General features: G+C 46.4%; 4 protein-coding genes across 4 annotated transcripts in view; 1 reads left to right on the top strand and 3 right to left on the bottom strand.

Moving 5' to 3' along the window:
- Window positions 1-2290: 2290 nt before the first annotated feature.
- Window positions 2291-22561, bottom strand: LOC106576382 (glycogen synthase kinase-3 beta). The gene is made up of 10 exons (XM_014153519.2): window positions 22167-22561; window positions 17631-17818; window positions 14522-14605; window positions 14284-14394; window positions 10571-10701; window positions 10065-10269; window positions 7426-7521; window positions 7097-7283; window positions 5139-5216; window positions 2291-4895 (listed from the first exon to the last, which is right to left on the bottom strand). Exons 1-10 carry the CDS (start codon window positions 22339-22341, stop codon window positions 4831-4833), a joined length of 1320 nt encoding a protein of 439 aa, XP_014008994.1. The 5' UTR covers window positions 22342-22561; the 3' UTR covers window positions 2291-4830.
- A 1186-nt stretch (window positions 22562-23747) lies between these two features.
- Window positions 23748-32228, top strand: znf526 (zinc finger protein 526). The gene is made up of 8 exons (XM_014153513.2): window positions 23748-23981; window positions 26289-26882; window positions 27055-27221; window positions 27368-27463; window positions 27557-28335; window positions 28505-28628; window positions 28804-30348; window positions 30478-32228. The coding sequence occupies exons 2-8, from the start codon at window positions 26582-26584 to the stop codon at window positions 30649-30651; spliced, it is 3186 nt and encodes a 1061-aa protein (XP_014008988.2). The 5' UTR covers window positions 23748-23981; window positions 26289-26581; the 3' UTR covers window positions 30652-32228.
- Window positions 32229-34141: 1913 nt separating this feature from the next.
- Window positions 34142-98621, bottom strand: LOC106576258 (protein capicua homolog). Its single transcript, XM_045700547.1, is given in 22 exon segments — window positions 34142-36170; window positions 37708-37884; window positions 39479-39613; window positions 39802-39953; window positions 43345-43502; window positions 43689-44026; window positions 44125-44631; window positions 47076-47266; window positions 47726-47886; window positions 48142-48281; window positions 48390-49341; window positions 49490-49587; window positions 49913-50051; window positions 50217-50395; window positions 50590-50728; window positions 50871-51053; window positions 51216-51324; window positions 59342-59507; window positions 59665-59814; window positions 84284-85306; window positions 85309-88334; window positions 98341-98621. Coding segments are annotated over 21 exon segments (8184 nt in total). The 5' UTR covers window positions 88127-88334; window positions 98341-98621; the 3' UTR covers window positions 34142-35901.
- A 12423-nt stretch (window positions 98622-111044) lies between these two features.
- Window positions 111045-113637, bottom strand: part of erfl3 (Ets2 repressor factor like 3) — a 92536-nt gene continuing 89943 nt past the window's right edge. Inside the window, exons 3-6 of the mRNA XM_045700549.1 lie at window positions 113569-113637; window positions 113194-113424; window positions 112065-112996; window positions 111045-111953 (exon numbers count right to left, since the gene is read on the bottom strand). The exon at window positions 113569-113637 is cut by the window's right edge and continues 47 nt beyond it. Of these exons, the coding sequence (XP_045556505.1) occupies window positions 111348-111953; window positions 112065-112996; window positions 113194-113424; window positions 113569-113637 (1838 nt within the window). The 3' untranslated portion in view covers window positions 111045-111347. The remainder of the gene's footprint in view (window positions 111954-112064; window positions 112997-113193; window positions 113425-113568) is intronic.

The raw sequence follows: 113637 nt of genomic DNA, 5'->3' as shown, positions 1-113637 counted from the left end.
CAACATGATCATGAGGCAGCGTATGGCTTTGTGCTATTCATTCATAAAACCTCTGAAAGTCTTGAGCAAGGGCACATCAACATATTTTTCGAACCAATGACTTTTCGGTTACTGGGCCAGTGCACTAACCGATAGGCTACCTGCCACTCTACCTTTTATTTTTTTCATGTACATTTCAACATGATCATGATGCAGCTCATGGCTTTGTGCTATTCGTGTATAAAACCTCTGAAAGTCTAGAACTAAGACCTCAGTCATTCACATTTTCATCTTAAAGCCCACAGTAACTGAATGCATATCTATTCCTAAACATGCTGCTGAAGCACCATGATTCTGCCCCATCAAGCATTGTATCCAGTAGTTGGTAGAAAGTATGGACTGTCCCACAGCATTTCTTCTCTCCCCCGGGCTGTTCGGGAGGACGACCAGTTCCTTCAGAGTGTTTAACCCGACACCAAATTGTTAAAGAGGCGTCCGGGCACACAGCCAGGGGAGGGCCAGCTAGGGGCCACTCAATCTCCACGGAAACTGTGCAAGCTGCTTGACGTGCCGCAGAATAAAATTATTCAACCTTGACGCATTGTATGACGAGTGGAAACATCCCAGACATGTTCTGCATTGAGGGATGTGGTTCATATACTGGAGAGCCCCTGCTTACTGCTGCACTCCATCTGTCCTCCTCATTCTCTCTCTCTCCTGTTTCTAGAGACACTTCCTGTCTCACTGAGCTACTGCTGTGGAGCTGATGGAGCTAAGCGGGTCAGACAAGGCCTCTTCCTGTTAATTCAGTAGTGCTACCACCTGGACCTGAGAGGCAGATTTAAACTACAATGTTCACTAGATTTCTCTAAAGCACCGGGAGGCAAAGGTTCTGTAGGATCCCATCAATATTTCCTGTTGAATATAGAAAAAACAGATGCAGCCAAAAGGTTCAGGAACACCTGGCGACAAAATTCAACCCTGCCCTCCTTGGCAGTCGAGGTTGAATCATGTTGGATGGAAAAGTTAGAACTAAGAACCCCTCTGAGACCGGTCCACAGGAAAGACAGGTTTGAAGTGTGTACTGATCTACACGCTCTAGAATAGTTATGGAATAGTTCAAGGGTATTATATCTGTGACATATCAAGTGACTCACCAGATATCAACTGGGCTCTTAAAAGCAGAAACAGTAAGGGGGATATATCATATGACAACACCATCAAATGTGCAGATTAAACTATTAAGAATATTATGATCTGCCTGCCTATTAATCTGCCTATGATGCTCACCTATTCATGAGCCAATGACACCTGGCCACCACCCTCCCTTCTGCTCTCCCATCTGTAATTTCATTAACTAAAGAGGCATAACATTTCATCAAGCAAGGTATCATTTCACTGACATTTGTGTGGTTCCAATAACTTTTAATTTCATCCTTCCAAGCCATTTGTGTGTTCAGCCACCTGGCTCATGTATACACTGGAGTGGCCTTTCATTAGAGATTTTCCTCCATGATCCTAGCTGTGCCAACGTTCATGATAAACTACGGTCTCTCATGCAATATTGCTTTGATAGGAGTAGTAAATGTCAGATACTACTACAGTTCAAATTGTGGTCAATGAGGTTTAACACCACATGACATTTGTTGAAGCAGAAGTGACTATTTGTTTCCATTTGATTAAAATTCTCTTTCTAGTGGACTTATTTGACACTATTGCTTTACTCAGTTGTATCCTTTCAGATTAGTGGGCATAAAGGAAAGGTGACGAGGAAAGGAAGCTACTCACATTGGTCAGCCCTCCATGGTGACGGTCTCAAGCTCAGAACCATAAAGCATGGTGTCATGAGTTGACAGGCAGATTGCATCTTGAGTTGCCAGTGGGGAGAGAAAAGGAGCGTGAAAGATGAATCAGTCAGCTCCACCCCTCCTCCTGATGGATGGCTCATTGGCCTTCTCACAGATGAATCAGCTGTGGAAACACTATAAAAACCTAAGTGCCTTATGGCATTCTGGCCCCTGCTCTGCCGTCAGCTGCCTTATTACTACCATTCAGACTTCATTTGGATAAAACAAATGCCATAACTACTTATTGGTGTGTCCTTTAATCGAAGGCCTGTGTAGTGTAAGCACACCCAAGTTTTAATGTTCCTCATTAAGTTAATCATAAATGAGATGTCTGTCTGCAACTAGCAGCCAAAACAGTTAAGTACGCTGGTCAATAAATGCAGATTGTTTTGGTGCCATTCCCACATGACACTACATAAATTGGTGTGCATGCACACTTCCATTCTTTATAACATGAGACCAGGGCAGTTTCATCACTTTATTCATGAGTTGAATTATTTATATCAACAAACAAAAGTGTCTCCCAGTCCGTCCCTCTTTCAGTCCCCCCCTCTCTCGCTCTCCCGCATCCACTTCAAAACCGTTCCATTCCCACCAGTGATGTGGTATGACCCTTGTGCAGGGCCATAAAGATCAGGATCACAACAAATTAAAACCAACTCGTGCCAGGAAAATAAAACACAAAAATAACACATTTAGTTAGCTCTTCATTTTAGGAAAACATAAGATTTCAAAAAAATGTATCCATGCTCTCCCAACTCACACTTTTGTAAGATTTGTCAGTTCGTTCATCCATTCATTAAATTCAATCACTCATTCATATAAATCACAGACAGAAGTAACAGGTTAAACCCATTACGCAAAACACTTGTGGGACACGGGAGAAGGGACACATCACACCCTCCCCACCCATCCCCTCATTCAAACACACCCAGATACAGCAATATCACCAATAACCCTACATAGGATCAGCCATTTATACTGTTGGGACATCAGCTAGACTACCATAGACGCAGAGTCGTGTGAGAATCCCTTCACATCAAAGAAAATGTATGTAGTTCCACCTACTGGCTAGGATGTGTAGTTGCAAATACAGGACTTTATTGGAAAACACTCCCAAGTTTGGATCAAAGTACAGTATCTTGGAAGTTGGAATATTTTGCATGACACGGGGCATTGATGACTTCTTTCAAAATAAACCCTACAGCTGACGAAAACACCCCCCCCCCCCAGAGAAACAAAATAAACCCCCGAAAATACAATAAATAAAGTGATCATAATATTTATGTGGGAAAGGCAACGAGAGAGAAATGGAGGGAGAGAATAAAAACGAGAGAAACATTTTGTTCTGTTTTTCCCCCCCGAGCCAGGGACTGAAATGAAGTTGTATTTACAGACAGACTGAGGAGTAGGAGCCTGGTCACTGCTACACCAGCTCCCCTCTGCTAGAGAAAATAAAATGAAATTACAAGAACAATATAATAACAAAAAAAACGAAATAAAAAAAGGTACTTGATATTTACAGTGAGAGAAAGAGAGGGAAGGAGAGAGTGGGAGAGGAAGGAGGAGAGGAACAGAAGGCTCCAGAAGTGGTTGGGGCATTTACATTTCTTGGGTGCAGGTATTTTTGATCAAACCATCATTGTAGTGCGGTGATGAGTGGGGAGGGAGAACAGGTGTGGTTGCTCTAACGCATGGTGAACATGCAAGTCTGTGTTGGTGGGCCAGATGAAAACAAGGTTTTACTGATGATAAATCACTGTGATGCTGTTAGAATCTAGACTTACAAAAACATGAGTGCTAGATTGGGTTGATTTGGAGATGGAAGATGGCCAGGGAAAGTTAAACACACAAAAAAACTCATTCTCACACACAATCACTTACACTTAAAACCTCCCCTACATGCAGTGTAATTGTGCATCTAGACTGAATTGAGGAAAAATGAGAGAGAGGGAGGAGTGAAAGTGCCAAGTACTTTCAAAGCTGATGTGACAGAGCTTTGGTTCAAGTACGCTATATGGCCATTGGTGTACAGGTGTGACTGGAGGAGCCCTACCCCTCCCTACACACAGGTTGCATATCTACACTGCACAAGAGATGCAGCGGGCCCCTACGGCTCCGCTCTATCCCCTTTGGAGAGGTGCAAAGCTTACTTCTCACCTACACATGTCTCCAGCTAAACTGACTGGGACAAGAGCTTATAGAAACTGAATATGTACATTCCATTCTTTTAAAAAAGGTACCTCTTATTCAAATAAAAGACATTAAGACTTTCACCTCAATGTTTCTTCTCAGAAACAGTTTAATAAAACAGCTTGCGGTTCCCGCCTTTGGATTTTTGAATCACCTGTGTGATAAAAGCTTCTAAAAATCACATCCAATTTAAAATGCCAGTTCAATTTGCTGCTGTTTGGTATCCAATTTAATAAAACAAAATAACACAGTTCAATTTTCAGAACTAATTAACACTTTGGACTTGGTTAGGGAGTAATGTCTTGGTAGATGAACACCTACATTCCCCAGAGTTTTCCCATTGGCTGCAGGGACTGATCTGTCCTCTGACCACATGACCGTTTGGTTTTTAACCTCTACAAAGGAAGATTGTCCTAAACTGTCTGAACTGAAACAGGCCTCAGTTTCGACGCATCCCATTCACTGGCATACATCACTAAAACAAAATGCACTTTCAAATAAATAAAACAGTTTTTTATAAAGGGATAAAATTTGATTAGCAGAGATTATAATACAGAATAGCGTTAGTTAGAGTCACCCATCTTCTACAACCCAACAGTCACTGGACTACTGCCACCAACAGATATTTTTTTACACCTATAATGGGAATATTCAAGGGATAATCAATGATTTTTAAGTATTTTTGTTTGTATGTGTGCGTGTATAGTTGTTTTTTTGAAGTTTGGAGCCAAAAGAGGGTGGAAGAGTAGGAAGAGAGGGATGGGGTTGAGAGGAAAAGGGGAAAGACGGGGTGAATGGGGGATGGGGGGGTTCAGGTGCTGTTGATGGATCCAGGTACTGAGCTGGGCTGGGCGGTACTGTCCGACACACTGCCATCTGGTGGAGACAGAGACAGGATATCAGATACACGCCACACTAAACACATCAGTTCACCATCAGGTCATTGTTTTTAGTATGTTGGGTTTAACATCCAAACACAGCAATATTCATTTAAAAAAGGTTGTTAAATGTTGATTTGATGCTATATCCCCTATCCTAGTCCTGTAAATATGTAGTCATCTAATAAGCATGTATTGAACATGTAATAAGCATGTGTCGGGTAGGCTGTGCTGTACATACCGTGTGAGGCAGGTGATGTCTGTGTGCGAGCGTGAGGAGGAATGAGTGTGGAGTTCAACTGGGGCTGGATAGACAGCTCTGAGAGAGAGAGAGATGAGGTTCATACTACACACACAGGATACTCAACATACACGCTTCAGACTTACTCTGGAAAACTGAGGGGATTACAGAAGCTTGGGGCCAAACAGAGGAGGGCATGGCTACTGACTGAGGCAGGGCCAAACAGAGGAGGGCATGGCTACTGACTGAGGGAGGGCCAAACAGAGGAGGGCATGGCTACTGACTGAGGGAGGGCCAAACAGAGGAGGGCATGGCTACTGACTGAGGGAGGGCCAAACAGAGGAGGGCATGGCTACTGACTGAGGGAGGGCCAAACAGAGGAGGGCATGGCTACTGACTGAGGGAGGGCCAAACAGAGGAGGGCATGGCTACTGACTGAGGGAGGGCCAAACAGAGGAGGGCATGGCTACTGACTGAGGGAGGGCCAAACAGAGGAGGGCATGGCTACTGTCTGAGGGAGGGCCAAACAGAGGAGGGCATGGCTACTGACTGAGGGAGGGCCAAACAGAGGAGGGCATGGCTACTGTCTGAGGGAGGGCCAAACAGAGGAGGGCATGGCTACTGTCTGAGGGAGGGCCAAACAGAGGAGGGCATGGCTACTGACTGAGGCAGGGCCAAACAGAGGAGGGCATGGCTACTGACTGAGGGAGGGCCAAACAGAGGAGGGCATGGCTACTGACTGAGGCAGGGCCAAACAGAGGAGGGCATGGCTACTGACTGAGGGAGGGCCAAACAGAGGAGGGCATGGCTACTGACTGAGGGAGGGCCAAACAGAGGAGGGCATGGCTACTGACTGAGGGAGGGCCAAACAGAGGAGGGCATGGCTACTGACTGAGGGAGGGCCAAACAGAGGAGGGCATGGCTACTGACTGAGGGAGGGCCAAACAGAGGAGGGCATGGCTACTGTCTGAGGGAGGGCCAAACAGAGGAGGGCATGGCTACTGTCTGAGGGAGGGCCAAACAGAGGAGGGCATGGCTACTGACTGAGGGAGGGCCAAACAGAGGAGGGCATGGCTACTGTCTGAGGGAGGGCCAAACAGAGGAGGGCATGGCTACTGACTGAGGGAGGGCCAAACAGAGGAGGGCATGGCTACTGACTGAGGCAGGGCCAAACAGAGGAGGGCATGGCTACTGACTGAGGGAGGGCCAAACAGAGAGGGCATGGCTACTGACTGAGGCAGGGCCAAACAGAGGAGGGCATGGCTACTGACTGAGGGAGGGCCAAACAGAGGAGGGCATGGCTACTGACTGAGGGAGGGCCAAACAGAGGAGGGCATGGCTACTGACTGAGGCAGGGCCAAACAGAGGAGGGCATGGCTACTGACTGAGGCAGGGCCAAACAGAGGAGGGCATGGCTACTGACTGAGGGAGGGCCAAACAGAGGAGGGCATGGCTACTGACTGAGGGAGGGCCAAACAGAGGAGGGCATGGCTACTGACTGAGGGAGGGCCAAACAGAGAGGGCATGGCTACTGACTGAGGCAGGGCCAAACAGAGGAGGGCATGGCTACTGACTGAGGGAGGGCCAAACAGAGGAGGGCATGGCTACTGACTGAGGGAGGGCCAAACAGAGGAGGGCATGGCTACTGACTGAGGCAGGGCCAAACAGAGGAGGGCATGGCTACTGACTGAGGGAGGGCCAAACAGAGGAGGGCATGGCTACTGACTGAGGGAGGGCCAAACAGAGGAGGGCATGGCTACTGACTGAGGCAGGGCCAAACAGAGGAGGGCATGGCTACTGACTGAGGGAGGGCCAAACAGAGGAGGGCATGGCTACTGACTGAGGGAGGGCCAAACAGAGGAGGGCATGGCTACTGACTGAGGCAGGGCCAAACAGAGGAGGGCATGGCTACTGACTGAGGCAGGGCCAAACAGAGTGGGGGAGGGCAGTGGACTCACCGACGGGGCTGAAGTTGAAGAGGAGGGGCAGTTCTCGTCCGCTGGGCAGATGGGCAGTGGGCTGGCGCAGCTCTTCGAAGAAGGCGTGGGCGCAGGCCTCCAGGGGGGACAGCCTGGTGACAGGGGTGTACTCTAACAGACGGGAACACAGGGAGATGGCCTCTGGGGGGGTACGCGGCTTAAACACCTGACAGGGAGAAAAAGCATCTTGTTTGACTCATTTAGGCTGTCGTATCTGTTCCACTTCAAAATGTTCTCTCTCTAATATGGATCCCAATGGAAGACAATGGTGTTAAGGCTATTTAAATAGAACTGAGGGCAGAGAGTACCTTTGTCCAGGGGTGTGCTTTGATCTGGGGGAATTTGAACTCTGTGTAGTTGGGGTTCATCTCTCGGATCTGCTCTCTCGTTGGAGTCCCCAAAACCTGGAAGAGTGAAAGATGCATGAAGTTTCTCCAAGAATGATCACCCCTGCCGCCACCGCCAACATAGACCTACGCTCCCGCCGCCAACATAGACCTACGCTCCTGCCGCCGCCGCCAACATAGACCTACGCTCCCGCCGCCAACATAGACCTACGCTCCTGCCGCCGCCGCCAACATAGACCTACGCTCCCGCCGCCAACATAGACCTACGCTCCGCCGCCGCCGCCGCCGCCAACATAGACCTACGCTCCTGCCGCCGCCGCCAACATAGACCTACGCTCCCGCCGCCGCCGCCAACATAGACCTACGCTCCCGCCGCCGCCGCCAACATAGACCTACGCTCCCGCCGCCGCCGCCAACATAGACCTACGCTCCCGCCGCCGCCGCCAACATAGACCTACGCTCCTGCCGCCGCCGCCAACATAGACCTACGCTCCTGCCGCCGCCGCCAACATAGACCTACGCTCCTGCCGCCGCCGCCAACATAGACCTACGCTCCTGCCGCCGCCGCCAACATAGACCTACGCTCCTGCCGCCGCCGCCAACATAGACCCTACGCTCCTGCCGCCGCCGCCAACATAGACCTACGCTCCCGCCGCCGCCAACATAGACCTACGCTCCTCCGCCGCCGCCAACATAGACCTACGCTCCTGCCGCCGCCGCCAGCAGACCTACGCTCCTGCCGCCGCCGCCAACGTAGACCTACGCTCCTGCCGCCGCCAACGTAGACCTACGCTCCTGCCGCCGCCGCCAACGTAGACCTACGCTCCTGCCGCCGCCGCCGCCAACGTAGACCTACGCTCCTGCCGCCGCCACCGCCGCCAACGTAGACCTACTCTCCTGCCGCCGCCAACATAGACCTACGCTCCTGCCGCCGCCAACAAATTTCTTTTTAACAAACTATAGTTTTGGCAAGTCTGTTAGGACATCTAATTTGTGCATGACACAAGTCATTTTTCCAACAATTGTTTACAGACAGATTATTTCACTTATAATTCACTGTATCACAATTCCAGTGGGTCAGAAGTTTACATACACTAAGTTGACTGTGCCTTTAAACAGCTTGGAAAATTCCAGAAAATGATGTCATGGCTTTAGAAGCTTCTGATAGGCTAATTGACATAATGTGAGTCAATTGGAGGTGTACCTGTGGATGTATTTCAAGGCCTACCTTCAAACTCAGTGCCTCTCTGCTTGACATCATGGGAAAATCAAAAGAAATCAGCAAAGACATCAGAAAAAAAATTGTAGACCTCCACAAGTCTGGTTCATCCTTGGGAGCAATTTCCAAACGCCTGAAGGTACCACGTTCATCTGTACAAACAATAGTACTCAACACCATGGGACCACGCAGCCGTTATACCGCTCAGGAAGGAGACGCGTTCTGTCTCCTAGAGATGAACGTACTTTGGTGTGAAAAGTGCAAATCAATCCCAGAACAGCAGCAAAGGACCTTGTGAAGATGCTGGAGGAAACAGGTACAAATGTATCTATTACCACAGTAAAACGAGTCCTATAATCGACGTAAGCTGAAAGGCCGCTCAGCAAGGAAGAAGCCACTGCTCCAAAACCGCCATAAAAAAGCCAGACTACGGTTTGCAACTGCACATGGGGACAAAGATAGTACTTTTTGGTGAAATGTCCTCTGGTCTGATGAAACAAAAATAGAACGGTTTGGCCATAATGTCCATCATCATGTTTGGAGGAAAAAGGGGGAGGCTTGCAAGCCGAAGAACACCATCCCAATTGTGAAGCATGGGGGTGGCAGCATCATGTTGTGGGGGTTCTTTGCTGCAGGAGGAACTGGTGCACTTCACAAAATAGATGGCATCATGAGGTAGGAAAATTATATGGATATATTGAAGCAACATCTCAAGACATCAGTCAGGAAGTTAAAGCTTGGTCGGAAATGGGTCTTCCAAATGGACAATGACCCCAAGCATACTTCCATGTTGTGGCAAAATGGCTTAAGGACAACACAATCAAGGTATTGGAGTGGCCATCACAAAGCCCTGACCTCAATCCTATAGAAAATTTGCAGGCAGAACTGAAAAAGCATGTGCAAGCAAGGAGGCCTACAAACCTGACTCAGTTACACCAGCTCTGTCAGGAGGAATGGGCCAAAATTCTCCAAACTTATTGTGGGAAGCTTGTGGAAGGCTACCCAAAATGTTTGACCCAAGTTAAACAATTTAAAGGCAATGCTACCAAATGCTAATTGAGTGTATGTAAACTTCTGACCCACTGGGAATGTGATGAAGGAAATAAAAGCTGAAATAAATCACTCTACACTATGATTCTGACATTTCACATTCTTAAAATAAAGTGGTGATCCTAACTGACCTATGACAGGGATTTTTTACTAGGACTAAATGTCAGGAATTGTGAAAAGCGGAGTTTAAATGTATTTGGCTAAGGTGTATGTAAACTTCCGACTTCAACTGTACGCTCCTACCGTCGCCACCAACATAGACCTACACTCCCTCTTCTTTCCATCTCCCACCCCTACAGTTTGGTGTCCTCTCAGCTCCCCTCTTCTCTACCTTGATGATCTCTACCAGTTGGTCCACTCCGCTGTCCCCGGGGAAGATGGGCTGTCCCAGCAGCAGTTCGGCCAGCACGCAGCCCGCTGACCAGATGTCTATGTTGGACGTGTAGTCCGTGGCGCCAAAGATGAGCTCGGGGGCGCGGTAGTACCGCGAGCAGATATAGGACACGTTGGGCTCCCCGCGAACAAGCTGCTTAGCACTGGAGACAAGAGGGGGAGAGAGGTGGTCAGTCAGAGAAAAAGATATCGAGACAGACAGAGTAAGACAGAGATCGATTTAGACAGACTGAACAGTAAGGCGGCATTTACACAGGCAGCCCAATACTGATTTCTTTTTTTTTCACCAATCAGATCAGCGCTGAAAAATATCTCTAATGACCAATTAGTGGAAAAAAGATCAGAAGAATTGCGCTGCGTTTACACAGGCAGCCTAAGAAACACAGACAGTCAGAGACATCCAGAGATGGCCAGAGGTGCTCACTGACAGACAGGCAGACTAACCTGCCGAAGTCACAGAGTTTGAGGATGGCCGTCTCGGGGTCCACCAGCAGGTTCTGGGGTTTGATGTCTCTGTGACACACACCCTGGGAATGGATATAGGCCAGACTGCGGAACAGCTGGTACATGTACACCTGCAGGGAGAACACAAGACACATGTTAAGACACACACACACAGTTAGCAGCCAGTAACAGCAGCACTGATCATCATAATCCCCTCCATTAGTAATACAGTCATGCCAAGTGTCCAGACAGCTACTGTTGGTCACCAACTTCACTGCACTCAGAACAGTCAAACATTCTGGATGTATGCAACTTACTCAAACACATTGCAACAACTTGTGGGTTCTCTGCTCTAGACTATGCCAGTAAAATGTTCCCATCGCAAAGCTTAGAGCTAGCATGGCAGAAGATGTGACTGTGTATGTGTGTAAGGGTTTCTGGCTGTCTGAGTGTGCGTGTGTTGGGGTCTCTCTATTGGGTCGTTAGCTGTGTTATTGGGCACACAGGGTGCAAGGGGTAGACAGACGGGTGTTGAGAGGGGGACGCGGTTGCCCAGCTGTGGCAGGGGGGAAGATTTAGAGGGCAAAGAGTTTAATTGCACACCACAGAGAGGGGGGGAGGGGGTGCAGAGGAGTGAGCGATCAAAAAATGTAAAGGTTTTTCTGCATGCAATACTGTTCAATTCTAACAGTTTGTTGAGTCTTCTCACTTCTGTTTGCCAAAGCAAGTTAAATAAACAGTAATGTAAACATGTTTCCCATGCTAATAAAGCCCCTTTGAATTGAATTGGAGAGAAAGGGGCTGAAGAGTAGTGAGGGAAGAAGGGAACAAGGAGAGGAAGGAAGGGAAGGAAGAGATGCAGATAAAGAGAGAGTAGCGAGGGATGAGAAGAGCACAGGGAGAGGTGGAGAGGAGAGTGTAGAGATGCTGAGTGAGGGCAGTGTGTGTGTGTATGATCAGTATGCATCTCCACACCACAGGAGAGAGCAGCAGGGTGGGCTGAGGCAAATGGGCCATATGAGACAGACAGTCCTCTCTGCTGCCACGGGGCATAGCACACACGCAGCTAACAGACAACATAAGTGCCCTTTTAAACAGACTTTCTCTCTAATTTTTCCAATTCTAAAACACTTTAGTAGGCCTTGTCCCCAAAAAATCTGATGTAGGAAAAGAAGAGAATGGAGGAGTTGGAAAAGAGGTGACAGACAGAAAGACTACCGGAGGTCAGTGAAGAGTCAGAGCAGAAAGAGAACATACAATTGAAGTCGGAAGTTTACATACAGCTTAGCCAAATACATTTAAACTCAGCTTCACAATTCCTGATATTTAATCCTAGTAAAAATTCCCCGTCTTAGGTCAGTTAGGATCACCACTTTATTTTAAGAATGTGAAATGTCAGAATAATAGTAGAGAGAATAATTTATTTCAGCTTTTATTTCTGTCATCACACTCCCAGTAGGTCAGAAGTTTACCGTAAATTCCGGACTATAAGCCGCAACTTTTTTCCCAGGCTTTGAACCTCGCGGCTTAAACAATGACGCTGCTGATATATGGATTTTTTCCCGCTTTCAATTCCCCCCCCGTCTCCTTCCTGAGTGGTATGACGGCTGCGTGGTCCCATGGTGTTTATACTTGCGTACTATTGTTTGTACAGATGAACATGGTACCTTCAGGCATTTGGAAATTGCTCCCAAGGATGAACCTGACTTGTGGAGGTCTACAATGTATGATTGGCTGATTTCTTTTGATTTTCCCATGATGTCAAGCAAAGAGGCAATGAGTTTGAAGGTAGGCCTTGAAATACATCCACAGGTACACCTCCGATTGACTCAAATGATGTCAATTAGCCCATCAGAACCTTCTAAAGCGATGACATCATTTTCTGGAATTTTCCAAGCTGTTTAAAGGCACAGTCAACTTAGTGTATGTAAACTTCTGACCCACTGGAATTGTGATACAGTGAATTAAAAGTGAAATAATCTGTCTGTAAACAATTGTTGGAAAAAATAACTTGTGTTATGCACAAAGTAGATGTCCTAACCGACTTGCCAAAACTATAGTTTGTTAACAAGAAATTTGTGGAGTGGTTGAAAAACAAGTTTTAATGACTCCAACCTAAGTGTATGTAAACTTCCGACTTCAACATCAATGTGTTTTCTTCTCATCAGATCCTTGGGGGAAAGAGTCCTCTAGTCAAATACAGTACCATTTAGGGTACCCAGACTTTTACATTGTCATACCGTCCTTCTCTCATGACGGGATTTACAGTATTACCGGATTAGTACACAAGGGGGAGCCACAAAACGCAAAAAAAGCCTGTTGGGCGTCCATTACCAGAAGGCTGACAAAATTAATACAAGTAATGGCAAATTTCCACGGAGGCTGCTACCTAAATGTGCTAACGAGCACAAATGAAAATAAAGTAATTGCAAAGACAGGCAATCCAGCTCATAAAGTTATACATACGTAGGAGCTACCGAATATAATTTTTGGTGAATTTGGACATTTACAAGCGAATGTGAACGAAATACATTGTACAAACAAAGTTGACACATGTTTGTCTGAAGGAAGAACAGTACTGGCTCTGGAGCAGTATGTGAACACATTGTGTCTGTGTGCAGTCGCTAGGGCACCGGGCCTGTCTTCTCTGCTCGGAGAAGATGATAGCAAGTTAAACTTTGGTGTCGCTTTCATGAAAAATGAAGAATTCTGCATTCAGGAAAAAAAGTTATATCTTGCTGCGTTTTGTAAACTCAGATCTAAAATAATTATTTATGTAATTTCTGCTCGGCATCAGACAAATGTTGTGCTTCAGTTGCACTTGTCCACTGGGATGAGAATTCACTAAGGGCATTCTATCAGCAGACAGCACTGATGTGTAGCTACTTTTCCTCAGTGTAACCAGCCTACTTCTCTCTGGTAAAATGCAAGATTAACTTCAAGCAAAACATTAGAAACAATGTAGCTGGCTACATTTCCTATGATAAACAGAAATATGATGGCCATGCATTTTTTGTTTGCAAAAAAATAACTTGCATTTTCATTGTAAGCTCATTTACAAATGGTAGCCAAATAGCTTTGCACTTCTGTTGTCATCTAATGAAAATGAAGCAAATTTCTGCTGAATGTGTTGAACCAATGTATTTTCTGGGCAGGAAAACTATAGTTGCATGTCCCTGATCCCCCTATTGAGGCAAAACAATAAACACTTGACTATGAATATACAGCTGGACCCACTTGCTCCTGCTTTCTCCCGTTGTGCTATTTACAAACAAACACGGGACTGGCTTCCTGGGGAACTACGGTAAGCTTCATAACGTAAATAATGTGACAGGTGAAATGAAGAACGCGATCTGCTTCATCTCCTAATGTATCGCACAAGTTGACTGCAGGTATTTACTTACAAAGTAGCTACAAATATGAACCATTATAGAAAAACTTACATTTCCAAATACCCCGGTATACCGCCCAAGCCTAGTACCATTTCATTTAAATAGAGAACTCTGCCTCTAGCAGCATGGAGCTTAAAGAGGAACGATGGAGGGGTGATCGGGCAAGTGAGAGATGAGAAGAAGACGGACACAGACTGAGTGAGAAAGAGGGAGAGCAAGATGAACGAGAGAACGAAAGAAAACAATGACAGAGAACGAGGATAAAAGGGAGGGAAAGTAAAAAGAGAAACAGGGGAAGAGAAGAAGCAGTGAGTGCATTACCTTGACGTATATAATGGGGATGGTGGTCTTGGCCTTGTTGAAGTGCCGGGCCACCCTGTACACCGTCTCTGGGACAAAGTCCAGCACTAGGTTCAGATACACCTCGTCTTTCTGTAAGGGGAGAATCCATTTTGTAATGTAATACATTTTTTCACAAGTCTGGATTTTTCTTTTTGCTGCATAAACGTGAAAATGTCAAATGTTGTTCCCAATACCTGGTAGTCAGACTTGTACATACCTTCTCCCCACTGGAGTAGAAAAAGTAACGTAGCCTGACAATGTTGCAGTGGTCCAATTTCCTCATGATCTGTAGTTCTCGGTTCTGGAGTATAGAAATAGCAAGGGGGTGTAATTTAGGTCTCAAGATTTCATCAGTTGAGCAATAGTAACATTGAGGTATGGGGAGAGAACATACAGAAATACACCTGATAGTGTGTGAGTGATGAGGGGCAATGGTGTGTTTCTGTAGACTGCCAGTGGGAGTGAGTTGCACTGTGTGTGTGTGTGTGTGTGTGTGTGTGTGTGTGTGTGTGTGTGTGCGCGCACGCGCATGTATAGACCAGTGTTTCAGTTGAGTCACTAAACCGAGTCGTGTGCTTGAGTCCGAGTCAAGTCACAAGTTTGAGGCTAAGTTGAGTTTGAGTCTGAGTCACCAATGGTGAAGTCCGTGATCGAGTCCTGATCCAAGTGCTCAAGTCTGAGACACTGGGTTGGAGTTTAACAAAAAAAAGAACACATTAATAATATCGGTTTATGTTCACATAATAAAAAACATTTGAAAGCAAAGGAATGAGTCGGGGGTTCTTTAGACATATTTGGTATTTTGGTTACAAATGTTTTTTGCTCGCTTGTATTGGCGGCTTACTAGCTCGATGCTTGTATGTCGCGCCTCTTGATTTGGCTCGGATTTGGGAGACCAAATCTGCCCAGCAACAACTAGTGGTGGTCTGGTGGGAAGATTTTCATGTGAGCATTGAAGTAACGCAAAGATTTTCCTCCAGTTGCACAAAAGTCACTACTGCCTACAATATGCAATAGCCCACAAAACAAATAAGTCCTTCATACACAGGCTCACACAGTTTATTTTAATAGAATGTTCAATGATGTTTTGAAGGGATGAATGGTCTCTGGACGGAATTGGATATCGCTCCTGTAAAATTATTATTTCCAATAATTGTAACAGGCTCTCGGCTTTTTGTAAATCGCCCACTGATATGTCGTTTTTTTTATTCCAGAGTGAAATCCAGAGGAAGACTAGGGAAAGTGGGAGGGTAGAGCGAGATGACAAATTCAAAGACAGCCTACTTTTTAATACTCAAGGGGAGAGAGAGACAATAGCTAGACTTGTTTTCCTTTTAAACTCAATACTATTGTTTTCAATTTCATAAAGCAGTTTGTGTTTCTTAACCAGGCAAAGCTAAATAGTAGGCTGGTGACTGGTGGTTACAGGGAAGTGAGTCGCTAACGCGATGTGCAGCCTACATACCCATTGATTTATTGTTGTGTTACAACCTGAATTCAAAATGGATTAACTATTTTTTTCCCTCACCCTTCTACACACAATACCCTATACTGACAAAATGAAAACAAGTATAAAAATATTTTGGCACATGTATTGACAATGAAATACAGAAATATCTCATTTATATAAGTACTCACACCCCTGAGTCAATACTCTGTAGAAGCACCTTTGGCAGCAATTACAGCTGTGAGTCTTTCTGGGTAAGTCACTAAGAGCTTTCCACACCTGGATTGTGCAAGATTTGGCCCTTATTCTTAACAATAAAATACAAAAATATTCCAAGCTCTGTCAAATTGGTTGTTGATTATTGCTAGACAGCAATTTTCAAGTCTTGCCATAGATTTTCAAGTAGATTTAAGTCAAAACTGTAACTCGGTCGCTCAGGAACATTCACTGTCTTCTTGGTACGCAAACTCCAGTGTAAATTTGGCCTTGTTTTAGGTTACTGTCCTGCCAAAAGGTGAATTTATCTCCCAGTGTCTGGTGGAAAGCAGACTGAACCAAGTTTCTGTAGGGTTTTTCCCGGTGCTTAACTCCATTCAGTCTCTTTTTTATCCTGAAAAACTCCCCCGGCCTTAACAATTGCAAGCATACACATAACATGATGCAGCCACCACTATGCTTGAAAATATGGAGTGGTACTCAGTAATGTGTTGTAGTACTGCATTCAAGACAAAAAGTAATTGCTTTGTCACATATTCTGCAGTATTACTTTAGTGCCTTGTTGCAAACAGGATGCATGTTTTGCAATATTTGTCAATTAGGTTAATATTGTGGAGTAACTACAATGTTGTTGATCCATCCTCAGTTTTCTCCTACCACAACTGGTGGTAGGAGAAACTGTTTTAAAGTCACCATTGGCCTCATGGTGAAATCCCTGAGCGGTTTCCTTCCTCTACGGCAACTGAGTCAGGAAGGACGCCTGTATATTTGTAGTGACCAGGTTTTAGTATTAGTTTATTAATTCGACCATAAAAAAAAAAAACATACATAAAACAGTGTATTGATACACCATCCAAAGTGTAAGTAATAACTTCACAATGCTCAAAGGGATATTCAATGTCCACTTTATATTTTACACATTTACCTATAGGTGCCCTTCTTTCCGAGGCATTGGAAAACCTCCCTGGTCTTTGTGGTTGAATCTGTGTTTGAAATTCACTGCTCGACTGAGGGACCTTACAGATTATTGTAAGTGTGGGGTACAAAGACGAGGTAGTCATTCAAAAATCATGTTAAACACTTATTGCACACAGATTGAGTCCATGCAACCTGTGTGACTTGTTAAGCACATTTTTACTTCTGAACTTTAGGCTTGTCATTACAAAGGGGTTGAATATTTATTGACTCAAGACATTTCAGCTTAACATTTTTAATTAATTTGTAAAAATTGTGAAAAACATAATTCCACTTTGACATTACGGGGTATTGTGTGTAGGCTTGTGACAAAAACATCAATTTAATTTTCGATTCAGGCTGTAACAACAAAATGTGGAAAAAGTCAAGCGGTGTGAATACTTTCTGAAGGCACTATGATCGGAGGCAGTACGTGAGCGGAGCCTGCCTTCCTGTCTGCCCACACTCAGCGCTTGCCGACGTAGGCCGGCTGGTGTGCCAGTGTGGCACGTCCTTCCCACCGCTAACTAGAGAACAGAACCCTCACTTCTCTGTGCACCCAGTGCTGCTAATGTTCTGCTTATCATAGTAGCCTATCCAGTCCAAATACACGGGAAGGTGAGTCCCAGTCGTTAATGGTCGAGTACTACAACACTGGCGTAGAGTCCCAGTGGAAGTGGGTTGTGCTGTGTGTCTGTAGACTCTGTACCTTAAACCTCTTGTCCTGCAGAACCTTCTTGATGGCCACCATCTCCTGGCTGTCAATGAGGCGGGCCTGGTACACCACGCCGAAGGAACCATTCCCGATCACCTTGATGTCTGTGTAGGACACCTCCTGTGGGCGGTCTGGACCCTGGCCTGGTGTGGCCACCACAGTCGTCACCTTGCCACTGTCTCCTGAGGGAGAGGTACAGAGGTCAAACACATTATAGTACATGACCATTTGGGAGGGGGGCTAAAGGACCGCAAGTATTTTAGATGTTATCCAGATGCAGGGACACACACCCCAAACACACAGAGGGCCATGACTCTGGTTTAGAGGCAAGAAACGTAGTGACGATCACCTCATCCTTTCTCCAATCCCCTGAGGGGAAACGCTAAACAACCTATGTTCATCACTCCCCCTCTCTCTCTCTCTCTAAATGTCCATAACCTCAGAAGCCTCTCCCCACAGACACAATACTAGCTGGTAATGAGCTGTAGTAGCTAGAGTGAACCACCTCCACCCTGCCTCACCTTCCCCGGCTCCCCAGGGGGAGGCTGCACGCCTGGCTGCACGCCTGGCTGTCACAGCTCTGAACCCCTTCACTACACTGGCTGGTACGGTTTAAATACGAGGAACCTGACAATACTGAGAAATGCATCCTTGCTTTCCTCTGTTTCTTGAGGTAAAGGGCGATTTAACACGGTGGATTGGGTGAAAGTGAGGGCTCTCCAACATAGCTTTGACAGAATGTCATACCTATAATTACTGTCTTCAAGGAAGGGAGGGTGCGTTTTTAAAGTGTTTGAATGGAGCCGGGACGATACCAGTATTGCGAGACACAAAATATCACAACACTGGTATCATCACAGCCCTACTGTCTGTCTGATGTGCGACCTTGTGGAAAGGAAGATTCTCTGAGCTCATACAGTGAGTGACAGTTCTACTTCGGGTCAGACGTGCAGCTCAGGGTGAACTGACTGACACAGCAGCACCAGAGAAGCACAGATTGGGAAGGGAGGAGGAACATTACAGTAGAGGTAGGGCCTGGAGCCAACCAGCTTGTCAGAGCCTGTGATAACATTGAATGGACAGTACAGTAGCACGCCCAGTGAGTGTGTGCACCGGTTCCTCCATTCACCCGCCATTCGCCTGCCTCAACATGACCATGCTTTCTCTAATAACTCTGTATGTCCCAGTTCTACTCTAAAGTCTGACAAGGCCTCTAGAACAAAGCTGTGTAAGTGGATGACTAGCTTAAGATTTTGTTGAGAAGACAAATTTGGATCTTCCTCTGCTGAAGACAGAGGATCCAAATGAAATCCAGGAATCAGACTGGAAGGGAGGGTGAACGGCGGGAGGTTTTGTTCAGCACTGCTGAAAGCATTAGGTGGGCGCCGTTGATTGATGGATTTAAAGTCAACTCCTATGATGTAGACTAGACACCTCTGGATGCCTCTGGACGGCATGTTGTAATAAACACACTGGAGACGCCACACATAGCTTTTCACATACTAGTATATGAAGGGTCATCATAGCTAGTGGTAGATTTCACTGGGTAGGCATTAGATTCATTGATTAATCCAAACCAGATCCTTGCATGACTCACTAAACTATTCTTCCTTCTGACGTCTCATACGACCAGAGAACGTCATCTGATCTGTAATCATGTGGCTCACAGCGTTTGCGTCTGTGTCGTCCTCTTCTTAAGAAGTGGAGTCAGAGGGGAGTGTTAAATATGAAACAGCAGTGGCATGATAGTCACTTTAATGATGAATGCAAAGATGAGCAGTCAGACAGTTCAGCTGTCAGAGAAGTGCTTTGGTTCCTAAAGAGGAAGTTAACACACAGGTCTGATGAGTAGGATTGAATGAAAGAGTAAGAGGGAGAGAAGTGATTTCCAGAACGCTCAGACTTTAGTCTCAAGTAACTCATCACTTATTTCTAAATATAAAGCGAGTGAACACATTACTCACAAAAAGGATTAGCGATTACACAGCCATGCATTACAACCAAACATGTATTTATGCCAGAGCTGCAGTATCCTTTTGAGAGAGAGGTAGCTAGTTGGCTAGTATTGCTATGCAGTGGCTGGTCTGGCACTAGAGAATATTAACCAGATTAGTGGCACTGCCACTTACTCTCTAAAACAGTGTTCCTCAACTCCAGCCCACAACTGCAGTTTTGTTCCAGACCTGGGCCAGTTTCCCAAAAGCATTTTAAGGCTAAGTTAATCTTAGAAGCATAGGATCCTACGGTCCTAACAATGAACTTAGCCTTAAGATGCTTTTGGGAAACCGGGCCCAGTACTAATATAGACACAACTAATTCACTGACCATCAAGCCCTTTATTAGTTGAATCAGGTGTAGGTGTGTTAGTGCTGGAACAAATATGTGCAGTCATGTGGGTCCCCAGGATAGGAGCTGAGAACAATACAGCAGTAGAAAGTTGAGAAACGTCAGTAACGCTAAGTGCAGCCCCAGAATACTAGGATAATCCTGGTGGCAATTATTGCCTATGACTTGTTTTGTCTGACACCTTTTTGTCAGACATTTACAACCCTTGATCTTGGCTTTGCACTTCACTTAGACAAGTCCGTGTTACTTCCAGAAACAATAACAGTAGCGCAGCACCTTTGTTAGGGTTTCTGGTAGGTCCAGACACCTCCAGACCAGGAACAATGCTTATCAGTGGGCACACCCTTCTAGGAATGCAGTACTGTGGTCAGGAGAGACCAAATCAGACCCCATTCGAAACCGAGGATTACTGTTAGAACGCCTGAACAGAGACTGGGCCACTGATGACCTGCTGATTAGGCTCTAGGCTAGGTGTTCATGTATACCCTGCTGGACTGAGAAGACATTTGACCAGCACCGTCTATGTGCTCGTCATTTATCTGACGCTCACCTATTTCCAGTCTTCATCTCCCACCTCTAGCTTATCTTTCCAATGATTCACTCACCCTCCCTGCCTTCTTTCCCTGCCTCCCTCAATCTCTCCAGTCAAATCCCTTCACACTGAAGCTTCAACATCAGCCCATAGGGTTCCATTGGTGAGCTGAGCACATTCACAGTGCAGTCTGAAGTGCCATGGTTGACCCAGGCCGGGTCTTCCACATGGCAGGGCTATCAGAATAGCAGTCAGTGATCAGAATGGAAATTGGTATGCAACGTTTATGGTTTTCAACTGAAGAAATGTCAGCGGCAAACACATCTGACTTGATAAAAGTGTTCGGTTTAATAAGGACCCACTAAAGTCTTACCAAAATATGGGTACACTTTCAACCACCTCCTGACACATGGCAGAGTAGACTAGCTACTGTCTGTTTCACATGGACAATGTGGTGCAATGTTCCAGATTTGGTTATCCCTAAGTCTGACCATGTCAACACCTCCCTCCCTACAGGTATTCTGCCAGCACCGCATATCCAAACTACCATTGGGCATACAATCAATTTCTGTCATTGCACTGGCTGTAAAAATTGGTGAGAATGAGACCCTGTGGAAGAATCCTCAATGTGCAGAAATCTCAATGGAAAGCAATAGGACTTGCCTAATTATGAAGATCATTTGATCTATCAATATATGGACATGTGTCAAATTATGCAAATATGAGGAAAATCAATCATAGATCTTGAACAATAACGAGATGAGAGCAACATATTGCATTTGGAAATACGTGGTTATGATAGTATTATTCCAATAACAAGATAGATACGTAAAGGTTCCTTACCACCCACATTTTTGCTCAATCTAAAACGGTTGACCAAAGAACTGCAAAACAGAACTGGACTTGTAACGTTATAAAAATGACATTGACAGACCTTTGACACAGCGCACTCCAGCAATCTGGCTGGCTAATTCTATTCCTGCCTTGGACAAGCTAACCAAACGGGCAAACTAGCACGTAAATTGTTATTGAACAAGTTAGCTAGATTTAAAGCTAATTGTTCGGGGTCACATTAAGCCATGTTGTATAAGCACCCAATATATGACGTTATGTGAACTGAATTAACGATAACCTCGTCTCCTCTAAATAGCATATATAGCTGTTAGCTAGCTAACGTTAGACATGTAACCTAGCTAACTAAGCAACCAGCTACATAACTTCCAATGCTAATAGCTAAGATTACAGGCTAACTAGCTAAATGAGGACGACGGTCAACCTCATTTGATTTCACCTAGGTAGGTAACGTTACCGCTGATGCCCGTTTTTTCCAATCTGGCTTCCAACGACAAATATCACCGACATCTGGTTCCATTCTATTTTCATCCATTTCTAACATCGTATAGACGTTTCACTTCAAATGATATTCTAGTTAACGTTAGCCAGATCTGTCACAATCAAAGCCCGGCTTGATCCCACTGTCCCTTTTACAAAAACATACATAGCCTAGCCAGCTAGCTACCTACCTAGGTTAGTTTTGCGAAATGATAACATCGACAGTTTAATCAATTTGTTTAGTTAGATACTTAATTTAAATTAGCAGTACACACATATATCCCGATCCCTTCGTGTTGTGTTCAATTAGCTATACTCACGGGCTAGTTTCAAATTTCCGAAGCCAGACGAGCTGCTCCCTGTGGCCTGTGAAGCCCCAGATTTTCCTGCAGAACTTCCTCCGGTAACAGACGATCCGGCGGCGGCTGAAGCGGCTCCGGGAGCCCCTGGAGGCTCAGCAAACGAGCTGGTCCTGGGCCGCCCGCTGCCGCTCATATCTATGTGCGCTAAAGCCGGGGCAGGGGAAAAGGTTGTTACGATTTAGAGCCAAGCAGGCACAGAGTTGACCTATCTTTTCTAATGTAGTCGTTACAAATGTAACTGCATTGGTAGCATATCGTTTTAGCTAGCTTGTACGTCTCCCCCTTTCTTCTTCGCTTGGCACAGTGGTTGGACTTGACGCACAGCAACGCACTGGCTGATAGCATTGCTTCATGGGTAACGAAGTTTTGAGGGTAGATCCAACTGCGGCGTATTCATTACGCCAATTCTGTTGCAAAACGTTTCTTTAACAGAAACAAACGGAACGACACAGGGCGGGACCTACCTACATTTGGCCAATAGAAACTCTCGCTTTCGTTGCAAAATGCAACAGTTTGCAACTGTTTGGACTAATAATTACACCCCAGAAAGTGCACTTGTGGAGCATAGTGGTTACAAACGGTTAAAGTAAACAAATAACGATCATATATTTCAACTTATAATAGAAAATGCACACCAAAGACAGCGTTTCATAGTGTTCTTATTGTGCTTGTCTTGACAATTGTAATGCTCCCCAATGAATGGCGAGTGAAGAAATTATGACTGGTCTAAAATGTAATTTGCATTTAAATATATATTTATTTATTTAACCTTTATTTAACTAGGCATTAAGGAGTTGAAAATGTAGAGCAGAGCTTCCTAACCTTTTTCGGTTACTGTACCATCAACTGAATAGTACCCCTGGCTGGGAACCACTGATGTAGAGAAACCCAGGGGCTCAACAACAGCATAAATACATCTCAAGCAACAGTTTGGAAAAGTCAGCAATGCAGTTTGAAGATCTGACCCCTCAAACATACACACACACAAAGGTAGAGAAAAGAGCAGACCAAGTTGATCATCTTGGCATGAAAATAGATTTGAAAATCAAAAAATATAGCAGGTCCACATGATGTTATCACCAGAAGAAATGAGAGTGGATTCTTCTCACTGCCTGGTGGACAAGCACCTTTAGCCACTCGTCTTCATTCAGACAGCTAAGGAGTTGGAGTAGAGGTGTGTTAGCTTGTGGCAATTCAACAACAAGTTATAGAAGTCATTTTATTGTTGTTTCAGATTGCAGGGTTAGCAAACACTGTACATATTATCATTATTGTGATATTAATATAGCATAACAATGATCCATTATTCAAAGTTTCCATTATTTTAAGTTTAAACAAATAGGATCAGATGAGTGCGGTTTAAAAAAAAGTAAAACAGGTCTAAAGTAGATACAAAAACAAATTGCAAACCACACCGACATGGTGACAGTAAACTTCCACTACCGCAAATATACAGTACGTTTTGTGAAAATGCCCTGTCAACCATGCAAAGACCGCTTGATGACTGACAGGGAATGTATCCAATCACTGCCTTCCAAAGTCACAAGGCCATAGCGAAAGGCAGCAGAGCGTGCCGACAACAGGAGAACGATCCGCGAACAAACGATATTTTTTGTGCACCGAAATGTTTCTCTGCCAGAAGGTTAACGATTTTAAAGCGTACCGTTCAATCAGTGCATTATTCACTTAAAGACGGAACGGAGAGTGCATTGTTGCTTCTGCGGAGCTTTGTGACTACCTCACGAGGGATTGTCCAACGACAGTAGATGAGAGGTAAGATTCTTTGAACGGGAGGGGAAGGAAGGGCCTGTCGTGTCTACCGGAGACCTGCGGGGAAAAGTGGATAGCGCCGCCTGACGACCGCCTTGAGCCGGGGAGCCACAGTCAGGAGACAGCGGTGCCTCCGAAGAGGTCTCGGATATCCGAGAGAGCGCCGCCAACAGCTCGCCACATGAATGATAACACACAAGAAGCAATGTCGCAAGCTATCATGCTACACATGATCAGTTATGCAGCACTGTGGCTTGTATAAACTAAATGTCATGAATTATATGCCATATGTGAGTAGAAAAAATGCATGTAATAATGCACATCCCGTCACCAGCGTTTGGCGCCTACATGCAGTTAGTTTCTGCTGCTGGTGGCAGCTTCTGATTAGCGTGTAGCTATCAGCTCTATTTTCTAAGACGATTTTATGCAATAGCCATGCAATAGCTACAGGGAAATTCCATGGTAACGGAATTATGCTGAGACTCAGATTTTTCACTTTAAAATGTATGCTAAACAAAAAAACATTTACTCGAACAATAGTGTAGGTGCGAAGTTTGTTAACAGAATTACGGTAAATCTCTTTTGGTTACTGAACTACAGTAAATGAAGTAACAGAATTACTGTAATGGAATTACATCATGGGTCCCTGATCTGTACTACACAGAAGTGCATAATTTATGGTTATGAATGTCATTTTCTTTATTGTGATTTATCCCGAATAGGTACACAAAGGTAGAAATATGCAATATCATCCTTCGCATATATGAGTATCATTCTACACACTGGCTATTATTTGAATGAGCTCCGCCCCCAAACAAGACCAAATTCGATTGTCTATGTTTCACAAGTTTGGACATTACAGTAGAACACAATAGAGTACAGTACATTACTGTACTCTAGTGTGCGCTACTGAACTCTACTGTACTATACTCTACTTTTCTCCACTGTACTGTGCTGTCCAAACTTGTGAAACATAGACATCTATGATTGGTTGAAATTTGGTCCGGTCACCAATCGTGGTCAAATCAAGTCCTTCCCCAAAAATTACGTCTGTGGACGTTGATATTTCAACTATTTTTCAACGTCTGTGGATGTGCGGTGGGTGCGGATGCTGGTTACAGTAACAGTAAATGTAAAGAGAGGGGGCTCATGGGTAGGTGTCAGTAAGAGTCGGGAGAGGTGATAGAGCGAGCGAGAGGTTGTCAACACTCTCGCTTTGACCACCAGACAACAGAAAGAGACAGAAAACAGTTATGAGCTGAACATAACAGCATGCCAGTGGAAGGGAGCACATTATGCTTTGATTTCCCATTGTCGTCAATTCAATTGCTGTAATTTTTTATTTTACCTTTATTTAACTAGGCAAGTCAGTTAAGAACAAATTCTTATTTTCAATGACGGCCTAGGAACAGTGGGTTAACTGCCTTGTTCAGGGACAGAACGACAGATTTTGACCTTGTCAGCTCAGGGATTCGATCTTGCAACCTTTCGGTTACTAGTCCAATGCTCTAACCCCTAGGCTACCTGCCGCCCCAATTAATTCCGGTACTTTTTTTTCTGTAATTATGTTACCGATTTGGTAAGAGAATTACAAGTTATAATCACTAAATAATTCATAAACCGTTCAAAACACAAACTAATTGGTAGGTCTACCTTCTAGTTCTGTGAACTTTCAGTATCCTCTTGAAGATCTTAAAGATATGTGGTTTTTGGTAACGGAATTACAAGGCAGTGTTTAAGAAGGCAAATCATTTCTCCAAAACTAAATATAGGCTAAGTGTTGATAATAGTTTACCTAAATATTACTTCAACATTATTGTGTTTGGATGTATTTCTATCCCTTTTTTAAGGCTTATCTGGTAGATGTTTTCTAAGACCCCCCAGAAATCCAAGCAATTACTAGAAACATTTATCTATGACTTCATTTCCCCAAAATATAGACTCTTAGCTTTCATTTGACACCCATTTTGATATATATTTTTTGTTATTCATTTTAATTGTATTTATTTAGCCCTTAGTTGACAAAGAACACATTCTCATTTACAGCAACGACCTGGGGAATAGTTACAGGGGAGAAGAGGGGCGATGAGTGAGCCAATTGGAAGCTGGGGATGATTAGGTGGCCATGATTGTGTGAGGGCCACATTGAGATATGCTCCTATCAACATCGCATGTTGGTGTTCATGGCTCCTTTTACATGGAAATGACCTACATCATTGTAAACTAAAATAATGTCTATGGGCCAGTTGGGGTTTGGGAGAGGTGATACCAAGTAGCTGACTGAGACTACTGTATTTTGCTTTTTTGCAGGCTCCCTCGCCGTTGTCCTGACATCACAGAACATCATAGTGAGAGATATGAGGAAAGAGGCTAGCTACTTTACAAATCATTGTTACTGGTTCAAGCCCTAAACTCAAAACACACCGTTTGCTCACTAACAGACTTTAAAGTCTTCAATTCAACCATCGAGGCACACTTGTATCAGGATCGTAACACAGAGCTATAACTCAGACCAGGACAGGAGCCTTTTTATCATTCATTGAATTGTGCTGACTAACACGCACGCACACACACGGCCCTACAAAAACCGCCTTGCAGTAGTCATGGATGACCAGCAGGAGGACCCAGAGGGCATGTACGACGTGCAGCACCAGTACATGTGCAGCGAGTGCCACCAGCTCTTCAACACCCTAGAAGAAGTGCTGATGCACCAGCAGATCCACACAGGGCAGGAGGGAGAAGAGGGGGAGGCTGGGGAGGCCATGGCCATCCAGGGCATCTCAGAGTACGGGGACAGCCAGTACCAGTGCCTGGAGTGTGGTGCCCTCCTCAGGAACCCAGATGAACTGCTACTGCACCAGGAGCTGCACATGAGAGAGGCAGGGTTGGAGACAGAGGACCATGGTGAGAGGGGGAGGATGGAGGGGATGGTGGAGGACAGGAAAGGGTGGATATGTGTCTTTAAGAGGAGGGGGGGTGAAAGGTGGTGGTTTGTTTCAAGGATGAAAGGCAGAGGTTGTTTGAATGTAGAGGGGCTAGATAGTGAGACTCACCTGCTGAACGTTGTGTTCCCCAGAACTGTGTGAGGTGTTGGAGACGGACGAGGCAGGGACAGAGGGCCAGGTGTCGGGGCCTGTCCAGTACCAGTGTCTAGACTGCCTGGCCCTGTTTGACTCTCCAGAGGTGTGGCTGGCCCACAGACAGACCCACAGCAAGAGCAGCACACACAGTGCCACAGAGACTGTGAGTATTAAATACCAACACATTTCATCAGCAAACCCTTTATCAAAGGGCTCACAGGCTGTTGTTCTTTAGCGCAAAAGCAGACAGGCAGAATCAGGGGTTTCCTTTCTTGGCTTAAACTTCCTCCCCCCTCCTCTCTCTCCCAGGAGTATGTGCTGCAGCCCGATGGTACTGTGACACCCTTGGTCGGTGTTCAGAACTTTGTCTTGAGTGAACAACAAGCTGGGGAGATCTTAGCACAGGTATTGTACACACTTCATGTCAAAAAGCTTTTTATAACCAGTAACCAGTTATTCTCACTCAAACATGATCATGTCTGTGCCCCCCCCCCTTAGGTCCTGGCCCAACAACAACATCAGTCTGCCCCCCAGCCCTCGACCCCCTCCCGGGCCACCTTCCTACCCCCCGTCTCCCCCCTTCCCGGCTCGGCCACAATGCGTCTCCAGATCTGCAGTGCCCAGGCCCTGGCCGATGGCTCCAGTACCCCCGGCCTACGGCGCGCCAAGCTGCTGCCCCCTCTGCTCACTCCTCTAGGGGTGGGCTCGGTAGGAAAGCTGGGGGTCCCGGAGAACGGCCTCCAGAGACTGGAGGTGGCGCTGTCTGCTGTCCGGGAGGAGCAGCAGGGGGAGGTGGTGATCTTCCACCCCTATGAGTGCTCCGAGTGTGCGCTCCTCTTCCAGACCCCAGAGGACTTCCTGCAACACCAGGGGGAGCACTTCCTGGCCCAGGAGAAGGAGAGCGGCGAGGACGGGGTGATGATGGGATACGAGGAGGACGGAGGGAGGGAGGAGGAGAGAGGGGAGGGGAATGGGGGGAGGGTGGCAGAGGATAGGGGGAAGGGAACGGGGAGACGCGCCTTGGCTAAAAGATCTAGAAACACACCCCTATGCCTGCACTGCAGCCAATGCCAGCGTACCTTCACGTCAGCCAATCGGCTGGCGGCACACAGGCGCGTGCACGAGCATGGCACATACGAGTGCCGGGAGTGTGACAAGGTGTTTAAGAAGGCGATGTCACTGCAGACACACATGCGCTCTCACTCCGGGGAGGCTCGGTATCTGTGTGTGGACTGTGGTCACGGCTTCAACACAGAGATGACCCTCATCATACACAGGTAGGTGCCTGACCAGACATCATGTTCTCATCATGAACCATCACAATCCCCAATGTTTTTCTGCCTATTGCTTTTTCAATGCTATTGTATTGAAGGCTCTGAGACATATCTTCTCTTTTCATATCCGCCCCTCCCTACCTCTCTCTTCATCCCTCGCTCCGTCCTGTAGGAAGTCTCACACAGCAGAGCCGCTCCACAGGTGTGAGCACTGTGCCAAGACCTTCACCAATATGACCAAGTTCCTGTACCACCGTAGAACACACACCACCAAAGCAGCTACCCCTGTCGTCCTGGTAACCACGTTTTCTTTTTAAAAATGGTAATATTGTTCTTATAGTTCCAAGTTCTAACTTGACAAATGTTTTGTGCACATCATCAATGACAAATGTGTGCAAATGTTTTGTTTCTCTAGTTAAATTCAGTCCCATATTGGTCACTTAGCATTTGTTTTGACGATGTCCTGTGCAGGTCCCAGCGGTCCCCAGGAGGATGTCCCTGTCAGCCCTGTCCATCCTTCAGAGAGCCCGGGCCCTGAGGGATGGGGGTGAGGGCAGCCCCATGGAGACGGAGGGGGACGAGGAGAACCTGATGGCCCCCCTTACCGAGGCAGAGATGGAGATAGGCGAGTCGGGGGAGGACACTGCCTCCAGCTCCCTGAGCAGGGCAGAGGGAGGAAAGGAGAACGGGGTGGATGTGGAGGGGACACCAGGGGGCAGTGGAGAGTCCCAACCGGGAGAACAGACTGCTGATCCTGGTTCCTCTACTGACCCTAACCTCGCTGGTCCCCGGGGCGCGTTCCCCTGCCCCTCCTGCCCTCAGGCTTTCCCCTCCCTGCTCCACCTGGTCAAACGCCGCCATACGGCCCACGTATCCGAGCGACACTTCAAGTGCTCCGTGTGCACCAAGACCTTCAAGAAGCAGATGCACCTACGCAACCACCTGCGTACGCACACCGGCGAGCGGCCCTTCCAGTGCTCAGACTGCGGAAAGACCTTCTCGTCCCTGGCCAACCTGTCTCGCCACAACCTCACCCACTCTGGCGTGCGCCCCTACCGCTGCGACATCTGCCACCGGACATTCACCCAGTCATCCAACCTCCGGCAGCACCGCCTACTCCATGCCAACCTCCCTCCCTGGCCCTGCCCGGACTGCCCCGCCACCTTCGTACGGCCGGCCAAGCTAGCCGCCCACCGCTACACTGTTCACCCGGGGGCCCTGGCCCCGTTCTCCTGCCCCCACTGCCAGGCTGGCTTCCTGCACAGGAGGAAGAGAGACCGCCACTGTCAGGAGGTCCACCCCACTGAGGCCCAGGCAGACAGAGAGGGAGGGTTAGAGAGCCAGCCCCAAGTGTGCCCTGACGGGGAGCCCCTCTCAGAGCCCTCCACCTCAGAAGACACAGGGACCACCAGCATTATGAGAGGGGGCCTGGACTGCACTGTGTGTGGGAAGAAGCTCAACTCTGCAGCCAACTGGCGTCTGCATCAGCTGAGCCACGGCCTGGTTCCTGGTCGGACCTGTGGTGGTGCAGTGGCCAGGGGTAAATCCCACCAGTGTCTAACCTGCGGTAAGCTGTTTGTCTCCTCCTCAGGCGTGACCTTGCATCAGCGCATCCACACAGGAGAGCGCCCCTTCCCCTGCAACCTGTGTGGCAAGCGCTTCCGGCAGAACACGCACCTGCGAGAGCACTTGCGCACGCACACAGGGGAGCGGCCATTCCGCTGCGAAATATGTGACAAGGGCTTTGTCCAGAGCATGCACCTGGCGGAGCACCGGCGTACGCACACGGGGGAGCGCCCCCACGCCTGTCTGGTGTGTGGCAAGGCCTTCAAGTCCTTCTCCAACCTGCGGAACCACAGGAAGACCCACGCACGCCAGCAGAGGCAGGAGGAGGCGGCCGCAGCACAGGTTGCCATGGAGACCAGTGCCGCCGTGGCGCTAGTGGAGGCATCCCAGGTGGAACTGGCCAATGGGCAGCCTCAGCTGATCCACATACAGACGTCGGCCCTACAGCAGGTGAGGGGGAGGGGCTGGCGGGGTCTGTGTGCGGCCTCTGAGGGTGTGTGAGTCTGTAAAATTGAGAAAATATGTTGTTCAAATGTTTTTCTCTCACATCCTCGATACAATGCTTCCTTTCCTATCCAGACCCAGGGTACTCCCACCATCATGTGTAATGAGTTCGGAGAGACCATCGCCATCATAGAGACCAGTGAGGGAGGAACCCTACCCCTGGCTGAGGCTATAGAGATCTACCACACAGCCCTGGAGAACAGTCTGGGGATGGACACCATCACTGTAGACAGTCTACAGCTCATCTAACAGTCTGGGGATGGACTCCATCACTGTAGACAGTCTACAGCTCATCTAACAGTCTGGGGATGGACTCCATCACTGTAGACAGTCTACAGCTCATCTAACAGTCTGGGGATGGACTCCATCACTGTAGACAGTCTACAGCTCATCTAACAGTCTGGGGATGGACTCCATCACTGTAGACAGTCTACAGCTCATCTAACAGTCTGGGGATGGACACCATCACTGTAGACAGTCTACAGCTCATCTAACAGTCTGGGGATGGACTCCATCACTGTAGACAGTCTACAGCTCATCTAACAGTCTGGGGATGGACACCATCACTGTAGACAGTCTACAGCTCATCTAACAGTCTGGGGATGGACTCCATCACTGTAGACAGTCTACAGCTCATCTAACAGTCTGGGGATGGACTCCATCACTGTAGACAGTCTACAGCTCATCTAACAGTCTGGGGATGGACTCCATCACTGTAGACAGTCTACAGCTCATCTAACAGTCTGGGGATGGACTCCATCACTGTAGACAGTCTACAGCTCATCTAACAGTCTGGGGATGGACTCCATCACTGTAGACAGTCTACAGCTCATCTAACAGTCTGGGGATGGACTCCATCACTGTAGACAGTCTACAGCTCATCTAACAGTCTGGGGATGGACTCCATCACTGTAGACAGTCTACAGCTCATCTAACAGTCTGGGGATGGACTCCATCACTGTAGACAGTCTACAGCTCATCTAACAGTCTGGGGATGGACTCCATCACTGTAGACAGTCTACAGCTCATCTAACAGTCTGGGGATGGACTCCATCACTGTAGACAGTCTACAGCTCATCTAAAGGCCAGACAGAGACAACACAGAACCATGACAGAACCATCAGATAACCCTCACAGAACCATGACAGAACCATCAGATAACCCTCACAGAACCATGACAGAACCATCAGATAACCCTCACAGAACCATCACACGACTATCTACTCTGAGGGTCAAACAAACACGACTCAGAACTATCACAGAACTGTCATAGAACCATCAAACAAGCCTCAAAGATGTATCTACAGCTACTGAGAGCCAGTGAGAGGCTCTCATCTATCAGAGAACCATGACAGAACTACCTGTGTGGGCTGTGGGACTGTTCTGACTCCTGACTGGCAGAGAGCATGTTTTACTGACTGTTATCCTATTGGGGTGAATGTATAGGGAGCAGTAGAAGATGAAACTGGGATCTAGTGAACTACAGGAGTGTAGGAACACTGGTCTGGTTGTCATTGTTGAGTATAAAAACGATAGTCTACAATTGCAGCAGGCAGGACAACAGTAGGTGTTCATTCACTCCTACAGACCAAACGTGTTACGATCTCCTGTTCAGAAAGACAGGGCAGAGCCGGTCAGTGGTGGTGGAGAGGTAGTTGTGACAGACGTGAATCAAGGGCCATTTCCTGTGTTTGTCATGTTCTTGACTGCCCATGGATGTTCATTCAGTGTTTGTCTGTAATATGTGATTTTTACTTTGAAAACAATGACTATTCCTCCTTTTGCTGTAAACAGATAAATGAATGATTAAATGATATTTGATAATATGCTATGCCTGTTTTGTTATGTGACAGTGTGTGTTACTGTGTCTTGATACTGGACCCCATTCTCCCTCCTTTTGAAGAACAGATCAAGCCCAGGGAAAATTAACATAAGGGCAAGCACACACACTTTTTATATTGTTTTATGTGCAGTATTCTCCTTCTCAATACATGTCCCCATAAGAAATGTATGTCCTTGCATTCTCCCCAATGACTAAACTGTTTTTTAAAATATATATACATACACACACTACTGTTCAAAAGTTTGGGGTCACTTAGAAATGTCCTTGTTTTTGAAAGAAAAGCACATTTTTTTTGTCCATTAAAATAACATCAAATTGATCAGAAATACAGTGTAGACATTTAATGTTGTAAATGACTATTGTAGCTGGAAATGGCAGAATTGTTTTTTTTATGGAATATCTACATTGGTGTACAAAGGCTCACTATCAGCAACCATCCTGTTCCAATGGCACGCTGTGTTAGCTAATCCAAGTTTATCTTCAGTTTCTTGGCAATTTCTCACATGGAATCGCCTTCATTAATCAGAACAAGAATAGACTGACAAGTTTCAGATGAAAGTACTTTGTTTCTAGACATTTTGTGCCTGTAATCAAACCCACAAATGCTGATGCTCCAGATACTCAACTAGTCTAAAGAAGGCCAGTTTTATTGCTTCTTTAATCAGAATGACAGTTTTCAGCTGTGCAAACATAATTGCATTTCTAATGATAAACTTGGATTAGCTAACACAACGTGCCATTGGAACACAGGAGTGATGGTTGCTGATAATGGGCCTCTGTATATATTCCATAAAAAAATCAGCCGTTTCCAGCTACGATAGTCATTTACAACATTAATGTCTACACTATTTCTTATCAATTTGATGTTATTTTAATGTACAAAACATTTGCTTTTCTTTCAAAAACAAGGACATTTCTAAGTGATCCCAAAATTTTGAACGGTAGTGGTTATATACTGAACAAAAATATAATTGCAACATGCAACAATTTTACTGAGTTGCAGTTCATATAAAGAAATAAATCCATTAGGCCCTAATCTATGGATTTCACATGACTGGGGAGGGGCGCAGCCATGGGTGAGCCTGGTAGGACATAGGCCCGCCATCCCCAGCTTATCAGAATGCATTTTTCCACACAAAAGGGCTTTATTACAGACAGATACTTTTGTTTCATCAGCTATCCAGGTGGCTGGTCTCAGACGATCCCCCAGGTGAAAAAGCCGGATGTGGAGGTCCTGGGATGGCGTGGTTACACGTGGTCTGTGGTTGTGAGGCCGGTTAGTCGTACTGCCAAATTCTCAAAAACAACGTTGGAGGTGGCTTATGGTAGAGAAATTAACATTACATTCTCAGGCAACAGCTCTGGTGGACATTCGTGCAGTCAGCATGCCAATTGTGCTCTCCCTCAACTTGAGACATCTGTGGCATTGTGTTGTGTGACTCAAGTGCACATTTTAGAGTGGACTTTTGTCCCCAGCACAAGCTGCACCTGTGTAATGATCATGCTGTTAAATCAGCTTTTTGATATGCCACACCTGTCAGGTGGATGGATTATCTTGGCAAAGGAGAAATGTTCACTAACAGGGATGTAAACAAATTTGTGCACAACATTTGAGAGAAATAAGCTTTTTGTGCATATGGAACATTTCTGGGATCTTTTATTTCAGCTCATGAAACATGGGACCAACACTTTACATGTTATATTTATATTTTTGTTCAGTATAGTTGGACAATAATAGCTAATCAATAACTGATGGTTCAGCTGTGTGATACATTAAAAACTAGTGAAAAATGTTAACTTGAACATCTATCTATACTGAAAGACAGATAAACTTAAATTATTCATAAATGTATATATTGCATACTGTATCTCAGTAAAACAAGGAGTAAACAAGTGTTAATATTCATATTTATTATTCATTTGTACATTTTTGGAGTTTGACCTTGTGTAATGGCGTCTTTTAAAAGTCAATACAAGTCAGTTACACATTGTTCCTTAACAATATTATAGTGAGTCTCCTGACTACAGTAAATAATATGTACAACACAACCAGGTCTTGCACAAAGACAACCAATATTATACCCTACCACTCTTTATACTGCCCTGCCCCCTCCAGGCTTATCTCCTCCCACCCCCAAAAAAAGGCCTAGAGAGAACAGTAAGAAGGGAAGGAAAAGGAGGTGGAGGAAGGAGGCGGCTATATAATCAAACTTACTAGCAGGGGAATACAAATGTCAACCCTCTTCTCTTTGTTATCCCTCATTGAAATGAATAAAAAGATTTGTCACCCCAGGTCCTTGCTGGAGCGAAGTGAGGGTGTTGAAAGGGAAGACAAAGAGGGCAAGAGGCACAGGTGAGGACCATCCCATTTCCCCTCAAATAAGAAAACAGGTTGCGAGAGCTAATCAAATGACATTGATACCAGCCCGTAGTAAGGATCAGGTCCACTATAACAATGAGAGGAGTAATATTAGTAACAGTAATACAATAATAACATAATGAACTGCAACATTACATGTGTTTCATAAAAAAAAAAAGACAAGTTTGATGTCTTTAAAAAAAACAAAGTTGGATAAAACTGCTTGGCATTAGAAGTAATAGGCCTGTCAGCCTGACGTCCTCTGGGTTCTCAACTAAAGTCTACAAATACATAAAATATGGTTGAAGTGACAGTGAGAAATGTAAAGCCATGATGTGCCCATTGACTCCTTCTCCCCGCCTCCTTCCCTCATGGCGAGCGAATCAGACTAGCAGGAACGCTTGGTGCATCATTACTGGCATTTCCTGTAGAAGTGAGGGCGAGGTCCTAAACTCTCTCCAGTCCCCCTCACAGACCTGTCCTGAAGTTATGCTTACATGATTCAAAGTAGCGAAAAATCTAACAATAAAACAAGTATCCTTCTGATCCCTCACCAGGGTAGTGCGGCCTCTCCATCCAATGGCATCATCTCAAGCCAGTGGGGACCCAGCCCCCTAATGTCCAGCAGAAACAAATGAGCCAATGGGAGACTTAAGAGCCAGACCCTCTTCAGCAGCCAATTAACTGATCTTGCTTCCCAAGCCCTCCATTTTTAAAAACAACAAAGTCAGTCCTGTTAGAGTCAGATAAATTACCTCAAACAGTCCCACTACGTGATATGCATTGCAGTCTGAAAGATGGGCCCTGCTCCAAGGCAATGGGAAACAGCTGGAGAGTTATTGTATAGTCTATAGTCCACTGGCATCAATGGAAGCTTACAAGGATAATATTAATACTACTAACAAAGTGCTAATTCAAGTGTGGGTACTGGAGTTTGGGGTTCATCAGCTGTCTGTGTGCGTGTCACTGGCATTTTAAACGGCATTTTTTTTGGAGGGGGAATTACACTTAAAAAAATCCCCTTTTAAGTTTTAAAACAATTCCACCTCACACATTTTGCAGACACATCCTCTTTCTTTGTCTCTTCCACTTGCTATTTCTGACCTGGCTCTCTGTGGAGAGAGAGAGAGAGAGAGGCGAGCGAGAGAGAGCGAGAGAGAGAGAGAGCGAGAGAGAGCGAGAAACAGGTCCAGATACACGGAGAGACAGAGGGGTGTAGCTTTAACAAAATTAAGAAGAGGCGGGATTTGGGGAACTGGTCCATCGCTGATTGGTCAATCCAGCCTGTCGGCATCCTTCATCTAGAAGACTCCTGCGAATCCCTCAGCTCCTCTGGACTACCCTCCCTCTCTTGATCCGCCTCCTCTACCAATGGCTCTGCCCCGCCTCCTGTCCCTTCCCCTGATTGGGCGCCAGACGGTCCAGGGAGCGAGCAGGCCTCATTGGTCTCAGAGGGGACGGCAGTCTGCATGATCTTCTGTCGGACCTCCCTGATCTTCAGCTGCAGACACACCTTGGTGGGGAAGATGTCTGAGTAGCGTGCCTGGAAGGCTGCTGTGGCCTGGGCTGGAGGGCGGACAGGAGGAGGAGGAAGACAGAGAGGAAGTGTTGATTATTGTTGTTTGACTAGGAATGTAGAAAAAACACATTTTGCTGAGTGGGGAGGACTTTGTGTGTGTACATGTGTACACTGTAAATGAGAGTGAGAGTAGGGCCTATGTACAGTACCAGTCAAAAGTCTGGACATCTACTCATTCCAGGGTTTTTCTTTATTTTGACCATTTTCTACATTGTAGAATAATAGTGAAGACATCAAAACTATGAAATAACACATATAGAGTCATGCAGTAACCAAAAATGTGCAGGGGTGGTATACAGAAGATAACCCTATTTGGTGAAAATCCCAGTCCATATTATGGCAAGAACAGCTCAAATAAGCAAAGAGAAACGACAGTCCATCATTACTTTAAGACATGAAGGTTAGTCAATACTGAACATTTCAAGCACTTTGTACGGTCGCAATAACCATCAAGCGCTATGATGAAACTGGTTCTCATGAGGACCGCCACAGGAATGGATGACCCAGAGTTACCTCTGCTGCAGAGGATAAGTTCATTAGAGTTACCAGCCTCAGAAATTGCATCCCAAATAAATGCTTCAGAGTTCATGTAACAGACACATCTCAACATCAACTGTTCAGAGGAGACTGTGTGAATCAGGCCTTCATGGTTGAATTGCTGCAAAGAAACCAATACTAAAGGACACCAATAAGAAGAAGAGACTTGCTTTGGCCAAGAAACACAAGCAATGGACATTAGACCAGTGGAAATCTGTCCTTTGGTCTGATGAGTTCAAATTTGAGATTTTTGGTTCCAACCGCTGTGTCTTTGTGAGACGCAGAGTAGGTGAATGGATGATCTCCGCATGTGTGGTTCCCACCGTGAAGCATGGAGGAGGTGGTGTTATGGTGTGGAGGTGCTTTGCTGGTGACATTGTGATTTATTTAGAATTCAAGGCAGGCACACTTAACCAGCATGGCTACCACAGCATTCTGCAGCGATATGCCATCCAATGTGGTTAGCGATTAGTGGGACTATCATTTGTTTTTCAACAGGACAATAACCCAACACACCTCCAGGCTGTGTAAGAGCTATATGAACAAGAAGGTGAGTGATGGAGTGCTGCATCAGATGACCTGGCCTCCACAATCACCTGACTTCAACCCAATTGAGATGGTTTGGGATGAGTTGGACCGCAGAGTGAAGGAAAAGCAGCCAACAAGTGCTCAGCATATGTGGGAGCTCCTTCAAGACTGTTGGAAAAGCATTCCAGGTGAAGCTGGTTGAGAGAATGTCAAGAGTGCGCAAAGCTGTCATCAAGGCAAAGGGTTTCTATTTGAAGAATTTATTTTGATTTGTTTAACACTTTTTTGGTTACTACTTGATTCCATTTGTGTTATTTCATAGTTTTGATGTCTTCATTATTATTCTACAATGTAGAAAATAGTCAAAATAAAGAAAAACCCTTGAATGAGTAGGTATGTCCAAACCTTTGACTGGTACTGTATACAAAAATCTATATGCAAGTGTGTGTCTGTAGTGACCTGAGGGGAAGAAGCCATGCTCCTGGAAGAGCTGCATGACGAGGGCTCGTCTCTGGTCCAGGGTGCGTCTCAGAGAGGAGTAGGGCACCTTGTCAAACTCCAGCTCCCCCAGGATGTCCTCTCCGTCAGCACCTGTCCCTGTCCCAGACCCTGGAGGGGGACACACAGACGGGGGGGCTGACAGACACACTCTGGTTAGTATTTTATATAAAACATTTGTGTAAACATGGCACGTATATTTTAGGATTTGGGAGAGCAGTTTTGGCAGTTAATTATACAGTGCATTCGGAAAGTATTCAGACCCCTTGACTTATTTCAGTTGTTACATTACAGTCTTATTCTAAAATTGATTACATTGTTTTTATCCCTCAATCTACAAACAATACTCCATAATGACAAAGCAAAAACAGGTTTTTAGAATTGTTTGCAAATTTAAATATCACATTTACATAAGTAATCAGACCCTTTACTCAGTACTTTGTTGAAACACCTTTGGCAGCGATTACAGCCTCGAGTCTTCTTGGGTATGATGCTACAAGCTTGGCACGCCTGTATTTTTGGGGAGTTTTTCCTATTCCTCTCAAGCTGTCAGGTTGGATGGGGAGCGTTGCTGCACAGCCATTTTCAAGTCTCTCCAGAGATGTCCGATCGAGTTCAAGTCCGGGCTCTGGCTGGGCCACTCAAGGACATTGACTTGTCCCGAAGACACTCCTGCATTGTCTTGGCTGTGTGCTTAGTGCTGTTGTCCTGTTGGAAGGTGAACCGTCGCCCAAGTCTGAGGTCCTGAGTGCTCTGGAGTAGGTTTTCATCAAGGATCTCTCTGTTCTTTGCCTCGATCCTGACTAGTCTCCCAGTCCCTGCTACTTAAAACATCCCCACAGCATGATGTTGCCACCACCATGCTTCACCATAGGCACGGTGCCAGGTTTCCTCCAGACGTGACGCTTGGCATTCCCTCTCTGGTCTGAGAGTCTTTAGGTGCTTTTTGGCAAACTCCAAGTGGGCGGTCATGTGCCTTTTACTGAGGAGTGGCTTCTGTCTGGCCACTCTACCATAAAGACCTGATTGGTGGAGTGCTGCAGAGATAGTTGTCCTTCTGGAAGGTTCTCCCATCTCCACATAGGAACTCTGGAGCTCTGTCAGAGTGACCATCGGGTTCTTGGTCACCTCCCTGACCAAGGCCCTTCTCCCTTGATTGCTCAGTTTGGCCGGGCGGCCAGCTCTAGGAAGAGTCTTGGTGGTTCCAAACTTCTTCCACTTAAGAATGGAGGCCACTGTCTTCTTAGGGAACTTCAATGCTGCAGACATTTTTTGGCACCCCTCCCCAGATCTATGCCTCAACACAATCCTGTCTCTGATCTCTAAGGACAATTCCTTCGACCTCATGGCTTGGTTTACATGCACTGTCAACTGTGGGACCTTATATAGACAGGTGTGTGCCTTTCCAAATCATATCCAATCAATTTAAATTTACCACAGGTGGACTCCAATGTAGTAGTAGAAACATCTCAAGGATGATCAATGGAAACAGGATGCACCGCAAAGCAAAGGGTCTGAAAACTTATGCAAATAAAAATCTGAAAACCTGTTTTCGCCTTGTCATTGAGGTATTGTGTAGATTGCTGAAAAAAAATGTATACATTTCATACATTTTTGAATAAAGCTGTAACGTAACAAAATGTGGAAAAAGTCAAGGGGTCTGAATACTTTCCGAAGGCACTGTACATTAATAAACCTTCCAATGAGGGTGTGAGCACGTCTGTGTTCCTACCTGGTCGGTCGAAGGTGAAGACGTCTCCCTCACACTTGGCGGCGCTCTTGGGTGTGCTGGGCTCCGAGCTGCAGCTGGAGCGCCGTCTGCTCTTCCTCTTAGGAGACACGGGGTCCTCTGTGGACGAGTCCAGGTCTGGACAGAAGAGGGGATGAGAGAGATATATATAAACGATTAGCAGATGCCTCTACTTCAGTGGGGCACACCGTAGCAAAATGTTTTGCAACAGAAAATGTAAATCTCAGTTGTCTGTCTCCCTCTTTCCTTCAGTCCCCTCTACCTCCCCTCTACCCTCCCCTCTACCCTCCCCTCTACCCTCCTACCTGTGGAGTTCTTCCTCTTGCGGCGGTAGCTGCCCAGTATGGCGCGGGGGGAGGTGGCCAGGCTCTGCAGGGTGGGGGAGGGCAGCACCTCCTCTGGCCTGAACTCTGGTAGCTGAGCAAAACGCTCCTCAAAATACACCTCCGACAACACCCTGGGAGGAAGAGGGGGATGGAGGGAGAGAAACACAGGAGGAAGGTACCTGAACCCTTTCAAGTGTCAGGATGACTCAGGGATACTCACTAACAAAAATACTATAAATGGAGAAATGGTGTGACTATACTCAGGGATACTCACTAACAGACATGTTTTATAAATTGATAGATGGTGTGTCTATACTCAGGGTAACTCACTAACAGACATGTTTTATAAATTGATAGATGGTGTGTCTATACTCGGGGTAACTCACTAACAGACATGTTTTATAAATTGATAGATGGTGTGTCTATACTCGGGGTAACTCACTAACAGACATGTTTTATAAATTGATAGATGGTGTGTCTATACTCGGGGTAACTCACTAACAGACATGTTTTATAAATTGATAGATGGTGTGTCTATACTCAGGGTAACTCACTAACAGACATGTTTTATAAATTGATAGATGGTGTGTCTATACTCAGGGTAACTCACTAACAGACATGTTTTATAAATTGATAGATGGTGTGTCTATACTCAGGGTAACTCACTAACAGACATGTTTTATAAATTGATAGATGGTGTGTCTATACTCAGGGATACTCACTAACAGACATGTTTTATAAATTGATAGATGGTGTGTCTATACTCAGGGTAACTCACTAACAGACATGTTTTATAAATTGATAGATGGTGTGTCTATACTCAGGGAAACTCACTAACAGACATGTTTTATAAATTGATAGATGGTGTGTCTATACTCAGGGTAACTCACTAACAGACATGTTTTATAAATTGATAGATGGTGTGTCTATACTCAGGGTAACTCACTAACAGACATGTTTTATAAATTGATAGATGGTGTGTCTATACTCGGGGTAACTCACTAACAGACATGTTTTATAAATTGATAGATGGTGTGTCTATACTCGGGGTAACTCACTAACAGACATGTTTTATAAATTGATAGATGGTGTGTCTATACTCGGGGTAACTCACTAACAGACATGTTTTATAAATTGATAGATGGTGTGTCTATACTCAGGGATACTCACTAACAGACATGTTTTATAAATTGATAGATGGTGTGTCTATACTCAGGGTAACTCACTAACAGACATGTTTTATAAATTGATAGATGGTGTGTCTATACTCAGGGATACTCACTAACAGACATGTTTTATAAATTGATAGATGGTGTGTCTATACTCAGGGAAACTCACTAACAGACATGTTTTATAAATTGATAGATGGTGTGTCTATACTCGGGGTAACTCACTAACAGACATGTTTTATAAATTGATAGATGGTGTGTCTATACTCAGGGTAACTCACTAACAGACATGTTTTATAAATTGATAGATGGTGTGTCTATACTCAGGGTAACTCACTAACAGACATGTTTTATAAATTGATAGATGGTGTGTCTATACTCAGGGATACTCACTAACAGACATGTTTTATAAATTGATAGATGGTGTGTCTATACTCAGGGTAACTCACTAACAGACATGTTTTATAAATTGATAGATGGTGTGTCTATACTCAGGGTAACTCACTAACAGACATGTTTTATAAATTGATAGATGGTGTGTCTATACTCAGGGTAACTCACTAACAGACATGTTTTATAAATTGATAGATGGTGTGTCTATACTCAGGGTAACTCACTAACAGACATGTTTTATAAATTGATAGATGGTGTGTCTATACTCAGGGATACTCACTAACAGACATGTTTTATAAATTGATAGATGGTGTGTCTATACTCAGGGTAACTCACTAACAGACATGGTGTATAAATTGATAGATGGTGTGTCTATACTCAGGGATACTCACTAACAGACATGTTTTATAAATTGATAGATGGTGTGTCTATACTCAGGGTAACTCACTAACAGACATGGTGTATAAATTGATAGATGGTGTGTCTATACTCAGGGTAACTCACTAACAGACATGTTTTATAAATTGATAGATGGTGTGTCTATACTCAGGGTAACTCACTAACAGACATGTTTTATAAATTGATAGATGGTGTGTCTATACTCAGGGATACTCACTAACAGACATGTTTTATAAATTGATAGATGGTGTGTCTATACTCAGGGTAACTCACTAACAGACATGTTTTATAAATTGATAGATGGTGTGTCTATACTCAGGGTAACTCACTAACAGACATGTTTTATAAATTGATAGATGGTGTGTCTATACTCAGGGTAACTCACTAACAGACATGTTTTATAAATTGATAGATGGTGTGTCTATACTCAGGGTAACTCACTAACAGACATGTTTTATAAATTGATAGATGGTGTGTCTATACTCAGGGTAACTCACTAACAGACATGTTTTATAAATTGATAGATGGTGTGTCTATACTCAGGGATACTCACTAACAGACATGTTTTATAAATTGATAGATGGTGTGTCTATACTCAGGGTAACTCACTAACAGACATGTTTTATAAATTGATAGATGGTGTGTCTATACTCAGGGTAACTCACTAACAGACATGTTTTATAAATTGATAGATGGTGTGTCTATACTCAGGGTAACTCACTAACAGACATGTTTTATAAATTGATAGATGGTGTGTCTATACTCAGAGTAACTCACTAACAGACATGTTTTATAAATTGATAGATGGTGTGTCTATACTCAGGGTAACTCACTAACAGACATGTTTTATAAATTGATAGATGGTGTGTCTATACTCAGGGTAACTCACTAACAGACATGTTTTATAAATTGATAGATGGTGTGTCTATACTCAGGGATACTCACTAACAGACATGTTTTATAAATTGATAGATGGTGTGTCTATACTCAGGGTAACTCACTAACAGACATGTTTTATAAATTGATAGATGGTGTGTCTATACTCAGGGTAACTCACTAACAGACATGTTTTATAAATTGATAGATGGTGTGTCTATACTCAGGGTAACTCACTAACAGACATGGTGTATAAATTGATAGATGGTGTGTCTATACTCAGGGTAACTCACTAACAGACATGTTTTATAAATTGATAGATGGTGTGTCTATACTCAGGGATACTCACTAACAGACATGTTTTATAAATTGATAGATGGTGTGTCTATACTCAGGGTAACTCACTAACAGACATGTTTTATAAATTGATAGATGGTGTGTCTATACTCAGGGTAACTCACTAACAGACATGGTGTATAAATTGATAGATGGTGTGTCTATACTCAGGGATACTCACTAACAGACATGTTTTATAAATTGATAGATGGTGTGTCTATACTCAGGGTAACTCACTAACAGACATGTTTTATAAATTGATAGATGGTGTGTCTATACTCAGGGATACTCACTAACAGACATGTTTTATAAATTGATAGATGGTGTGTCTATACTCGGGGTAACTCACTTGTCCACAGAGTCAAAGGTCCTTTTGAGTGGCGGGGGGCGGGCCTTCACCTTTTTGGGAGGAGGGGCGTCTTTGTCGCTCTGGGGAGGTGGCAGGGCAGGGTCTGTACCCAAGGGAGGGGGCAGGGGTGAGGAGGGGACTGAGTCCTTCCACCCAGACTGAATGGGGCAGAGAGGAGAACAAGTTTAATAATACAGTATGCTGGGAGGGTTTAGTTTTGGGACACAGGGTGTAAAATCAGAAATGTATGTTATTTTTCATGAATGTGATCTCATTTGCATTCTCTGATTATTGAGAAGAAAAACCAAAACAATCCATCCGGTCAATCTCTCTCTCTCTCTCACCTCCTTGTTGCTGGCCTCTGTGCTGCATGTATCAGTGTTGTCCCCAGGGCCGTGTCCCACAGGGGGTCTGTCAGAGGAGGGGGGCTCCTCAGCAGTGTGTGTGTGTTGGGACGGGGACGCCGACTCCCCAGGACGCTCCAGCTCAAAGGAAAAACGACTGTTTGCTCCAGTGTTCTCTCTTTCTTTCTCCCTTTCCCTCTCTCGGTTCTTCTCCCTCTCCTTTCCTCGGCCTCCTCCCTCGTAGCTGCCCACCGGGATGTTGGCAACTGTGGCTTTGATTTTCTGAGGGGTCCTCACCGGGAGCTGGGGGAGTTTGGGGGTGTCTGGTGCACTGCCTGCTGAAATAATATATATATATTTTTTGTTACCTCATATACTTGCATTTGTTTAGCATTAGATCTTTGTTCGAAAAACAAGGCAGGCGTCTTAGACTTACTGGAAGTGTGAGAGGGCAGGGGGGGGCTGCAGGGCCGCAGTGACAATGAGGAGCCACTTGGGGGTGCCACTAAGCTGCTGCTCTTATTGAAGGTCTGGGCTTGCCTGTCCGTCTGTCCGTACGCCTGTAGCTCAGGCTGCGTCTCCGCTTGTCTGTCTGCCGCTTTCTCTGACTGAGAGTGAGACGGTCTGTCTGTGGGTCTCTCCCCCGTGTGCCTGTCAGTTTGTCTGTCCGACTGGAGCTGGGTGTGTGTGTGAGTGTGTGTGGTGGGGGTGGCGGGGGCGAATGTGTGTTTGGGCAGGATGTGGGTAGACAGACTGGAGGAGCTGGAGACTGTGTACACCATGTTGGGCGGCACGGCTGCCATGGAGACCACCCCGGTTGCCATGGTGACGCTGGTAGGGGGGTAGATGGCGGTGATTATCTGTCCCCCTGAAGCAGAGGCTGGGCCAGAGGGGAGGGAGGGGCAGGTAGGGGACTGGACTGGGGCCAGAAGGGGAGGCTGACCTGGAGAGAGAAAGAGTTAACACCCTTCAACGGCCAGAGTGTACCGGCCAGAGTGTACCGGCCAGAGTGTACCGGCCAGAGTGTACCGGCCAGAGTGTACCGGCCAGAGTGTACCGGCCAGATTATGATAACCTGTTTCCTCTAAGCTAAAGGCTCCTGTTCTCAAAACTGAGGGGTGTTTTCTTGTTGCTGCTGTTGCAGTTCACAGGGAACTTAAAAGTGCAACATAGTTAAGTTTGAATGTCACATACACATGTACAGTGAAATGAGTTTCTAACCAGCTCTAACCCCAACACTGCAGTAATCAATAACAATGTAATACTAAAAATAACAAGGTACAACTGAAACACACCAGATAGAAAAATAAGAAATAAGAAGAACATGATAAAGTCAGCAAGCAAAGTTGGGTTGGAGCTTGTAAAACGGCAGCCATCCAGTATGGGGCCATCTTATTCTAGATGTCCTTCAAGTGGATGCACTGACCTGTAGAGCCCTGCACAGGCATGCATTTTATGCCCGAGCCAAACCCATGCCCTACCCTACCCAGGCCTGATTGCTTCTGGCAAATTATCTCTCTCAGAATGACCTTCTTCATCCAAATCAGTCAGGTTTCAAGGCTGGTCATTCAACTGAGACTGCTCTTCTCTGTGTCACGGAGGCTCTCCGCACTGCTAAAGCTAACTCTCTCTCCTCTGCTCTCATCCTTCTAGACCTATCTGCTGCCTTTGATACTGTGAACCATCAGATCCTCCTCTCCACCCTCTCCGAGCTGGGCATCTCCGGCGCGGCTCACTCTTGGATTGCGTCCTACCTGACAGGTCGCTCCTACCAGGTGGCGTGGCGGGAATCCGTCTCCTCACCACGTGCTCTCACCACTGGTGTCCCCCTGAGCTCAGTTCTAGGCCCTCTCCTATTCTCGCTATACACCAAGTCACTTGGCTCTGTCATATCCTCACATGGTCTCTCCTATCATTGCTACGCAGACGACACACAATTCATCTTCTCCTTTCCCCCTTCTGATAACCAGGTGGCGAATCGCATCTCTGCATGTCTGGCAGACATATCAGTGTGGATGACGGATCACCACCTCAAGCTGAACCTCGGCAATACGGAGCTGCTCTTCCTCCCGGGGAAGGACTGCCCGTTCCATGATCTCGCCATCACGGTTGACAACTCCATTGTGTCCTCCTCCCAGAGTGCTAAGAACCTTGGCGTGACCCTGGACAACACCCTGTCGTTCTCCGCTAACATCAAGGCGGTGACCCGATCCTGTAGGTTCATGCTCTACAACATTCGCAGAGTACGACCCTGCCTCACACAGGAAGCGGCGCAGGTCCTAATCCAGGCACTTGTCATCTCCCGTCTGGATTACTGCAACTCGTTGTTGGCTGGGCTCCCTGCCTGTGCCATTAAACCCCTACAACTCATCCAGAACGCCGCAGCCCGTCTGGTGTTCAACCTTCCCAAGTTCTCTCACGTCACCCCGCTCCTCCGCACACTCCACTGGCTTCCAGTTGAAGCTCGCATCCGCTACAAGACCATGGTGATTGCCTACGGAGCTGTGAAGGGAACGGCACCTCCATACCTTCAGGCTCTGATCAGGCCCTACACCAAAACAAGGGCACTGCGTTCATCCACCTCTGGCCTGCTGGCCCCCCTACCTCTGAGGAAGCACAGTTCCCGCTCAGCCCAGTCAAAACTGTTCGCTGCTCTGGCACCCCAATGGTGGAACAAGCTCCCTCACGACGCCAGGACAGCGGAGTCAATCACCACCTTCCCGGAGACACCTGAAACCCCTCCTCTTTAAGGAATACCTAGGATAGGATAAAGTAATCCTTCTAACCCCCCCCCTACCCTCCCCCCCAAAAAGATATAGATGCACTATTGTAAAGTGGTTGTTCCACTGGATATCATAAGGTGGATGCACCAATTTGTAAGTCGCTCTGGATAAGAGCGTCTGCTAAATGACGTAAATGTAAATTTAAAGCCCGGCCCTGCCCTAAACCTGAAATAACTTCCTCCTTTAATTCATCCATTAGCTGCTCCTCTCTGTCTGTCACTCGCTCCGTAAGCACTGGTCACTCTGCATGCACTCTGCTCATGGAGGCTCTGGGTCTGTGAGTATCCATAGTAACGGCTTTGCTTGGGCTGCTCTGCTCAAATGACGAGACATGAGAGACTCTATACTACCACAACACTCAAGGAACATTCTTATTTCCTGTTAAATAATCTCTCCTGTTTCATCTTGGACGAGGTTGAAGCATTTCTGACACCATGTTATGATCTTAGTCAGACATGACTGTACTTTGGAGCAGAGCACGAGCAAATGGCTCAGCTACAAAATGTTACTGATCAATTTAGTTATACAGAGCCCTGCCCGTACCCTAGTTATTGATGAAAAACAGGCCCTACCTGTCGGGCTCGGGCAGCAGCGCTCTACTGACCTGTGATGAGGGGTTGGACTAGGTTCTGTCCAGGGGGGGCTATGGCTGTAAAGCCCAGCGTTGCGAGGTGCGACGGAACATATGCAGATCCAGGGGTGGGCTGGGCCTGCTGAGGGGAGGAGGAGCCTGTTGTCGTGGAGCCCAGAGGCAGAGGAGAGGGGACTCCTGGCGTGGACTGGACATAGGTGATCCTGTGAGAAAGAGAGAGTGAGAGAAAAGAGGAGAGAGGAGAGAAAAGAGAGGAGTTAAGGTGAACAGGGAAAGAGCGAAAGTGTGTATGAGTGGGAGAGAAGATGATGGATGAAACAGGCAGTGAAGGAGGAGAGAGAAAAAAAAAGGAAAATAGAACATGAACAAGGATGAAAGGAGGAGAGAGGAGAGAAATGGTGCAGTGGGTGTCAGTGGGTGACTGAACAGTTGAGGAAACAGTAGATGAGTGTGTCTGTGTGGTGGAGCTGAGAGGCAGTGAGGGGGCGGCAGGCAGGCACCGCAGAGGAAGAGGCAGCCTGGGCCAGCAGCAGCAACAGAGCAGAATGACTAACACACAACACAAGAGCTGCACCTCTTCCAAAACCATTGTGTTATGTATTATGGTAGGTCAGCAGCGCTAACAGTGCACTGTTAGATTGAGTTGGTCTATGTCCTCCTACCTGGTTGGTTGGGGCGGCAGCAGCACAGTCTGAGACGGGGCAGAACCCGGGTGCAATACTGTGGCCGTTCCCATGGTAACGGGAAAAGGGCTCCCAGGATGCCCTGTCCCGCCTTGCTGGAGCTGGGATTGGACGACAGGCATGGGAGCGATCTGGAAGATCTATCAGAGAGAAAGAGAGATGGAGAAAGAGTGAGAAGATGGATATCTGTGTATTTAGTCATTCACCTGGGGTAATTATTAAATGTAATGTAATGTAAATGTAATTACAAGTGTAATTACTTAGATTATTCTATGATTACAAAGACTAAGTAAGAATGGTCATGTTGGAGCTCTGACAGCCCTGGGATACAGAATAAACCTGCTGAAATCTCAATGTCTTGGTCTGGCTGTCATCACCATGGTAACACTGCTTACCTTGCTTCCTGCTTGAGCTCCATTCTGGACAGGAAGAGGTGGAGCCACGAGGGGGAACTGCTGGGCAGGGGCGGGTGCCGTCCTCACTGTTGCCATGGGAAGCAGCATCTTGCCCTGTAGGACTGGGGACTGGGATTGCACTAACGGGTGAAAGAGAGAAGAAAATATGGATAAGGTTAAGCCTTTTTTGAAAACAGTGTCACAGTTCTCCATTTATTAGAGATTTGGTGTACGACCCCCCCCCTCACCTCTGGCTCCCGGGCTGACCACTCCCACGGCTGGGCTGGAGGCATATCCCATCAGCGAGCCTGGCCCCGCCTGCTTCCCATTGGCTATGGACATGTGGGTGGGTGGAACTGTGGGCAGGTTGAAGATACTGTTGGGCAGGTTGTGCAGCTGAGGGGAGGGGCTCTTGGGATTAGAGCTGGCTGATAGGGTGGGCAGGATGTATTGGACCTGTGTGATGGCTTTGCCCCCGGGGGATGCCAGAGATGACGAGGAGAGGAACTGGGGCTGGAGCAGGGAGAGGGGCAGGGGGCCGTTGGTGTGGTTGTGTGTGGGGACAGAGACGGGGGCGGGGGGGGGCAGCTGGTGGTGGGAGGACGGATGGGGGGAGGGACTGATGAGCTGGACGGTGGGCTGGCTGTGTCCCGGGAACACCAAGCTGGTCACTAGCCCCCCTGGACCCGCCCCTGCACCTATGGGATTGGGTGAGGATGAGGAGTAGTACCCAGGCCCTCCGCTTCCTACTCCGGAGCCAATCAGAAGCTGCGCTTGCTGCGATGGGAGGGACCTCCTGTCTGGTGGGTGAGGAATGGATGAAGCTGCTCCGTCTCGGGGTTTACTAGCGATGGGGACTGGCGTGCTCACGACCGGACGAACCACGTTGGTCACCACTGTAGAGGCCACTCTGACAGCCCCCAAGCCCAGGACAGGAGACAGGCCAAGGGGGGTAAGGGCAGAAGGAACTGGGCCTCCGGGGCTGGAGATGACAGAGTGGCCTGAGGAGGACAGGGAAAGAGAGAGGGATGACACTCCTCCTCCATCACCACCTCCCTCTATTCCTCTCTTCCTCCTGCGGTCTGAGAGCCCCCCTCTCTCCTCGTCGTAGCGTTTGGAAGGGTAGGAGGAGAGAGAGACGGAGCGTCCGTGGGGGGTGGGCTGGGAGGAGGAAGAGCAGATCACTGGAGCAAAGACACGCTGGAGCAAAGGCAGAAAGAGAAACAACTAAATGTCTGTAGCAGGGTGAAAAGCATTTTCCACTTCTCTAAATAACGATAATGTATCAACAACATGATCAGTCAGACAACTGTAACTGAATCGAGCCTTGATAAAGGAAGAGACTTACCTTGCGATCGCTCTCGTTCCCAGAGGCGTTGTCACTGTCGCTGTCCGTCACTCTCTCCTTACACTTCAGGTCTATGGAGCTGGCAGGGTACTGGTCCTCTGTAGGGGGAAAGGGGAGTGGGGGTACTCATGGTTTATGTGCATAAACACCCATTTCTAACTTCCTCTGCCAGTATATTGTACATGTAATATGCATGTCTGGGAATCGTTCATGTGGAATTTCCTGCGACCAGATAGACCTTTATTGTCCCTGAAGGGCAATTGAATTTCTGAGTTATTTCTCAAACTGTCCAATTAAGATGATGTCATTATGGGAAAAGAGCTCCCAGTAGTATTGTGTTTCCCAGCAGTGTTTACAGGGGCTTACTCAAAAATAAGCTTATAACTGTTGTTGAGATGATGTCACAGCACTTTAGTTTCTCACCGATGACATCGTCGTCTCCCTCCTCTTCACAGATGACCATGCGTTCTTCATCACTGGTCATGTCCTCACTGACCCCCCTCTGAGACCGGGACAGGGTCTGGGCGCGCCCCGAAAACTGGCCACCGCCATCCCCACACATCTGAGAGAGGAGGAGGAAGAGGAGGAGGAAGAGGGAGCCAGATATAAAAACAACAAAGTGATGGATGAGAGGGACGAGTCAAAATTGACACACCAAACTAAGAAACCTCTGTTTATCATTGGAGTAAAGCGGCTGTGGTGAAAACATTATGTAGCATGGCCTTACCTGTGACAGTTCGGCCAGGGCCTGTGTGTTGCCCCTCTCACTCCTCTCCAGGCTGTGCACGGCACTCTGGGAGAAGGCTCGGGGGCGGGGTAGCTGACCTACATGCCCCTCCCCTGGATTCCGCTCAGACACACCCAGCAGGCCAGACCCCATCCCTTTCAGCTCCACACCATGAGGCTCTGAGAGAGAGAAAGTAAGGGGGGGAAGAGTGAGACAGTGGTGCATAGCGAGAGGAAAGAGAGCGCTAGATAGATATTCAATCATAATGCTTTAGTGATGACAGAGCTCAGAGGAAACCTTGGCAATGAAATGAACATCTCTTCTTTTCTGTTATCTCTTATTTGGGTGTATTGAGCAGCAGTGTGTGACTCACCGGTGGTCTCAGACATGCTCCTTTCTCTAATGTCTTTGCCTCCCGGCCCCGGGAGCCCTCGGCCATCAGAACTAGACTTCTTCCTGTCTTTGTTGCACCACTTCCAGTCTGGGTGGGCCTTAAAGTGGGCCTCCTTCACCTGAGAAAGAGTGAAAGAGAGAGAGAGAGAAAAAGAGAGATATAGAGGATGAGCAAACAAAATACAATCATTTTTTGGCTGCTTAGTCAGGTCAGACTAAACCATTGCACTAAATTGGTGTGTGTGTGTGTGTGTGTAACACCTGGAAGGCGAGGTCATGATACTTCTGCTTCTCTTTGGGCCCCAGGGCGTACCACCACTCGCCCAGGATCTTGCTAACCGTGCGGTTGTCCTGGTTGGGGTGCCTCTGGTGCACCAGCGCTCGATGACGCTTACTGAAGATCATGAATGCGTTCATGGGCCGCCTGATGTGGTCCTTCTCCCTCTGAGAGGGAGGAAAGAATGATTAGATGAGGGTGAGAGAAAGCAGAGCGCCTTGCCAGGGATTCTCCTCTTTTAACACTGTGATTATATGAGGAACGGAATGTATGACAAGGTAAGAGATTAATTGAGAAAATGAGTGAGCCAGGGACAGGTGAGAGGTTACCTTGTTAGGGCTGATCTTGTCCCCATCTTTGGGCAGGGCGCTGAGGGACTGAGTGCGTCTCTTCACAGGAGTCACAGACAAGGGCTCAGGAAGAACACTGGGGAAGAACCTGAGAGACAGACAGGTGGAGACAGAACCATGACAACATCAGATCTCTCTGACTGAAACTAATAAAAAAATATATATGTATGTGTTCTGTCTCCTAGAGATGAACGTACTTTGGTGTGAAAAGTGCAAATCAATCCCAGAACAACAGCAAAGGACCTTGTGAAGATGCTGGAGGAAACAGGTACAAATGTATCTATTACCACAGTAAAACGAGTCCTATATCAACATAACCTGAAAGGCCGCTCAGCAAGGAAGAAGCCACTGCTCCAAACCCGCCATAAAAAAGCCAGACTACAGTTTGCAACTACACATGGGGACAAAGATTGTACTTTTTGGAAAAATGTCCTCTGGTCTGATGAAACAAAAATGGAACTGTTTGGCCATAATGACCATGGTTATGTTTAGAGGAAAAATGGGGAGGCTTGCAAGCCGAAGAACACCATCCCAACCGTGAAGCACGGGGGTGGCAGCATCATGTAGTGGGTGTGCTTTGCTGCAGGAGGGACTGGTGCACTTCACAAAATAGATGGCATCATGAGGGAAGAAAATTATGTGGATATATTGAAGCAACATCTCAAGACATCAGTCAGGAAGTTAAAGCTTGGTCGCAAATGGGTCTTCCAAATGAACAATGACCCCAAGCATACTTCCAAAGTTGTGGCAAAATGGCTTAAGGACAACAAAGTCAAAGTATTGGAGTGGCCATCACAAAGCCCTGACCTAAATTCTATAGAAAATTTGTGGGCAGAAATGAAAAAGCATGTGCAAGCAAGGAGGCCTACAAACCTGACTCAGTTACACCAGCTCTGTTAGGAGGAATGGGCCAAAATTCACACAACTTATTGTGGGAAGCTTGTGGAAGGCTACCCAAAACGTTTGACCCAAGTTAAACAATTTAAAGGCAATGCTACCAAATGCTAATTGAGTATATGGTAACTTCTGACCTACTGGGAATGTGATGAAAGAAATAAAAGCCGAAATAAATAATTCTCTACTATTCTGACATTTCACATTCTTAAAATAAAGTGGTGATCCTAACTGACCCAAGACAGGGAATTTTTACTAGGATTAAATGTCAGGAATTGTGAAAAACTGAGTTTAAATGTATTTGGCTAAGGTGTATGTAAACTTCCGACTTCAACTGTACACACACACACACACACACACACACACACACACAATGGTGGGTGAGAGATAAATAAATATATCATACCAGCATCATACCTCTGTACCAAACATGGAACATAAAAAAAGACAAAAACAACTCTCTAGGCGAGTGTAGGTCTAAGGAGAGAGATTTGCATAAAACTGTCACTCTTTCACACACACACAAAGAGCAGGAAAAGTGGCTCATCTCCCCAGAGACAGTTCAGTGGATTCAGCAGACAGCTCATAACAGTCAATGGACAGCAGCAGCCTGGCCACTGCCATTCTTTTCAGTTATGTTTGATGTTTTATTGTCAAACACACCGGATAGGTGCAGTGAAATGTGTTGTTTTACAGGGTCAGCCATAGTAGTACAGCGCCCCTGGAGCTAATATGGGTTTAGTGCCCTGGAGCTAATATGGGTTTAGTGCCCTGGAGCTAATATGGGTTTAGTGCCCTGGAGCTAATATGGGTTTAGTGCCCTGGAGCTAATATGGGTTTAGTGCCCTGGAGCTAATATGGGTTTAGTGCCCTGGAGCTAATATGGGTTTAGTGCCCTGGAGCTAATATGGGTTTAGTGCCCTGGAGCTAATATGGGTTTAGTGCCCTGGAGCTAATATGGGTTTAGTGCCTTGCTCAAGGGCGACAAATCTTTCACCTTGTCGGCTCGGATATTCAAACCAGCAACCTTCTGGTTCCTGGCCCAACGCTCTAACCGCTAGGCTACCTGCCGCCCTGTATATTCATATAACCATTCATATGGCTAGTAATAAAGCACAGAGATGGAATGCTTTTGTTCCTCACCTCGTTGTTCAAACCCCATGCTGCTCTACATGTAGGAGTATAGTAAAACGTCACAGTGGACGCGTGGAGCCACCCACTCTACTCTCACTGCCCCAAACACATCTTGGCCGACCGAAAGCCATCTGTTCTTTCGACCAATTAACTGGTCTAAATTTTAAAAGGTGTATATAAAATCAACTATATGCATTGATCTTGTTTGATGCTTGACGTGGATGTTGATTCAGAGGGGTTGGGTGAAATGCGGAAGACACATTTCAGTTGAATGCATTCAGTTGTACTGACTAGGTATCCCCCTTTCCATTTAAACACACTGTTTGATTAAATATGACAGATCAAGATAAAACAATTAACCTGACCCGACCATGCTCCTCCAGCTCCTGCCAAACATCCCATTTACCACACGAGCCTGCCATCATTCATTTACTGTGTGTTTACAGGCAGTTGAAACACGGCGACTTTAAATCATTAGAACACATTCACCAAAAACCACAAAATACCCTTGGAATGGGGTACCTGCGTGTCCTGATCACGTCTGGGGTGGATGGACATAATCGACATGCGTGCGATGGCACACGCGGATGCACGCGCCCGGTCTGGTCAGCATGTAAGTCCACAACAACGCTTAAACCACAACAATCTGATTGGGTGGGCCTGTCAGGGCTTGGCTCCCCAGTGGGTGGGCCTCTGTCCACCCAGGCCCATCCATGTCTGCGCCCCTGATGCAAACAGCGCATGATGACAGCCGCACATTACAAATAGCCTACTAACCAACTCTGACTAAACTCAGTAAATACCTGGTTTGCATATCCTTTGTTGCCTTAGTTAGCATTTACTGGTAGATAGCGTAAGTTGAAACTTCTTTCCTACCCTACCAGCTACCGATGTCATTCTTCTCTGAGCTGCTCCATGCCAAAACCATTGGAAAGCTGCACACTCTTACTGCCTGCAGATGATATTCCATTGAAACTAGGCTGTGTGCATGTGAATATATTTCACTTGCTTTGCGATTTTGTAGGCTACTTTCTGCGTAATGTCTCTATTGTACTTCATAATTGATAAGTCGTACACCTCCACTACACTACTTTGATACGCTTCAGCAGGGATTAAGAAGTTAGTATATGCAAAGCCAACTGGGAAACTGTACCTGCGTATACCCTACACCACTGGCCCTTTGGGTTTAAACTGTACCTGCGTATACCCTACACCACTGGCCCTTTGTGTTTAAACTGTACCTGCGTATACCCTACACCACTGGCCCTTTGTGTTTAAACTGTACCTGCGTATACCCTACACCACTGGCCCTTTGTGTTTAAACTGTACCTGCGTATACCCTACACCACTGGCCCTTTGGGTTTATACTGTACCTGCGTATACCCTACACCACTGGCCCTTTGTGTTTAAACTGTACCTGCGTATACCCTACACCACTGGCCCTTTGGGTTTATACTGTACCTGCGTTTACCCTACACCACTGGCCCTTTGGGTTTAAACTGTACCTGCGTATACCCTACACCACTGGCCCTTTGGGTTTAAACTGTACCTGCGTATACCCTACACCACTGGCCCTTTGTGTTTAAACTGTACCTGCGTATACCCTACACCACTGGCCCTTTGGGTTTAAACTGTACCTGCGTATACCCTACACCACTGGCCCTTTGGGTTTATACTGTACCTGCGTATACCCTACACCACTGGCCCTTTGGGTTTAAACTGTACCTGCGTATACCCTACACCACTGGCCCTTTGGGTTTAAACTGTACCTGCGTATACCCTACACCACTGGCCCTTTGTGTTTAAACTGTACCTGCGTATACCCTACACCACTGGCCCTTTGGGTTTAAACTGTACCTGCGTATACCCTACACCACTGGCCCTTTGTGTTTATACTGTACCTGCGTATACCCTACACCACTGGCCCTTTGTGTTTAAACTGTACCTGCGTATACCCTACACCACTGGCCCTTTGTGTTTATACTGTACCTGCGTATACCCTACACCACTGGCCCTTTGTGTTTATACTGTACCTGCGTATACCCTACACCACTGGCCCTTTGTGTTTAAACTGTACCTGCGTATACCCTACACCACTGGCCCTTTGTGTTTATACTGTACCTGCGTATACCCTACACCACTGGCCCTTTGTGTTTAAACTGTACCTGCGTATACCCTACACCACTGGCCCTTTGTGTTTAAACTTACTGTACCTGCGTATACCCTACACCACTGGCCCTTTGTGTTTATACTGTACCTGCGTATACCCTACACCACTGGCCCTTTGTGTTTATACTGTACCTGCGTATACCCTACACCACTGGCCCTTTGTGTTTATACTGTACCTGCGTATACCCTACACCACTGGCCCTTTGGGTTTTACAAAAAGTTCACTCTCCTACATGAGTGTGCTGGTATTAGGGTTCATCTCCTTTCAGAATCACAAACCTGTCACACGCTGATGGCCTATAGCTTCAGCACTGTACTAACCTGTCACACACTGATGGCCTATAGGTTCACCACTGTACTAACCTGTCACACACTGATGACCTATAGGTTCACCACTGTACTAACCTGTCACACACTGATGACCTATAGGTTCACCACTGTACTAACCTGTCACACACACACTGATGGCCTATAGGTTCACCACTGTACTAACCTGTCACACACTGAAGGCCTATAGGTTCACCACTGTACTAACCTGTCACACACTGAAGGCCTATAGGTTCACCACTGTACTAACCTGTCACACCTGAACCTATAGGTTCACCACTGTACTAACCTGTCACACCCCTATAGGTTCACCACTGTACTAACCTGTCACACACTGAAGACCTATAGGTTCACCACTGTACTAACCTGTCACACCTATAGGTTCACCACTGTACTAACCTGTCACACACTGAAGGCCTATAGGTTCACCACTGTACTAACCTGTCACACACACACTGATGGCCTATAGGTTCACCACTGTACTAACCTGTCACACACACACTGATGGCCTATAGGTTCACCACTGTACTAACCTGTCACACACTGATGGCCTATAGGTTCACCACTGTACTAACCTGTCACACACACACTGATGGCCTATAGGTTCACCACTGTACTAACCTGTCACACACTGATGGTCTATAGGTTCACCACTGTACTAACCTGTCACACCTATAGGTTCACCACTGTACTAACCTGTCACACACTGATGGCCTATAGGTTCACCACTGTACTAACCTGTCACACACTGAAGACCTATAGGTTCACCACTGTACTAACCTGTCACACCTATAGGTTCACCACTGTACTAACCTGTCACACACTGAAGACCTATAGGTTCACCACTGTACTAACCTGTCACACACACACTGATGGTCTATAGGTTCACCACTGTACTAACCTGTCACACACACACTGATGGCCTATAGGTTCACCACTGTACTAACCTGTCACACACTGAAGACCTATAGGTTCACCACTGTACTAACCTGTCACACACTGAAGACCTATAGGTTCACCACTGTACTAACCTGTCACACACTGATGACCTATAGGTTCACCACTGTTCTAACCTGTCACACACTGATGGCCTATAGGTTCACCACTCTACTAACCTGTCACACACTGAAGGTCTATAGGTTCACCACTCTACTAACCTGTCACACACTGAAGGTCTATAGGTTCACCACTGTACTAACCTGTCACACACACACTGATGGCCTATAGGTTCACCACTGTACTAACCTGTCACACACACACACTGATGGCCTATAGGTTCACCACTGTACTAACCTGTCACACACCCCACACCACACTGAAGACCTATAGGTTCACCACTGTACTAACCTGTCACACACTGAAGACCTATAGGTTCACCACTGTACTAACCTGTCACACACTGAAGACCTATAGGTTCACCACTGTACTAACCTGTCACACACTGATGGCCTATAGGTTCACCACTGTACTAACCTGTCACACACTGATGGCCTATAGGTTCACCACTGTTCTAACCTGTCACACACTGATGGCCTATAGGTTCACCACTCTACTAACCTGTCACACACTGAAGGTCTATAGGTTCACCACTGTACTAACCTGTCACACACTGATGGCCTATAGGTTCACCACTGTACTAACCTGTCACACACTGAAGACCTATAGGTTCACCACTGTACTAACCTGTCACACACACACACTGATGGCCTATAGGTTCACCACTGTACTAACCTGTCACACACACACACTGATGGCCTATAGGTTCACCACTGTACTAACCTGTCACTCACACACACACACACACACACACACACACACACACACATGGCCTATAGGTTCACCACTGTACTAACCTGTCTATAATAGATAAAAAGGCTGTTAAGATATTCATGTTTCAAGAAAGGAGTGTATATATTTGGCCTGGAGAAGCGGTTCTATGTACTGACTGAATGGAAGCTGATAATTAGGAGTTTTCTGGGAAGAAATGATGAGTCCTCACTGTCCAAGACAGAGTCAAGACCGAGTACAAATGTGACCAACATGTAGAGAAGACCAAAACACTCAATATGTGGTCTCGAGACTGGACTCAAGACCGGTCTCGAGTACTACAACTATGTAAAAATAGCCTACATAAAGCCAACAAATAAAAACAATGGAACCTCCAGGTAGAAAATATCCTTAGAAAAATAAATATCCTATAAATCACATTGGCTATACATGGCCTGTCTGCAAGGAACTTGGAACATTGTATCAACTTGTGTCAGCCCAAAGCTCATGCTAACAAACTTGAAACATCGTATCAAATATTCTGGACCCTCAGAGTTTCGCTCCAGTGAGCTCGGGACAGACCGTAGGCTATAAGAGCTCATCGGGTAGGACTATTTCATGACGTTTCCACTGGATCAGAGCATGATATTTTCCCTTTTCACGCTGAGTGGTTATCGAAAGGGAGAGAGCTGGAAACATATTTCAAATACATTGAGGAACTATTGTCACTCTCAATGGATGAGGTGAAGAAAACATGACTTTGAGAAGCTCCACAACTCATTAGTGGTGGTGCGTTAAGCCAATCAGAAATACTATCAGATCCCCAAATTGGCCTACATTTGCACACAGGCAAGGTAGCCTGTAGTCTCACTTCTTTGCATAATCAGGTACACATCCTTACTCCACATTGACAGTAGCGCTCCAAACAAAAGACAATGACTACAAAGGCAAAACTCGTAAAAGGGATGAAATAAACCAAAACTTGTTTCGCACAAGTTTAGTATAGGTAGTGTAAGCTAACAATGTGTCCACTCTGCCAATGAGAACGGTAAAAGACTGGATTAACAATATATTAAATGCAATAACAAAAATGACCGTAACCAAACAAACATTATGGATTAGATATTACAGGAATTAACGGTAAATTTACTACTGGTGATATATGTAATGGGGAATTGATAGACACTAACAATCACACACAAACAATTCTCACAATGAAGTTATGAAACAATGAACGTGCACAAATTGCGGTAGAGATGTGCATTATGCATCCTAGCACTCCCCTTCCTCTTGGACTGTGCCATCCTCCGCAATGGATTAGTTCACTGAGATGGGCGCGAATCAGACAAGTGTCTCATATTTAATAAATAAATATATACAGTACCAGTCAAAAGGTTGGACACACCTACTCATTACAGGGTTTTTATTTTACTATTTTCTACATTGTAGAATAATAATGAAGACCTCACAGCTATGAAATAACACATATGGAATCATGTGGTAACCCCCCAAAAAAAGTGTTAAACAAATCAAAATATATTTTATATTTGAAATTCTTCAAAGTAGCCACCCTTTGCCTTGACAGCTTTGCGCACTCGTCTTACAATGTAGAAATTAGTAAACATAAAGAAAAACCCTGAAATGAGTAGGTGTGTCCAAGCTTTTGACTGGTACTGTATATATTTTCTACTGCTCAACAAAAAAAATATTGGTTGACCAACAGCCGAATGACCAAACAATTGACTAATTGGGGTTAGCCCTTGTGTCCACACACACACGCACACACATATGCAGTCACGCACGCACACACTTACGGGTCATCCACGTCACTCTCAGTCTCACTGTCTGGCCTCTCTCTTTCGGCCTCCCTCTCCGGGGCCAGGTCGTCTGTGGAGGGAGTCAGCCGTGTTGTGGGTCCTCTCTCTAGGGAGGTGGGACACTCGTTGGCCTCCTGTAGCAGCACAGGACCCCCCTGAGACTCTGAGAAAGACAGGAAAAGGGGGCATTTTTGCAATGATTCAAATATCTGGTAATACCAATGTTTGTGTAACGTAATCCATTATGTTTCATGTGTTTGAAATCATGGTAGAAATTGTAATCTTGCTGGGATTTGGGTCGAATTTCACCCACAACCTACCTGTTTTCAGACTGGCAGCTTGGGGGTGATTGATTGGTTGTTGGCCCTCACCAGACTGAGTAGAGGCATCTGACTGGGTTGGTGCCAGGAAAGGGACCAATGAATGCCAGGGAAACACAGGAACTGACCGGGGTTCCACGTTGGTCCAGACTGCAAAAAAATACAAAGAAATGGTTAGGCCTACTCCTTTTATTCAGTGTAATCCAGTCAGTGAATATTATTTTTGAGCAACAGTTTATGGACTCACAATACGTCCAGACAATGCACTCCACATAGTAAGCTAGCTTAAACATATTTTTATAAAATCTCAACTTTCATGTATACAAGATTCTATTTCCAGATTTTGGGAACATATTGTTGTTAGCCTGTACACGTGCTAATAGTTTATTTGTGACAATATGAACACTTTTCTAGAATGGCCAAGAAGTGACTATCAAAGGCTCATCTTCCCAGAACCAGTGGCTCACTGGCTTAACTAATTAGCCTCAGGTATATACTCATGGCTGTTGCTGCTCCCCATATGGGACACCTCTGGAAACTCACCAGCAGGTAGCTGATCTATGTGAGTATCAATCAGCCATGAGAAAGACCTGTATATCTCACTGCAAATTCAAACTGCTACAATATTCAAAATAGTGCTGGAGACAAATATGAAAAACACACAGAAGTAGTAAATGACCATGACTGACCAAACATGCTCAGTCCTTGACGGAGGTATTGTGGGCTCTCGGATGAATACATGGTTGAAAAGAGTCCTTTATGGTGTTTTTCCAAAAACGAGTCTCAATTAAAAAGGGTCCTTAAAAACGTCCCATTACAACGTCAGATAAAAATCCATGTGTTGAAAAATTCATCAGTGATCCAAGATCGTATAGTGGATGGCAACAGTCCTCGACGGTGCCTGCATCTGACGCTTATCTTCAGATTGGCATCATCACGCACAACTTTCACTGCAATAGGCGCACTGCTATTATGATTTATCCGGTGGCGTACAGATATCTGGAAATGTTGATTTCTGATTAAAATAAAGTGCCAGGCGTATCGGTCAACAACATGAGACCAGCTCACCCGTTCATCTTTTCAGAATGCCGCATTCTCTGCGAGCAGCCTATTTGTTCACGCGCATTGACGATAACAATTCAATTTCCCCAGTGCAGAAAATGAAATACGGTGAATAACACAATGTAAAATAGATTGCCAACTAGTCAGTAGTCACAGGTTGCAACAGGATCCAGAAGATACGACAATACGTTAAATATCATCGGAGACGTATGTACTCCTCTTGGTCTAATAACCCCTGATGCACCCTCGTCTGTTTGTTTACATTACTGGAGTGCTGCGGTCATGAATGGGTTAACTAGGCCTCACCCTCATCCACGGAGGAAATTGGCGCATCAGTCCGAGACATACGCTATCCGCGCGGCCGTGTTCAACTTGTCTCTACACGTACTCGCTTCAGTCTAGCAGTGTACAAATGGTACGAAAGGCTAGCAAATTGTTTAGGGCAGAAACGATCTCCGGAGTATTCGATGTATTGCATGTAGTCGACCAAGAATGTCTGACAGTGTCGTCCAAGCTAGCTAACGTGAATTGCTAGCAGTGGATAGCAAGCTGGCTAGCTAGTTGTTATGCAAATGTTCAAAATGACAAAGCTATCAAATTCATCATCCTGCTAGATTTGTTAATTGAAAGGATTTGTATCTGTCTGAATCTATCAATCAAATGCATCGGACCGTGTGTAACGTTATACACAACTACTAGTTAGCTGAATTAACACAGGCTAGCAGCAGCTATTTGCCGTCAAACTATGTTCAGCAACATCATGCGTTTACTTTGGATGTTCTTGCTGAACTTTGGAGGACAAGTGACAACCCCAATTGTTTATCTTACGTTAGCTGGCCACCACAGGCGGGGTTTATTGCAGTCTACATTGACTCAAGTAGCACTGCAATTGTCAGTCAAAATAACCTGTGCTACTTCAAAATACAGCCGAAAGGTTCAACTCGAGAAGGCAACACGAGCCTCATGTGCACCGGTCCAAATAACACCGTACCCTCCGGAACGCCCCTGGCCCTGCACCCGCAGAACAGAAACAGAAAGCAGTCAAAGAAACGCAGTTGTTGTCCTCATGTCACTACCCTTCCTTTACACAACAACAAAGGTCTGTTACTATTGTTTTTCTTCACACCATGAAACCACTTAAATTATTTGAGGAACAATGACTGCTAGATCTATAAGATGGTAGCTAAATTGACAAAAACCTGTCTGAATACGCCTGCATTTTTTACTCCAAAAACCGTTAGCCACCTGCCTGTTTAGCCGTATGGTTTACAAACACTGTCAGCATCCAACATTGATATTCTATTGCTTTGGCACAAACTCATATTCAAAATGTAAAGTAACGTGAAATCGTATTCACCATCAATGAACTTTCTACCACACAAGGCGGATCATATGCAGGTGTGCGTAAAACTGGTCATCCATTTCCCATGTCCCACTGGCTCTCCAGTTGCTGGTTAAATCCAAATACCTATTTTTTTTTTTTTTTGCAAGCTAGCCACATATGCGCTACCCCACTAACGTTAATATTTTTTTAAACACCACCTTGGCCTCAGTTGGCTCCCACACACACCCCTGCCTCGTATCTATCAACGTCTCAAAAAGGTAATAGACTGAAAATACAGTTGGCAGAAGTATTTCACTCCAACGCAGTCATGAGCAGCAGCGATGGTGATAACTCGGACCCCAATGACAGAAGGTGGGGCGAGACCACAGCACTGTTCTGTGTTGGTTGCTGCTCCCCTTGGACCAAAGAAAACGACAGGTTTGAGCTCAAAGGCAGGAAACCCAAGCGAGAGGCCAGCCGGTGATGCTCTGACACAGATCCGTTGAATCGGGGGCTTTATAGAAATAGCAGCTCGAGGTCCGGCGCGATCTCCGCCTGCAGCAGATCACTTCGCGCGCGCCCACTCCTGTCCGTCAACTCGGCAGGTATTTGTAGTAGAAAAGTTATCGTATCATAACATCTCCTCACTTTAGCTCATCTCTCTTCCCCACGATTTCTCCTCTTTGGCTTCGTCTGGCCCTTTCTTTTTCCCTCCCTGTTCCTCTTGTTGTAAACTAGGCTGCCCCGTCTCGCTCTTTCAGTGTGTCAACCTCGCCCAACCGTGCCCCGCCCTTTTCTCTTAATCTAAGCTCCGCCATTGGTCAAGGCAGCCCCCTGTCATCCCGCCGCCGTGACGGCTGATTGGTTCAAATATGCACTGGAATGTCAGTCATATGCAAATCTCACTCGATCAGTCAGTCACTGATAGCTGCAATGAAATAGAGCTCCTAAAAAATAACATATAAAATTGGGACATGACTTCGTATTGGCTGTTGTTATTCAATACCACCGTGACGTATCTGGCGTTCATTTATTGGCTACAAAGCCCAAATTGCCCAACCTGCCTCATACCGCAATAATTACTTTACATAATCCCGCCCATGTCCCATCCCCATTGGTCTATTTTAGGTAGTATGCTAGATTGATTGCAGAGCAAGCAAATCGAACAGAGACACTCAGATGGAGGACAACAATCGCTTGACAGAAGTTTAAATAAGGTCCCTCTCACCAAAAATAGTAAAAAACGACGTGCAGTACCGACTTCGTCCATCTGCATAGGGGGCGCTCTAGAAATCAAACTCTTTGAAGTGTAGCTGTGAAGCAGTTTCCACTAGATAGCACAGCCACAAAGTCAAAATTGGCACTGGTAAAAATGTGTGAAAACAAACATTTGCTTTTTGGTCTTAATTTAAGGTTAAGGTTAGGCAAGGTTAGCAGTGTGGTTAAAGTGCAAATGACAAGTGTTTTAACTACTTTCTAGATATGAAACAAACAGACAATCGTATCAGTTAAAAATATAAAATTCCAAGTTTATGCTACAAAAAAACAACTTTTATAAAAGGTTTTAAAAATAGGTTCTATTTGACTCAACATTCCATGAGGTACACTAAGGCATTGTTGGCAGAATAGATGGATACAGTTCAATGCATGATTATAATTCACTAATACACTTCTTGGTAGTCCAAAACATATTGCTATCAGGTTGAAAATCACAGCTGGCCTGGTACATTGTTTGCTGCCTCCATTCGGGAAGCACTGTTTTAGTTTCAATGACTCAATATATTGGACAAAAACTGACAAATGTAACTAAGGCTGGTATGTCAATACAATCAAACTAGCAAGGGTAATGATCACAAGTCAGTCATAACGTGGCTAATAGACTAGCGTATCTATTTATGTAGCAATCTAAAAACACAGAGCCTAATGTTAGCTAACTAGCTAGCTGCTAGGAAGATGTCATGTCATGCCATTGGAGGAGTGGGTGAGTGACTTTTTCCCCTCATCGTTTTTCCGGTTTTCAGTGGCTTTTCACAGCTAGAGATGCAGGTGTCATTTGGTTAGCTAGCAAGAACTTGAATGACTGTCATCCAGTTAGCTAGCATATCTCTTGCGTTCGCAAATTCACTCCGGCTGCTATCTAGCTAGCCTAGTGGTTAGAGTGTTGGGCCAGTAACTGAAAGGTTGCAAGATCGAATCCCCGAGCTGACAAGGTAAAAATCTGTCGTTCTGCCCCTGAACAAGGCAGTTAACCCACTGTCCCCCGGGCGCCGAAGATGTGGATGTCGATTATGGCATTCCCCCGCACCTCTCTGATTCAGAGGGGTTGGGTTAAATGTGGAAAACGCATTTCAGTTGAATGCATTAAGCTGTACAACTGACTAGGTATCCCCCTTTACTTTGATTTCTGAGCACTCTTGTCTGAGTGTGCCAGAGCACAGAATAACTGATGAATTTACGAACGCACAACATCCGCTGAATATGACCGGTGTCAGTAAACGTAGAGGGGGAAAAAGTAATAGTTAGTCAAGAACGCTCTAGATAACTTGTAAACAGCCTAAGCAACTCTGCTAGGGTGATTAAAATAGGCAGAGTGAGGTGTTCTCTCATTTGTGTCTGGAAGTGGCAAGCTAGCCAGTTAGCTTGGGTGGGGACTGCAGAGTGAAGGAAAAGCAGCCAACAAGTGCTCAGCATATGTGGGAACTCCTTCAAGACTGTTGGAAAAGCATTCCTCAAGAAGCTGGTTTAGAGAATGCCAAGAGTGTGCAAAGCTATCATCAAGGCAAAGGGTGGCTACTTTGAAGAATCTCAAATATAAAATATATTTTGGTTTGTTTAACACTTTTTTGGTTACTACATGATTCCATATGTGTTATTTCATAGTTTTGAGGTCTTCCCTATTATTCTACAATTTAGAAAATAGTACAAATATTTTGGAATGAGTAGGTGTATCCAAACGTTTGACTGGTACTGTATGTTTTTATTAGGTTTTATTCACTGCAGTGTCTATTAATTGTCCAAACGCATGGCCGCTTTCCCACTCTATATTGCTATAGAATTTTCACAAATGCCTTACTATACATCGTTCCCAAACATTCTATTAATTTATGAAAACATGAAAATTACCATATCTAAGTGCTCACTTAGAATAATAAATAAAAAAGTGTAATATTCTTCCTGGGGGTGTATATGAACTGATTTTTAAAATAAAATGTCATGTTGCTAAAATGCTGTCAGTTCCACTAAGGTTAGAGTTAGGTTTAAAATCACATTTTAAGAAGATCAATTGTAGAAATAGGCAGGGTTTATGACTTTGTGGCTGTGGCAACTAGTGACAACCCGGTGAAGCCTGTGAGACCACACTATCTGTATCTTTGGGCTTTTTGTTATTAAATGCATTAATAATATTTCCAGACAATTCCCTTCCACATTCCAGGAATCAGGTCATTTATCCTCTGAGTCTGTAGGGTTATTACAGTGTAATAACATCAACCAGTCATCTAGCATCATCTAATGTAGCCTACTCTCTGATGTTATAACTGCTGCTCAGTGCTCAGCCATGTGTTTTATGACTCAGCAGTCCATACACACTCACCATGTGACTGAATTACAGGAAGGTTAAAAAGAGACAGTATTGGTAATGAGTAATTAGCAGCATTAGAGAAGCTTAGAGGAACCAACTAGACTACTATTCTACTACTTCTTCAACTAATTGCTCCACTACCATTGTGTTTTAGATAGCCAGTACAGGCAGCAGCAGTAGTTCTACATAATGGTAGTCATGAGCAGTATTACAAGTAGCCTAATGGTTGTGGAACGATGAAATCAGATGGTTGGACCCTTATTCACTCTATTCCAACATGTTATTTAACCACATGTGTACGCCACAGACACACACACACACCCTGCTATGTGTGGTTGGCACACACACTGGCATGTAAACTGAGTGGTAAATTATTGAGTTGTTTGTGGAGCGTTTCTCTCATTTTCCGTGTCATTAGTCAGAGACGGAGAGGGGAGGCGAGCAATGATGTCATTTTCCACCATAAAAAGCCCATTCAATCCCAGAAAATCTATTTTGTAAATGTTTCCATAGTGCAGCTTAACATCCCCCAGACTGACTTTTAAATGTGTGTGTGTATATGTTGAGCACATACATCATGTGCACACACAACAAGCACACGCTTTCTGACAGACACATGCACACCTGTACACACATACGCAGTCGCACTTACACACAAACCAGGACTGAGAAAGAAAATGAGTGGTGGAGGTTTTAGAAACAGGGAAAAATGGGTGGGAATAGAAGAGGGAGGAGAGAGTATCAGTGTAAAAATAGACCAACAGTCATTCTGTGTAAAGGTGAGGAGAGAGTATCAGTGTAAAAATAGACCAACAGTCATTCTGTGTAAAGGGGAGGCGAGGGTATCAGTGTAAAAATAGACCAACAGTCACTCTGTGTAGAGGGGAGGAGAGAGTATCAGTGTAAAAATAGACCAACAGTCATTCTGTGTAAAGGGGAGGAGAGAGTATCAGTGTAAAAATAGACCAACAGTCACTCTGTGTAGAGGGGAGGAGAGAGTATCAGTGTAAAAATAGACCAACAGTCATTCTGTGTAAAGGGGAGGAGAGAGTATAAGTGTAAAAATAGACCAACAGTCATTCTGTTTAAAGGGGAGGAGAGAGTATCAGTGTAAAAATAGACCAACAGTCATTCTGTTTAAAGGGGAGGAGAGAGTATCAGTGTAAAAATAGACCAACAGTCATTCTGTGTAAAGGGGAGGAGAGAGTATCAGTGTAAAAATAGACCAACAGTCATTCTGTGTAAAGGGGAGGAGAGAGTATCAGTGTAAAAATAGACCAACAGTCATTCTGTGTAAAGGGGAGGAGAGAGTATCAGTGTAAAAATAGACCAACAGGCATTCTGTGTAAAGGGGAGGAGAGAGTATCAGTGTAAAAATAGACCAACAGTCATTCTGTGTAGAGGGGAGGAGAGAGTATCAGTGTAAAAATAGACCAACAGTCATTCTGTGTAGAGGGGAGGAGAGAGTATCAGTGTAAAAATAGACCAACAGTCATTCTGTGTAGAGGGGAGGAGAGAGTATCAGTGTAAAAATAGACCAACAGTCATTCTGTGTAGAGGGGAGGAGAGAGTATCAGTGTAAAAATAGACCAACAGTCATTCTGTGTAAAGGGGAGGAGAGAGTATCAGTGTAAAAATAGACCAACAGTCATTCTGTGTAAAGGGGAGGAGAGAGTATCAGTGTAAAAATAGACCAACAGTCATTCTGTGTAAAGGGGAGGAGAGAGTATAAGTGTAAAAATAGACCAACAGTCATTCTGTTTAAAGGGGAGGAGAGAGTATCAGTGTAAAAATAGACCAACAGTCATTCTGTGTAAAGGGGAGGAGAGAGTATAAGTGTAAAAATAGACCAACAGTCATTCTGTGTAGAGGGGAGGAGAGAGTATCAGTGTAAAAATAGACCAACAGTCATTCTGTGTAAAGGGGAGGAGAGAGTATAAGTGTAAAAATAGACCAACAGTCATTCTGTTTAAAGGGGAGGAGAGAGTATCAGTGTAAAAATAGACCAACAGTCATTCTGTTTAAAGGGGAGGAGAGAGTATCAGTGTAAAAATAGACCAACAGTCATTCTGTGTAAAGGGGAGGAGAGAGTATAAGTGTAAAAATAGACCAACAGTCATTCTGTGTAAAGGGGAGGAGAGAGTATCAGTGTAAAAATAGACCAACAGTCATTCTGTGTAAAGGGGAGGAGAGAGTATCAGTGTAAAAATAGACCAACAGGCATTCTGTGTAAAGGGGAGGAGAGAGTATCAGTGTAAAAATAGACCAACAGTCATTCTGTGTAGAGGGGAGGAGAGAGTATCAGTGTAAAAATAGACCAACAGTCATTCTGTGTAAAGGGGAGGAGAGAGTATCAGTGTAAAAATAGACCAACAGTCATTCTGTGTAGAGGGGAGGAGAGAGTATCAGTGTAAAAATAGACCAACAGTCATTCTGTGTAGAGGGGAGGAGAGAGTATCAGTGTAAAAATAGACCAACAGTCATTCTGTGTAGAGGGGAGGAGAGAGTATCAGTGTAAAAATAGACCAACAGTCATTCTGTGTAAAGGGGAGGAGAGAGTATCAGTGTAAAAATAGACCAACAGTCATTCTGTGTAGAGGGGAGGAGAGAGTATCAGTGTAAAAATAGACCAACAGTCATTCTGTTTAAAGGGGAGGAGAGAGTATCAGTGTAAAAATAGACCAACAGTCATTCTGTGTAAAGGGGAGGAGAGAGTATCAGTGTAAAAATAGACCAACAGTCATTCTGTTTAAAGGGGAGGAGAGAGTATCAGTGTAAAAATAGACCAACAGTCATTCTGTGTAAAGGGGAGGAGAGAGTATCAGTGTAAAAATAGACAAACAGTCATTCTGTGTAAAGGGGAGGAGAGAGTATCAGTGTAAAAATAGACCAACAGTCATTCTGTGTAGAGGGGAGGAGAGAGTATCAGTGTAAAAATAGACCAACAGTCATTCTGTTTAAAGGGGAGGAGAGAGTATCAGTGTAAAAATAGACCAACAGTCATTCTGTGTAAAGGGGAGGAGAGAGTATCAGTGTAAAAATAGACCAACAGTCATTCTGTGTAAAGGGGAGGAGAGAGTATCAGTGTAAAAATAGACCAACAGTCATTCTGTTTAAAGGGGAGGAGAGAGTATCAGTGTAAAAATAGACCAACAGTCATTCTGTTTAAAGGGGAGGAGAGATTATCAGTGTAAAAATAGACCAACAGTCATTCTGTTTAAAGGGGAGGAGAGAGTATCAGTGTAAAAATAGACCAACAGTCATTCTGTGTAAAGGGGAGGAGAGAGTATCAGTGTAAAAATAGACCAACAGTCATTCTGTTTAAAGGGGAGGAGAGAGTATCAGTGTAAAAATAGACCAACAGTCATTCTGTGTAAAGGGGAGGAGAGAGTATCAGTGTAAAAATAGACCAACAGTCATTCTGTGTAAAGGGGAGGAGAGAGGGAGGGAAAACAGAACTTCTCTTATGGGAGGAAGGGTGGAGAGGCCAGAGATGGGGGAGATGGATCACACACACACACACACACACACACACACACACACACACACACACACACACACACACACACACACACACACACACACACACACACACACACACACACACACACAAATCAACTACTAAGGGTACTGACTGCAACTCCTATTACTGGATAAAAGGTTGCCTATAGATGTCTACATATCATTTATCACTAAATACTGCTGCTAATAGAAAACTCATAACACGTGCAAACATACACACATTATGACAAATTGAGTGTGTTGGCCCAGTACATCTACACACAATTCTCACTTATAGCTGCAAATAACATACTTCATAACACACAGTCTAAACTATGACAAATAGTGTATCTAATACCCTCCAGCACAGTGTACATTTTATTTTAACTGGTCTGTTCACCTGTCAATCAGACACAAATACAATAAAGGGAGGGTCTAATCTCCCTCTTCTAGCCAGTCATCTCACAGGGATCTTTGGGAGCCAGCCAATAAGGTCACAGCGAGCGCTACTAGCTCAGATGAGGCAGATGTTGTTGTCATAGTAAACATCTTATATTAACCCTTCCAGAACCACTACTGAAAGACGACAGACATACAGTATCTGCTCTCAGCTACTGTCAACAGCATCCTACCTTTTTGCTTAAATGAAAAACTCTGGATTTTTGTTGTTGAAAGATTCACTTTATCAACATTTAAATGGCAGTCGAAACAGCCTTATTCTTTGAAGTGGTCTAATCTGTCATTGATTGTGTTGTCCATTCAGCTGGGATTTTCTCTCCAGTCTCTGAGGGAGTCGTTTCTGTCATGGGAATGCCCAAGCCTGTGGCATTAAGCGAACGGTTAAACTAATGGCCATTAGACCCGACCTCGACGAAAAAAGGGAGAGATTACAGCTTTGAAACGGCCCTGAGCTCTGACCATGTTAATACATATAAACCACTACAGAGAGCAACAGAGGGAGAGAGGTACACTGTTATTAAACTACACTGAACAAAAATATAAACGCAGGCCACAATCAACAGCCTGATCAACTCTATGTGAAGGAGATGTGTCGCGCTGCATGAGGCAAATGGTGGTCACACCAGATACTGACTGGTTTTCTGATCCACGCTCCTACCTTTTTTTATTAAAGGTATCTGTGACCAACAGATGCATATCTGTATTCCCAGCCATGTGAAATCCATAGATTAGGACCAAATGAATGTATTAAATTAACAGATTTTCTTCTATGAACTGTAACTCAGTAAAACCTTTGAAATGATTGCGTTTTATATTTTTGTTCGGTATATTTTGTGCGTAAAGCCTCTACAAGCCTGTTTTTTACGAGTTTATAAATGCTTTCCTAACCCTAAATAATCTACAAGATCATATATCTGATGAACCAGAGATGAATATACACGTATTTTCATGTCTTTCTTTCATTGATCCCTAATAATCTAAACTGTTCGCTCCATATAGTCTGTCGAGACAATTCTAATTAAAGGTGCCACATTTAAAGGAATGGCTTTAGATAAATTGAATCAAAACTCAACAAAAAAATCTGTTGGCTGGCAAGTGGGTGGGTTTTCAGCGGTTGAATAAAATGTATTCAGCGCGGGCAGTGCAAGGAAACCAAGCCAGCAAAGCCTGTTATGTACCTGGCATAAGGTAAGTGTGAATACCAACTACTGAGAGTGCGTAGGAAAGGCGTGCGTAGGAAAGGTATACATTTCCTATGTCTGAATTGGGCCCACAGTGATGATATAAAAATAAAAAGACTGCATGGGGGCTTTAACATATGCAAGTTAAACAACAGTCATTTTGTTATGTAGGCTATGTGACACACATTTCTGTTTGGTAGGAAAGAATGTCGGGTAGGAACAAATGAAACAGCACGCGGGTGCAGACAGATCACAGAACAACAGGCAGGAAATACAAGAGATTATCAATAGACATTCAAGCCATTAAATTGAGGATAGACTAAACCTAGAATTATGAGATCACTTGGGCTGAATCCTCCTCTAGCTCTGAGAGACCTAATAGATCACCACGCAGACTTGACTGAATAGTGACAAACCACTAGTCCTCTGGACAAAATGAAAGGACATGGAGAGGAGAGTGTTGAAGTTAAAGGACATGGAGAGGAGAGTGTTGAAGTTAAAGGACATGGAGAGGAGAGTGTTGAAGTTAAAGGACATGGAGAGGAGAGTGTTGAAGTTAAAGGACATGGAGAGGAGAGTGTTGAAGTTAAAGGACATGGAGAGGAGAGTGTTGAAGTTAAAGGACATGGAGAGGAGAGTGTTGAAGTTAAAGGACATGGAGAGGAGAGTGTTGAAGTTAAAGGACATGGAGAGGAGAGTGTTGAAGTTAAAGGACATGGAGAGGAGAGTGTTGAAGTTAAAGGACATGGAGAGGAGAGTGTTGAAGTTAAAGGACATGGAGAGGAGAGTGTTGAAGTTAAAGGACATGGAGAGGAGAGTGTTGAAGTTAAAGGACATGGAGAGGAGAGTGTTGAAGTTAAAGGACATGGAGAGGAGAGTGTTGAAGTTAAAGGACATGGAGAGGAGAGTGTTGAAGTTAAAGGACATGGAGAGGAGAGTGTTGAAGTTAAAGGACATGGAGAGGAGAGTGTTGAAGTTAAAGGACATGGAGAGGAGAGTGTTGAAGTTAAAGGACATGGAGAGGAGAGTGTTGAAGTTAAAGGACATGGAGAGGAGAGTGTTGAAGTTAAAGGACATGGAGAGGAGAGTGTTGAAGTTAAAGGACATGGAGAGGAGAGTGTTGAAGTGAAAGGACATGGAGAGGAGAGTGTTGAAGTTAAAGGACATGGAGAGGAGAGTGTTGAAGTTAAAGGACATGGAGAGGAGAGTGTTGAAGTTAAAGGACATGGAGAGGAGAGTGTTGAAGTTAAAGGACATGGAGAGGAGAGTGTTGAAGTTAAAGGACATGGAGAGGAGAGTGTTGAAGTTAAAGGACATGGAGAGGAGAGTGTTGAAGTTAAAGGACATGGAGAGGAGAGTGTTGAAGTTAAAGGCAGAAAATCTGGAAAGAGAGAGACCCCCTTAGCTCTGATTGGTGGAGCTCTGCCCTGTGTATCTGTGTAGGAGTTTGTTCTCATCGAACCAAAAGCTACATATTGAGGGACTGCATAATACTCTGTGTCTACAGGAATATCTTCACACTGTATGAGGTGTTTATCTATGCTGTGGGTGGGTGTGTGTCTGTGTGTTTATGTCCAGTTTCTCTGTGGGTGTTTCCTGTTCTCTGACATGAGGCTCTACGTGAAGTCCCTGACTTTCCGCCCCCTCCAACACCCACCCTGACTCCCACTCTCACCTGGCATCACATATAGGGGCTCGCCACAGTCTCTCTCTCTCTCCTCTTTCTCCCTCCAACACCCACCCTGACTCCCACTCTCACCTGGCATCACATATAGGGGCTCGCCACAGTCTCTCTCTCTCTCCTCTTTCTCCCTCCAACACCCACCCTGACTCCCACTCTCACCTGGCATCACATATAGGGGCTCGCCACAGTCTCTCTCTCTCTCCTCTTTCTTCCTCCAACACCCACCCTGACTCCCACTCTCACCTGGCATCACATATAGGGGCTCGCCACAGTCTCTCTCTCTCTCCTCTTTCTTCCTCCAACACCCACCCTGACTCCCACTCTCACCTGGCATCACATATAGGGGCTCGCCACAGTCTCTCTCTCTCTCCTCTTTCTTCCTCCAACACCCACCCTGACTCCCACTCTCACCTGGCATCACATATAGGGGCACGCCACAGTCTCTCTCTCTCTCCTCTTTCTCCCTCCAACACCCACCCTGACTCCCACTCTCACCTGGCATCACATATAGGGGCTCGCCACAGTCTCTCTCTCTCTCGCCTCTTTCTCCCACTCCCCAAATCCATCTCTCCCCCTCTCTCTCCTTCCTCCTACCAATCATTTGCTCTATCCAATTATAACTCGATTCTCCACCCTCCACAGTTACCACGGTAACAGCCATGTTGGGCACAGGTCCCCATGTCACTTGTGGAGACAACGGCCCCCTGAATGCACCACAACACACCCCACCCTCCACCTTGCCTCTGTGTCTTCCCTAGAGACAGAGCGCTATGATGTCATCTTTTCCTGAGTAATCAAATCATGGAATTCGGCTTCTGTAAAAAGGCAGAACTATTGTGCGTCACGCCATCCTGAAGCTTTCCTGAGACCATGAGCGGTGTGTGTTTCAGTGTGTGATCCAGCCTGCTCAGACAAATCATGGACATGGGTACAAGAGATGCTCAGTGTTCTTCGGTACACACATATCCACCATCGACAGTCGAGCTCTTTATCGTCTGTTATTTTCAGACACAGGACACATGCGCACTAACACTGAGCATTACCCTGTTCCAGAGCACAGTACTTCTCCTGTTCCCACTCCCTAGCCACTGATCTAGGATCAACTCAACATTGTCAAATCCTAACCTTAACCATTATAGGGGGGAACACACCAAACTGACTCCAGATCAGCGTCTAGGTGCACCATCGTCCCCTGTCCCTGTTCCGTGGCTGAGATGTAATGTGTGTGTTTGTCCACCTGGAGGCAGTATGAGCCAGCAGATAAAGCACCAGCAGACGGATAGAGCCATGCCAGACAGCCTGGGAAAACACTCGAGCAGGAGAGAGAGGAGGAGAGCGGGAAGATAGATGTTCGACCTCCCTAAAATAAAAACTCCTCTCCTAAAGTAAAGCTAAGTCTAACTTAGGTTGGAGAGCACCTGTACTTCAGAGGAACATTAAAAATGTACTTTTTAGACCCCCCCCCCCAAAAAAAATATATGTTTTATGAAGTACAATAGTGACGCATAAGCTTGCCCTTGTGTATTTGACTATATATACATGGTAATATAACTATCATGATATGAATGAGTGTTAGTCTATCCAGATGTGTGGTAGTCTGTTACCATGGTCTGGGAGCCAGTGCGGGGCTTTAAGTGTTACGTAAAGGGGGGAGGGGGGTTGTTATTCCTGGGGATCTGTATCCGGGTAGACCAGGATTGCGAGAGGGAGAGGAGGAGACTGCAGTGCGATGGAGCGAAGGGTTAACATGGAGAATGGGAGCTTTTTGTGGTTTGGGAAAGACAGAGTGAAACAGAGAAAGGAGAGGGGAAGAGATGGGTCTCCAGTTGCTTTTCCTGAGTGTGTGTGTATAAGTGAGTGCCCTGTGTTGGGTGTGTGTGTATAAGTGAGTGCCCTGTGTTGGGTGTGTGTGTATAAGTGAGTGCCCTGTGTTGGGTGTGTGTATAAGTGAGTGCCCTGTGTTGGGTGTGTGTGTGTATAAGTGAGTGCCCTGTGTTGGGTGTGTGTATAAGTGAGTAACCTGTGTTGGGTGTGTGTGTATAAGTGAGTGCCCTGTGTTGGGTGTGTATATAAGTGAGTGCCCTGTGTTGGGTGTGTGTGTATAAGTGTGTGCCCTGTGTTGGGTGTGTGTGTGTATAAGTGAGTGCCCTGTGTTGGGTGTGTGTGTATATAAGTGAGTGCCCTGTGTTGGGTGTGTGTGTATAAGTGAGTGCCCTGTGTTGGGTGTGTGTGTATATAAGTGAGTGCCCTGTGTTTGGTGTGTGTGTATAAGTGATTGCCCTGTGTTGGGTGTGTGTGTATAAGTGAGCGCCCTGTGTTGGGTGTGTGTGTATAAGTGAGTGCCCTGTGTTGGGTGTGTGTGTATAAGTGAGTGCCCTGTGTTGGGTGTGTGTGTGTATAAGTGAGTGCCCTGTGTTGGGTGTGTGTGTGTATAAGTGAGTGCCCTGTGTTGGGTGTGTGTGTATAAGTGAATGCCCTGTATTGGGTGTGTGTGTATAAGTGAGTGCCCTGTGTTGGGTGTGTGTGTATAAGTGAGTGCCCTGTGTTGGGTGTGTGTGTATAAGTGAGTGCCCTGTGTTGGGTGTGTGTGTGTATAAGTGTGTGCCCTGTGTTGGGTGTGTGTATAAGTGAGTGCCCTGTGTTGGGTGTGTGTGTGTATAAGTGTGTGCCCTGTGTTGGGTGTGTGTATAAGTGAGTGCCCTGTGTTGGGTGTGTGTGTGTAAGTGAGCGCCCTGTGTTGGGTGTGTGTGTATAAGTGAGTGCCCTGTGTTGGGTGTGTGTGTGTATAAGTGAGTGCCCTGTGTTGGGTGTGTGTATAAGTGAGTGCCCTGTGTTGGGTGTGTGTGTATAAGTGAGTGCCCTGTGTTGGGTGTGTGTGTATAAGTGAGCGCCCTGTGTTGGGTGTGTGTATAAGTGAGTGCCCTGTGTTGGGTGTGTGTGTATAAGTGAGTGCCCTGTGTTGGGTGTGTGTGTGTATAAGTGAGTGCCCTGTGTTGGGTGTGTGTATAAGTGAGTGCCCTGTGTTGGGTGTGTGTGTGTATAAGTGATTGCCCTGTGTTGGGTGTGTGTGTATATAAGTGAGTGCCCTGTGTTTGGTGTGTGTGTATAAGTGAGTGCCCTGTGTTGGGTGTGTGTGTATAAGTGAGTGCCCTGTGTTGGGTGTGTGTGTATAAGTGAGCGCCCTGTGTTGGGTGTGTGTATAAGTGAGTGCCCTGTGTTGGGTGTGTGTGTGTATAAGTGAGTGCCCTGTGTTGGGTGTGTGTGTATAAGTGAGTTCCCTGTGTTGGGTGTGTGTGTATAAGTGAGTGCCCTGTGTTGGGTGTGTGTGTGTATAAGTGAGTGCCCTGTGTTGGGTGTGTGTGTGTATAAGTGAGTGCCCTGTGTTGGGTGTGTGTGTATATAAGTGAGTGCCCTGTGTTGGGTGTGTGTATAAGTGAGTGCCCTGTGTTGGGTGTGTGTATAAGTGAGTGCCCTGTGTTGGGTGTGTGTATAAGTGAGTGCCCTGTGTTGGGTGTGTGTGTATATAAGTGAGTGCCCTGTGTTGGGTGTGTGTATAAGTGAGTGCCCTGTGTTGGGTGTGTGTATAAGTGAGTGCCCTGTGTTGGGTGTGTGTGTGTGTGTGTGTGTGTGTGTGTATAAGTGAGTGCCCTATGTTGGGTGTGTGTGTGTGTGTGTATAAGTGAGTGCCCTGTGTTGGGTGTGTGTGTATAAGTGAATGCCCTGTGTTGGGTGTGTGTGTGCGTGGCGTGCCCGTGCTGCATCTGTGTGTGTGTTTGTGCCGGGCCAGCCCCGGTGGTGTGTGTGTGTGTGCCCGCTTGGTGTTGGGTAGATGTGTGTGAAGGCGCTAAGCCCAGTCAGGCTGGCCGTGAAGCACTGACTATCCAGATTTCACCTCATAATCACAGAGAAAGCTGGAGTTTCCATTGCAAATCTGTTTTCCATTTGGCTCTGTGAGAAACTAACGGGGCCTACTAACAAACACAGGGCTGAGAAGGATCATTTAGTTGTAATAGACTCTGTATGAAGCATGCACCAACCACACACACAGTCCTAACCTCACTACAAAAGGTTCATTCATGCTACATACAGTAGATTTGTATTCCAGAAAGTAATGGCATAACCTTGTTTGACCGGGCCTGGCCAGAACTAGGCTACGGCTGTAGGTGGTCACTTTAAAGGTGGAGCACATAGCCGAACTAGAATAAGAAGTGAAACCGTTGATTTGAATTATTTAGAGAACAGTCAGATTCTGAAATCAAAATGTTAGAGTTGGCATGTCAAAATGGGAATGTAATGTAGAGGCCTAAGTTGTTTATCAGAATACTATTTATGCTTCCATGTTGTTCCATATGATGAGCCCTTAGGAGGTAATAAAGCCTGAGAAAAACACAGTTGCCATGACTTTGTGTGATGTGTATTTCGTGCTGGGTTCTGTGGTAATATTAACAGTACAAACTTGGAAATATAGAATTGACCCCGAACACTTCAACGTCAACTACAAATCAATTTAGAGAGCAAAACATCATGTTCAAATGTTAACTAAAATGTCAGAGATGAACCGAAAGAGGCACTGACTGCGAAGGGAAGGGGAACTGCGTAGCGCCAGCTTCTATTTGTACTGCATGTTGTGTGCGTGTACATCGGTGTATGGGAGTGTTTGCTTTGTTGCCATGGCAACAGACATTTTGGCACGTACACATCATTTCCGGTGTTCGATGATTGATGCGTGGTTGCACACACACACACACACACACACACACACACACACACACACACACACACACACACACACACACACACACACACACACACACACACACACACACACACACACACACACACACACACACAATGCATCATGCACAAATGACATACTTTTCCCTTTTATCCCCTCGCCCTCCATCTCATCCTTTTCTCACGTAGTCTCTCAATGGTTCTAGCAATTTTACAGCACTACCCTCTGCTCTGACATTGACCCTCTTGCTCCCTTTGTAAAATGAACTTTGAGGTACAAACACACAGTCCCTGAATCCAGAGTACCGTCTGAGTTTGAGAGTGGTTACATTTCCCAGCTCCATCCCTCAGCTCAACAAACCGAGTGGCAGGGCTACTGTTAGGCTGAAACACAAATCCCAGATTGTGGCTTTAAAGTGTGTGTGACGATAATAAAGGTGAATAAATGAAACATTGTATTGGACGAGTGGAAGGAGGAGTAGAAACAGGGGAAGGAAGCAGCAGAAAACTCATCCTTCTGTCTCACTTCTCCAACAGAGTTCAATCTAATTTACCTGACTCACTCCTCCTCCCTTCTCTCTCACATATCACCTCTAGCCAAAGCTGGAGTTCTACCAACTAACTCAATTGTACAGCCATTCAGTAGAGAATGGGGGGGGGGTGGAATCATCTTATGAGTAACTTGCCCAGTGTGAAAGTACATGAGGTTATAAAAAAATATATATAAACGCAACATGTAGTGTTGGTCCCATGTTTCATGAGCTGAAATAAAAAATCCCTGAAATGTACCATACGCGCAAAATTATTATTTCTCTCAAATTTGGTGCCCAAATGTGTTTACATCCCTGTTAGTGAGCATTTCTCCTTTGCCAAGATAATCCATCCACCTGACAGGTGTGGCAAATCAAGAAGCTGATTAAACAGCATGATCATTAAACAGTTGCACCTTGACCTGGGGACAATAAAAGGCCACTTCTAAAATGTGCAGTTTTGTTAATTGGCATGCTGACTGCAGGAATGGCCACCAGAGCTGTTAGCCAGAGAATTGAATGTCAATTTCTCTACCATAAGCCGCCTTGTTTTAGAGAATTTGGCAGTACGTCCAACCGGCCTCACAACCGCAGACCACGTGTAACCATGCCAGCCCAGGAACTCCACATCCAGCCTCTTTACCTGCGGGATCGTCTGAGACCAGCCACCCAGTCACCTAGAAAGATGTTGAAACTGAGGAGTGTTTCTGTCTGTAATAATGCCCTTTTGTGGTGAAAACCTCATTCTGATTGGCTGAGCCTGGTTCCCAGATTAGGGCCTAATTTATTTATTTAAATTGACTGATTTCATTATATGAACTGTAACTCAGTAAAGTCGTTGAAATTGTTCTATGTTGCGTTTATATTTCTGTTCAGTGTATACAGTTGAAGTCGGAAGTTTACATACACTTAGGGATGGAGTCATTAAAACTCATTTTTCAACCACTCCACAAATTTCTTGTTAACAAACTATAGTTTTGGCAAGTCGGTTAGGACATCTACTTTGTGCATGACATAAGTAATTTTTCCAACAATTGTTTACAGACAGATTATTTCACTTATAATTCACTGTATCACAATTCCAGTGGGTCAGAAGTTTACATACACTAAGTTGACTGTGCCTTTAAACAGCTTGGAAAATTCCAGAAAATGATGTCATGGCTTTAGAAGCTTCTGATAGGCTTATTGACATTATTTGAGTCAATTGGAAATGTACCTGTGGATGTATTTCAAAGCTTACCTTCAAACTCAGTGCCCCTTTGCTTGACATCATGGGAAAATCAAAAGAAATCAGCCAAGACCTCAGAAAAAGAATTGTAGACCTCCACAAGTCTGGTTGATCCTTGGGAGCAATTTCCAAATGCCTGAAGGTACCACGTTCATCTGTACAAACAATAGTACGCAAGTATAAACACCATGGGACCACACAGCCGTCATACCGCTCAGGAAGGAGACGCGTTCTGTCTCCTGGAGATGAACGTACTTTGATGCGAAAAGTGCAAATCAATCCCAGAACATCAGCAAAGGACCTTGTGTAGATGCTAGAGGAAACAGGTAAAAAAGTATCTATATCCACAGTAAAACCAGTCCTATATCGACATAACCTGAAAGGCCGCTCAACAAGGAAGAAGCCACTGCTCCAAAACCGGCATAAAAAAGCCAGACTACGGTTTGCAACTGCACATGGGGACAAAGATCGTACTTTTTGGAGAAATGTCCTCTGGTCCGATGAAACAAAAATGGAACTGTTTGGCCATAATGACCATCGTTATGTTTGGAAGAAAAAAGGGGAGGCTTGCAAGCCGAAGAACACCATCCCAACCGTGAAGCACAGGGGTGGCAACATCATGTTGTGGGGGTGCTTTGCTGCAGGAGGGACTGGTGCACTTCACAAAATAGATGGCATCATGAGGATCGAAAATTATGTGGATATATTGAAGCAACATCTCAAGACAACATTCAGGAAGTTAAAGCTTGGTCGCAAATGGGTCTTCCAAATGGACAATGACCCCAAGCATACTTCCAAAGTTGTGGCAAAATGGCTTAAGGACAACAAAGTCAAGGTATTGGAGTGGCCATCACAAAGCCCTGACCTAAATTCTATAGAAAATTTGTGGGCAGAAATGAAAAAGCATGTGCGAGCAAGGAGGCCTACAAACCTGACTCAGTTACACCAGCTCTGTTAGGAGGAATGGGCCAAAATTCACCCAATTTATTGTGGGAAGCTTGTGGAAGGCTACCTGAAACGTTTGACCCAAGTTAAACAATTTAAAGGAAATGCTACCAAATACTAATTGAGTGTATGTTAACTTCTGACCCACTGGGAATGTGATGAAAGAAATAAAAGCTGAAATAAATAATTCTCTCTACTATTATTCTGACATTTCACATTCTTAAAATTAAGTGGTGATCCTAACTGACCCAAGATAGGGAATTTTTACTAGGATTAAATGTCAGGAGTTTAAATGTATTTTGCTAAGGTGTATGTAAACTTCCGACTTCAACTGTATAATGTCACTTTTATCTGCAATATGTTAGGCTATTTGTTATGTGTGTGTAGCAGTTTTACACTCAAAGCTCATCGTAACTACGCAGTAAGCACACACATAGTTTCTCGCTGACAACCTCATGCACAAACAAGAACTCACACCCTCTTTCTCTCAAGAGAGAGAAAACACCCACATACACTTGTCTCGCAAAGACAGACAAATAGCTAGACCTACAACACATACAATCACACACACACTGAATACAACAACAGGCCATCTAAATGTCATACTGCTCCAGCACAGATGGAGAAATGTTGATTCACTGTTTATTGATCACATACACACACGCACGCACGCACGCACGCACGCACGCACGCACGCACGCACGCACGCACGCACGCACGCACGCACGCACGCACGCACGCACGCACGCACGCACGCACGCACGCACGCACGCACGCACGCACGCACGCACGCACGCACAGACAGACAGACAGACAGACAGACAGACAGACAGACAGACAGACAGACAGACAGACAGACAGACAGACAGACAGACAGACAGACAGACAGACAGACAGACAGACAGACAGACAGACAGACAGACAGACAGACAGACAGACAGGCAGGCAGGCAGGCAGGCAGGCAGGCAGGCAGGCAGGCAGGCAGGCAGGCAGGCAGGCAGGCAGCGCAGCGCAGCGCACGCACGCACGCACGCACGCACGCACGCACGCACGCACACACACACACACACACACACAGAGAGAGAGAAAGAGAGCCCACACAGGAGCTTGAAGCACAGAGGATTCTTTACACACCCACATGCACTCTGGCACTGTAACGTGCGCATGCAAACACACACAACTCTAAAATGGACGAGCCCAACGCAACTCACTCAAAAATAACTCCCAGACCTTATTTTACCCCTTCATACTAGACAACATGACACAGACACACACACGCTCAAACACACACACACACACAATGCGTCATTGATAAGTGGCGTGAGTAGATAATAGCCTTTGGGGAAAGGCAGCTAACAAAACCATCCCTCCGTCTCTTTAAACACACACACACACACACACACACACACACACACACACACACACACACACACACACACACACACACACACACACACACACACACCAGAATGGTAGAACTGACCGTACTGGTGCAGTGGTAGCCTACATACCGTATCCTAACTGGGACTGTACCCCTTCTTACAGTCAGACGGCACTGCAGAGATGGGACTGAGAGGATTCATGTCTCTCAAAGACAAAACCCCAAATGTCATTCATCCTCCCATCCTCTCTTTCAGAGGCCTTCCCCACTCTCTATCTAAACCCAGTCTCAAACACTGATGACACACACACACCCAGCGAGAGATGGTGGAAACGGTCCATCCGTATGTGGCCTACATTACATACAGTATATCCTGTATTTTATACCCATTTAAACTGAACTGATTTCCCTACTCTGACCCAACAGTCAACGACCAGCACTTCCTTGTTACTGTAAGCCTTGGGTCAGTGCTATCCGGGATCTTTGGGATGTCCCTAACCTAAACCTAACCTTAATCCCTACTGTTACCCTAAACCTAACCTTAATCCCTACTGTTACTCTAACCCTAACCTTAATCCCTACTGTTACCCTAACCCTAACCTTAATCCCTACTGTTACCCTAACCCCTACTGTTACCCTAAACCTAACCTTAATCCCTACTGTTACCCTAAACCTAATCTTAATCCCTACAGTTACCCTAACCCTAACCCCTACTGTTACCCTAACACTAACTTTAATCCCTACTGTTACCCTAAACCTAACCTTAATCCCTACAGTTACCCTAACCCTAACCTTAATCCCTACTGTTACCCTAAACCTAACCTTAATCCCTACAGTTACCCTAACCCTAACCCCTACTGTTACCCTAACCCTAACCTTAATCCCTACTGTTACCCTAAACCTAACCTTAATCCCTACTGTTACCCTAACCCTAACCTTAATCCCTACTGTTACCCTAACCCTAACCTTAATCCCTGTTACCCTAACCCTAACCTTAATCCCTACTGTTACCCTAAACCTAACCTTAATCCCTACTGTTACCCTAAACCTAACCTTAATCCCTACAGTTACCCTAACCCTAACTTTAATCCCTACTGTTACCCTAAACCTAACATTAATCCCTACAGTTACCCTAACCCCTACTGTTACCCTAACCCTAACCTTAATCCCTACTGTTACCCTAAACCTAACCTTAATCCCTACTGTTACCCTAAACCTAACCTTAATCCCTACTGTTACCCTAAACCTAACCTTAATCCCTACAGTTACCCTAACCCTAACCCCTACTGTTACCCTAACACTAACCTTAATCCCTACTGTTACCCTAAACCTAACCTTAATCCCTACAGTTACCCTAACCCTAACCTTAATCCCTACTGTTACCCTAAACCTAACCTTAATGCCTACAGTTACCCTAACCCTAACCCCTACTGTTACCCTAACCCTAACCTTAATCCCTACTGTTACCCTAAACCTAACCTTAATCCCTACAGTTACCTTAACCCTAACCTGAATCCCTACTGTTACCTTAACCCTAACCTTAATCCCTACTGTTACCCTAAACCTAACCTTAATCCCTACTGTTACCCTAAACCTAACCTTAATCCCTACAGTTACCCTAACCCTAACTTTAATCCCTACTGTTACCCTAAACCTAACATTAATCCCTACAGTTACCCTAACCCCTACTGTTACCCTAACCCTAACCTTAATCCCTACTGTTACCCTAAACCTAACCTTAATCCCTACTGTTACCCTAAACCTAACCTTAATCCCTACTGTTACCCTAAACCTAACCTTAATCCCTACAGTTACCCTAACCCTAACCCCTACTGTTACCCTAACACTAACCTTAATCCCTACTGTTACCCTAAACCTAACCTTAATCCCTACAGTTACCCTAACCCTAACCTTAATCCCTACTGTTACCCTAAACCTAACCTTAATGCCTACAGTTACCCTAACCCTAACCCCTACTGTTACCCTAACCCTAACCTTAATCCCTACTGTTACCCTAACCCTAACCTTAATCCCTACTGTTACCCTAAACCTAACCTTAATCCCTACTGTTACCCTAACCCTAACCTTAATCCCTACTGTTACCCTAAACCTAACCTTAATCCCTACAGTTACCTTAACCCTAACCTGAATCCCTACTGTTACCTTAACCTAAAGTATTTTAAAATGCCAACTTCAATGGGGTAGGGAGGTCCCAAGGAGCAAGGACAGCACGGACCATAAACCCTGCTGAACAGACCAGACATCCCAGTACCTTCCCTTCACTAAAGGTCACTAAACTCATTCTGTTTGATGAGAGAAATGACCTGCCCAGAAGTCAATCCCTGTTCCATAAATGTGAATTTGGTGGAAAATGAAACTAGGTAACCATTTTCATGCTGCTGCTACAACAAACAGTGCATTCACGTTTCAAAAGCTCTTCCATTTCACGATGCCAACCTAGGTCCTCGCCTGGAGTTAAACACAATAATCAAAGCTTAGTAGTCACATTAAATAATCAGAACATTATAATCATATCATCTCTCACCCCCCTGCATCCCTCTCCCTGTTTCTCTACCCAAATCTCATCCCTCTCAGTTCCTCTACCCCATTTCATCCCTCCCCTGTTCCTCTACTCAAATCTCATCCCTCTCCGTGCCTCTACCCAAATCTCATCCCTCCCCGTGCCTCTACCCAAATCTCATCCCTCCCCCTGATCCTCATCCCCATCTCATCCCTCCCCCTGATCCTCATCCCCATCTCATCCCTCCCCCTGTCCCTCTACCCCCATCTCATCCCTCCCCCTGTCCCTCTACCCCATCTCATCCCTCCCCCTGTTCCTCTACCCCCATCTCATCCCTCCCCCTGTCCCTCTACCCCATCTCATCCCTCTCCCTGTTCCTCTACCCCATCTCATCCCTCTCCCTGTTCCTCTACCCCATCTCATCCCTCCCCCTGTTCCTCTACCCCATCTCATCCCTTCATGTCCAGGCTGTCTCCCAGTGTGTCTCACCTGTCCCGGGGCGGCCCATGATGATGTCTTTGCATGGTGTGGGGTGCAGGTTCTCTGCAGGCAGTATGACGGGCAGCAGGGCTGTAGGAGAGGGGTGACAGGCCACTGGCTGCTGAACCTCCCCCCCAAATGAGCCTGTCCTCTCCGTCCTACCACCCCCCTCCCCTGGGCTGGCTGGGTTGGTGAGGGGGGGTCCCGAAGAGGGGAGCGTGGTGGAGATGGAGATGCAAGCCAAAGCTGGGTAACCGGGGGTGACGGAGGTCAGGGAGGGCGGGGCGGATGACACCAGCACTAGGGTGGGGGTGGGGCTCTGGAGGAGGACGGTGCCGTTGGTTGCCGCGGCAGCAGCAGCGTTGATGGGTACAGGGACTTGGAGAGTGGAGACAGGCTGGGGAGTAACGCTGTTAAGACTCTTAGGATCACCTACTTCCCCCCCCCCACGGCCTAACGGACGCTCTGTGAACTTGGCCAGAGGAACCTCCGGGTTCCGCACGATCACCGGAGAGTCCCGCAAGGCCTGCTGGGATGTGGGGTGGAAACGGCGGGGGCCTGAGTCTGGAGGGGAGGGGGGAGTTGGGGACACCAGGAGGGGAGGAGGGGAGGTGGCGGGGGAGGAGGGGGGCCGGCTGGTTGGTGTGCTCACCCTTCGGGGACAGGAGAAGGTGGGTGTGTAAGCGTGAGTGTGTGCTGGGGTCTGGGGGGAGAGGACGGGGAACGAGGCAGGGTTCAGGTCCCCCTGCTCCAGCTCAGGTTTGGGGGGGTAGTCGTGGTGGGGGTGGGAGGAGGGAGGAGGGGGAGGAGGAATGTCTGTTTTGCGTTTGCTGGGGCTCATGGGGACAGTGAAGGTCAGGTTAGTGTGGAAGGACGGCTGGACCCCTGAGGTATGCCTCTCCCTCTCTGCCCCCCCAGGGGTGCCCAGCTTTCCCCCCGTGGCACTGGGGTGTCTGTGTCTGCGAGGAGGGGGGAGGACGGAGGAGGCGGTGATGGGGGAGAAGTTGGCGGGACGGAATCCGAAGAGGGGGAGGGTGAGGGAGAGGGGGCGGGGGAGAAAGGGGACTGGTTGGAGATGGGGGAGAAGGAGGGGGTCCCAGAGTGAGAGCTGCCCAGAGACACCAGCATGGTGGCTGCCTCACACTCGTCAAAGTCAAACCTGGAGAAGTCATGGGGGAGGAGGGAGGGCAGCACCAGCCGAGGGCGGGAGTCTCCTCTACTGCTGGCCTCGCTGCTGTCTCTGGACGTCTCATCCCAGTCAAACCCACGCAGGTCCGAGGGGGTGACCGTCCCCGAACTGCTCCCTCCTCCCCTCCCCCTGTCCCTCTCTCCCCCTCCTCCCGCTCCCTCCATCTCTTTAGTTCTCATGGAGAGGTGGCGTGAGCAGTAGCCTCGTCTCTGGGACTCCTTCATACAGCCCTCTCTGGAACAGAGGCGTCTCCACTGCTTGCCGTTGAACTTCTTGCGGATACCGTTAGGGGTGCACACCACGTCCCCCTTCTTGTACTTCTGCAGGGTGGCCGACAGGGGGGTGCGGGAGCGCGAGGAGGAGGCTGAGGAGGAGGTAGACCCCCCTCCAGGGGTAGGGGTGGGGATCTGGGAGGGGGTCTTGTCCAGGGGGACCAGGGTGCTCTTGGAAGGGGGTAGGTGTGGTGGGGGGGTCATGGCCAGGGCCTCAGGGCCAGGCAAGGTGAGGGAGGACAGGTGAGAGCCCAGTGGCGTGCCCAGGCCCTGGACCAGGTGTTGGGAGGAGGGGTAGCTGTGCCCCCCGAGGAGGGGCTTGGAGAGGATGTGGCGATGCTGGGTGCCCATACTGAACCTAGACATCTCCATGTCCTCCTCTGGTGTTTGGGGCTGTTTCTGTCTCTCTTGTTCTCTCTCTTTGTCAGGGTGACCCTCTCCAGTGCTGGAGACAACGCTGGTCGTTAGCAACGAGGAGGGGTGGGGGGGGATGTTTCCATAGTGATGCCCCCCCACCACCCCAGCTGGAGAGAAGCTGTGCACCAACCTCGCCCCCCCTCCCATCGGCCCCCCCAGCGCCATCCCAATACTCAGCTGGCACACCTCCCTCTCCACCTCCATCTCCTCCCTCCTCTCCCTCTCCTCCCTCTCTCTCTCCCTCTCCCTCTCTCTCCCCCCCTCTGGGTGAGGCAGTTCCCAGGGGGGAGTCAGCAGCCTCAGGCTCTGTCTGGACACCCATACAGCCTGGGCCTGCACCCTCCTTCTCTCCTCCACCATCACTCTCTCCTCATCCCTACCTCCATTCTCCAGCGCCTCTCGATCCTCACACAGTAGCACCCTGTAGGGGAACGACACGGCAGGGTGGGGGTCTACCTGGGACAGCACTCCTTCTCTGTATAGCTGAGGTGTCCCCTGTTCACCCCCATCTCGCCCCCCTCCCCCTCTGAAAGGCACACATACGCGTGTCCCGATGGCCACGGACGCCGTGCCGGGTGGGGGGGCGTCCAGGATGAACTCCACGCTCGTCTCCTCTCCCTCCGGGTGTGCGGTCCCCCCCTGAAAGGGGTAACAGAGTATCCCCTCCTCCCCCTGCAGCTGGATATCAGCGCTGCCCCCACTCACCCGCCGCACCACCCCAGCCCTGAACATAGGAGACAGGGGTCCATCCTTCTCTCTCTCCCTCCCACCTTGCTCTCCGTTAAGTCTGTCTCTCCATCGACAGCGGGCTAGAACTCTCTGGTTCTTCAGGCCTTTGGCCAGGGCATCCGCCCCGGACAGACTGCCCTTTCTGTGGCTCTGGCCGGGGCCGGGGCCGGGCTGGGAGGTAGTAGCAGAGTAAGGGGGCAGACTGCCATGGTAGGGGGCTCTAGCAGGGCTGGTACTAGGCTGGGGGTTCACCTCCAGATCGTGCTCGCTGGCTGTATCCGTGGATACGGAGCGTACTGAGTTAGGGGCCCCCTCTGCCTCTGTCTCCACACCCTGGGGGTCTCTCTCTCTGTCCTGGGGGGCCACACTGCCAATGTTGGGCCCTATGGAGGCCCCTGTCATCCCCTGTTCCCCCGGGCCATGGCTGTGGCTGCTAGCGGCTACCTTCCTCTCCTCATTGGACACACTGGGGGCTAACGAGAGGCTGACTGAGCTGCTGCTATGGCTGTTACTAATGCTGTTACTAATGCTGTTACTAATGCTGTTACTAATGCTGTTACTGTTACTAATGCTGTTACTATTGCTGTTAATACCATTAATAGTAGTGTTAGTCCTACTACTGTTATTAATGGTATTACTACTGTTATTACTGTTAGTACTACTACTGTTGATGATGTTAATACTACTGCTAGTACTACTGTAGTTACTGTGGCTGTTGTGCATGGGGGCAGGGGTGAAGGTGAGGCCGGGCGCGTTGCTACTAGCATAGTGTTCAGCGATGTACTTCTTCTTAGGGACTCTGGCCTTGAAGGTGGCTGTTTTCCTACTGGACATGGAGGTAGGGCTGGGACTGGTAGTGGGGGTGGGGATGGTGAGGGTGTTGTTATGGGAGGGGGTGGGGGTGCTGTTAGGCCCCCCTGAATTCCCCCCAACCCTCCCTCTGCTGTCCTCGGTCTTCTCTTTGACTTCATGTTGCCTTGGCGGCACCTGCTCTCTAGGCCCCTCCTTCTTTGGGGTCTCGCTGCCTCTGATTGGCTCCTGCTGAGAGCTGTCAGAGGAGGTTGTGGATTGTTTCCGTGGCAAGTGGGCGGGGGGCGTGGTTTGAGGCTGTCCGTCTTGGTTCTCCTTCCTGAGTTTGTTCCTGTTGTCCCTCTCTGGGGGGGTCTCTGTCGCCCCTCTCTTCTTCCCCCCTTTGGCCCGTGTGGAGGGGGGAGAGCGCCCCCTCTGTTTCTTTAGTGGCTTCATCTCTTCACCTTGTCTTTTCCTTTCTGCTTTCTACTCTGTGGGGTGAGAGCTGATGGTCGCTCTGTCCTTTCTTCTTCTTCTTCTTTCTTTTTCCGGTGCCCCCTGGTCTTTTTCCGGTGCCCCCTGGTCTTTTTCCGGTGCCCCCTGGTCTTCCGCTCTCTTTTTCACTGCCCTTTTTCCTTCCTTGTTCTTTTCTCTGAAATTCAGACTAAAAACAGAGAGAGAGAGAGAGAGAGAGAGAGAGAGAGAGAGAGAGAGAGAGAGAGAGAGAGAGAGAGAGAGAGAGAGAGAGAGAGAGAGAGAGAGAGAGAGAGAGAGAGAAGGCAGGTGGTCATTTATTATCGTCATCATCAAAAATGGCTGAGATTAGAAAATGATGTCATACCTGGAAGTGTACTGCACTGAATGGCTTCCCACCAACCGGCTCATAACGCCACCATTCAGCTCCATGTAATCCACTAAAGTGTGTGTATGTGTGTCCTGGATATACATTCATGTTGAGTGAATTTGAGGAAGTAAAGGGTGTTGATGATTCCCACTCCAGCTAATGACGATGTTTCAAAGGCCACAGTTCCTAACATGTGTGGATGAGCCTCCACTAACACTCCACTAACTAAACTGAGCGTTTACAGATGTATCATCATTCAGGTTAAACTAGAAACTGAACGCATATTATTTAATACATTAGCTTGGTCACTATGACTCAATACATATGGTTTTACATCTGAGCACTGCTCTAGTACTACAAACGAATACACACACACACACACACACACACACACACACACACACACACACACACCAGGTTGTGCTGTTCAATGCGACGTGTGTGTGTGTGTGTGCCTGGGCTCACATTTACACATCAGGTAAAATCACACAAACCAATACATGGGGCATAAACAGGTCTTTTTTTTAACTCCCATCAGACAGTGGTGGTCTATGGTGGGCAGGGTGAGATCACTCACACACAGAGGCCGAGGGCTGATTACACACAGAGACAGCTACACACAGCGGAGAGAGAGAGAGAGAACAGAGGGAGAGATGGAACGGAGAGCGAGAGAGAGAGAGAGAGAGAGAGAGAGAGAGAGAGAAAAGAGTAAGCCAGCTGTACAATAGGTCTGCCTTTCCCATATAGAGTCATAGGGATTTTCCACACTCGTTCTAGCACACCCAGCCCTACTCTCTCTTTTTCTTTCTCTCTCTCTCTCTCTCTCTCTCTCTCTCTCTTTCTCTCTCTCTCTCTCTTTTGTGTCTCCTTGTCTCTTTTTCGTACTGGCAAATACAGACACACATTTTGAATAATCTGGCATGGTTTAATGTGCTCATATTGGGAAAATGTGAACCCTGGCACACGGTCAGGCACACTATTCAGTGATGCGCAAAACAAAATGGACAAAAACAGTCACACACACACACAGGCAAACACACACACGGATGTAAACACGCACACATTTCTCGGAGACGAAGTGAGGGTTAGGCTAATGGAAGAATTCTTCAACAGAGTCATTTTAACTGTTTGTTTGCCCATGCTAAAAACGACTCACACACGTACACAACCCACGTACACAACCCACGTACACAACCCACGTATACAACCCATGCTTCCTGTTGTACACCATAACCTCTTTAGTATTTAGTTTAACATCACTTCCTGTGAGGCTGTTACAATCTCCCTCAGCCTGTCTCACACTCTCAGGCCCCTGGCCGTCCCATTACGGCTTTTGGCCCTTTCTCTCCCTTCGGCTAAAATAACCGGATAGCCTGATTCATTCATGAGAATGGCACCTGGCCTGAAAGTAGAGCAATTATGGTTACGTGGTGAGGAAAACCTCCTGTCCCTAGTTGTGGTGAGTGTAGGGATGTGGTGAGGAAAACCTCCTGTCCCTAGTTGTGGTGAGTGTAGGGATGTGGTGAGGAAAACCTCCTGTCCCTAGTTGTGGTGAGTGTAGGGATGTGGTGAGGAAAACCTCCTGTCCCTAGATGTGGTGAGTGTAGGGATGTGGTGAGGAAAACCTCCTGGCCCCTAGTTGTGGTGAGTGTAGGGACGGTGAGAGGAAAACCTCCTGTCCCTAGTTGTGGTGAGTGTAGGGACGTGGTGAGTGTAGGGACGTGGTGAGTGTAGGGATGTGGTGAGTGTAGGGAGGTGGTGAGTGTAGGGATGTGGTGAGTGTAGGGAGGTGGTGAGTGTAGGGACGTGGTGAGTGTAGGGACGTGGTGAGTGTAGGGAGGTGGTGAGTGTAGTGAGGTGGTGAGTGTAGGGAGGTGGTGAGTGTAGGGACGTGGTGAGTGTAGGGAGGTGGTGAGTGTAGGGACGTGGTGAGTGTAGTGAGGTGGTGAGTGTAGGGAGGTGGTGAGTGTAGTGAGGTGGTGAGTGTAGGGAGGTGGTGAGTGTAGTGAGGTGGTGAGTGTAGTGAGGTGGTGAGTGTAGGGACGTGGTGAGTGTAGTGAGGTGGTGAGTGTAGGGAGGTGGTGAGTGTAGGGACGTGGTGAGTGTAGGGAGGTGGTGAGTGTAGGGACGTGGTGAGTGTAGGGACGTGGTGAGTGTAGTGAGGTGGTGAGTGTAGGGACGTGGTAAGTGTAGGGAGGTGGTGAGTGTAGGGACGTGGTGAGTGTAGTGAGGTGGTGAGTGTAGTGAGGTGGTGAGTGTAGGGAGGTGGTGAGTGTAGGGAGGTGGTGAGTGTAGGGAGGTGGTGAGTGTAGGGAGGTGGTGAGTGTACGGAGGTGGTGAGTGTAGGGAGGTGGTGAGTGTAGGGACGTGGTGAGTGTAGGGAGGTGGTGAGTGTAGGGACGTGGTGAGTGTAGGGACGGGGTGAGTGTAGTGAGGTGGTGAGTGTAGGGACGTGGTGAGTGTAGGGAGGTGGTGAGTGTAGGGACGTGGTGAGTGTAGGGTGGTGGTGAGTGTAGGGACGTGGTGAGTGTAGGGAGGTGGTGAGTGTAGGGACGTGGTGAGTGTAGGGACGGGGTGAGTGTAGTGAGGTGGTGAGTGTAGGGACGTGGTGAGTGTAGTGAGGTGGTGAGTGTAGGGACGTGGTGAGTGTAGTGAGGTGGTGAGTGTAGGGAGGTGGTGAGTGTAGGGACGTGGTGAGTGTAGTGAGGTGGTGAGTGTAGGGACGTGGTGAGTGTAGTGAGGTGGTGAGTGTAGGGACGTGGTGAGTGTAGGGACGTGGTGAGTGTAGTGAGGTGGTGAGTGTAGGGACGTGGTGAGTGTAGGGACGTGGTGAGTGTAGGGAGGTGGTGAGTGTAGGGACATGGGGGGGGTAGGGACGTGGTGAGTGTAGTGAGGTGGTGAGTGTAGGGACGTGGTGAGTGTAGTGAGGTGGTGAGTGTAGTGAGGTGGTGAGTGTAGGGACGTGGTGAGTGTAGGGACGTGGTGAGTGTAGTGAGGTGGTGAGTGTAGGGAGGTGGTGAGTGTAGGGACGTGGTGAGTGTAGGGAGGTGGTGAGTGTAGGGACGTGGTGAGTGTAGGTACGTGGTGAGTGTAGTGAGGTGGTGAGTGTAGGGACGTGGTGAGTGTAGTGAGGTGGTGAGTGTAGGGACGTGGTGAGTGTAGGGAGGTGGTGAATGTAGGGACGTGGTGAGTGTAGGGAGGTGGTAAGTGTAGGGACGTGGTGAGTGTAGTGAGGTGGTGAGTGTAGGGAGGTGGTGAGTGTAGGGACGTGGTGAGTGTAGTGAGGTGGTGAGTGTAGGGACGTGGTGAGTGTAGTGAGGTGGTGAGTGTAGGGACGTGGTGAGTGTAATGAGGTGGTGAGTGTAGGGACGTGGTGAGTGTAGTGAGGTGGTGAGTGTAGTGAGGTGGTGAGTGTAGGGACGTGGTGAGTGTAGGGACGTGGTGAGTGTAGTGAGGTGGTGAGTGTAGGGACGTGGTGAGTGTAGTGAGGTGGTGAGTGTAGGGACGTGGTGAGTGTAGGGACGTGGTGAGTGTAGGGACGTGGTGAGTGTAGTGAGGTGGTGAGTGTAGGGACGTGGTGAGTGTAGGGACGTGGTGAGTGTAGGGACTTGGTGAGTGTAGGGAGGTGGTGAGTGTAGGGATGTGGTGAGTGTAGGGAGGTGGTGAGTGTAGGGAGGTGGTGAGTGTAGTGAGGTGGTGAGTGTAGTGAGGTGGTGAGTGTAGGGACGTGGTGAGTGTAGTGAGGTGGTGAGTGTAGTGAGGTGGTGAGTGTAGTGAGGTGGTGAGTGTAGGGAGGTGGTGAGTGTAGTGAGGTGGTGAGTGTAGTGAAGTGGTGAGTGTAGGGACGTGGTGAGTGTAGTGAGGTGGTGAGTGTAGGGACGTGGTGAGTGTAGGGACTTGGTGAGTGTAGGGAGGTGGTGAGTGTAGGGACGTGGTGAGTGTAGGGACGTGGTGAGTGTAGGGAGGTGGTGAGTGTAGGGAGGTGGTGAGTGTAGTGAGGTGGTGAGTGTAGGGACGTGGTGAGTGTAGTGAGGTGGTGAGTGTAGTGAGGTGGTGAGTGTAGTGAGGTGGTGAGTGTAGGGAGGTGGTGAGTGTAGTGAGGTGGTGAGTGTAGTGAGGTGGTGAGTGTAGGGACGTGGTGAGTGTAGTGAGGTGGTGAGTGTAGTGAGGTGGTGAGTGTAGGGACGTGGTGAGTGTAGTGAGGTGGTGAGTGTAGTGAGGTGGTGAGTGTAGGGACGTGGTGAGTGTAGGGAGGTGGTGAGTGTAGGGAGGTGGTGAGTGTAGTGAGGTGGTGAGTGTAGTGAGGTGGTGAGTGTAGGGACGTGGTGAGTGTAGTGAGGTGGTGAGTGTAGTGAGGTGGTGAGTGTAGTGAGGTGGTGAGTGTAGGGAGGTGGTGAGTGTAGTGAGGTGGTGAGTGTAGTGAGGTGGTGAGTGTAGGGACGTGGTGAGTGTAGTGAGGTGGTGAGTGTAGTGAGGTGGTGAGTGTAGGGACGTGGTGAGTGTAGTGAGGTGGTGAGTGTAGTGAGGTGGTGAGTGTAGGGACGTGGTGAGTGTAGGGAGGTGGTGAGTGTAGGGAGGTGGTGAGTGTAGTGAGGTGGTGAGTGTAGTGAGGTGGTGAGTGTAGGGACGTGGTGAGTGTAGGGAGGTGGTGAGTGTAGGGAGGTGGTGAGTGTAGGGAGGTGGTGAGTGTAGTGAGGTGGTGAGTGTAGTGAGGTGGTGAGTGTAGGGAGGTGGTGAGATACGTGCTGGAGGAGTCAGGGGAGGGAGCTAGTCAGGGATCTGATCTCAAGCCCCAAAAATGTGTTTGGTCATGGTCTCTAAAAATGCTCTTGGCTTCGGCTGATAAGAAAGCGGCAGGGCTCTAAACTGACCTTTTTTTACAAGGAGCACCTGTGCGCTTAAGTTGAAAAATGTTGGAGCACACAAAGGAATGTAGAAAAACTATCTGAGGTAACAAGTTTTCTTTGTAGTAATGGTGCAAGCATGACGGTCATGAATCTGTGCTCAGTGTATTCTCCACTCAGGGGCTGCTGTACAGTGAAATAATCTCTGCAACAATCCTCATCTGGGTGATTTCTTTTCAAGGCGCACTGGTGGTTCTAAATTTTAATTCCAGGTCGCGCAGCAAAATATTTAGGCGCATTTGCGAGTAAAATGGTTGTACAGTACACTTTTTTTTTTTTAAATGCATGAAATGTATGTATTCACTACTGTAAGTCGCTCTGGATAAGAGCGTCTGCTAAATGACTACATTTTAATGTAAATGTACTGTAAAGCCCTTAGCGTGTGTACTGTACCGTACTGTAGGCTACATTTCATTTGTATTTTATTATGTTTTATTACTCCACACACTAGGAATTCAAGGTTAGTGACCATTCATCTATTCCTGGAAGCAGTGTTTCCCCTAGGATTTTTTTTCAGCAGCGGTGGCAAAGATACGGGGGGGGGGTTAGTGGGCGTGGCCAATTGCACATCTTCGACTAAAGATTTGAAAGGCCCTCCTATTGGCCACAAAGACAAAATGTTGGTTTTCTAAAGCTAATTTCCTGCAATTCTACGTATTTTGCCATGAGGCTGAGAGAACATTTGGAGACAGTTTTAAAGCTAATTTCTTTCAATAAATGTGTTTTTGCCATAGTTTATGCCATGTTCTAATTCTATCTGAGTGACTCAAACATTATAACAGCTGTACTATTGTAAAGTGGTTGTTCCACTGGATATCATAAGGTGAATGCACCAATTTGTAAGTCGCTCTGGATAAGAGCGTCTGCTAAATGACATAAATGTAAATGTAACAAAATCAATGGTAGCCCCAAGCCTTCATGAATGTTATTTCTCAAAGATGATCTTATTTATAAGACATAGCTCCTTTATCTATTCTACATACTTTATATCTGTTTGTTTGTCATTTAAGTTTACACTTACAATGTTTTACCATCCAGATCTTTATAGAAAAATCCCCAAAAATATTTTAGATTTTAGATTCTTCAAAGTAGCCACCCTTTGTCTTTATGACAGCTTTGTACACTCTTGGCATTCTCTCAACCAGAAGCCCATTTTTGGTTATTACATGATTCCATATGTGTTATTTCATAGTTTAGATGTCTTCATTATTATTCTACAATGTAGAAAATAGTCAAAATAAAGAAAAACCCTGGAATGATTAGGTGTGTCCAAACTTCTGACTGGTACTGTATATATATATATTACATCATATTTCTTGGAGTGGGGGCCGTGATTTAGCAGCGGCGGCTTGCCACTTCTAAATGAATATAGGGGAAACCCTGCCTGGAAGTAGTGTGTGGTACAAGATTGAGTGTAAAGTATCAGGCCAAGGTCAGTGTGTTGATCATGGGCATGGTTTTAGTTGAATACAGCCCAGAGAGGTCAGCAACCATCCAAGGCTAAAATTAGTCTTTTTTTCATCAAACCTAAATTCGGATTTTCATTTAAGACCAGAATTCCAAAGAACTGGTTGTTTTTTGTGTTATTGTGCCGTCTGTCTGCGTGCTAAGTGTTACTTCTCATATGCTGCTCTGTATGTGCTTCTTGTCAGTCTTGTCATTTGAAGTGTTTTTAATAACCTGCCCTGGGATTACGGTCGAAAATGAGCCGTCTGGCTAAAACCGAGACTGTAGATTAGGGGAAGGGGATACCTAGTCAGTTGCACAACTGGATGCATTCAACCGACGTTATCGGCGCCCGGGGTGCAGTTGTCGTTTGGGGTTAACTGCCTTGATAAAGGGCAGAACGGCAGATTTTTCCACCTTGCCAGCTCTGGGATTCGAAGCCTTTCGGTTACTTGCCCAACGCTCTTAACTGCTAGGCTACCTGCCACCCATTAATGTGCATTGTCCCTGAAAAAATAAACGTAATAAAGTAAAAGTAACTGTCTGTATGTGCCCAACATTCTTTTCTTCCTATATTGTTCCTTTATACATTTTTTTTCTTTATACCATGTTTTGGATTCCATAAAAATGACTGTGAGAAATGTTAAGCATATGCTGCATCTTCTTCTGGGAAAAGACAATGATAATTTACTGGCCTTGATAAAGATCAGTTGATTCAGGCACAATCACAAAAAAGGCAATAACAGGAGATTAGCCTGTTAATTACAGTACAATACAAATGTTGTACAATGTACATTTTATCATGTGATTCAAGTACCATCCAATGTAGCCTACAGTGTCTCAACTAAAATACTAGGCCAATAACTAGATCCATCTAAATATATAAATTATTCCATTCTGTATTGTGAGAGCCTCTGGCAGAACTGGCCTTAAAGGGGTCGATTGATAAACATTTAGCCCCACAGACAGTGAAGGCCTAGTACTCAGAACTCAGTCTAAACACGATCACCCTGGAATACGAGCAGCATTGACTACACACACACACACACACACACACACACACACACACACACACACACACACACACACACACACACACACACACACACACACACACACACACACACACACACACAGCGAGCAGTCCCACACACTAACACTCAACCAGGAATTTACAGAAGACACACTGTTCAATTCTCCAATTGCCTAAGACCCCCCCCCCCACACACACACACACACACACACAGTGAGGAGTAATTAATACAGACATCTAATCTCAACAGAGAGTGTAAAGACATTTGCACACATGCAGAATAAAAGCATGTTCCTAGTCCTACTACACTTTATTACTGTACTATCCCACGGTTATAAACTACTGCCACAATGCAATTTATGTCAACAACTTGTGAGGAATATAATGCAGTGCCCCAGCACACTGTGGCAGAGGGTGTGTGTGTGCCCGACTGCTCGTGTGCAGGAGATGTGCCACACAAGAGTGTGTGTACAAAACCCCATATGTTGAGTGTGGGACTTCATGTTGTCTCTACCTTGTTTGGTGCTGCACCTCTTCACACTGTGTGTGTGTGTGTGTGTGGTATGGCACACTGCAGTTCATCCCTGTCTGAAATGTATTTTATGGGCGTCTGAGAGGGCGCAGGGCTGCAGTGGAGGGAACGGATGGAGAGGGGAGCACTAAGATACACTACACCACTAAGGATTAAAAGGTGTAGTACCAGGGTAGTGTACTGTATTCTCCCCCGTGGTTTACCGTGGTGACAGGGCCATCCTACCCTTAAACTGGGTCACCAGGGAACCAACACACATGAAACAGCAAAACATAACACACACACACACACTTGAGTAGCTCTTGTGTACGTACTCACTGTACGACGAGGGGGTGGAGTGATCGCACGATGCGACATAAAGAAACACATTTTGGCAGGGTATTGTTGGTGTAGTGAGAGGTAGAACTATGAACGAGTGTGTGAGTGAGTGTGTGAGTGAGTGAGTGTGTGAGGGCGCTACGGTGGAGAACATCAGTTCAGTTGTGACGTAGTTAAAATACTGTCAGTGGCTTGCTGGCATAATTATGACTGTCACTGTCCATATTATTGATGAAACAGAAATATTGAAGGTTGAAACAACCGTTAAGGACTCCAGTCAGTTATTGATCTACAGCTTCAGCATGGACCAGAGGTGTCCAGTGTTGACTGGGACCCAACGGCAGGACTGTCAATGCCAAATCAATGGCAAACTGCTCTGCTAAACTACAGGATACATTTCAATCTAGGAGAGATTTCCATATGCACGCACAAATTAAGTGATGAGAGCAATGATGATGATACAAAATCAAAGGTTTTCTATATGCATAATCTGCAATACATTGCAAATGCTGTCAGTTGTGATAGCGCCGAGGTACAAGTCTGTACACCCAAATTGCAAATGTTGTTTAACTCTCTGAAAATACTCTACATGTCAAATGTAGAAAAGTCTATAAGGAAAATGCAGCTCAATGCAGTCATGATGCCTCTAGAGTGCTGCGATAATAGTTTAGCTGGGCAGAAACGTGGGAGCACGGCCTGAGAGGAGCCGTTACATAGTGCCAGACAGCATACGAGCTGTTTCTCCCCGGCCTAGGTTCTGCGCTGATCCGAGCAAGAGTAGCCTAGCTAGTACCGGAGCCGCTGCACTCCATACTGCACAATGTCAAAGGAGTTGAGGCTGTCTTACCAGAAGCAAACAAACACAACAGCCTGTGTCGAATGCTGAGCCAAACGACATTTTCTACACAACGCAGCTTTGCACATCTTTCTCTAACACTAAAATATATATTGCAAATTGTGCAGTTACTTCAGGGACGGTTCATGACGCAAAAGTTAAATTCAGCGAGCTAAACAGCATTCATTTTAAGCTAATCATTTTAAGCTAAACAGCACACACAAATCGCTAGCTAATCTGGCTACTACTGCTCAGTAGTAGTAGTAGTAGTAGTAGTAACAACAACGTCATTACAACTGCTCGGGACTGTTTTAGGCAATATAGGACATAGTGTTCCATTCGTTTACTATTTACAAACAGTCAGGACAGCAATAGTAAATCCTGGGGCTGATGCTGGGGTGTCATGTATTTGCTGCACTGGGGTGTGCAAGCTGGGTCGATTACCTACTTACTGCTATGCACAAAGTCAAGTTTACTGCAACGTTGAGGTGGAGAATAGAAAGTGCAAAGTTACTTGTAGCTTGCTTGCAGGTTATGCTGTTAATCCGTTCACAAAGTTTAGTGACTGTGCATCCCCACCCCACCCCTTCTCCTCTTTTCTCTCGTCCCTTCCTTGATACTTAGTGAGAAAGCTGTGTCACTCTTCTTTACACGCGATCAGTACGAAAAACAGGGCAACCGACCGACCGTTAACCGTTGATAGTAACAGTTGTTAGCTTGTTGGAGAAGAACATACAAGTCGGTTAGTTGTAACTCACCCAAACAGATACATTCAGTTGGCAATAGAAACATTTACGATCCTATTTTGCAGATGAGGAAGCTTGCACGCTCGCGGGTAGCATCCCTCGGCTGGCCGTTGCTACTGTGTGGTCCGGGCTCGCACTTTAATTTCCCTCCGTAAAACATGTATTTTTCCCAGAGCAACTCAAACAGGGATAAAAAAAAGAAAAAGAAGATCTGGGTCCCTTTTCCACTACAGTCTCAAAATGGTGAATGAACCACTAACAGCTGGCCTCTCTGACCAATCACAGTTCTCTGACAGGTACAGTAGCCTACCAGCGTTAACGGTACAAAGAAAAGGGTGTGGACCGCTGTCAAAGTCCACATGATTGACACGTGTATCTGGCGAATGGCTATGGGATATTAGACCAAGCCGGTGCCTAGTCCCAAACTATACAGTATCCAATAAGGGCATTGGGAACCATAGGAACAGTGTGTGGGTGGGCCTCATGGGAGGGACCGAATCAGAGTTTAGCCAATAAGAATAACATAGGTGTCCTCCCCCCTCCAAAATAATGGGGCACGTTTACCACAACTGACAGCGCAAGGGCCATCCCTGGCTAGACAGTCTACTGTGGGACTTTCCTTATCACGGAAACACCAAGGAAAAGATAGATCGTTGATAGTGTGAGAGCTTACAGAACTACAAGCTCATCCGTGATTTCTGCAAGTCCGTCAACTCCCTCTGCAGACCTGAAGGAATGGGCAAAGTGGGATGGAGTGATTCAGAAAGAAGGGGGGGCTGAGGGGGTCCTAAAAAGTTTTACTGCTCTCGAGCCCATTTCCTTGTTCAATGGTTGAGATATTCGTTGTCTTTATAATTGTTATAGCGTAAAATGTTGTGCCATTACACCGCTTTCGCTCCTTTGTATCTCTCCTTTCGCTGATTACACTCCTCTTTTCTCTCAGCAACAGACCCTCACCTCGCACCGAACAGCCAATCACGGCGCTGAATTCAGCTCGGTCTGACGTCGACGATCATTCTCAGCCCCGCCTCTCCCATAGAAAATGAACAGGGGATCTTAGCTGACGTCACCTTGCCAACGCCTGATTGGCCAGGACGGAGATGTCTCCCAGCCAATGGCCGAACGCAGTGGTGATGTCATCACGCATGTTGCCACCAGCTGGACCAAGGGGGCGTGGTCTGTCGTAAACTCGGCTCACCAGTGTTTACTGCAAGTACGGTAGTACGAGAGAGAGCCAGGCTGCATGGAAGAGTGGCGTGCCGAACCTCTGTAGTACTATGGCAGTCACACACAGACAGTAGGACAACGACTACAACGGACTTCTAGTGTATAGCACACTGGCAGATTTTCTGAAAAACTATATGAGTAACATTTTTGTAGCCTACTGTTCTGAATGTTTTTCTGCGATACCTTTGAAAGAGAAATTTGGTTTGAGGTCTTTACCTTTTATTCTGATTTAGTGACAGAGATATAGAGGAGTAGTCTTCTCATTTTTTCCAGGCTGTGCAAGCCAACAAAGACAGTTACATAGTAAACATTACATCATCCATATTTCTCTTGTAGTAGACAGACAAACAGACTCACGCAGAGACAGACAGCTTGGGCAGAAGCCTCTCACAGCGTCCTCGCTGTCGGTGTCCCCTGTTAGTGTTCCCTCACATGCCATATGGAAAACGATTAAAGAAAGATGAAAATAGTAGAATCTCTGTTTATACAAAATAATACATGTTGATTAAAAAAACAACACAAAAATCTGAGACACACCAGTAGGTAAAAAAGAGGCAGATTGTGTTAGCATGCGCGTGTGTGTCAGTGTGTGAGAGGAGGTAGAAAGGAGCAGGAAGGGAGACACCTAGCGGTTAACAGACAACACTGCAATGTGAAATAATGCAGTAATCTCTAAAAACGTTTTGGTCTGTCTGTCTGTGTCTCTGTCAGTTGCTGATTAGTTACTTTCCATCTCTGGAGAATGAGTTAACTTCTAGTGCTGCTGTAAGGGGAGCAGTATTTGGCTATACGAACTCCACCGCAGACATAGCATTCTCTAGCTTTCTTATTAGTTTCTGGAAATACCAGGTAGATTATATGAAAATATGCAGTAATGTATAGTTTGAATGTAGTTATATTATTACAAAAAGCAATTGAGACTGTTTCAGATCTGTTTCAGTTTGTAATGTATTTAAACCATTGAGGACCCAAACTGTTTCAGAAAAAAAGTTGAATATAAATGTGGTCCCACTGTGTATTTACATGGTAATTAGCATGTAAATTAATTCCAATCAATAGATTAATTCACTCTTGTTAGTAATCAAACATAAGTTTCCTCTTCCCCTGCCACGTGTCAACAGTTCATTGACTGAAATAGAGAGAGAGACCTGAGCAGTGTGGATGACGACATAGCTGTGCGATGTTTCCCTCGTTAGCAAGTCTCTCCCTCTCTCAGCAGGATTCTGACCTTTGACCTTGACCCCTCACCCCAGCAACAGCCCCTTTCTATACCCCCATCACTGACCTGTCAATCAGATGTCAGAGAGACTCAACCCCCCTGCTGAGCTTTGGGTCCTGGGGGGGGGTGAGAGGAGATAATAATACTGTGGTATGAAGCAAATAGAGAGAGAAGGACAAATCCCTATTCAGCCATTCAGTGTAAACTGAAATGAATGTGGAGGTGGCTACATACATTCACTACACTAGAGGACTAACATTATTTGTACTGAAAGTTGGAATAATTGGCAGGCCCATATAAGGTAGGATAGAAGAGCACTTTTTATTGTGGATTCAGGCTGGCCTGAATGAATCACACTAGCTATACTCCTTTCAGTTTTTCTTTCTTTGTTTTAGTTAGTTTCTTTCGTCGCAGTATACACGGCCTGCCTCTTAACCAGGAGGCCTAAACAAACAACCTTTGACCAGTAAATGTCAAGAGCCTAACCTTGTAACCTCATAGTTGTGACAAGCCATCCAACAGCTATGCCCTTTTAAACCATCTCCAGCTCCCACTGTCACTGGTATTTCCCACAGGCTAGTTTACATGAGATGTTCCATTGGATACAGACAGAACACATCATCAATGTTCTCACCGATGGAGAGTTCAAGAACCAAGTATGTAGTATCTGAAAATGTACTATGACTATACAGTGAAGCATAACGGTATTGGTAAATTAATCTCTCTGTATGTAATTAGTGTATTTCACTGTTTGTATGCTCCCACAGAGTTCATATAATATTAGAACATAATACAGTAAAACACTTAAATGCTAAGGTTACCCCCAACCAACACCCCACCTCCTCACACCTAGCAGCAACCCACACTGCACAGGCAGACCGATGGAATGTCTGACAGCTCTGGCTCTTGTAATACCGCAGACACTCACAGTAGCATAACCCCTGACCTCTAACCTCTAATTCCTGGCCCCTGACCCAACACCAATGACATCACAGCCATTAACAAGGTTTCCAGGTAAAAGAAAAACAACAACAATGTTTTCAGGCCTAGGGAGAGATACAAGGAAGAGGATTAGCGGTACATTTCCCAAGAAAGGAAACATCTTTTGAGCCACAGGAATTGAGGTGTGGGTGGACTCATCTTTGTATCTGTGCCATTACAGTGTCTGTGACAGCATGGGCAGCACCATTGAGGCTAAAGTGGTCAAATTTCTTCTTCACGATTGGCTTATCCCTCCTAATGACCTGACATGATTCCAACCTGGTCATCAGGAGGTATCAGCCAATGAAGTTGGAAGTCCCACCCAGTTGACTACATTCAAATGGTGGAAGCACTCAATGGAGCTGCCCATACTAATACATCCTTTTGGCCACTAGAGGCCTCTATCATTCTCTATAGGGTGGACTGAAGGAAGGCTTGTAGCTGTTACCTGTTTCCTGTGAACTATTTCCTGCCTCCTATCACACCTGGGTAACCAACTCCCCTGATGTGAGAGGATACCTGGGGCTACAGGTCCCTGGTTACCTTAGAAACAGAACATTGTGTTCCTGCCAAACTGCTTATGCAATGCAATCACGCTTCACTTATCCGTTCTATAAACCCAATTTCTATGCTGCTTGTCTGCACAATAGCAAGAGGATCCTCGGGGCCAAGGAGGCTCCAGTTACCACAGAAATGCAACACAGAGCCAACATCACACAGCAACCTTAAAAAGCACACATCTTTAAGTGGATGTGTGCTCTTTTAGATCTATTTGCTCTATTTCTACACTGTGCACCTTCAGCCTTCGACAGAGGGACAACATTCCTGTCAGGCTCATAGTGTATATTGCATGTCAGTAGAGACTGAGCCTATTCCTGGAGACACAGCAAACTCCACAGCTTCTCTCCGCTCAAACCAACCAACCACACCCCTCCCAACACAACACTCCCCACACAGCCAGGGCCATTAGAGCTCATTAGTCTGATCAATAACCCTGTAAAAACCCTGTTAAACTTTAAAGGGTTTGAGAAAGACAGCGAACACACTCCTGGTTGGTTGGTCTGTCCTGTCTAATCTGATACTGTAGTTACAGTTGATATGAGGAAAGGCTACAGTATGTATAGATAAAGAGACTAATCCAATGGTCTAGAGAGAGAGAGTGTGTGTGTGACAGTCTCTCACAGAGAGAGCACTGCGACTAATTGAACAACAGCCGCATTTCAAAAAACAACATTTTCTATTCACTCAGAGAATAGAAATCTCCAAATAGTAAAAAATAAACATGTTTTATCCCCTACTAAACTAAACCTATAAGGTGGACTGGACTGGAGAGTGTTTGTCAGTGATTTGCTACCACTACATGACATTGATGAAAGGCTACAAAAACGACAGCACACTGCGAGTGGAACATAATAGCATCGTTAAACGCTAACAGAGGTGGTAAAAGAGGCCAACTGCCATCCGATCCATAACATACAGTACAGTAGGCCCTGTGTGTCGGCTGCATTACTGACACAGTAACAGGACACCGTTCAGCTGTTGCAGGGATACATGTCATATACGAGTCAACACTGAGACTCTGTTCCTATGTCGACACATTCCAAACTTTATGAGTGAGGGATAATTTGAGGGAACCAGTAGGCCTATGGTAGCCTGGATGCAGTCTCTGTTCAGCTATTACATTCCACTCCTTGCCACTCCTTTCATTTGCCAAAGATATTTCTTTGACTGGAGTGGCAAGGAGTGGAATGGTAGCTAAAAAGACTGGTACCCAGGCTAGGTATATGGGTGAAGATGTGTGGATGGCTGAGGTTACTGCTTTGAATGAATCTGTTGATCTGCTATTTGATGACATAGGCTTATTACTACTGAAGGGGTTAATTGAAGTAGTGGCAGGGCCTTGGTACTGTACGTCTGTAACCATAACCTGCTATCAAAGTACAGTAGGCCAAAACACTCCTGTACAGTTTGAATCCAAAAATGTATTCGTCAAGACATTTTAGCATAATTATGTGTACATTTTTGTGCAGTTTGACGGAGTTTGTGTTTGCCTGCAGTACTAATTTAACACAGCAGAGGGGGATATGCTTCTGATAATGACACCGATTACATCAAAAACAGATATGTACCTGTTCTTACAGTGTACAAGTTCTCATGTCTTCCGTCACCTTTAGATGTTGTACAATATAACTAACGCATTTACATAAATTAACTAATGCAATAAAATAAAACATGAAGAAGTTGGGGTCAAGTTCATCAACTGATTTGGAACTGAACCTTGTAGTGAATGTAGATGAAACTACCTATCAGCAGAGGTGGTGTGAGAAACTTATTTTCTCCGTTGTGTCTGTCTGTGTTGTGGTTCAGTGGAGCAGCTCTTCTCTGTACAGGAGAGGATGTGGCTGGGGTGGAGCCAGGCGCACTGTGCTGCTCACTATGTCAGAGTGTGTGCAGGCAGTGTATTGTATGTCTGCACATTGTATGTGTTTGTAAGTATGTGTGTAAACATACAGGATTGGGAATGAGTGTATATGCATACTGCATATGGTATGTGTGTGGTTGTATGAATGCATGCATAGTGTGTGAGTGTCTGAGTGTGTGTGTAGGGGCATGCAGGTTTCCGTGAAAGCATGCGCTGGATAAGAGCAAGCGGGCAAAGTGGTGCAGGTGCGAGAGCGACGTGGTTCCTGTGGTCTCCCCTCTTCTCTCCTCCATGTGAAGTGAACATCTGTGTGTGTGTGTGTGTGTGTGTGTGTGTGTGTTAAGCACCTAGAACCCAGGAAATCACTGCACCTGTCACCTGGGTTCCCCATCTGGGTGACTACTGAAACACTGACCTGACTGAGATTAAAGTTGTAGGGCCCAAACCAGGACTTACAGTAGACTGAGGTTAAAGTTGTAGGGCCCAAACCAGGACATAGTAGACTGAGGTTAAAGTTGTAGGGCCCAAAGCAGGACACAGTAGACTGAGGTTAAAGTTGTAGGGCCCAAACCGGACACAGTAGACTGAGGTTAAAGTTGTAGGGCCCAAACCAGGACACAGTAGACTGAGGTTAAAGTTGTAGGGCCCAAACCAGGACACAGTAGACTGAGGTTAAAGTTGTAGGGCCCAAACCAGGACACAGTAGACTGAGGTTAAAGTTGTAGGGCCCAAACCAGGACACAGTAGACTGAGGTTAAAGTTGTAGGGCCCAAACCAGGACACAGTAGACTGAGGTTAAAGTTGTAGGGCCCAAACCAGGACACAGTAGACTGAGGTTAAAGTTGTAGGGCCCAAACCAGGACTTACAGTAGACAGGTTAAAGTTGTAGGGCCCAAACCAGGACACAGTATAAACACAGAATAAACTACACTACCTGACCATCTGACAACACAGAATAGACTACACTACCTGACCATCTGACAACACAGAATAGACTACACTACCTGATAATCTGACAACACAGAATAGACTACACTACCTGACCATCTGACAACACAGAATAAACTACACTACCTGACCATCTGACAACACAGAAAATACTAAACTACCTGATAATCTGACAACACATAATAGACTACACTACCTGACTATCTGACAACACAGAATAGACTACACTACCTGACAACACAGAACAGACTACACTACCTGATAATCTGACAACACAGAATAGACTACACTACCTGACAACACAGAATAGACTACACTACCTGACAACACAGAATAGACTACACTACCTGACAACACAGAATAGACTACACTACCTGACAACACAGAATAGACTACACTACCTGACCATCTGACGACTGTATATGACACATCACATTATTGTTATGGCAGCCTTATGTAGTAACTGTTCAGAGTTTCCAGATTTCTATGAAATAGGACCTTTAATTAATTACAATATGAGGGAAACAGTAATGAAGTATGTTTTTTTTAACAGTCATTTAAAATATAAACGCGAGCAGACCACTGTTTAGCATAATGAACCAACATAACATCGTGTTCTATGAGGAAATAGCAAACGGTCTGTTTGAGATAAGTTTGAGTTGGGGTTTTTGAAGTGTTTTTTTCTCCAATTTATGCTTTGGCCACAATTACAACTATAGAATGAGTCAACAACATTATTTAGTTGTGAGTTAACAGAATATTTAAGTGAGATTTCCACTGGACAGTTACTTTAATGACAGAAGACTTGTGACATGTTACCATTGGCTCCATCTCTCCTTCCCATTACGCCATCCATCCTTCTCAATCTCCGCCCTTGCGTCTTCTCTTTAGACGAGTGACCGACGTCACGCTAAAAGGTATATGTGTGCCACAGCCACGTACAGTATGGGAGCATTAGGCGGACGAGTGGGCAGCAACGCCACGGACAAAGTGCTTTTCCTCATCACCGTCTCTGAGCAAATAAAGCTGAGAGATAGCGAGAACTCTGCAACTCTCCATCAGTGGAGCTGAAGCCCAGGCTGGCCTGTCCCCTCTGTTCTGTCTCCAGTCCAGTCCTGGGGAGGGAGGGAAGGAGGGAGGGAAGGAGGAAGGGAAGGAGGGAGGGAAGGAGGGAGGGAAGGAGGGAGGGACTGACACACTGTGTAGGATATACATTCTGAAGTGATCACCAGCACAGGGGAGTATCAATTAGACACTACTTGGTAGATCTACATGTTTATAGGCACAATCTGGAAGATATAATGCTGTTCACTGGTAATTACTAACAATGATTTATACCCATTGATCCTTGAAGAATTACAATTAATGTCTCATAATGGGAATGTCTTGGTGTTGTGAATTTCCTGTCCTGTCAGTCATGTAATTAGAGATGAGAGCTGGGAATGTCAGACAGAATATTGATTAGTACTGACTGACTGACTGAGAACCAGAGGTTAATCTGTTGTTGATAAACATCCATGGATTGGAAATTTCCCATCTGGCACCACAACGCTATTTTATTCATGCATTTGTTGATAAACATCCAGCAGACGTAAACAAACAAACAACAGACAAGGATATTGGTTTTTAACCAGTTTTAATTAACCCTGATTACAGCTTAATTACAAGTTTGAAAAATAAACACAAAAGAATAAAAGAGAAATGTAATGTTACATCATGGTATTAAATCTCATCTCTCTGAGTGTTATATAACCGCATAGAGGGGGGAGAGGAGAGAGGGGAGGGAGAAAGAGACCTTTACACAGTAAAACAATACAAATCTTTTAATCTTTTAAATGAAACAATCCCCAAATGAAAAAATATACAAGAGCAAGAGAGAAAGTAACATTGTAAAATAGAAATGACAATACATGACAAGAGATAATCATACGAATGCCGCTCCACCCTCCCTCCCCAATAAAATCCTCCCCCTGCCAAACTCTTCTGTCGCCATAACAACCCCTCTCAGAATTAATTACACTTTTAGTTTATATTACAAATGTTAAAACCACATGAAAGACTGAGGAGGGGGCGGGGAGCTGGTAGGGGGTCATAACAGAAGCATGGAGGAGAGGTCTACCTCACTATGACAGAGTGATGTACAGTTCACAACAATCCTAAAGCAGTAGTAACTCAACCATGGACTAATAATGATTAGGATGGGGAGGTAAGTAATCCAACCATAACAATAACAATAATAATAACAATAATAAACAGCAATATCGACATCAGAAAGGAAAAGAACATTGAGGGTATTTTTAAACTTGGCTAAAGAAATGTTACCCTTCTGCACTTTCTCTAGCCCTCTCCTGACTGCCGACTCAGACATGAGACCTGGGTATTCCCATCCCACACCATCCTGATAAAAGATCACACTGCAGTTAAGTCAGGTAGACAGACAATGCTGGCAATAGAGAGAAAGAGGGATGAAGAGTGAAACAGAGAAAAAAGAGAGCAAGCAGAATAATGCCCAGTCTGTTGCTTAGATATGACGAGTATATAAGGCAGCTGTCAGTTTCAATAGACACAGGGTGAGGTGGAGGTGAGGGAGGGGGACAGAGAGAGAGAGAGTGTGTGTGTGTGTGTGTGTGTGGTCACATATAACACCACCACCAGGATGGACAATAACAGCAGTCTGATGATTGTGACTTGCTCAGCCACACACCTGCCAGTCTGGAGGCCTGCCATCCCAGAGGCCCCTGCTAGAGTTCTTACTGGTTGGTCAAGTCTTTGATTGCCCTGAGCCAATCAGAGGGCCGTTTGGCCCAGTCTCCAGACCTCTAACGCTCCAGGATGTCAAAACATCAAAGCAGCAAAACAGTGCGGGCAGAATGTGTGGGAGGGGTTTGGAAATGGAAGTCTGTGTATGTGTTTGAAATAGTGGGCGGGGTATTCCTGGTGTAGTCTCACGTCATCTTTCCAGCCTCCACTGTTATCTGTACAGCAATCATTAACCTCAGCCTCCACCCCCACCAACCTGCTGGGAATATAGCCGGTCCAGTCACCATTAGTAAACTGTCCGCTTCAGATAACCAGCCTAACTGGGTGGAGCTGAGAAACGACAGGATTTCTCATCGACTAAAATCCCCAGGCCTGGCTAACCCTGAGCTCATTCACTCCCACTGGGGCCCAGAGGTGAGTTGTGAGGTCCATTAGTGAGGTGAGGTCCCCATAGAGGTGCACTATCAAGGTGAGACCAGCCCAGAGGGAGACTGGGGACAGGTGACGGTGGTCAGGCCTTCTACAAGCTGAGGGGGAGTAGCGGACCGTGATGGCAGATAGAATAGTCATGTTCAAATGACAACTGCTGCATATATTCACTACAATGCAGTTCTTTCATGATTCTCATTATTTTCATAATTTTGTCTGTCTATCCTGTGTTGTTTGTTGTCCCTTGGTCATAACCAAACATTTGTACTCCTACCCATCCCGTTGTCTCCTTCCCCTTATGAAGTTTACCCGCTGAGAAACAGGGTATTCTCTCCCCTCACCTACCAGAACGAATCACTTACAAAAACATCCTGAATCTGTCATTTCATTAAATGCTATGTTGTTTTAGTTTTTTATATCAGTTTGGAATTTCATATATAATATATACTGAGCAAAAATATAAAACGCAACATGCAACGATTTCAAAGATTTTACTGGGTTACATTTCATAGAAGGAAATCAGTCAATTTAAATAAATTTGGTCCTAATCTAGGGATTTCACATGACTGGGAATACAGATATTAATCTGTTGGTCACAGATACCTTAAAAAAAAGGTAGCATAGAGTTGTTCAGGCTGTTGATTGTGGCCTGTGGAATGTTGTCCCACTCTTCTTCAATGGCTGGGCGAAGTTGCTGGATCTTGGCGGGAACTGGAACACGCTGTCGAAGACGTTGATCCAGAGCATCCCAAACATGCTCAACACGTGACGTCTGGTGAGTATGCAGGCCATGGAAGAACTGGGACATTTTTAGCTTCCAGGAACTGTGTACAGATCCTTGCGAAATGGAGCAGTGCATTATGCTGAAACATGAGGTGATGGCGGCAGATGAATGGCACGACAATGGGCCTCAGGATCTCATCACGGTATCTCTGTGCATTCAAATTGCCATCAATAAAATTAAATTGTAATGATCATGCCGTTTAATCAGCTTCTTGATATGCCACACCTGTCAGCTGGATGGATTATCTTGGCAAAGGAGAAATGCTCACTAACAGGGATGTAAACAAATGTGTGCACAAAATGTTAGAGAAACAAGCTTTTTGTGTGTATGGAAAATGTATGGGTATCTTTTATTTCAGCTCATGTAACATGGGACCAACACTTTACATGTTGCGTTTATATTTTTGTTCAGTGTATAAATATATAGTTTATAAGAGTGTGCATATCTCAGTTGGACTTTCTCGTTTTATATATCTTTTTTTACTAAGACTCTTGTAAAGAGTTTAAAACACGCTATAAAACAAGGCATAGAGAGGCAGTGTGTGTGTGTGTGTGTGTGTGTGTGTGTGTGTGTGTGTGTGTGTGTGTGTGTGTGTGTGTGTGTGTGTGTGTGTTATATATATATATATATATATATATATGTGTGTGTGTGTATATATGTGTGTGTGTGTGTATATGTGTGTGTGTGTGTGTGTGTGTGGTGTGTGTCTACAAGTGTGCTTGCATATGCGGTGTTGTGTGTGTATTCTGCTGGTTTAGTTAACACTATTAGACTATGGTTGTTAGAACAGGAGTAAGGGGTTTGGGTGGAGCTGGTGAACTAGGATTCTGTGCAGGTGGCCCTGGCTTCTGCCCAGCCATGGGATAGACAAGGCTAAGCTAGGATAAGCTAAGCTAACAGTTAAAAGATACTGGACCCCTCAATCTCCTTTTCCATAGGAGAGCTCTCTCCCCCTCCCAATGGTCCCCTCGCTGTTCCTCTCTGTCATCTAACAACTGAGCCACTGCTCCCTCCCCCCTCCATTTATCCTCCCCCCTCTCCCTTCTCTCATTTAGATCATGATCTTTCAGGCATGGTCCACAAAAGAAAGGGAAGGAAGTAGGAGAGAGAGAAAAGATTACAGAAAGAGAGGAAAGTACAAAAGTGATGACAGAGGAGTGTTATAGAGAAATAACGTGTGTGTTGAATAGCAGTACCCTTCAGTAGCAGTCCAAGAGCAAAGCTTCCATGTCCCAAAGTCCTGTTCACTGTCCTTTTCACCAGCAGCTGGTGTGTGTGTGTCTGTGGCGTCCCTGAGTGCAGTGGCCAGTGTTGCCAGGAGGAGTCTTTGCCAGTTCACCACGACTAGGTCCCACAGCCCCCAATCGGCAGCCCAACTTTCCTGTGTGTCTGTTATGGGTAAGAACAGGGGGGATACTATTACACAAATAATAGAGAGAGTCGCACACTATGTATAAACTCCCGGTCACTTATTGGGTAAATCACCAACGTTTCGGCATCACTGTGCCTTCTTCAGGGTCATACTCTTACACCCATGCTTTCCTCCTCTCGGTCTTCTCTCTCTCTCTCTCTGTGTTTGATACAGGTACAGGCACTTGTAGAAGCCCCGTCTTCATCTCTATACAAAAATAAAATGGGAGAAATCTCATCCTCCATGTCTGCAGGGCTGGAAAGCCGGGGGGCTGGGCTGTCTGAGTTGGGGTCCCCTGAGGAGAAAGACTCTAACCCTAGAGGGGGGGCCATAAGGCAGGAAAGGTGAGGCAAAAGATGTGGGGCCGGAGATGTGGGGCAGGAGACGCGGGGCAGGAGACGCGGGGCAGGAGACGCAGGGCAGGAGACGCGGGGCAGTGCTGGGCTGGAGGCTGGATATGAGGCTGACGGTGGGCTGGACAGGAAACTGGCTTGGGGGTTCCATCCAGACACAAGCAGAGAGTAGCATCCCCTCTGGTTCTTCCCCTGGTTTAAGTCACTGAGTCTGGGTTTGCTTGGACCATAAGTCCCCTCTCCCCTCTTTTCTTCAACAGTCTCTGAGGGAGGGGTCTGGTTACAGTAGGAGGTAAGGGCTTTGGGCGGAGGGTGTGGACTATATCAGGGTTTGGAGTTTGATTAGACCCAGGTTTAGTTTGAGTTAGGAGAGAACTGTCTGTGTGTCAGAGTGGCAGGAGGACTACTGGAGTCATTTCCACTGTCCTAAACCACTCTGCTAGCATTAGTGTTTGTATGTATCCCTATGTGTGTGTGGATCAGCATCAGCAGTCCTTGTTCTCCAGTGACAGTTGGGCAGTGGCCTGGTGCAGGTCTTGGTTCACCCCCCTCTGAGCCAACGGGAGGGAACACTCATACCCCCCCAGGGGTGGGGGACTGGGGGCGCTGCCAGCCCCGTTCTCCTGCATCCCTCCATTCCTCTCTGTCTCTCTTTCCCTCTCCTTCTCCCCTCGTACTTTCTTGTCGTCCTGTTCTTCCATGGCCTCCATTCGTTGGTCTTCGCTCCAGCGCCGTTTGAAGCGCAGCTTGAGGGGAATGCACTTGGTCTGCCCCTGGGCGGGGGACTGGGGGGGGTTGTCGCCTGGCTCGGCCGGCTCACTCTTCAGGGTGGGAGGTCCGCGGTGGGGGTGGGAGGTGAAGAAGGGCAGCAGGCCTGGAGGAGGGGGCGCGGGGGCCTTGAAGACATCCTCATCCAGGTCCTCGTCGTGGGGGTGTGGGTGGGAGGAGGTCCCGTTGGGGTGGTGGGGGTGAGGCCGGGGGTGTCGGGGGGAGAAGAGGTCGTACTCGTCGCCCCGGTCGTCGGGGTCTTCATCGCTGATGTCAGTCACCTCCACCTCCTCTTCTGACTCAATGTCTGAGATGGGCTCCACCTACAGAGAGACAGAGTGTGTCGATATCACAGTCACAAACGTTTAACCAGCAGGATCTCAACACATACAGTCAAACAGTTGAAAGTGACTATGTCCCCTTGTGGGTCTCACCTTGATCTTGGGCAGCCCAGTGCTGTTGAGGGAGCCGGTGGAGGAGGAGTTGGAGATGAGTCCTGACCCGCCGGCTGAGCTCAGGTCACTGCCGAAGGACAGGGAGGACCCCAGACCGGAGGACGACAGGGACCCTGAGCCCGAGGACAGTGAGCTCTGCCTGGGGTGGTGGCCCTGGCTACCGTCCCTCTGCTTCCGGCCCAATGGAGGAGGCTGCAGCTTGAACTTGAAGGGCGAGAGGTGAGGTGGCTCCTCACCCAGGCGCAGTGGGTGGTGGATGGGGTGGGGGTGGGAATGGGCCGAGTGAGGGTGGGGGTGGGCTGAGTGCGGGTGGGGTAGGGCTGAGTGCGGGTGAGCTGAGTGAGGGTGAGGAGAGTGGGATTGGGACAGGGGTGATGGGTGTCGATGACTATTCAGACCTGAGCGTTCTCCTCTTTCTCTCTCTCCTCCTCCCCCCCTCTCTGCTCCCCCCCTCTCGCCCAGTTCTCTCTTGTCCTGGGCGAGGCGGTGTGGCTGGGGAATGATGACGTTGGGGTAGTGGAGGAAGGCTCTGGGGCTGAGGTGGTAGTTGTAGACACTCTGGTGGTGGGCCTGCAGGTAGCGCTTCATTTCCTCAGGGTTGAAGGAGAAGTGGGAGCCCAGCATGGGGGAGAGGGAGGGGGACGGGGTGTAGGGCAGGTGGGAGGAGGGCGTCAAGGACAGGGCTGGGGACAGAGGTGGGGCTAAGAGCCCTGCACCCCCAGGGCCAGGCAGGGGGGACACGGGGAAGGGGGACAGGTTGTCGGGGTGGACCCTGTGTCCCAGGGGGCCGCGGGAGCCTGGGTGGGCGTTGGGGTTTCCTGCTCCACCATACATCCTGAACAGAGACTCATGGGACAAACGGGGGTGGATCATACTCCTGTAACCTCCTCCCCCAGGACCTCCTCCTCCCCCAGGACCTCCTCCTCCCCCAGGACCTCCTCCTCCTCCTCCCCCTGGACCTCCTCCTCCTCCTCCCCCTGGACCTCCTCCTCCCCCCTGGACCTCCTCCTCCTCCTCCCCCTGGACCTCCTCCTCCTCCTCCCCCTGGACCTCCTCCTCCCCCTGGACCTCCTCCTCCTCCCCCACTCAGCCCTCTCTCTCCCCCCTCTCCTCCCCTCCTCCCCGTTGCCGTCCTCGATCTCAGAGTTGACGGAGGTCCCATCGCTGCAGTCGCTGACCGAGCCGCGCGCCATGCGCCGAGCCACGGCGCTGAACACGCCCCCTGGGCTACGCAGGTCCTCATTGGGCGAAAGCATGTCGGATGGCGTGGACGGTGGGAAGCGGAAATGAGTTCCGGCTGCGGAAGGCAATGGTGGAGCACTCTGAGGAACACCACTTCCTGTTAGAAGACAGGAGAGAGAGGGAAGTAATGATGAGGGGAGTAATATACACTCTGAGTAATGATATGGATTAGCACAGTGTTTAAGGATTTAGTGATGTCTGTGACACACACACACACACACACACACACAGTGAGCGGTACCTGTGGAACCCATGTCTATGAAAGGGTAGTTGACCAGGACCAGTTTGTTGAAGTTGAACTTGTAGGTGA

The sequence above is a fragment of the Salmo salar genome, chromosome ssa02 (genome assembly GCF_905237065.1).
Source record: "Salmo salar chromosome ssa02, Ssal_v3.1, whole genome shotgun sequence".
Classification (NCBI taxonomy): Eukaryota; Metazoa; Chordata; class Actinopteri; order Salmoniformes; family Salmonidae; genus Salmo; species Salmo salar.
The sequence above is the reverse complement of the archived record's forward strand: the minus strand, read 5'-3'. Positions and strand labels throughout refer to the sequence as shown.

Excerpts from the sequence above, each read along its gene's own strand:
- LOC106576382 (XM_014153519.2), bottom strand. The coding sequence starts at position 22,341 with ATGAGCGGCAGCGGGCGGCCCAGGACCAGCTCGTTTGCTGAGCCTCCA. Across the intron at positions 17,819-22,166 it reads CGGAAATTTGAAACTAGCCC|GAGACAGTGGCAAGGTGACG; the intron begins GTGAGTATAGCT and ends CCTCTCCCTCAG. Across the intron at positions 5,217-7,096 it reads CTTCAACTTCAGCCCCGTCG|AGCTGTCTATCCAGCCCCAG; the intron begins GTGAGTCCACTG and ends TCTCTCTCTCAG.
- znf526 (XM_014153513.2), top strand. The coding sequence starts at position 26,582 with ATGGATGACCAGCAGGAGGACCCAGAGGGCATGTACGACGTGCAGCAC. Across the intron at positions 27,222-27,367 it reads CACACAGTGCCACAGAGACT|GAGTATGTGCTGCAGCCCGA; the intron begins GTGAGTATTAAA and ends TCTCTCTCCCAG. Across the intron at positions 28,336-28,504 it reads ATGACCCTCATCATACACAG|GAAGTCTCACACAGCAGAGC; the intron begins GTAGGTGCCTGA and ends TCCGTCCTGTAG.